Source organism: Salvelinus namaycush, chromosome 1, assembly GCF_016432855.1.
Source record: "Salvelinus namaycush isolate Seneca chromosome 1, SaNama_1.0, whole genome shotgun sequence".
NCBI classification, from domain to species: Eukaryota; Metazoa; Chordata; class Actinopteri; order Salmoniformes; family Salmonidae; genus Salvelinus; species Salvelinus namaycush.
The window spans coordinates 66,083,679-66,201,083 of record NC_052307.1 but is presented as its reverse complement, the minus strand read 5'-3'; the positions used below and the strand labels follow the sequence as shown (position 1 = coordinate 66,201,083).

Sequence of the window (117,405 nt, the reverse complement as noted above, 5' to 3'; positions counted from 1 at the left end):
CTGCTGAGCACCAGCGAGGGCCAAGGACATGACATGTCCCTGCCCAGTCTCAGTCGAAGCCGTGCCCGACAATGGTGTCGGGGCAGGAGAGGCAATATAGTCACACCCGATGGTCACAGTCACCCGATGGTCACCTGATAAAATTGCTGTACAATATGATCTTGTTGCCATCTGATGCACATTCAGATGTCATAAATCAGCACAGCAGAGCTCTCCCTGTACTATGCCGTGCCTTGATTGTATTACTGTTGATGATATCTGGAAATGTGAATGTACACCCTGGCCCATCTACAGTTGCTAGCCCCAATTCTGACTTGTGCGTTGATATCTGCTTCACTGATTTCTGCTCACGTAAAAGTCTGGGTGTTCTGCACGTTAACACTAGAAGCTTATTACCTAAAATGGATCAATTGAAGGTGTGGGTTCACAGCTCCAATCCAGATGTGTTGGTCATTACTGAGACGTGGTTAAGACAGAGTGTTTGAAAACTGACGTTAACCTTTCTGGTTATAACCTTTTTCTGCAAGACAGATCTTCCAAAGGTGGGGGAGTGGCAATCTTTACCAAGGATCACTTTCATTGCTCGGTTGTCTCCACCAAGTCTGTCCCCAAACAATTTGATTTGCTGGTTTTAAGCATTAAACTTTCAAATAGCTCTTTGTTGACTGTTGCTGGGTGCTATCGTCCTCCATCAGCACCGGCCTGTACCCTACCTGCCCTAAGCTCTCTCCTGGCCGCTTACACTAAGTGAATTTGTCCTGCTAGGTGACCTAAACTGGGACATGCTTAAACCACCTGACCAAGTCCTAAAGCAATGGGACCCCCTAAATCCTTCTCCGATTATTCCCAACCCCACAAGGTATGACTCCAAACAGCCAGAAAAGGCTACTCTCCTCAATGTTATCCTCACAAATAATCCTGATAGGTATCAGTCTGGTGTTTTCTGTAATGACCTTAGTGATCACTGTTTTACAGCCTGTGTTCGTAATGGCTTCTCAGTGAAACGACCTGTCTTGATTTGTCATAGACGCTTGCTAAAAGACTTTAATGAGCAAGCCTTCCTTCATGAACTGGCCTCTGTAAAATGGTATAGAATCAGCTTGATCCTCTCTGTTGAAGACGCTTGGACCTTCTTTTCAGTGGTATTGTTAACAATCATGCCCCAATAAAGAACATTTTAATTAAAACAGGTTCAGCCCCTGGTTCGACCGTGATCTTGCAGAGTTACTGTAATGCACTTCTATGCGTAGTGGGTGCGAAGTCAGGTGCAGGAAGCAGAGGGTAAAGGACAATGTTTTATTCCGGCGCAGGAAAATGGTCACGCCAAAACACCAGGCGCAATAACAAGACCGGCCCAAAACCAGGACCCAACCAGTCCGGAGAAAACAAAGAAAAACGCACAACCACAAACATGAACAGAGGAAAATAAGCCCGCACAAAGAGCAGGCGGGCATTACCGGCTTAAATAGCCCAACTAAAACCTAAACAAGAAACAGGTGTAACCAATAAGACAAAACCAACAGAAAAGGGAAAAGGGATCGGTGGCATCTAGTAGACCGGTGACGACGACCGCCGAGCGCCACCCGAACAGGAAGAGGAGCCACCTTCGGTGGGAGTCGTGACAGTTACTCCACCCCCCTGACGCGCGGCTCCCGCAGCACGCCGACACCGGCTTCGAGGGCGACCCGCAGGGCGATCCGGATAGAGGCGATGGAAATCCCTCAACAGTGACGGATCCAAGATGTCCCCCACCGGTACCCAGCACCTCTCCTCCGGACCGTACTCCTCCCAGTCCACGAGGTACTGCCGGCCCCTCACCCGGCGTCTAAAGTCCAGAACAGCACGTACTGTGTACGCCGGGGACCCCTCGATGTCCAGAGGGGGCGGAGGGCCCTCCGTCACCTCACCTTCCTGCAGGGGACCAGCTACCACCGGCCTGAGGAGAGACACATGAAACGAGGGGTTAATACAATAGTAAGAAGGGAGTTGTAATCTATAACACACCTCGTTTATCCGCCTCAGGACTTTAAATGGCCCCACACACTGCGGCCCCAGCTTCTGGCAGGGCAGGCGGAGGGACAGGTTTCGGGTCGAGAGCCAGACCCTGTCCCCCGGTGCGAACACGGGGGCCTCACTGCGGTGGCGGTCAGCGCTCCTCTTCTCCCGTCCACCAGCTTGCTTGAGGGATTCCTGGACGGCCCTCCAGGTCTCCCTAGAGCGCTGCACCCACTCCTCCACCGCAGGAGCCTCAGTCTGACACAGATGCCACGGTGCCAGGACCGGCTGGTAGCACAACATGCATTGAAATGGTGACGTGTTCGTGGAGGAGTGAGTTCTGAGCCACCTCCGCCCATGAGACGTACCTCGCCCATTCTCCTGGCCGGTCCTGGCAATACGACCGCAGAAACCTACCCACCTCCTGGTTCACTCTCTCCACCTGCCCATTACTCTCGGGGCGATAACCCGAGGTCAGGCTGACAGAGACCCACAGACGCTCCATAAATGCCCTCCACACTCGGGACGTGAACTGGGGACCCCGATCAGAAACGATGTCCTCAGGCACCCCGTATTGCCGGAAGACGTGGGTAAATAGGGCCTCCGCAGTCTGTAGGGCCGTAGGGAGACCGGGCAACGGGAGGAGACGGCAGGACTTAGAAAACCGATCCACAACGACCAGGATCGTGGCGTTCCCAGATCGGTAAGATCGGTAAGAAAGTCCACCGACAGATGAGAACACGGCCGTTGTGGAACGGGGAGGAGCTGTAACTTCCCTCTAGGCAGGTGCCTAGGAGCCTTACTCTGAGCGCACACCGAACAGGAAGAGACATAGAACCTCACGTCCTTAACTAAGGTGGGCCACCAGTACTTCCCCCTAAGACCCCGCACTGTCCTCGCCACACCAGGATGACCCGAAGAGGGTAGCGTGTGAGCCCACCGAATCAATTGATCACGAACACCAAGCGGCACATACTTAAGACCTGTAGGACATTGTGGAGGCGCAGGTTCCAACCGTAACGCCCGCTCAATGTCCACGTCCACCTCCCATACCACTGGTGCCACCAGCCTTGAAGCTGGAAGGATGGGAGTAGGATCGATGGGCCGATCCTCTGTGTCATAGAGACGGGACAGCGCGTCGGCCTTTGTGTTGAGGGAACCTGGTCTATACGAGATAGTAAATCTAAATCTGGTGAAAAACATGGCCCACCTTCCCTGACGAGGATTCAGTCTCCTCGCTGCCCGGATATACTCCAGATTACGATGGTCAGTCCAGATGAGGAAAGGGTGCTTGGCCCCCTCAAGCCAGTGTCTCCACACCTTCAGGGCCTTTACCACAGCTAACAACTCCCGGTCCCCCACATCATAGTTTCGCTCCGCCGGACCGAGCTTCCTCGAAAACAAAGCGCAGGGGCGGAGCTTCGGTGGCGTGCCTGAGCGCTGTGATAGCACGGCTCCAACCCCAGCCTCGGACGCGTCCACTATGAACGCCGAAGAGGGGTCCGGATGTGCCAACACGGGAGCATCACTAAACAGCGCCTTCAAACGATTGAAAGCTCTGTCCGCCTCTGCCGACCACCGTAAACGCGCCGGCCCCCCCTTCAGCAGTGAGGTAATGGAAGCCGCCACCTGGCCAAAACCCCGGATAAACCTCCGGTAGTAATTGGCAAACCCTAAAAACCACTGCACCTCCTTTACCGTGGTCGGAATCGGCCAATTACGCACAGTCTTAACGCGGTCACACTCCATCACCACCCCCGAGGTGGAAATGCGATAACCCAGGAAAGAGACGGCTCGTTTGGAGAACACACATTTCTCAGCCTTAACGTACAGGTCATGCTCCAGCTGTCGCCCAAGTACCTTGTGCACCAGAGACACATCCGCGGCGCGTGTGGCGGAATAGATCAGGATATCATCAATATACACCACCACACCCTGCCCGTGCAGGTCCCTGAGAATCTCGTCTACAAAGGATTGAAAGACGGCTGGAGCATTCTTTAACCCATACGGCATGACGAGGTACTCATAATGGCCAGATGTGGTACTAAACGCGGTTTTCCACTCGTCTCCATCCCAAATACGCACCAGATTATACGTGCTCCTGAGGTCCAGTTTCGTGAAAAAACGCGCTCTGTGAAATGATTCCACCACCGTAGCGATGAGAGGTAGCGGGTAACTAAACCCCACTGTGATGGAATTGAGACCGCGATAATCAATGCACGGACGCAGACCTCCCTCCTTTTTTTTTCACAAAAAAGAAACTCGAGGAGACGGGTGACGTGGAGGGCCGACTGTACCCCTGTCCCAGAGATTCCGTGACATATGTCTCCATAGCCAACGTCTCCTCCTGTGACAATGGGTACACGTGACTCCTGGGAAGTGCAGCATTTACCTGGAGGTTTATCGCGCAATCCCCCTGTCGATGAGGTGGTAACTTGGTCGCCCTCTTCTTACAGAAGGCGATAGCCAAATCGGCAATACTCAGAGAGGATGCGCACAGTGGAAACCTGGTCTGGACTTTCCATCAACGTAGCACTGATGGAAACTCCCATACACCTACCTGAACACTACTCTGACCACCCTGGAGAGCCCCCTGTTTCCATGAAATCCTGGGATTGTGACTGGCCAGCCAGGGAACCCCCAGCACCACTGGAAACGCAGGTGAATTGATAAGGAAGAGACTAATCCGCTCCCTATGATCCCCCTGCTTTACCATGTCCAGTGGAACCGTGGCCTCTCTGACCAGCCCTGACCCTAACAGTCGGCTATCTAAGGAGTGCACGGGGAAGGGTGGATCTATCGGCACCAGCGGAATCCCCAGCTTACGGGCGAGTCCGCGATCCATAAAGTTCCCAGCTGTGCCTGAATCGACTAGCGCCTTATGCTGGAGAAAGGGAGACAACTCAGTTTTTTATACAAACATGTGACCAACAGGGAGCTCTGGGTGAGTTTGGTGCCGACTCACCTGGGGTGACCGAGAAGTGTTCTGCCTGCCCTCTCGACTCCCAGACGGGCTCCTCCAGCACCGGTCGGAAGTGTGTCCTCTCCGACCACAGCTGGTGCAGGAGGAGCCTTCTCCTCCGGTACCCCTCGATGCAGCCCCCCCTAACTCCATAGGTATGGGAGCGGGAGGGCCAGGAGGTGGAACTGACAGGACCCTTTCTGAACGCCCGCGGGCAGCTAGCAGATTGTCCAGCCGGATCGACATGTTTATGAGTTCATGGAGGGAGAGAAGAGAGAAGTCCTGCGCGCTCCTCGTCTCCTGCCTAAGGTGGAACAGCCGTTCACCCGCCGCTCGGTCCTCTGGAGGGTGGTCGAACACGGCCCGGAACCGGCGGGTGAACTCTGGGTAGTGGTCCCTAGCAGAGTCTGGGCCATTCCAAACTGCCACTCCAGAGTTCGGCCCGTCAGGCAGGAGACGAGAACGCTCACCCTCTCTTTGCCCGAGGGAGTCGGCCTCACGGTAGCCAGGTACAGCTCGAGCTGGAGCAAAAATCCCTGGCACCCAGCCGCCGCTCCATCGTACTCCCTCGGGGGTGCAAGACGAAGTGCGCTGTAGCCGGATAACGCCGGAGGAATGGGTTGAGTCGTCGAAGGAGCTGGAGGTGAGGTGGGGAGACCACTCCTCTCCCATCGGTCTATTCTCTCCATCATTTGGTCCATCGCCGACCCAATCCGATGGAGGATGGCCGTGTGATGGAGGACGCGCTCCTCCATCGATGGAAGGGGGGTGGCCGCTGCTCCTGCTGACTCCATGAAGGTGCGGGCTTCTGTAACGCACTTCTATGCGTAGTGGGTGCGGAGTCAGGCGCAGGAAGCAGAGGGTTAAGGACAATGTTTTATTCCGGCACAGGAAAATGGTCACGCCAAAACACCAGGCGCAATAACAAGACCGGCCCAAAACCAGGACCCAACCAGTCCGGAGAAAACCAAGAAAAACGCACAACCACAAACATGAACAGAGGAAAATAAGCCTGCACAAAGAACAGGCGGGCATTACCGGCTTAAATAGCCCAACTAAAACCTAAACAAGAAACAGGTGTAACCAATAAGACAAAACCAACAGAAAAGGGAAAAGGGATCGGTGGCAGCTAGTAGACCGGTGACGACGACCGCCGAGCGCCGCCCGAACAGGAAGAGGAGCCACCTTCGGTGGGAGTCGTGACAGTTACTCCACCTCAAGAATTGCATTTGGCGAAAGGCTTGGCACACGAATACTCAGGCTGACTGGCTCTTGTTCAGGCAAATGAGAAATAAGTGTGCTCAGGCTACCCGGAAGGCCAAAGTTAGTTACTTTAAGGAGCAGTTCTCTCTCTGTGGGTTTAACCCCAAGAAGTTCTGGAAAACGATTAAAGACCTGGAGAGTAAACCCTCCTCCTCACAGCTGCCCATGTCCCTTAATGTTGATGATGTGGTTGTTACTGACAAGAAGCATATGGCTGAGCTCTTTAATCACCACTTCTTAAGTCAGGATTCCTACTTGACTCAGCCATGCCTCTTTGCCCGTCCAACATTTCCTAATCTCCCACCCCTTCTAATGCAACTATCCCCGATGCCTCTCCCTCTTTTTCCCCTGCCCTGCTACAGTTTCTCCCTGCAGGCAGTCACTGAGTCCGAGATGCTAAAGGAGCTCCTTAAACTTGGCCCGAAAGAACCATCTGGGTCAGATAGTTTAGACCCTTTCTTCTTTGAGGTTGCTGCCCCTATCATCGCCAAGCATATCTCCAACCTTTTAACCTGTCTCTCCTTTCTGGGGAGGTCCCCATTGCTTGGAAGGTAGCCACGGTTCATCCTTTATTTAAAGGGGGAGATCCTAACTGTTATAGGCCTATTTATATTTATCAAAAGTGTTGGAAAAACTTGTCAATAATCAACTGACTGGCTTTCTTGATGTCTATAGTATTCTCTATAGTAATCTGGTTTCCCCTCAGGTTATGGACGTGTCACTGCAACCTTAAAGGTCCTTAAGGACGTCACCATTGCCCTTGAATCTAAGCAATATTGTGCTGCTATTTTTGTTGACTTGGCCAAAGCTTTTGATACGGTAGATCATTCCAAACTTGTGCGCCGGCTAAGGAGTATTGGTGTCTCTGAGGGGTCTTTGGCCTGGTTTGTTAACTACCTCTCTCAAAGAGTAGGTGTATAAAGTCAGAAAATCTGCTGTCTCAGCCACTGCCTGTCACCAAGGGAGTACCCCAAGGCTCGATCCTAGGCTCACGCACTTCTCAATCTACATCAACAACATAGCTCAAGCAGTAGGAAGCTGTCTCATCCATGTGTATGCAGATGATACAGTATTAGAGTCAGCTGGCCCCTCCCCAGATGTTGTGTTAAATGCTCTACAACAAAGCTTTCTTAGTGTCCAACAAGCTTTCTCTACCCTTAACCTTGTTCTGAACACCTCCAAAACAAAGGTCATGTGGTTTGGTAAGAAGAATGCCCCTCTTCCCATAGGTGCTATTACTACATCTGAGGGTTTAGAGCTTGAGGTAGGCACCTCATACAAGTACTTTGGAGTATGGCGAGATGGTGCACTGTCCTTCTCTCAGCACATATCAAAGCCGCATGCTAAAGTTAAATCTAGACTTGGTTTCCTCTATTGTAATCGCTCCTCTTTCACCCCAGCTGCAAAACTAACCCTGATTCAGATGACCGTCCTACCCATGCTAGATTACGGAGACATAATTTATAGATCGGCAAGTAAGGGTGGTCTCGAGCGGCTAGATGTTCTTTACCATTCGGCCATCAGATTTGCCACCAATGCTCCTTATAGGACACATCACTGCACTCTATACTCCTCTGTAAACTGGTCATCTCTGTATACCCGTCGCAAGACCCACTGGTTGATGCTTAAATATAAAACCCTTTTAGGCCTCACTCCCCCCTATCTGAGATATCTACTGCAGCCCTCATTCTCCACATACAACACCCGTTCTCCCAGTCACAGTCTGTTAAAAGTCCCCAAAGCACACACATCCCTGGATCGCTCCTCTTTTCAGTTCGTTGCAGCTAACGACTGGAACGAGCTGCAACAAACACTCAAACTGAACAGTTTTATCTCAATCTCTTCATTCAAACACTTAATCATGGACACTCTTACTGAGTTGTGGCTGCTTTGTGTGATGTATTGTTGTCTCTACCTTCTTGCCCTTTGTGCTGTTGTCTGTGCCCAATAATGTTCGTACCATGTTTTCTGCTACCATGTTGTGTAGCTACCATGTTTTTGTTATGTTGTGTTGCTGCCATGCTATGTTGTCTTAGGTCTCTCTTTATGTAGTGTTGTGTTGTCTCTCGTTGTTATGTTGTGTTGTTAGCATGATGCATTGTCATGTGTGGCTGCCTTGCTATGTTGTTGTCTTAGGTCTCTCTTTATGAAGTGTTGTCTTGTCTCTTGTTGTGATGTGTGTTTTGTCCTTTATTTATATTGTATTTCTATTGTATTTTTAATGCCAGGCCCCCGTCCCACAGGAGGCCTTTTGCCTTTTGGTAGGCCGTCATTGTAAATAAGAATTTGTTCTTAACTGACTTGCCTAGTTAAATAAAGGTAAAACAATATATATATATAAATATCTGGCAACGGTGCTGGTTCCGAAGAGACAACCCCTTACATAATGCTAAGAAGACTCTGTATATTCTGTTCAACACTGGAAAAATGGGCCTCCTGCACACCATACGACATATCCAGCGATGTCGACGGTGCTGCAACCCCCGGGACTCGAAAGCAGAAGACAAATCCATGCGCTGGGTTGCCGGGGATGCGGCCCCACATGATGCTGAGTAGCATCTTACAGGTGGAGGAGAGAGGACATAGGGTCCATGTTGCACCGTCGGCAGGCGGGGGGTTTCCATAGTCTCCAGAGAAGGTATAATCCAAATGGTAGTCGTCCACTGGATAGCCCGGAACCATACTCCACTGGACTGCAGGTGGGCAGTGCGGAAAGTACCCTGTGTAGTCTCTGTGGGCTACCATATTGTAGTGTTGTCAGCAAAAGTCACAAATCCGGCGAGTCAAAGGACCATGAAAGAGAGCGACCCGGCTCTACATATTTACTGGTTTGAAACTCACTGACACCGCTCCTGGTTAGAGGGGAACAAAGCAGGAACTTTAATCACACACAATAACTTTAATCACACACAGGAGAAGATGAACATGGGTATGTACATGGGTATGGTTCTGTAAAGGTACAGAAACAGAGAGACAATGAATGTACACATGGAATGCAATGAATGGAGCAGGATGAATGTATGCATATCAAATGAGGGACGAGAGTAAATAAAAATGGAACAGAACTGCAATAGCACAAAGGGTAAGGACTTTATCTTATAACCAGGTATTATTGTTATGTTATTAATAGTACAATAATAACAACAGCAGAGTTAATATTAACATATTACCTAATACCACACAAACGGGCTATACATTCAGGTAAAACATATGGGTTAATGATTCAGCAACAGGGGGGCAGAGAGCTCCAGCAAAAATTCATCAAGCATACCAGCCCTAGTGGATTTTTTTTACATTAATCTTAAGCAAGGCATCTAGCACATCACAAATAGTAAATTGTTGAAATTAAAACAAAGATTCACTTGAAGTTGACTGGTTAACCATCGAGTCAGCTGGAGACTGGCAGAGGGAAGAGCAGTTGATTGACTGACCAGGGTCAATCACTGTTTTTCTCAAATAAAAAGCCTGCTGAGATAAAATGATTAAAGCATCACTTATCCTATTCTTCTCAGTTATGATGCCAGTGTCAGACAGAACTTGCTTAGGCAAGGAAGATGAATTTGTGCGCTTTAGTCCATTTACTGTTTTCCAAAAATGTAGAAGGATCACCAGAGTCCGAGCTTTAAAAGTAGCTTGATTTAACTTTCTTACTTGAGATAGAGTGCTTATACGTTTTGTTCTATGAGATATCAGTCAGTTAACGTGACCTTTATGAATTAAGAAGCCTTTGGGTGTTGTTTTTTAAATTTTATTACATAAATGCTTCAAAATTCACAAAAGTGATGTTAGCTGATGACGATTATCTTGTAGAACAAAATATATAAGATCTCCTAAGCCTGTGTTTACCACAGCCCTTATTTTTGGCATTCATTCAAAAACCCTGCAAAAACTCCATTCATTTTCCCATAGGCTTCGCTCAACGCACCATGCTGGAATTAGTGCCTACAAAAATACGCCATTACTATTGCTCTCTATAGCAGGCTCCTCAGAAAAATAACTTTGTTGGCAGTGAGACTCAGGAAATCCTGTTTGAGTTGGGATTTGATAGTCCTGATGATATGCTGATCTACCCTGGTGTCTATGTTATAGGTTTTTGCCTGCCCTTCAGATTTAGTGAGATGACTGAACAAACAAACATGGATCTCATCTCGGCATAAAAACATATATATTGTTGTTCCTCCACCATGTGTGAGTATATACACATACAGCAGCTGAGATACTTTTAAAAATATGTTTATTTGGAAATGTTTACAGTGTAGTGGAAAAAGACCAGTTCATCTTCGCAAACAGAGAGTTGCTGTTGATCTTCAGTAGTATTTCTATCAAACGTTACAATAAAGAGAGTGAGATAGAAAGAAGAGTCACATTAGCACTGCAGTAAGTGATAGTCTGTGTGGGTGAGGGGAGTGTTTGTGTCTCTGAGCCCAACCTGGGGGCCTCATGTGGGGGCAGACACCAGGCCTGCAGGGCCCTGGCCCAGGGAGTGTCCAGCCACACTGCTCTCCAGGGGCTTGAAGCCCAGCTCCTCCATAGGGATCCCAAAGGCCTGCAGCTTGGCCTCATAGGTTTTCAGCAGGTCATTATGGGCCTGCCCATCAGACAGAGATGTTAAAATATTTATTGAGAGTAACAGTATATTATCACTTTTGCCTATAATGATGAGAATGTATTGATTTTGGATTGGCTAGTTATTCTATTACATAGTTATAATACTGTTGTTTTCCGCTTAATGTACAAAATAAAATAGGGTTCAGACCCAAAAGGCATTGTATTCAGCCAACATTCTCACCTTACAAACCCGCGCCAACTCATACTGCAAGTCTTTGATCGCAATGTTCTTGGAGTCCAAAACTTCCTGCAAGGAAAAAACAGAGTTGTTTGGCTGCAGAATAGTCTACCGTAAGCTTCCACCAGTATAACTACGCTCACAGGCAAGGTTTGCAATTTGATGTGGTTGAAGCCATATGATAATCAGCTTCTAGGACAGTAGGGTAGAGAAACCTGATAGCAAGGACTTAGCAACAGCAAACATAGTCAAACGATGGAATGAAGATCACAGTTTTCTGTTAAGAACACTTCTCTGTTTTAATCTTGAATGACAACTTGGCTTGTATCCAGTATCCACCACAAAGCAGGTATGATGAGGTGTGGTGCTAGTTGTTTTCACAACTCTACTGTTAGCTCAACACAAGAGAGTAGGGTACTAGTGTAGCTTCTTTGGTATGATGGAGCTGTGTAGTCTTGCATAGTCAGGGTGGTTTGGGTTAAGGCTGAACCAGGATGTGGACATAAAGCTACAGTTAGGGTTGTGGTTGAGAGTTAGGGCTGAACCAGGATGTGGACATAAAGCTACAGTTAGGGTTGTGGTTGAGAGTTAGGGCTGAACCAGGATGTGGACATAAAGCTACAGTTAGGGTTGTGGTTGAGAGTTAGGGCTGAACCAGGATGTGGACATAAAGCTACAGTTAGGGTTGTGGTTGAGAGTTAGGGCTTAACCAGGATGTGGACATGAAGCTACAGTTAGGGTTGTGGTTGAGAGTTAGGGCTGAACCAGGATGTGGACATAAAGCTACAGTTAGGGTTGTGGTTGAGAGTTAGGGCTGAACCAGGATGTGGACATAAAGCTACAGTTAGGGTTGTGGTTGAGAGTTAGGGCTGAACCAGGATGTGGACATGAAGCTACAGTTAGGGTTGTGGTTGAGAGTTAGGGCTGAACCAGGATGTGGACATAAAGCTACAGTTAGGGTTGTGGTTGAGAGTTAGGGCTGAACCAGGATGTGGACATAAAGCTACAGTTAGGGTTGTGGTTGAGAGTTAGGGCTGAACCAGGATGTGGACATAAAGCTACAGTTAGGGTTGTGGTTGAGAGTTAGGGCTGAACCAGGATGTGGACATAAAGCTACAGTTAGGGTTGTGGTTGAGAGTTAGGGCTTAACCAGGATGTGGACATGAAGCTACAGTTAGGGTTGTGGTTGAGAGTTAGGGCTGAACCAGGATGTGGACATAAAGCTACAGTTAGGGTTGTGGTTGAGAGTTAGGGCTGAACCAGGATGTGGACATAAAGCTACAGTTAGGGTTGTGGTTGAGAGTTAGGGCTGAACCAGGATGTGGACATGAAGCTACAGTTAGGGTTGTGGTTGAGAGTTAGGGCTGAACCAGGATGTGGACATAAAGCTACAGTTAGGGTTGTGGTTGAGAGTTAGGGCTGAACCAGGATGTGGACATAAAGCTACAGTTAGGGTTGTGGTTGAGAGTTAGGGCTGAACCAGGATGTGGACATAAAGCTACAGTTAGGGTTGTGGTTGAGAGTTAGGGCTGAACCAGGATGTGGACATAAAGCTACAGTTAGGGTTGTGGTTGAGAGTTAGGGCTGAACCAGGATGTGGACATAAAGCTACAGTTAGGGTTGTGGTTGAGAGTTAAGGCTGAACCAGGATGTGGACATAAAGCTACAGTTAGGGTTGTGGTTGAGAGTTAGGGCTGAACCAGGATGTGGACATGAAGCTAGGGTTAGGGTTAGGTAGCACAGGGAGGGTAGCATACCTCCAGTTTGCGTGTGACCACGCCGAGGGCGGTGTGGTCCAAGTTGGAGGCAGACAGCACCTCGTTGAGCTGAGCCTCCTTCTTCTCCAGGGTGTTGGTCAGAGCCCCCAGTTTCCTCTCCAACAGGAGGTTCTTAAAGCCACTCTTCTGCTGCACCTCCTGGATGGCCTGGGTGAACTTCTTATACAGGTCATCACGCTCCACCTGGACCTGCACCACACAGACAAAAGGATTGGCTCAGCTCAGTTAGAAACACAGATCAGTTAAGCATGGATCAATTTGATAGAATTACATTTGATTCAATTCAGTTCCCTTTTTTGGGTGTGTGAGTGCATAACAGAGGCCAAGGGACTGTCCTTCAATAGTAGCCATTGTATGGGTGAAAAGTGTTCAGTTACTAGGAGGTTTTTAGTCAACCTAATAAACGGTCTGTGTAGTTAGTTTGTGCTGTGGTCTCATAAAAAGACCCATACACAGGGTAAAAGGGCAGAAGGACTCATCCTTGAACTCCTCTGTAATCACGTCAAAGGAAACAATGGTCCAAAAACTCATTTTTTTATTAGATTGGAACACAGATTTCAGTGTCAACACCTTTTCAGTTCTAACCCTTAATAATTGGCACTGTGTTCATGAGAGTTTCTCAGATTCTTCTCTGTATCAAATTTGAAAAGGCTAAACTTTCTGTTGTTTTGCATGGGTCCTCAGATCCTCAAAATGTTCTACAGCTGCACCATCGAGAGCAACCTGACTGGTTGCATCACTGCCTGGTATGGCAACTGCTCGGCCTCCGACCGCAAAGCACTACAGAGGATAGTGCGTATGGCCCAGTACATCACTGGGGCCAAGCTTCCTGCCATCCAGGACCTCTTTATCAGGCGGTGTCAGAGGAAGGCCCTAAAAATTGTCATAGACCAGCCACCTTAGTCATAGACTGTTCTCTCTGCTACCGCACGGCAAGCGGTACCGGAGCGCCAAGTTGAGGTCCAAAAGTGTTCTTAACAGCTTCTACCCCCAAGCCATAAGACTCCTGAACAGCTAATCAAAGGGCTACCCAGACCCCTCTTTTACGCTGCTGCTACTCTCTACTTATAATCTATGCATAGTCACTTTAACTCTACCTACATGTACATATTACCTCAACTAACCGGTGCCCCCACATATTGAATCTGTACCGGCAACCCCTGTATATAGCCTCACTTGTTATTTTACTGCTGCTGTTTAATTATTTGTGACTTTTATTTTCTATTTTCTACTTATCTATTTTTTTACTTAACTTCTTAAAGCATTGTTGGTTAAGGGCTTGTAAGTACGCATTTCACTGTAAGGTCTACTACACCTGTTGTATTCGGCGCTTGTGACAAATAACATTTGATTTGATTCAATCAAGTGACAACAATTTATGCAACATGTGAGGACAAAAGCCTTTGTCATAACAAACCAGAGTTTGTGTGCATGTGTGTGTGAGTGCACGCTTGGACGTGTGTGTGTGTGTGTGTGTGTGTGTGTGTGTGTGTGTGTGTGTGTGTGTGTGTGTGTGTGTGTGTGTGTGTGTGTGTGTGTGTGTGTAATTGTAGCTTCTCACCTTACTAAACCTCTGTTCCAGCACTTCGTGTTCCCACTTCAGGTCTTTCATCTCCTTGTCTGCGACCTTCAAATGTGCTTTGGCCCCCTGTCAAGAAAGGCACCATCACTCCTGTTTACTTTCACCAAGTACCCTACTACATTTCTATTCACTCTCAGATACACCCAACACAAACCATTCATTATAGAACATTTGAGAGAATTTTACTTTTCCATGTTGGTATATGAATATTTGTTATGCATATCTGTCATACTGCTACATTGTTGCTTTTTGCTATAAATCTTCTGTATAATGACCATATAACCAGATATCATGTATTCTATTCTGTGTTTGTGTGTATAACCCACCGCCAGTGAGGTCTTGTCCTTCTCGTAGTTGGCCAGTTGTTTCTGCAGCTCGGTCACCTCCTCCTTGGCCCTCTGCAGGGGCTCCGTCAGGCGCTTGTTCTGCAGCAGCACCTCTGCCATGTCCTTCTCCAGACGCTCCTCCTTCCTCTTCATCTCCTCCATTTGTTCCTGACAGACACACACAGGCCATGTAAACAACTCGTTACTAGCTTGTATTGGATTGATGTGTCAGTGTAACAGTTTGCCCTCCAGGGCTCTAAACCCTGGCCACTGTCAGTCAGGCACACCACACAGTGAACCCTTCTGCTAAAAATCAGGACCTATGAGTAATCATACACCTCTCTGTTATCGTCTTGTAATACACAAGTAAGTTGTGAGTTGATGAGGCCTAGGTTAGGTTTGATGATACTGTACGTTGAGGAATTTTTAATCCTCAGTCACTTGATTGGGCATAGGTTATTGTTATTGAGCAGAACAAATACCTTGGTCATTAGCTGATATTGTTGTGGTATTGCTAACCTTGAGTGAGTTGATGAGGGCCAGGTTGTTGAGGGTGATGTCGTTGTAGTAGTTCTTGATGTCGCTGAAAGCCTTCTCGTGGTTCTTCATCAGCGTGTTGATCTGGCTGTTCTTCCTCTCCTCGATCTCGTGGATCTCTGTCTTCCTCCTCAGGTCCTGCTCCTGACGCAGCATCTGCATCTTCTTCTCATACTTGGCCTCAATTTCTACTCAGCAGGTCAGACAAATGGCAATAGACAGAGAGAGATGGCTATGGTTCATATTTTGGGTATATGTACGCATGTGAGTACAGTTTAACGACAACACAGGCACAGCTATATTCACCTTGCACTTGTCTCTCAAAGTCATTTCTCGTTTTGGTAATTTCCTGGTCGTTTTTCTGTTGAAACAGAAATTGAAAGTATTGACAATCAATGCAATGTCACCTAGACGTGTGTGGAAAGCAAATGTGATAAAAAGGCACAACTTTGATCTGGGTGGTGAGAAGCTCATATTGACAGAGAGAGCGAGGACGCCATGCACCAGTTTGAGGCCCTTGATGAGGTTCTCGTTTGAGAGCTCCTGCTCCTTAAAGTCCACTTTGAGGGTGCGCATGCCCTTGCAGAGCTCGTTCTCCAGCTCGGCGTGCTCGTTCTGCATCAGCTTGTTAGAGACCACTCCCTCTCCCTTCAGCTCTGAGATGCTGTTCTGGTGCTCATACAGCAGATGCTTCACTTTCTGCTTGTACACCTGAGGAACAGAACAGTAACAGTAAGGACCCTGATAACTATTCTAATGTGGTTAAACACTGTTTGTGTGTCTGCTACTGTATGTGTGTGTAGATGTGTGTGTGTTATACCTTGATCTCTACTTGGTGGCGCTCCTCAGCCTCTTCCATCTCCCGGTCTCTGTTCCTCAGGTCTGCCTTCCTCTCGTCCAGGTGTCTCTTGGTGATCTCCCAGAAGGTGTGGATCTTGTCCCTCTCCAGCTGGAAGTAGTTCCTCTCCTCCCTCTCCCTGTCCAGCTCCTCCCGCAGCCGCACAATGTGCTCCTCCAGCTAACACAGAGAACATCATCATGTAGATTCAGATAAATATATGCTATGCAGCATAACCCATGGATTATCAAGCAAATGGTTTATTTGATACACTCTATCAACAGGACAGAACAGCAGCCTCTGGTAAGACACGGGGCGGGGGCCTATGCATATATGTAAACAATAGCTGGTGCACGATATCTAAGGAAGTCTCAAGGTTTTGCTCGCCTGAGGTAGAGTATCTAATGATAAGCTGTAGACCACACTATCTACCTAGAGAGTTTTCATCTGTATTTCTCGTAGCTGTCTACATACCACCACAGACCGATGCTGGCACTAAAACGGGACTCAATGAGCTGTATTCCGCCATAAGCAAACAGGAAAACGTTCATCCAGAGGCGGTGCTCCTAGTGCCCGGGGACTTTAATGCAGGGAAACTTAAATCAGTTTTACCTAATTTCTATCAGCATGTTAAATGTGCAACCAGAGGGAACAAAATTCTAGACCACCTTTACTCCACACACAGAAACGCATACAAAGCTCTCCATTACCCTCCATTTGGCAAATCTGGCTATAACTCTATCCTCCTGATTCCTGCTTACAAGCAAAAATTAAAGCAGGAAGCACCAGTGACTGTCTATAAAAAAGTGGACAGATGAAGCAGATGCTAAACTACAGGACTGTTTTGCTACCACAGACTGGAATATGTTCTGGGATTCTTCCGATGGCATTAAGGAGTACACCACATCAGTCACTGGCTTTATCAATAAGTGCATCGAGGACGTGTCCCCACAGTGACTGTACGTACATACCCCAACCAGAAGCCATGGATTACGAGCAACATTCGCACTGAGCTAAAGGGTAGAGCTGCCGCTTTCAAGGAGCGGGACTCTAACCCAGAAGCTTATAAGAAATCCCGCTATGCCCTCCGACGAACCATTAAACAGGCAAAGCATCAATATAGGACTAAGATCGAATCGTACTACACCGGCTCCGACACTCGTTGGATGTGGCAGGGCTTGCAAACTATTACAGACTACAAAGGGAAGCCGAGAACTGCCCAGTGACACAAGCCTACCAGACAAGCTAAATCACTTCTATGCTCGCTTCAAGGCAAGTAACACTGAAACATGCATGAGAGCATCAGCTGTTTCGGGTTGACTGTGTGATCACGTTCTCCGCAGCCGATGTGAGTAAGACCTTTAAACAGGTCAACATTCACAAGGCCGCAGGGCCTGACTGATTTCCAGGACGTGTACCCCGAGCATGCACTGACCAACTGGCAAGTGTCTTCACGGACATTTTCAACCTCTCCCTGTCTGACATGTTTCAAGCAGACCACCATAATCCCTGTGCCCAAGAACACTAAGGTAACCTGCCTAAATGACTACCGACCTGTAGCACTCACGTCTGTAGCCATGAAAGGCTTTGAAAGGTTGGTCATGGCTCACATCAACACCATCATCCCAGAAACCCTAGACCCACTCCAATTTGCATACCGCACCACCAGATCCACAGATGATGCAATCTCTATTGCACTCCACACTGCCCTTTCCCACCTGGACAAAAGGAACACCTATGTGAGAATGCTATTCATTGACTACAGCTCATCGTTCAACACCATAGTGCCCTCAAAGCTCATCACTAAGCTAAGGATCCTGGGACTAAACACCTCAGTCTGCAACTGGATCCTGGACTTCCTGATGGGCCGCCCCCAGGTGGTAAGGATAGGTAACAACACATCTACCACGCTGATCCTCAACCCGGGGGCCACTCAGGGGTGCGTGCTCAGTTCCCTCCTATACTTCCTGTTCACTCATGACTGCACAGTCAGGCACGGCTCCAACACCATTATTAAGTTTGCTGATGACAAGAGTGGTAGGCCTGATCACCGACAATAATGAGACAGCCTATAGGAAGGAGGTCAGAGACCTGACCGTGTGGTGCAAGGACAGCAACCTCCCCCTCAACGTGATCAAGACAAAGGAGATGATTGTGGACTACAGGAAAAGGAGGACTGAACACGCCCCCATTCTCATCGACGGGGCTGTACATCACCAACAAACTAACATGGTACAAGGGGGCACGACAAAACCTATTCCCCCTCAGGAGACTGAAAAGATTTGGCATGGGTCCTCAGAACCTCAAAACGTTTTACAGCTGCACCATCGAGAGCATCCCGACGGGTTGCATCACTGCCTGGTATGGCAACTGCTCGGCCTCCAACCACAAGGCACTACAGAGTGTAGTGCGTACAGCCCAGTACATCACCGGGGCCAAGCTTCCTGCCATCCAGGGCCTCTACACCAAGCGGTGTCAGAGGAAGGCCCTAAAAATTGTCAGACTCCAGCCACCCTAGCCATAGACTCTTCTCACTGCTACCGCACGGCAAGCTGTACTGGCGTGCCAAATCTAGGTCCAAGAGGCTTCTAAACAGCTTCTACCCCAAGCCATAAGACCCCTGAACAGCTAATCAAATGGTATTTGCATTGCCCCCCCCCCCCCCCCCCCCCCCCCCCCCCCCCCTCTATGCTGCTACTCTCTGTTATTATCTATGCATAGTCACTTAATAACTCTACCTACATGTACATATTACCTCAATTACTTCGACACCGGTGCCCCCGCACATTGACTCTGTACCGGTACCCTCTGTATATAGCTCCACTATTGTTATTTACTGCTGCTCTTTAATAATTTGTTATTCTTATCTCTTACTTTTTTTCTTCTTCTTAAACTGCATTGTTGGTTAAGGGCTTGTAAGTAAGCGTTTCACCTTAAGGTCTACACCTGTTGTATTCGGCGCATGTGACAAATAACATTTGATTTGCTATAGTTGCTCAGTAGCTAGTACAGTACTTGTTTGCACAATGTATGTTTGCACAGTTAGCTATCACTGACCTAGTAATGGAGCATCAGAGTGTAGCTAATGTGTAGAGGTGCATGAAATAACACCTACCTGCTCCTTCGACATCTCCTCCGTGGAAAGGCCATCTACTACTGTGGGTGTCTTCCCTTTGGCAGACTTGGCTGCAGCCTTCTTTTTGGGTGGCTGTAATGCAACAACATCTAAAAATGTTACTTATAACTACCGAGCTAGATAACAGGTAGCGGATTAAACTCATAGCTAGCTAACGTTACATCGATTCGCCCAAGGTCAATAACGTTAACAGTAACGTTAGCTCAAAAATTAAACGCCCACCTTTGTTTTTCCTCAGAAGTGTCGTGCCTTTGTTTGCTGAAATACATACTATAACTGTCGTTACAATAATTTTTCAATAAAACTTAATCAAATACAACCACCGACTGGTCTCGGCTCCACTCCGCGGTGAAGTTAATTCTAAACTTCCTTTACCATTGCGTGGAGTTTAGTATGTTTACGTTAGCTAGCTACAATGCAGACATTGCATGTATTCATGAAGCGAGATGAACATTACAGTACTAGTAGCTAGCTAACATAAGTTAGCTAGACGCTAACGTGGCCACACTGCAGTGAGTCTAACTGTAACGCTTTATTATATTGTTGAAAAGATAATACACGTACGTACCATTCTGAAATACTGCTACCACGCACAGATATAGCTGAAAAGGGACTATCTTTGAAAAAGTAAACAGCTAGCACGCTGCCTAGCTAAACACATTAATCTGTGATAGCTCAAACGACAACAGTGTCGTCATGGCAACGTTGATGAATATCTCGCGAGACTGCTCTGTAACTAAACTTTTCGTTTGGCCACTTTTGTAATATCTCTCAAGAGTGCACGTTCACTATGTTTTAGATGATCATTTAATGTAACCTTTGCCGAAGAAATTAAACAACTTTTGTGTACCGATATGCATTCCAACAAAATAAATGTTTCCGCCCGGTTTCGAACCGGGGACCTTTCGCGTGTGAGGCGAACGTGATAACCACTACACTACGGAAACCGATGTATTGGTGTCAGCTGAATACCCTTTCATGGTTACTCCTGTCTTCTTTTTTCATCTAATTGTTTTTGAGAAAGAGGCATGAAGAGAGGATGTGAGGAATCAAGAAAATATACTTTGAGATGCACCCATGGACTGATTGAAGTATATCAGAAATCTGTATATAATGACGACGTGCTCATGTATCCGCCCTGATAATGCGAGTCAAACCCATAGCCCATAGAAACGCATTGGGTTTATTTTGCACAGATTCTTTTGAGATAGCTAACTCTCTCGCTTCACCTCTTCTTCTCAAGCTATTCTATGGACTATAGTAAATTCAGTTTTCAATGTAAATTCTAACTAAAATAATTCTAACAGATTAGGTTTTCATTGGCATGATGATGGGAGCTAAAATATCACTTTTTTAATCAACATGACAAATGTTTGAACTTTAGCTATATCTTCAACATCGACTTCCAGGGTGGGATCGCAGCTACTTTTAGAGTTATGATCCAATTTGTAAGCAGAGAAAATGTGATGATGGATTCAAAATGATCGCCCTCTGCTGGTGGTTTGCAGGACGTGCAATGATACAAGTAAAAGGAGGGTATATTATACTGAACAAAAATATAAACGCAACAATGTCAAAGATTTTGGTGAGTTACAGTTCATATAAGGGCTCTTTCTCTTCCGGAAAATTCAGCGTGACCGACGTTTCGTGTCTGTTTAGACTTAAAAATGCGTTACGTGTCCGCTTACCTCCTGCCTGTGCTCGGTGGCAACACCAGCCCCTCCTCCAAGGATATCAAGACCATTTTGGGGAGTGTAGGAATCGAGGCCGGAGTTGAGCGCCTAGACAAGATTGTCAATGAATTTAATGGAAAAGACATCAATGAAGTCATGAACTCTGCGCTCTAAAGTGTCCTCCGTGCCAGCAGGCGGCGCTGTGGCAGCTGCTGCTGGGTCTGCTGCAGCTGGCGTTTCTCCTGCTGCTGCGGAAGAGAAAGAGGGATCTGATGATGACATTAGATTTGGACTCTTTGATTAATCTTCCTTCCGTTAGAAGTTCAAAAAACAATAATAAAATGGAAATGGTTAGAAAAATATAAGGAAATCACTCATAGGCCCACCCACTTGGCAGTCAGGCCCACCCACTGGGGAGCCAGGCCCAGTCAATCAGTTTTTCCCCACAAAAGGGCTCTATTACAGACAGACATAAATAAAATGTTATATTTTCAATATTTGTTTTTATTTGACTATATTCCTCAATTATTTTTTTATATTTTTTTATTGAAGTCAAATACTACTCATATTACAGAGCAAGCGGTAAAGCTTCATATGACTAACATTTTTGCTTTGTAGGACCTACATATGAAACGTTATGGTCTTAAAGGAGGCCTGGGTAAGGCCAAAATGACAATATGTTTTTTTTCTGTAATTGGTATTTTAACCAATCATATCAACTCTTAAAAAAATATGATGTGAAAAGATCTGATGTGATATGTCAAAAGACCTATTAGTGGAAAAAATATCAGAATTGGGCTTCCTGTGTAAATGCAGCCAATGTCACAAATGTTCCAACTTCAATCATTTATTCCTCAATTATGCTTTAAAATACAATTGTCAAATATATGTCAACAATCCTTCATCCAAAGGACCCTTCTATGGATTACATTTTGTGAAAATCCCCAAAAGTATGGTCTTTTTTTGTTCTAGTAACATTAAAAAGCAAAACTCTCTGACAATATCTTCATCTGTTATAAACATCTTCATTTGAAGCAAACGCGTTTTATTTTAATACTTCCTATAGAAGCATTAAAGCTACTCCTTGCATTTACCTACCTCACTTTCTTCTTCTTCTTTGGTATCATGGCATTCGCACATTTAGTTTATGCATGTGTTGTGTGTGGTCAATCCCATTACATTTTTTCAAAAAATAAAAAGTAAGAGGTGAAAAGGAAAAAATTGCACCACCAACTAACCCTCTACCTATATACCACTATTACATACCACCACTATTACACACTCACTGACGAATTCTCACAAGGCACCCAGACCTGCGTTAAAGAAAAAATCTTTGTCCAGTTCGAGGTGAGTAATCGCTGTTCTGATATCTAGAAGCTCTTTTCGGTCATAAGAAATGGTGGCAGAAACATTATGTACAAAATAAGTTATAAACAATGCGAAAAAACACGCAAAATAGCACAATTGGTTAGGAGCCCGTAAAAATGTCAGCAATCTCCTCTGGCACCCTTCTATTATCCCTGGCAACTTCAATCTATGTGAGAATGCTGTTCATTCCATTCAACACCATAGTGCCCTCCAAGCTCATCACTAAGCTCAGGACCCTGGGACTGAACACCCCCCTCTGCAACTGGATCCTGGACTTTCTGACGTGCGCCCCCAGGTAGTGAGGGTAGGTAACAACACATCTACCACACTGACCTTCAACATGGGGCCCTTCAGGGGTGCGTGCTTATACTCCTCCTGTACTTCCTGTTCACCCACAACTGCGTGGCCGCACACGACTCCAACACCATTATTAAGTTTGCTGATGACATGGTGGTGGTAGGCCTGATCACAGACAATGAGACTGCCTATAGGGAGGAGGTCAGTGACCTGGTGGTGTGGTGCCAGGAGAACAACCTCTCCCTCAACGTCAGCAAGACAAAGGAGCTGATTGTGGACTACAGGAAATCGACGGGGCTGTAGTGGAGCGGTTTGAGAGCTTTAAGTTCCTCGGTGTCCACATCACTAAGAAATTAACATGGTCCACACACACCAACACGGTCGTGAAGAAGGCACCCTCAAGAGGCTGAAAATATTTGGCATGGGCCCTCAGATCCTCAAAAGGTTCTACAGCTGCACAATTGAGAGCATCTTGTCTGGTTGCATCACCGCTTGGTATGGCAATTGCCTGGAATCCAACCGCAGGGCGCTACAAAGGGTAGTGCGTATAGTCCAGTACATCACTGACGCTGAACTCCCTGCCATCCAGGACCTGTATACCAGGCGGTGTCAGAGGAAGGCCCTAAAAATTGTCGAGGACCAGCCACCCAAGTCATAGACTGTTCTCTCTGCTACAGCATGGCAATCGGTACCGGTACAAAATCTGGAACCAACAGGACCCTTAAAAGCTTCTACCCCCAAACCATAAGACTCATAAATAGTTACCCAAATGGCTATCCGGACTATCTGCATTGACACCCTTTGCACTAACGGTTTTGACTCACATACTCTGGTGCTACTCCTTATTATTTATCTTGTTGCCTTGTAACTTTACCCTTACCTATATGTATATACTGTATCTACCTCAATTACCTCGTACCCCTGCACAATGGCTTGGCACTGATACGCTGTGTATATAGCCAAGATATCGTTACTCATTGTGTATTTATTCCTCGTTTTTAATCCATAATTTTTCTAGAATTGTTATATTTTTCTGTTGGGAAATAAGCATATCACTGTTAGTCTACACCTGTTTTTTACGAAGCAATTGACAAATCTGATTTGATTTGATTTGACACACACACACACACACAGACCAAACTCGTGTGTCCATCCATGTTTTGTCTCCTGCACCTACAGTACTAGTCAAAAGTTTGGACACACCTACTCATACAAGGGCTGTTCTTTATTTTTACTATTTTCTACATTGTAGAATAGTAGTGGAAATATCAAAACTATAAAATAACACATGGAATCATGCAGTAACCCAAAAAGTGTTAAATTTGAGATTTTTCAAAGTAGCCACCCTTTGCACATTCTTGGCATTCTCTCAACCAGCTTCACCTGGAATGCTTTTCCAACAGTCTTGAAGGAGTTCCCACATATACTGAGCACTTGTTGGCTGCTTTTCCTTCACTCTGCGGTCCAACTCATCCCAAACCATCTCAATTGGGTTGACGTCGGGTGATTTGTGGAGACCAGGTCATCTGATGCAGCACTCCATCACTCTCCTTCTTGGTCAAATAGCACTTACACAGCCTGGAGCTGTGTTGGGTCATTGTCCTGTTGAAAAACAAATGATAGTCCCACTAAGCACAAACCAGATGGGATGAGTAATGAGTAGATGTGTCCAAACTTTTGAAAGGTACTGTATGTTAGAGAGTGATGTACTGTTGTAGGATATTAATTTGAGCCAGTTAGCTACAGCAGGAAAATAATCCTGCAGCAAAAGGAAATGTGAATTATTATGTGGATTATAATAAATGTACCTTTTTGTAGGGGTTAATACAGTTTTCGTAAAGGAAAATCCAGTCTGAAATTTCAAAGTGGAAATTACAAACTTCAGAAGCCTTTTCAAACCTCAAATACACTAAATGTTTTATAATTCCTACATTGCAGGGAAGTTCTCCTGCAACAGGGTGATCAAATTAAGATCTTACATCTGTATCCACATTTCCAAAGGCGAATGGGTATAGTGCCATCTCTCTCTCTGCCCCGTCCCTCTACTAGAGTAAATAATTTTCAGTACTGTTGTCCTGTGCTTATCATCCTATTTTTATGCTTCTGTGGGACAAGGCTTAAAACTGGAGTGTTAAGATGTTTACCTAATAAGGTGTATGCACATTCGCATACACCAGTGGAGAACGACTGCCCCCTCTCATTGAAGCCGCGGATGTTTAAGGCCAACTGCGGTACTGCAGGCATTTGCAGAAAAATGGGAATCTTTGTGTAAATAATCATGGTATCAATAGTTGCCTTTAATACACCAGATGTACAGTATGTCCTTGAACCAATTACTTTAAAATCACACAGAGAAGAAGGTATAAGGATAATTTAGTTGCTGAGAAGAAGGTAAAAGATAATGTAATTGCTAATGGCAGCCTGCTGTACCATAGTCAGCCTTCAACTTGAGTTTCTCCTTTTTTTTTTAAATTTAACTAGGCAAGTCAGTTAGGAACAAATTCTTATTTACAATGACGGCCTACACCAGCAAAACCCAGACAACGCTGGGCCAATTGTGTGCCGCCCTATGGGACTCCCAATCACAGCCAGTTGTGATACAACCTGGATTCGAAACAGGGTGTCTTCAGTGACACCTCTAGCAGTGAGATGCAGTGCCTTAGACCGCTGCACCACTCGGGAGCCCATTTAGAGTGGACAGCACTGAGCAAGCTGGAGTAGCTCCACTTCCTGGAGTAGCTCAAACTGCGCATGTTATGTCTCCATGATATGCCATTTTAACTGACTTCATTTGGCTATTGAGTCTTCACATAGGATTGCACGGTGTCATGTGATCAGTGACTTTGTCCATTCATATATGCAGTCATTGGCACACACAGACACACACGCTCACACTCATAGTGACTGTGATACTTCACCACCCATGTGGTGTATCCAACTCTCCCCTCCTTCCCTTTATCCAAAGCCCCACCAACACCCTTCCTACAGCCCCCCCCCCCCTCTCTCTCTCTCAATCTGGGCAGTCTGCCAGTGTGCCCATCCTGCTCTCTCTCACTTTCTCACTATCCCCCCTCTTTTTCTCCCTCTCTCTCTCTAGATCTCTCTGTATTCTGCATTCGCCGAGCTCTTTCACAATGTGCTTATAGAACATTGCTGTGTTCTCTCTCTCTCTCTCTCTCTCTCTCTCTCTCTCTCTCTCTCTCTCTCTCTCTCTCTCTCTCTCTCTCTCTCTCTCTCTCTCTCTCTCTCTCTCTCTCTCTCTCTCTCTCTCTCTCTCTCTCTCTCTCTCTCTCTCTCTCTCTCTCTCTCTCTCTCTCTCTCTCTCTCTCTCTCTCTCTCTGTGTGAGGCAGGCAGGGCAGCAGAGCGGTGAACTCAGTGTGTTCTCACATCTGTATTGGGCAGGCTGGTGAGTGTGTGAGAGAGCACTGAGCAGGGATGAGCACCAGGCAGTGAGGAAGAGAACGACAGAGGAGTAAAAAAGGAGTGAAGCTGGAGTCGGATGCTGTGGTGAACGAGAGCTGACATACCTCTCTCTCTCCCTCCATCTCACTCTCTCAGTCTGTCTCCCCCACTCCCATGCTGTTGTGATAGACAGCACGGCACTCTCGGCTCGGCTGCATGGAGGCACAGGGAGGGGCAGGGAGCCCAGGTAGGTGCAGCTTTACGTTATTCACTGTTAGCATAGAATCCATCAGCCTAGACCAGACTGTTCATCACCATGTCTTTCCAGACTGACTCTATGTTATGTTATGTCTATTCATGGTAGTCTATCATACCAGCCTCTTTTACTCTATTGTAATATTTAAATTCTCTGTTAGCCCAGACTTGGTTTCTGAGAATAGGTGCTCTGTTTTACCCCAGACATATACTCTAGCAGCCTAGATGGTTATGTTAAGTCACGTACTCTGAAAGCTTTGACTGTATATTAGTGTAGTTCATTCTCTTATCAGTGGGTTCTGTTAATCTATTAGCCCACCTGCAGTGCACATCAGTGGACTGCAGATGATACTGTAGAGTAGAGGAAACCGTAGCCAACATTAAGGATGGAAATAACATAGTGGTGGATGTTTCTACAGGTCTGAATTGGAGAATATATAAAGTGTTAATGAATCCATACTATTCTTAGTATATTTAGACTAAATGCCTATGAAATATGTGTTGAATGCTTACATGTAATGACATGGTTGGGGAAGAAAGGAAGATGAACACATGTTGATGTTGCTGTTTTCAGATATGGAGGATGTTGTTGTGTGTAGAGCTATTTCAGTGACCTGTGTTGACACAATGTACTTAATAAGATGTGATAAACGAGATATGATTTGTATGGTATCAATTAGACACAATACCTTAATGACATTGATATAACGGATCATAGCAACATCCTTTCCCGTAGGATGGATTGTTATCTGTGACTAAGGAAAAATGATGGATGTTAGAAGAGAGAAATAACAGTATGGTGGGAGAAGGGTGTGGAGAGACTTACTTCCTGTTGCCATTACTGTTGAAAGAAGATTGATTTGATTTGAACCGATATGTTGAGTTTGATTAAACTATTGTGGTGAATGCAATCAGTGTGTGTGGGTGTGTGTGAGAGAGAACCTGATTCAGAGGTAGTCATGCGTGATTGCTAGGAGCAGTGTGAGCCGAAGCCTGAAAGAGTGGCCTTTCAAACAGCACACTCCAGTCCTTTCACTGTTGGCTGGTGGTGTGTTCACCATGTCCCATTAAACATACTGTGTACGGATGGTGCTCAGAGTGCTCAGTCAGTAGGCATTTACAGTAGGGCACACTGGGTCAAGAGGAGCATGAGGTAGTGTCAGCTCATTCATCACGTTGACTGACCTATTAGAATGTTATGGATTATTCTCATATCTGTTGATAGTGATTGACGCCAGACTGGAGGTACAAGGACAGAGGACACTGACTGTTATTGTATTCTGTGACACTGTGTGATCCTGTAGCAGCTGATTTTGTGACTTCCTACAATCCTCTCAGTGGGTGTTTACGGAACATTGGTGCTGTGAGATTAGAATATGTTCTCTGCTTCTGTTCTGGAGGAGTTGTATTAAACCAGATTGATTTTGATTGACGTCATCTGTGACTGCTCTTCTTTTTTATTCACCTTGAAAATCCCTACTACAATTTCATTGAATACTATGTGTGTGTGTCTATGCATGTAAAGCATGTACACGACTACACTTGGCAATTGATATGAGGCGTAAACCACAGGAGGTTGGTGGCACCTTAATTGGGGAGGATGGGCCCGTGGAAATAGCTGGAGTGGAATGGTTTCAAATACATCAAACACATGGTTTCCATGTGTTTGATGCTATTCCATTCACTACGTTCCATCCATTATTGTGAGCCATCCTCCCCTCAGCAGCCTCCACTGGCGTAAACATTAATTGTGTGACTATGAGGCAGATTGACATACAGACGGGGGTAACAGACATGGGGAATGAAGCAGCAAACGGTAAATAGTATCACCACCTCATTATAGTGAAGGGAAAGTGGAGCTGTATTCTCTCAGCTTGTTTGGACCCTTGCTGCAAAAAATAAATCGATAGCCAACAGCAAGCCTTGTATCCAGGGTGAAATGGGAATCCATCATTTTTAGTCTGTGACTTGCTTTGCCAACCCTTTGAAATGCCACACCCTTCTCTGTGTGTGACACACACACACAATCTGTGCCAAAGATGCTCTTCTCCATTCCTAAGGACGTGGATAATTCCACAGTGATTGTGCAGTCTGAGGGACAGCATGATGATGATGTCCAACAGAGGGCTTCTGGCAGCCCAGCAGGGAGTTAGGATGTTAACCTCTAGAACGCTCCTGCTGCTACTTTCTCACCTATCTCTCTCCTCTTTTCACCCACACCTTCATCCCGCTCTCCCTCTTCTTTCTCACCTATCTCCATCCCCCTCTCCTCCCTGTCTGCTGTGTTCTGCGCTAACGCTTGTTGCTGCAGAGTCAGTGAGGTGGCAATGTGCCGCATGACTCAGAGGAATCTGGAGATCAAATCAAATTGTATTTATCACATGCGCCGAATATAACAGGTGTAGACCTTACAGTGCAATGCTTACTTACAAGCCCTTAACCAACAATGCAGATTTAAGAAAAATAGTTGTTAAGTAAAAATAGATAAGTAAAAAAAACAACTACAAAAATGAATAATAGTAAATAAAGAGCAGCAGTAAATAACAATAGCGAGGCTATATACAGAGTCAATGTGGAGGCTATATGCTATATACAGAGTCAATGTGGAGGCTATATACAGAGTCAATGTGGAGACTATATACAGAGTCAATGTGGAGACTATATACAGAGTCAATGTGGAGACTATATACAGAGTCAATGTGGAGGCTATATACAGAGTCAATGTGGAGGCTATATACAGAGTCAATGTGGAGACTATATACAGAGTCAATGTGGAGACTATATACAGAGTCAGTGTGGAGACTATATACAGAGTCAATGTGGAGGCTATATACAGAGTCAATGTGGAGGCTATATACAGAGTCAATGTGGAGACTATATACAGGGGGTACCGGTACAGAGTCAATGTGGAGACTATATACAGAGTCAATGTGGAGGCTATATACAGAGTCAATGTGGAGGCTATATACAGAGTCAATGTGGAGACTATATACAGGGGGTACCGGTACAGAGTCAATGTGCAGGGGCACATGTTAATTTGAGGTAATTGAGGTAATATGTACATGTAGGTAGGGGTAAAGTGACTATGCGTAGATAATAAACAGAGAGTAGCAGCAGCGTAAAAAAGGGAGGGGTGGGACAATGCAAATAGTCTGGGTAGCCATTTGATTAGCTGTTCAGGGGTCTTATGGCTTGGGAGTAGAAGCTGTTAAGGATCCTTTTGGATGGGCTAGAGTTAGTACAGGACACCACCCTGAGACGTGTGTGTGTGGATGTGTGGGTGGGTGCGCGTGTACACTTACATGTGTGAAAATGTGTGTGTGAATGTGTGACAGTTTGATCAAGTGTGTATGGATTTCTACTAGAGTGGGGAGTGTGCTCTGTAGATGACTGTGCATATGAGTTTACCGAATGTTCAGGTGTATATAGGCATGTGTGAGAGACTAGAGGCTGTGTGTTGGTTTGTGAGTCTTCTAAGATACACCTCATGACTCAGAGCCTGGTGGAATGTAGTCTTCCTCCAAGGAATGTGTTGTCTCAGAAAATCAGATGAGACAGCCGTTTTCAATTTAAACCTAATTGAATGTCCAACTCGGCCTAGTACACAAGCACATCCACATCAGTCTCTTTCCATCACTGTCTGTACAACACTGGAGGAGATCTAAATTACCTTCACACACAACTTCATACATTCAAACACACACACACACACACACACAGAACATAGATACTGTGCATACTACATTTATTTCTAGATAAGACAGGGAGTGTATGTGTAAACCTGTCTATGGTAAAACCCACAGCATGCAGTGTTATGGAAAAGGAACACAGCTATTCAGGGGTTAATGTGGATACAGTAGGTGATGTAATAACCTGGGGATTAATGTTACTGTAGATTATCATCAGTACTCATGGTTAACCTTCTGTTCAACCCCTCCTATTACACTAAATATTACACTAGATGTGAGGGAGTTATTCAATAGAAAGTGGATCATTTAACTGTGTGAGCCTGGTAGAATTACCAGTATTATGAACTTTGATAAAAATCTCATTTTGGTGCCATTTCATCCCCTTAGCCTCTTTGAAAAGCTACACAGAATGACGGCCCTGTGGTAATTGCAGTCCAAAGGGATGAAAACCTGAACTCTGAAATGAGGGAGGAAATAAAGGGACAGAGAACCACAGTAAAAAGGTTTAGTGAAGTGGATAAAATGAGAGTTTTAACTCCTTAAATAAAACATGTGAGTGAGTATAGGGAGGCTCTGAGGCGGTGGTTCATTGAAACGGAGGTAGTGAAACTGAAACAGTAGAGCTACTGTCACTAGACAACCTTTTACATAACAACACACATTCTCTTTTCCCTGTGAGCAAAGCACAGCACAGGACAGTGAAACAGGCTCTGTAGAAAGACAGGAGCACCAAGATATCTGAAAATAGAACAAGTAAGACAAACGCTTTCTCATCTGACAATTGAAATGTTATAAAAACAGAATTTTCCACTTTGAAATGTACACTCTGGGGTTATATTGCAGAAACGTAATAATTATAGATTTTTCAACACATTTTGAAATTCTAGATTGGTGGTTATATTCTTTCTGTTGCAACCCAAATGCCAATACTGGTATTTTATGAAGTGTTTATTTACTGTGTGTGTGTGTGTGTGTGTGTGTGTGTGTGTGTGTGTGTGTGTGTGTGTGTGTGTGTGTGTGTGTGTGTGTGTGTGTGTGTGTGTGTGTGTGTGTGCGTGTGTTTATTCACGTATGTGTGCACGCATGTGTGCAAGTGTGTGTGTCTGTGTTATACAGCATTGTGCACAGCAGGGTGGGTCCATAAACAAATGTCACATAAGACATCCTCAGGAGAAGATGGATAGGCATGGTCACCCAAAATAGCCTGTTTGTCACGCACTGCTTCCTGAGGCTAGATGCACAGCGGCTAAATATGATTACCAGCACACAGCATAAATGCATCACAAAACACACATGCCAAACATGAATAAAAGGAGATCATGGATGCTGGAAGGGCTAGACTGTGACAATGAACACTCACTCTTATCTGTCTCATTTGCTCTCTCCCACTGTTTCTGTGTGCGTGTGTACTTACATGTGTGTGTGTTTGCCACCACAGAGCCCAATAAAGACATCCAGAAGTTGCTGAAGACTTCCAGCTCAGGGGACCTTTCCAAGGAGTTGTACCATCACCCAGTGGGGGAAGAGGAGGGAGGGCTTCCAGGACACACCGCTGGCCTGCTGCACGTCACCGAGAGGAGACGTGAGTACCGGGGTAAGGGGAGCGATGGAGGAGTGGTGGATTAATGGATGGAGGGAGGGTGGATTGGATGGATAGAAAAAAAGGAGTGGGGGAGGATGGAGAGGATAGTAATTAAGGGATGGCTAAAGGATGGTAGTTGGATGAAATTTTAACAATATAATATGGCTAGTAAGCCAAAATTTTAAAAACTGTACTGTTCTACAAACCTTTAGATTGAGAAAAGTTATTTATAGAACCAACCAAGGGTTGTAACCATAGCGGGACCCTTTTATTGCTATATGGAAACTTTTTTTAAAGGTTTTATAAAGAATCATGAAAAAAGATTCTATATACAGTAGCAACAGAAAAGGACCTTTCTCAATCTCAAAGGTTCTTTGTAGAACCGTAGCGTGGTTTTTATTCTGGTTTACTAGCCATATTATATTGTTAAAATTCCATTGCAGTTATTATTGTGTTTTATTAACAAGTTAAATCAGGTGTGTCAGCTCTGGAATGGCTGTGTGTCCCTGAGGAGATTATTGATCACTACTGACTTAGTCAATCATTCTGAATTGACACAAGGCCATATGTGAATCTTTCACAAGACAACATCACTGGCCTTAGTCATATATAATATTTAATAGCGTAACACAACAGATTAGAACAACTGGAATTACACTCTCACTCACGGTTGCAAAAAAAGAGCTGTGAATAAACCACTCCCCAAAATATTCGAATGAGCCGCCGCACCTACATTTTAATTATCACTAAAATAAAATAAAATTGAGCTGCAAAAAACCATTGAAGGGCTCAACGGGTTCTTTGGGTTCTCAAAGAACCCTTGAGAAACCTTCATTTTTCTTGTGTGTAAGAGGTGGGTCATTTTTTTTGTTTGGCGTTGGGGCACAGGTACACACTGTGGTCAGTTCGTCACTTCCTCTGGGGTTAAATTGGAATATATTGCACCCATCTTCCCAGTTCCCCTGACCCGACTTCCACCCTGTCCTGTACCCATCCCCACATCCAATCCCCGCGCTATAAGGCATCATTGTGTGTCTGTCCCCCCACAGAGGGAACCATGTGTCACTGTGCCTATCTGCACCAGGCCCAGGGGCTGAGCCAGAGGCAGACAGACACAGAGACAGACACAAGCCTCACAAGGAGGTCTTTATCTAGACAACGACTAAACACCCATTCAGGGAGATGGCCACTACAGCCCAGTATTTGTGTCCTTCTGCCTTAATGAGACACCTGGGGCAAAGTTACCCTACAGACAGAGAGGGAGGGAGGGGGAAATGTGGTACTCTGTCAAATCCCATGTGTGGTCCTTTACAAAACCCCTTTAGTTACATCATAAAACTAGTACATTTCTTTTCTACAACAGTTTATGAATTGTGGTGAGCGAATAGGATAAAGTTGTTAATAGTCCTCTTGCTGAGTTTGGCTGGACCCAATGACTTTGTTACCTCTAGATAAGGCCAAGTCCAGTTTACTGGCTCTGAGCCAAGCATCACACTGTGCACTATAACCAATCCTACTGAGACACAGTGGAAGCCCCTGTTAAAGCCTGAGTGTATGAGAGTGTTTGGGAATCATTATAGCCTCATTACAGGCTGTTGTTAAGACTGACTGTTCTATAATGTGCTCATCGTTTTGCTAAAGGGGGAGACCCTTACAACCATCTCTCTAGCTTACCCCGTCTCCCCCCCTCGATCCTCATTATAGGCTGCTCTGGCTAGGCTAATGATCAGTGCGCCATGGGGAGGCTGGGGGGCCTTAGGGGGGGGGGGGGTCAGATACAGAGGCATTCTACTTTTTGATGGAGCCCCCAGTCTCTCCACTGCTCCGCTCAGCCAGACTACTGCTATTGACAGCCCAGCCTACCAGGCAATTATCTCAGTCTTCACTAAGGCAGATTACCCCTCTTCTCCCTCATCTTTCTCTCCCCAGATTTGTTTTCCCAAACTTTCTTATCTCTCACTCTCTCTCAATTTGTCTTTCCAATTGAGTTTGTCCGTTCCTATTTTCCATTACATGTATACTCTTCCCTCTCCCCTTATCTTACATTTTATTACATTTTCAATATAGAGTACATCCTGGCAGAGAGGAGAGACAGAGAGATCCCTGAGTACAACCACAGAGAGTGGAGGGGAGTGAGAGAAGGCAGAGCGAAGAGAAGAAGGGAGAAGAACAATAAAAAGGAAATACCTGAGGCTGCATTTAAGTAGGGGCCAAAAGCCAAAGAAACAGCAAAAGTCATTTCTAAGTCCTCTTTATTTTTTTCTCATTTTCAATTTGTAACCGTCAGCCAAAAATAGCAGGACAAGAAGGACAAGTGGTTGGTTTGGGTGTGTGTGTGCGCTTCACAAGTGGGCTACCGCATAGCATCCTTTAAACAGCTGCCATACTAGTCTACTGTATAACTGACACCTTTCCTTCTCAATGTGATGTGAATGTATTATGGGTCTAGTCCCGCCAATGGGCTCCCAGACAGACACTTAATGAGTTGAGAGAGAGCAGCAACCGTTTCTCTCCATCTCTCTCACCAACCTTGCTGGGAGGGAAAATGTGTTACTGATCAATTATTCAAGGAGAAATGGGGGTGGGAGAAGACAGGAAAGAAGAGAGGAGGGGTAGAGGAGGGGTTAGAGGAGAGTAGAGGAGGGGTAGAGGAAAGAAATTAACAAAGGGGACTGGGATGACTAACTAGTTTAGAGAGAGACAGAAAAAGAGAGAGAAAGCGGAGGTGGCATTTCTTTATAACCCCCTTCTGTCTTCATCTCCCCTCCATCCCTCTCTCTCCTAACTAATTTTAACTACTTCTCTTCCCTCCCTCCCAACTCTCTTTCTCTCCCTTCCTCTCTCCTGCTCTTGTTGGGAGATTCAAAGAGACAGACAGCCATGGACAAGCCTATTTCGGGCCTCTGGGGAGAACTCATCCAGTAGAAGCTATTCTCAAAGTCTGATCTTAGGCCTGCCCTCCCTCCCTTCATCCCTCCCTCCCTTCCACACACACACACATAAACATTGTACGCTACATCCCTCTCCCATATTCACACTTCCCCTCCATCCCTCAATACATTCTTAAACCCAAATAATTTTGTCAGGGAGGGGTTGCACCTGACGCATGCCCTGAGGGTGTGTCGGCTTAGAGGACTGATGAAGTAGAATATAGTATGGGGGTATTAGAATAGGACAGCACCCTCCATATAATAGATTTTGTAGATGTATTAAAATATGCATGGGCACATTTCATTATCCAGCTTGCTCAGAATCTAGTCTAATGGCTAGAATATAGCCAAAACCATGCCACATACCAGGTCTTCATTCAGAATCAGAGCTGCTCTGCTGCTGTGTGAGACCGCTGACAGCTGTGGACGAAGGCTCTTTCATTCCCCCATCTAAACCAATATGGGGCAGGTATTGCTTCTTTCAGGTCCGTTACTATGGCTATCATGACCTTTTTAGCCTTGTGTTATCTCAGCCTCAGAGTCTGAGCGAGGCTAATGTCATGCTGTTACGCCTGACAGGCTTCGGTAATGCATTTTATTAAAGTCGTAACGTGGGTGACCGGACCAGCTTTATATCTGGTCAGGTAGTTAAAGAGTTAAAGAGCCTGGCCTGCACAGATCTAATGGCTCTGCTTAATACAGTCGTGTCCAATTCAATTCCCTGTGTACCGTGTTTGTGCTCGGCTACTCAAACCATTTCACACCATTATATCTAATTGACCTTATAAGCCCATGTCATCCACGCTGGTAAATATTGCTACGTTATTGCATGTCACAACCAGCTAAATACTAAAGATTGTTTACAGAGATGGGCTTTTTTTGATGCAGTGCATCTGAAGCATGGTAAATGGATTCCGTTGATTAATAACATAATCATATATTTTATATAGCGCTTTTCATACAGAATCTCGCTTAAAAAAACATAAAAAAAGAATTCAGGGAGCTGGCAGTTCATGAGAGATGGTCTTCCACAGCTGGATGATGATACAGTAAGTACAGGAGTAGCTTGAGTGGATGGTCCAGCGGGGAGGGAGAAACATTGGTCAGACAGGCAGGTCCGGAGCGCTTCATCAGGCAGCATCTGTCTCTGAAGTTCACAGCTACTCCTCCTCTGTAGGTAGGCTGAAACAGATCCACCGCCGAAAAGTGTAGCACTCACCTGGGTGTAAGCACCTGAGTAACCACCACACCTCAGCAGTAATCAGCAACAGCCTCCTACGAGGCGAGCCTCTATCATCCCCTCACACCACAGTCTACATCCTTCCAGAAACCGGGGCAGGTGGAACAAACAGTCAGTGAATCGTTCAAATGTAGATTAGCCAAGTGAACCAAGCAGGCCTGTAGAGATTTACTCTGAGGAAACAGTTAGCACACCATGGAGACAGAGCTCTTGACATCCCATAATGCTAATCAGGCCTTTATCACTGCATATGGTTCAGCTGATGCTGTGGAGTTCAGTTAACCCCTCAGACACACACTGACTGACCCGTAGTCTCCCCATCTATACGGATCTAAGGTCAGTTGTGTGCTTTTCCATGTAAGATGATCCTAGATATGTACAGCAGGCTAGCCCAAAGCCCTAGGGAGGTAGAAGTTGCCCTTAACCAATTATCGAGGATCAGCTTAACCTCCCCAAATCCTAGCCTTCACCATTATGGTTGGATAATGTAGAACTAACCTTTGATCAGTGTCTAGTGGCAACTTCCTCCCATTCAGTGAGGGAGGAGTAGTGCAAAGGGGCAGCCTGAGCCTCCTACGTGGTTAAATGAATGGTTCATTAAGCGAAGGTGAGACAGGAGTGTCTGCTTCTCTGTCTCTGATCCTCTACGGCTGCAGTTGTCTCATTAGAAGACTTCAAACCACAGCGGAATGTCAACCCACAATATCTTTACCTTCCTCTCCTCTCAACTCTCTCCTCACTGGCGTTCCTCTCATCTTTACTGTCTCCCACTCCTTCTCCTCTCTCGTTCCACTTGTCCCCTCACATCTCCTCTCATGGGAGCTAGTGTCTGGAACACACAGGCAGATGTAATCAGTATTTATACTGTCTGTGGACAGGTCTGGTACAGAGGAACAAGACAATAGAGATTGTTGGAGGATTTTATTTTGTACTTTTCAGCAAGTACTGTACAAAATGTCTCTTGTTGTAGACGTGTGTTGTTGTGAGTAGCAGGGTATCCCAGGCAATGCAAGGCCACCACTCACTGTAAGAGCCAAAGGTATACAGAGTTTGGCAAACCATCATCCATGTTGGCACCAAGCATTCAGTGACAATAATACTGTAATCCACAGAAGGGCTTACCAGGAAGAACTTCCAAATTCAAGGCGGAAAGGAGTTGGAGCAGAGATTGATTTATTTGAGCTCACTTTAATCCATTGTTCAGGACAATTTATATTGTAGAATTCAATTGTCTGGGAACTTCTGGCACCCAATGAAATTCTCCATCTCAAATCGTCAGTGTAACTCTGCCCATGTCTCCTCACAATGTGTGAAATACAGCAGAGCCACCAACAGGATTATGATTTAGCATGATTATCAACTCTCTCTGACTTATAATAATATGGTTAAAGGTTTTTATCTTCTTAAATCAATATCTGCGCTATATTTATCAGGAGAGTGAGAGAACAGTGAGAGAATGGAGCTGTGCAGCAGCGGAACAAAGGAGTGTTGAGGAGAGGGCTGTGATCCACCCTGTGGCAGTATACTGCCTGGCTGGTAGAGAGAAATTAGCTGGGAAACGGTATCCTTAAAAACCATCCACCCCGCTCTCTCTCTACACTCAGACACACAGCTATATATACCCACTCACAAGCCCAAAATACTAGAAGTGTTCACAGAGATATGCCTCCACAGCACATACATAAACACACACACATACATGAAGTACATACCGTCCCTTACTATTAACACCACATAGATCACACGGTCAGCTGTTATGCCTCACCCATGATCACTAAAGAGTGCCAGCTCCACCCAGCCCAAAGCATTGTGTCAGACAAGCATGGGGCTGTAACACTTCATAGATGCTTAGCAAAGCATGTGTAACTAAAATATACATTTAACTGCCATACTGCATGAATGCTGCCAGTGTGGAATGTTGGGACTGTCATGCTCTTTTTTTAACGTGAATAAAAACAGTACATGTTAACGGCACAGTCGTGCTGCTCTGGTGTGTCAATAGACATTGGAGTAGGGTCTGGGGTATCGGTGACTTTTGGAATCAAGAACAGGTGCCATACACTCAGGACAGAGGGTGAGGAGAAGGAACAGTCTAACCATGTTGTTTTAATACCCTCTATTTCTGGCTTCTCTGGCCCTAGTCGTGATGCTCCAGTCAAACATTGGCATCATTCTGACACAGAGACCCATATCTCTTCCACAGGACAGCTCAGCACACAAAGCCAAGCTGTCTCTCTGTGAAACAGATTAAAGAGAGGCCTTCTTTTTATCTTTCTATTACAGTATGGCACAGAGCATCAAAACAACACAAGAGATAAGTTCCACACCACGGGGCACTGAGAATGTGAGGGAGGGTCAGGAGGGGGTTGTGTATGTGTGTGTGGCGGAGGGGGTGTTCTGGGTGAGTTGTGTAGACAGCATTGAGTTGTAGTGAGATATTACACATCTACTGGGTTATTATTGAGTTTATCATAAAACCCACCAGCTACTCCATAACAGTCCATAACTATGACCTTACTAATTTCCTCTCTCTCTGACCCTGCAGAGCCTCTGAGCAGCGTGTCCTCCCTGGAGGTGCACTTTGACCTCCTGGACCTGACAGAGCTAACCGACATGTCTGACCAGGAGCTGGCTGAGGTGTTCGCTGACTCTGATGAGGAGAACCACAACGAGTCCCCAGCAGGTTAGACCATTTTCAGATACTCAATTAATCAACCAATTAACCAATCAATCTACTCAATTCATTAACCATTGAATGGTGGATTTGACAACCCCCATGTTCTCTTACCAAGACAACCCTAGTGTGATGGACTGGCTAAAACATTGTCTTTGTTTGCCTTGAGAGAATCATTACCCAAATTGAATTTCCTCCTACTTTGGTTGAACACAGTTGGATGTTAGAGTGAATGTTTTTCTCTCTGCAGGAGACAAAACAGAAACACTATCTCTGTTTACTCTGTTCTCCCTCTAAAAACTCTGTCCACTAGACAGACTCATTTACATATCACCCCATTCTGTAGCATACGACCCCATTACATCAAAATCTAAAAGGTTTAGCTGATCGCAAATGTGTGTGTGTGTGTGTGTGTGTGTGTGTGTAGAGCAATGAGCACTCTAATAAAAAGCTTACAATTGTGTTCTCTTTGGCTGCAGGGAAAGGGACACATGGGAGAACCCAATAAAACTTCAGCAGCACATTGGATTGAACCTTCCTCTGAATTCTTACTGCAATTCAAGCAGTTCTCTATATTTTGTGATATTGACCAAGATACGGTATTTTCCTGTTATGCGTCTCTGGGAGATTCTCATTTTAGTTTGTGCCCATGTCAATGTTGATAGTTATTGGCACCAGATCCCAGGCTGGGCACAATAGACTACTGTAGCATAGCGCTAATTAGCATTAGTTAGAGGGAAGTCTGAATAACCTGTGATCAGGGTCCGGGCCCAGCAAACCCCCCTCTTCACAACCAGAGGAAGCAGGAAATCCATCCAATGTATTACTTATGATCCATAGCCCCATGTTTCCTGCTGAGAGGGAGAACGATCCTCATAGAGCTCCACATCATCACTCCATTCAAATGCTTTACGCTCACACTCTCAACTCATCTCTCTTAAGAAGAGATATGTGTGCACTCTCAGGAGCTGACTTGAGAACAGTACTAAGATGTTCACTATACAATACACCTGTTCTAAACTCATGTATGTTCTCGGCATGGGGAACCACAGAGAGCTATGTTCAGCTCTATGTGCGGGATATTAAAATGACCTCACAAAGGTGCACTTTAAGAAATACAGCAATCTTGCTTAGATATCACCCACGCTCCTTCTCCTTACCCCCAGGATTGACCCATGCCAATTTATTCCATTACTCCCCATAAAAAGGTATTGTGTTGCTCCCTTGTCTGACCTTAGCCCGTAAGTCAGGGGTTCCAAAACTTTTTTGGCCCACGACCACATTTTGATACTGGAAAATTCTCACGACCCCAACCATGGGGGGAAAAAATGATGTAATTAACAGCCAATGTCAGCCCCAAATAAAAAAGTTATGGCAGTCAATTGAAAAACATTCTAACAGTATTTTTGATTGTCTTCTCAACTCACCATCACATACTTTTCATGTGGGGCTATGACAGTCATCTGCAAATTAGTCTGACATAATGTATCTTTTCTCACCACCACTAATGAGATGGTTGTACTTGATGCATGTGGCGTCGGAGCTTCTCAAAGTCCGGGGACACGCTCGACAGTGCTCACCTCATATCTGCTGTCACATCCAACCTGGACTGATATTTGGTTTTAATGCAGACGTGAGCACAGAATCCAGCTTCATAAATATATAAGTTGGCAAAGGGTACCATGAGTTTAATGGTGCTTTTAAGACAACTGGGAACTCAGAAAAAAACAAGGTCAAATAATGATGTCAGTGATCTTCAGGTCGGAAAGTCAGAGCTCTAAGAGGCCAGAATTCCAGAGTTGGAATTCCGAGTTGGATGACCATTCAAAAAAAAAAGTTCCCAGTTGTTTTGAACGCGGCATTAATGTCAGAGGGAAATGGCGGGGTATTCCCTTTGAGTCAGGAACCAAAACTCCTCTGTAGTGATCTGTGAATGACAGCTTAATCAGCTATTCAATTTCCCTTACCAGCATGTCAATTGAGCCAGGATCACAGTCAAATGGATTGAGAAGTAGGTGCCAAAGTGCTCTTCCAAGCGTTGGAGGTGAGCAGTCATCACTTGTGTGGGACACTTACTGATGCTGTTTTCTGTTAGAAACATGCACAGCCGAGGGAAGGAGGCATGGTTCACTTTTGAATGACTCTCTCCAATAAGAATCCTTTCCTCTGAATCCACTGATTCGTTCACTCATCTGTAGAAGGTTTTTGTATTTCCCCTGCATGCTTGCGTTCAGTTCGTTCAGTTTCCCAAATACGTCTGTCACAGGCAAGGAGACACATTTTCTTTTCATTACACAGGAAGTCAACCAAGTCTGTTTTTATTTTTTTACATCCATTGTGAATGACAACAGTTCTCTCAATGCACAAAATCTTTCCAACACTCTCCCTTGATAACCACCACGCCTCGGTGTGAAATAGAACATTGTCATGCTCTGATCCCATATCTCCACATAGTTTTGTGAACAGGCGTGAGCACAGTGGATGTTATTTTATGTAGTTTACAATCAAAGTTACCTGCTGCAGTATATCTCTGAGTTCTGTAATCATCTTTTTCCCCCCAATTGCTCTCGGTGTATCATACAATGCGTCCATATGGCAGAGGGAGACATTCTTAACTAGAGTGTGTGGGCCTGCCTGCCGTCCTGCCATAGATGGAGCCCCATCTGTACAAAAGCCCACCATTTGATACCATGGAATCTGTTTTTCGTCAATATAGCCACACAGCACACTGAACATCCCCTGTGCTGTTTCATGCTCGGGAATCGTGAGGCAGAACAATATGTCCTTGTGAATAGCATCCCCTGACATGTATAGCGAACAGAAGTCAATGCATAGGCATCTCGGCCCTCACAGCTAACGTCCATTTGGAGAGCATAAACTGGTGAGTTTTTGAGTCGTTCAGTCAGAGTTTCCTCTTGATTGCTAGCGATAGCATAAACTCTTTGTTTATCAGTGTTATCTGACAAAGGTATTGATGTGAATTTCTGTGCCTCTGCCTCCCCACATATTGTTTTCACCATATCAATAGCGGCCGGTAAAATCAACGTCTCTGCAATAGTGTGTGGTTTCATAGCATAGCGGACCTAGCCATTCACCGTGGGAATGATTCAAGTGCAATGGTCAAGTGTAGCCTTTTTGCATGATCTATATTTTTAAGGTTAACCACATTACAATGATTTTGAGACACAAAGACGATGTTATAAAAGATAAATATTTATATTTGGCGGGGATTTTGGAAATTTTCCCGTGACCCCATTTTCATATCAGGCGACCGACCCCATACCGCTACCGTAAGTGCATGCATGTATCTGCACAGCCTTAATCCCCCAGTGACCCCACCCACCCTCTCTCTATCTCTGTTTCTCTGTCACACACACACACACACACACACACACACACACACACACACACACACACACACACACACACACACACACACACACACACACACACACACACACACACACACACACACACACACACACACACCTCTCAGGCTGCTTTAATCACTGCATTGTGCTGTACCCCAAAACCTCCTCCTAGAATAATCCCACTGAGGGTAGATCAGTGTGCTAGGTAGATCAGTGTGCCGGGGACCCCTAGTGACAGAGAGAGGCGGGAGGCAGAGAGGGGAGAGGGACAGGGAGCATTAAAAAAGGGGAGAGGGATGGAGAAAGGGAGAAACATGAAAGAGAAATACATGAGAGGTGGTGATTCCCTCTCCACCCCAGCAAGGTTTCCCATTTCTCCACAAGAGACTGATGGCTCCCTGAGCTCCAGTGAATATGCCAGATATCCTGACCACAGGGCTCGTATAAACCCACCACAGGGCTCGTGCGGTGAGCACCACAGGGCTCGTGCGGTGAGCACCACAGCCATAAAACTCACAGGAAGAACAACAGTATATCCCCAGCCATCCAGCTATAGCCTCTGATTTAGTGCAGCAGGTTTACTGACGAATCGGACAATAAAAAGCCCAGCAGGAGGAATAAGCAGCGTCGTGTGATGGCCATAATCTCACTCAGTGGGGTGATACTGTCGAGGAGGTCAGGGACCGTGCGGAGATTTTAGGTGGTGTATTAAGACCTATGGCTGGTGAATGGGAGTCAGGACTAGGATACTAAGATAGCAGAGTGGTGGTAAATGTGATCAAAACACCAATAATATTGTCTCACTGTATAATACAGACCCTGATAAAAGTGTTTATTTTCACATCTACACAGTGCATTCAGAAAGTATTCAGAACCCTTGACTTTTTCCATATTTGTTTACGTTACAGCCTTACTCTAAAATGGATTAAACCATTTTTTCCACTCATCAATCTACACACAATATTCCATAATGAAAAAGTGAAAAGAAAATGTTTTTTGCAAAAGTATAAAAAATAAAAAACAGATACCTTATTTACATAAGTATTCAGACGCTTTGCTATGAGATTCCGAAACTGAGCTCAGGTGCATCCTGATTCCATTGATCATTCTTGAGATGTTTCTACAACTTGATTGGAGTCCACTTGTAGTAAATTAATTTGATTGGACATGATTTGGAAAGGCACACACCTGTCTATATAAGGTCCCACAGTTGGCAGTGCATGTCAGAGCAAAAACCAAGCCATGAGGTCGAAGGAATTGTCCATAGAGCTCCGAGACAGGATTGTGTCGAGGCACATATCTGGGGAAGGGTAGCCAAAAATTATGCAGAATTGAAAGTCCCCAAGAACACAGTGGCCTCCATCATTCTTAAATGGAAGAAGTTTGGAACCACCGAGACTCTTCCTAGAGCTGGCCGCCCGGCCAAACTGAGCAATCTGCGGAGAAGGGGCTTGGTCAGGGAGGTGACCAAGAACCTGATGGTCACTCTGACAGAACCCCAGAGTTCCTCTGTGGAGACAGAATAACCTTCCAGAAGGACAACCATCTCTGCAGCACTCCACCAATCAGGCTTTTATGGTAGAGTAGCCAGACGGAAACCACTCCTCAGTAAAAGGCACATGACAGCCCACTTGTAGTTTGCCAAAAGACACCTAAAGGACTCTCAGACGATGAGAAACAAGATTCTTTGGTCTGATGTAACCAAGATTGAACTCTTTGGTCTGAATGCCAAGCGTTAAGTCTGGAGGAAACCTGGCACCATCCCTACGATGAAGCATGGTGGTGGCAGCATCATGCTGTGGGGATGTTTTTCAACGGCAGGGACTGGGAGACTAGTCAGGAATGAGGGAAGGATGAACGGAGACAAGTACAGAGAGATCCTTGATGAAAACCGGCTACATAGCGCTCAGGATCTCAGACTGGGCCGAAGGTTCACCTTCCAGCAGGACAACGACCCTAAGCACACAGTCAAGACAACGGAGAAGTCGCTTCGGGACAAGTCTCTGAATATCCATGAGTGGCCCAGCCAGAGCACGGACTTGAACCCGATCGAACATCTCTGGAGAGACCTGAAAATAGCTGTACAGCAACACTCCCCATCCAACCTGACAGAGCTTGATATGATCTGCAGAGAAGAATGGTAAAAACTCCCCAAATACAGGTGTGCCAAGCTTGTAGCGTCATACTCAAGAAGACTCGAGGCTGTAATCGCTGCCAAAGGTGCTTCAAAAAAGTACTGAGTAAAGGGTCTGTATACTTATGTAAATGTGATATTTCAGTTTTTTATATTTAATACATTTACAAAGATGTCTAAAATCTGTTTTTGCTTTGTCGTTATGGGTTATTGTGTGTAGATTGACAAAGCAAAAAAACTATTTAATCAATTTTAGAATAAGGCTGTAACGTAACAAAATGTGTAAAAAGTCAAGGGGTCTGAATACTTTCCGAATGCACTGTATGTAACCGAAAGTATGCCCCATTACATTATGTTGAATTGGATAAAGTTGGTCTTCCTCCACTGTGATCTATCTGAATTCAGTAGATGTATGCTGGTTTGCATCCTATCTTCATTGCCAAGTAGCTCAAAGTGCTTTGTCATTGGCTGGTGTTTTCTCTATTTCCCACTCATAGATCAGATAGTGACACTCTGACTCACTCCAGCAGTGGCACAATGTGCTCAGATATGAGTGTGTTTTGCTTTCGGAATCAAGAAGGGATACAGAGATACACATACCCATGCAAACACACACACACTCATACACACATGCATGACTTACCACTACAGCTGCTCCCCAGTGTCCAGGCCAGACTATCCAGACTGTACAGCTGCTCCCCAGTGTCCAGGCCAGACTATCCAGACTGTACAGCTGCTCCCCAGTGTCCAGGCCAGACTATCCAGACTGTACAGCTGCTCCCCAGTGTCCAGGCCAGACTATCCAGACTGTACAGCTGCTCCCCAGTGTCCAGGCCAGACAATCCAGACTGTACAGCTGCTCCCCAGTGTCCAGGCCAGACTATCCAGATTGTACAGCTGCTCCCCAGTGTCCAGGCCAGACTATCCAGACTGTACAGCTGCTCTCCAGTGTCCAGGCCAGACTATCCAGACTGTACAGCTGCTCCCCAGTGTCCAGGCCAGACAATCCAGACTGTACAGCTGCTCCCCAGTGTCCAGGCCAGACTATCCAGACTGTACAGCTGCTGCCCAGTGTCCAGGCCAGACAATCCAGACTGTACAGCTGCTCCAGTGTCCAGGCCAGACAATCCAGACTGTACAGCTGCTCCCCAGTGTCCAGGCCAGACAATCCAGACTGTACAGCTGCTCCCCAGTGTCCAGGCCAGACTATCCAGACTGTACAGCTGCTGCCCAGTGTCCAGGCCAGACTATCCAGACTGTACAGCTGCTGCCCAGTGTCCAGGCCAGACAATCCAGACTGTACAGCTGCTCCAGTGTCCAGGCCAGACAATCCAGACTGTACAGCTGCTCCAGTGTCCAGGCCAGACAATCCAGACTGTACAGCTGCTCCCCAGTGTCCAGGCCAGACAATCCAGACTGTACAGCTGCTCCCCAGTGTCCAGGCCAGACTATCCAGACTGTACAGCTGCTCCCCAGTGTCCAGGCCAGACTATCCAGACTGTACAGCTGCTGCCCAGTGTCCAGGCCAGACAATCCAGACTGTACAGCTGCTCCAGTGTCCAGGCCAGACAATCCAGACTGTACAGCTGCTCCCCAGTGTCCAGGCCAGACAATCCAGACTGTACAGCTGCTCCCCAGTGTCCAGGCCAGACTATCCAGACTGTACAGCTGCTCCCCAGTGTCCAGGCCAGACTATCCAGACTGTACAGCTGCTGCCCAGTGTCCAGGCCAGACAATCCAGACTGTACAGCTGCTCCAGTGTCCAGGCCAGACAATCCAGACTGTACAGCTGCTCCCCAGTGTCCAGGCCAGACAATCCAGACTGTACAGCTGCTCCCCAGTGTCCAGGCCAGACAATCCAGACTGTACAGCTGCTCCCCAGTGTCCAGGCCAGACTATCCAGACTGTACAGCTGCTGCCCAGTGTCCAGGCCAGACAATCCAGACTGTACAGCTGCTCCCCAGTGTCCAGGCCAGACTCTGTGTGTGTGTGTGTGTGTGTGTGTGTGTGTGTGTGTGTGTGTGTGTGTGTGTGTGTGTGTGTGTGTGTGTGTGTGTGAGAGAGAGAGTATGAGAGAGTATGAGAGAGTATGAGAGAGTATGAGAAAGAGGGAGTTGTTTATCAGGGGTTAGTGTTACCTTACCCAGGGAGGACAGGACACATCTCAGCTGTGAGATCCAGCTGTTCTGTTACTTCCTTGTTATATCTGTGTTCCCTTAAAGCTCCTTCAGTATCACCACCTGCTCTAATGGGAAAGAACAAGCTCTGTAGCCAGAGGTAAAGAGTGTATTACAGTGAAGGAAGAAGGTGGCTTGCTTGTACAGTAAATGTATTGTCTAACTGCTTATCAAGGTGAAAGGATCTCAAGACCTTGACATGGCTACATGAAGGGAATGTATGGGTGGGTAATGTGCATAATATGTATGTAGACTGTAGTCTGTAAAGGTCAGAGTGGCTGGGTATTCCATAGGAGTGTGTTGTCAACCTAGGTCAGTAGGGAGTCATTTCAGTCAGTGTAAAGCCGTGGGAAAGGAGAGGGTGAGTTGGGGGGGTAAGAGTAGATTGGCTGGGGAAAAGCGTGTGGAGGAGAAGGTGAGAGAGGGTGTTGGGGAAGAGGGTGAATGGAGGGTTAGTCAAAGGTAAAATGAGAGAGGGGAGGAAGAGGAGGGGAAGGCCAAGGGGAGAGTGGGATAGTGAGATTGGTTTGTGTGGGAAATGGAAGGGGAGGAGGAAAGGAAGATAGGGGAGGCTGAGGGAGTTCACTCTGAATGGAGTCCTGAATTATTTACTGTTCTCAGCTGGATACAAGGCCAGGACTCTCCTGAGCTGTAGATACTGTTATCATCATCATTATCATAACAATCATCAAACAAACTGACTACACACTTACACATTATTTATGTATCCCTCTTATTTTCTTCTGTTTTTCCTGTTTTCCATCCCTTTCCTTTATTTTCTTTTCATTTCATTTCATTTCATTTCATTTCATTTCATTTCATTTCTCCTCTCCTCTCCTCTCCTCTCCTCTCCTCTCCTCTCCTCTCCTCTCCTCTCCTCTCCTCTCCTCTCCTCTCCTCTCCTCTCCTCTCCTCTCCTCTCCTCTCCTCTCCTCTCCTCTCCTCTCTCCTCTCCTCTCCTCTCCTCTCCTCTCCTCTCCTCTCCTCTCCTCTCCTCTCCTCTCCTCTCTAACTGTATACTGGACAGACAGGGGTAATGGAAGCTGTGTGGGCACTTATGTTTCGGACACCTGCCAGTCAGGACAGCCCAGGGATCAGAGTTGGTAGATGAGATGGTCAGGAGAAATGGAGGGGATGGGGGGATGAGGAGGGGATGGCGGGATGAAGGCCAGAGAGGGTTAGAGAAGTGAGGGAGGACCAGAGGAGAAAGGGAGGAAAATAAATGAGATAAGCTAAATGTGTACAGCTGCATTGGTAGGCCCCCACCCCTCTGTACAGTCAGTATCTGCATCTGCTCTGTGTATGTGAAATAGATATATAACAAGAGGTGACATACCAGATCTATACAGAGACTACAACGCCCATTATGACCATTATCACCTCAAAGGTCCTTTTTAAACTACAAACCCCAGGATCACTTTGACCACCTTTAAACCCATCTGAGGAGGAGTGAGGCAGTAGAATGGAGTTGCCCCTAGACACTGATCTATGGTCAATTTTGTGTCCCCCCCCCCCCCCCCCCCCAATGGTTAAGGTTAGTATAGGGGGAGGGAAAGCTGATCCCAGATCTGTGTGGGAGTGAGTCATCTCCTCTGCAGTGTTCTCCGGGAGAGCCCAGGCTCTGACAGTCACACCCTGTGATGACACAGGAGGACAGAGGGAGGACACTGCAGCTCTTACACTGAGGTTACCACTTTACCAGAGACAGTCACTGGCTAGGTGGTCTCATTACCATATACAGTAGCATATACCCTTTTGCTGCTTTCAAATCTGCTACCATCGAAGGAGGATGGGCAACGCATGGAGAAGGTGCTTGGTGATGTTTCCAGATCGATCCAATATGTGTGTTTTGATGCTGTGGTTCCTCAGTGTTAACAAGGCAGGTTGAAGCTTTCCAAGCAGACAAAAATAACACAACCACCCACTATACTGTAGCAGCAGCTGTGGGCAAGACTGGGGGAAAACATTTCCATTCAGGGTAACTGTAGTAGTCTTGCTCATAAATCTTTAGGAGTCCACTGGGGCCTCTGAAAGGACTGTACAAAGAAGGGCACCATAACTGACGTCCCAGTCCCAACATGAAACACACATACACATTCGCACGCACGCATGCACGCACGCACCCACACACAGTAACCAGGTGTAACATACACAGTACACACAGCGTGTTGGCACCATACTAGCATTGTGCTTCCGTGGTTTAAGAGCCTTTGTAAAGCACAGGCTGGTGTTTTCTGTGGACTTTGTTCTCACAGCAACACACTTGTTGTGGAATCTGATGGAGCCAACAGCACAGAAGGGCTTCTTAGACAGAGGGGTTTAGCACAGCGAGACACTGCAGACATGGTGGCTGGGAGGCAGGGAGGGAGGGAGGCAGAGAGGCAGAGAGGGAGAGAGACACTACAAGGATGAGATAGAAGGGGGAGGGGGTGCCTTTGTGCTGATGGGGGATTGAGTTAAGAAAATTGGATTTGGATTGTGCAAACATAACTGAGTGAAGCTGCATGAACTAAATTCTATTCTGAACTAAATGGGAGGACTCTCAAGGGAGTTGGTTATGAGTAGGCCCTGAGCAATAGGGAAAGGGGTGGTCGGTGGTCCTGACATGAAGGTCTGAGGGTACAGGATGTTCAATGAGAGATAGATAGAGGTGTGTGTTTGTGTGGTGAGAGTCTCATTCTCTGATCTGTCTCTGTCAACACCCTGCAGGGAGAAGAGGAGGCTTCTCCCGCATCCATATTCATAGAGCTGTCAATCACAAAACCCTGACCAGGGATGGGCTGACTCATACAGCGACTATAGCATTCTAGTCACACACAGACATAGACAAGGACACAGATAGAGACATACTGGTAGAGATGCAGAGACACATCATGAAAGTAGGGACACACACACACAAGGACCAGCGGTGGCAGATACAAAGTTGAATTAACAAGCACTCATGCAAACAGAGCCTTTCAGGATGCTGAGGAGGCTCTTGTCCCTCCCATTAAAATCCAATGGAGACACCATCAATCTTCAGGGATCAATACCGTGTGTGTGTGTGTGTGTGTGTGTGTGCACGCACGCGTTTTCATGTGTACGCTTGTGTGATCATACATCACTGCTGGTTTATCTATAGTTACAGCATTTAACTTATAGAGAGTGAGAGCTGGGACGTGCCTTATTATTAGACAGTAATTGCATTGATGTGTGTGCAGTTTAAGGAGGGTTAAAAAGCTACACCTATTAATCCTGTGATCTCTGTAACAGTGAACAGCACCACCAAGTGGTGTAAAGAGGCAGTGCTTTATTTCATATGCCCCTCCATATGACCAATATTCGTGTGAACCTGCTTGACACTGGTCCCTTCTGTGCACTCAAGGACATGCAGATTAACACATATGATGGGAGGGGTTGATTCAAGATTAAAGAGAGCGGGGAGATGGACACAAAGAAAGAGAGGCACCGTAGGAGAGAGACAGAGAAAGAAAAGGTGTAGTAGGGGAAAGAGAGGGAGGGGGGGTACAGGGGGAGAGAGAAAGATAGGGTGTAGGGGAAAGAGAAGGGGGGGGGGGAGAGAGGTACAAGGGGAGAGAGACAGAGAAAGAAAGGGTGTAGGAGGGGGGTAGAGAAAGAGGAGAGGGAGATGTCGAGGGAGATGAAGTGCAGCAGATCAAGTGCAGCATCCTATTTGCCAAAACATTTCACAAACACATTCCTCTGATGTCATCACCTCATCACCTAAACACCAATCAGCTTCTCATTTCTACTCCCCCTAGTAGTTAGTGAACCAATCATATTCTCTATCCATGATATCACCACTCTACAAAACTGAAGTAGTAGAATCTCTATCTAGCATGCTGATGGCTATAGACCAAAGAGACACCGGAGAGCTGTGTAGTGGTTCTGTGTAGTGGTTCTATGGGGGAGTTCTGTTGCCTCGAGACACTGAAAAATAAGTGTGAGACAAATGTCTGTGACAGCTAAAACAAGCAGCCATTGTGAGCATAATGAACTGGAATAAACAGCCAGCAGGCTAAATGGAGCTGATGATTGGAGGAGAGGTGACCATGTGACTGTTTTAGAGCAATAACAATGACCGGAGAGGAGAAGCAGAGAGAGATCAAACTAAAATGATCTATCATCTACTACACATGTAGTCACATGCACGCACTTACACATGCACACACACACGCACGCACACAGCGCTCCTACTTTTCTAAACTCCTCCATTTCTCTTGGGATTCGGTGTCTTTGAGACACATACATGTATAGGATACACATTAACATACACTAACACATACTCATCTCACTGCACACTGCCTCTCTGACAGAGTACTTCATAGTTTCATCTGCCTCAATATTCAGAGTAATGATATCATGCTGTAAGGACCTGCAGAATCCCAGAGGAATAGGTCATGTGGAGCTGCATGAACTAAATTATATTCTGTTCTTTACTGTGTTTGCGATCGGGATGCCTTTCAACCATAGCATATTGATCTATTCTACAGTAGGGAAACAAACTGCACTCACCACTGCGTGCTGTTCTAAACTATTTTTGGAGAACCTTGGGCAAACATAATTGAGTGAAGTGGCATAGAGAAAGGAAGCTTTTAGAGGCATTAGGTGACTTCAGGGAGTTGACAGCCCCTACTGACTTGATTTACTTTGTTAAATGAGTTACAGTATGGTGACCATTGGGGGAGATAGCAGGTAGACTCGCGGTTAAGAGCGTTCCACAGGGATGCTGGCCCATGTTGATTCCAATGCTTCCCCCAGTTGGGTCTAGTTGGCTGGATGTCCTTTGGTGGTGGACTATTCTTGATACACATGGGAAACTGTTGAGCGTGAAATACCCAGCAGCGTTGCAGTTCTTGGCACAGTCAAACCAGTGCGCCTGGCACCTACTACCATATCCTGTTCAAAGGCACTTTCAAATTGTGTCTTTCCCATTCACCCTCTAAATGGCACACACACACAATCCATGTCTCAAGGCTTAAAAATATGTAATATTTCTTTAACCTGTCTCCTCCCCTTCACCTACACAGATTGAAGTGGATTTAACAAGGGATAACAATAAGGGATCATAGATTTCACCTGGTCAGTCTATGTCATGGAAATGTTCCTAATGGTTTGTCCACTCAGTGTATATGCTATACGTGACAGACAGGAAGGTGCGGAAACTTAATCCAGGGCCTCTGGGTTACGTGGTCAGCATGTTTGAGCTGTATAGAGCAGTTCACAACATACATGTCCCCTAGGCTGTTTTTTTTCCATAAAAATATCAGGATACGTGAGAGGCGTGCACTTTGACCTCACCTTGTGTGTACATGAGTTTTATGTTTGTGGTTAAGAGACGTGCATGTCTGTATGTGTGTGATCCATAACTTACCCACCCTCTCATCACATATATGTCATGTGCATAGCTTGACCCTTCTCCTCATTATCATCCCCAGGCCACCACCAGCCACCCCTGCCCAGAGGAGGTTACATGCGCTCCCCCTCGTGGACCCGTTGCAGCAAGGCTGAGCCCCGCAGGGAGAGGAAGCACCACAGCGACTCCGACACCACCGCAGAGCCCTTAATGAAGCTGGAGAGGCCTAAGCAGCCCTGAGAGCCTGTAGGTCTGGAGGAGAGGCCCAGAGCGGAAACACGAGAGCGGACACAGAGACCACACCAACTGACCCAACCCCTGCGCCGGGCACTGAGGCAACCATGGTGCTAAAGACACTATAGACAGACTGAGCTCTCGACGCTGTGCACTGTATTATAAACTTAACATGAAACGATGTCTGTGAGTGAAATACACACAAAATCACACACACGTACACACATACTATTATTGTGTTTTCCATGCAAGGGGTTCCACTGGCACAAAACACTGGAGGGCCAGTGTGCTTTTTGAGGCTTTGTTTGGGGTGAACAACAGGGTATAAGGCTGTCCCAGTGTGGGGAGAATGCTTGGTCAAAAGCCTCCCCATCCCTGCAGCATCTTAGGGGTGGAAGAGTAGGTTTGGAGGGGTGGGACGGACCATGAAATCTGTGACAACCTCGGCTACAAAATATCATGTGGCAAAGTTAACGAGAATACCCACTCCAGTCAAATAAATTACTGGAATATGGATGTCATTATGCGATAGTACAGCAGGCAATCTGGAAGTCTTCTTTGTAATTAGAATAAGAGTCCAACCTGAATCTATTGCACAATGTTCTTCCTTAAAGTGCCAGGGCCATCTGCTCTCTCTGAATTACTTTCTGCAGGCTTTCTGTAGGTTGTAACTAACAGGAGGCAATGGGTAGCGTTTCAGTGGGGCCACTCTCCATCGCTCTCTTTTCATTCCATCCTCTCTCTCGCTCTTCTTCTACCTCTCTCTACCTGAGAGGAAACCGGTGTGGCCACAGTAAACTAAATGTATTTGCAGATATGATATGAGATACGACAGCAGCCCTTCTCACCAACATTACATTCAACACTGTGGATCTTGTCCTTTGCCAAACCAAGAGATGTGGGGATGGGTGGTGAAAAAAATAAAGAATTTCATGCAAACAAAGTGAATTTTCTCTGTGGGGAATTTTTGCGTTAGAGCACTAACCAAACATTGTGCAGCTGTAGGTTGTCTGATAGGGTATTACGAACAGCAGTCTGAACTTTCCATTATTTATGCTCAACAGACCAAACAAACAAACTCTCTCGGATTCCTGCCAGGAACACTGGGGAAGAAAAGCAGCATCAGCAACATGAAAACAGTTCAATTGAAACCACATTGAAATACTTCAGAGTACACACTTAATCACACAGTGGACAGAGAAGTATTGAATAGCAATAATGTTTAAATGTTCAAAGGAATAACTTTAATTTACTCTTGTCAGCTTCGCCAAAATCAATGGGCTCTGGCAGCTCTGTAGAGGTTTAAAATGTCTGCTTTTTAAATCATGACTGCAGGTTCCTAACTGAGCAGATAGAGGGCAGAACAGAATAAAGTGGGGAATGCAGATAGACTTACAGTATACAGTCATACACATATCCATAAACAGCTTTATACCATGGCGTTTTTTAATACTTGTTTCTGATTGGCTTGAAGTACATTCTAGAGCGTGCATTATTTAAGTGATAATGTCCAAGAAGCTGGTGTTTGGAGGATATATTGGTACAGGTGTTAGGCCCGAGACGAAGTGGAGGGCTGGCAACCCGTGCCAAAATATCCTCCAAACACCGGCTTCGAGGGCTTTATCACTTGTATAAAACGGGTTACCAACATATTATGGGCTCTCCAGAGGGTGGTACGGTCTGCACAACGCATCACCAGGGGCAAACTACCTGCCCTCCAGGACACCTACAGCACCCGACGTCACAGGAAGGCCAAAAAGATCATTAAGGACAACAACCACCCGAGCCACTCTGTTCACCCCACTACCATCCAGAAGGCGAGGTCAGTACAGGTGCATCAAAGCTGGGACCGAGAGACTGAAAAAAAGCTTCTATCTCAAGGCCATCAGACTGTTAAACAGCCACCACTAACACAGACAGGCGGCTGCCCACATACACACTTAAAATCATTGGCCACTCTAACAAATGGATCACTAGTCACTTTATTAATGCCACTTTAATAATGATGTTTACATATCTTGTATATACTGTATTTTACACCATCTATTGCATCTTGCCTATGCCACTCGGTCATTGCTCATCCATATATTTACATGTACATATTCTTATTCCATCCCTTTACTTAGATTTGTGTGTATTAGGTAGTTGTTGTGGAATTGTTAGATATTACTTGTTAGATATTGTTGCATTGTCGGAACTAGAAGCACAAGCATTTAGCTACACTCGGAATAACATCTGCTAACCATGTGTATGTGACCAATAAAATTAGATTTGATATTCAAATAATGATTGACAATTTCATTAAAAACCTTATTTCGATGAATTTATTCATACTATTTCATCCTTCGACAAGATACAGATATTCATCCTTCCCGACACAAATCTAGGGTTGCTACCCAAGCCGGCTGGTCGTTCGTTCTATCGGTTCTGTTGACAGAGAAGCAACCCAGTCGTTCAGCCTTTTTGTTCTGTATCTATGACAGAGAAGCAACCCAGTCGTTCTAAATGTTCCATTGCCATACTGGCTGGCAACGTCTTATCCCTTGCTTGCTAGCTAGCCAACTACGGCTAATTTACAGTCACATCAAAAAGTGCAGCCAGAATAACAGCAAAGTAGCCACATTTATATGAACCATATATATAGGAGCCACAGGAGGCTGCTGAGGGGAGGACAGCTCATAATAATGGCTGAAATGGAGTGAATGGAATGGTATCCTTGGCAGCAGATAATGGGGATCCATAAGAAATACAAATACCATTTCATTTATTCAGTTGCAGCCATTACTATGAGCCCATCCTCCCCAATTAAGGTGCCACCAGCCACCAACACACAGAGGCATGGAGTGTACATGTAACTGCCAAAATAAAGGAAACACGAGGAATGAGTAAATGAGTAATACAAAGTATATAGAAAGCAGATGCTTCCACACAGGTGTCCTTCGTGAGTTCATTAAGCAATTAAAATCCCATCATGCTGAGGCTCATGCATAATATTGCTGGGAAAGCCATTCTTTTTGGCTACCATCCACAGGGCAGGAGTGCTCACTGAATGGTTTGATGAGCATTAAAACGATGTAAACCATATGCCATGGCCATCTCAGTAACCAGATCTCAACCTAACTGAACACTTATGGGAGATTCTGAAGCAGCACCTGAGACAGCATTTTCCACCACCATCAACAAAACAATTCCAAATGATGGAATTTCTCGTGGAAGAATGGTGTCACATCCCTCCAGTAGAGTTTCAGACACTTGTAGAATCTGTGCCAAGGTGCACTGAAGCTGTTCTGGCTCGTGGTGACCAAGCACTCTACTAAGTCACTATGTTGGTGTTTCCTTCATTTTGGCAGTTACCTGTACACTACTGTATATAAATCAAATCAAAATGTGCCCCCTGTTCCTATGGAATGGGATTTCACATCCAGTATAACCAGTGGCACAAATACTCCTGATTTAAGTCATCCTTACAGCACTGTGAGGTCAGATAACTAATAATAACAACTCATAGATATGCATTCACACTGGGACATAAATTCTTGATTTTATTGGTGAATGTCAGATGTTGATAATATATCACATAGCAAAATAAACATTTCTGGATGTATTTTAGTGTTGACTTTTTTGTTGTTGCATTGAAACAGTCATATACACATTCCTTATAGTACTTTAAGCAAGATCACTAGATAAACTGAGCCACAAGAACCAGTAGTCAGTCAGGCAGAAAAGCAGGATTGGAATTTAAACACAGTTTAGGCTACACCAAGACATCTGGAATATACTCTAAATACATCATATTTTTTGTTTACGGTAACCCACACAACTAGGCATAGAAGTAGAAATATATTTTTTCATACATATGGTCCGGAGTGTAACAATGCTAATTCTCTGTATAAATCCATGAATCAACGTAGGCAATTGCGGAGTTCCAAAACTGGTCAGAAATACTGAGATTGAGTGAAGTAGTGACAGCTTTATTTTCAGCAGTAAAAGGTTAAAAAACAACCTTCAGAAAGTACAATGCAGATCGGTACGACATCATCTCATTACTTCTCCCAAAACCCAAATACCCTCTATTCTGAGAAGTGGAAACCAAAACCCCTCTACAGGGTTTCTACAGGGGTGTGGAAGTAAGCATGGCTCGGCTGGCGTTGCTATGGAGATATATAGTACCAGACAAAAGTTCATACATACCTACTCATTGAAGAGTTTTTTTTATTTTTATTTTTTATTTTTTTTACTATTTTCTACATTGTAGAAAAATAGTGAATATATCAAAACTATGAAATAACACATATGGAATCATGTAGTAACCAAAACAAAGTGTTAAATAAATCAAAATACATTTTGTTTTGGTTACTACATGATTCCATAGTTTTGAAACTGAGGACTTTTTCTGTCTGTAATAAATCCCTTTTGTGGGGAAAAACTCATTCTGTTGTTCTGATCAGAAAACCGTTGTTCTGATTAAAGAAGCAATAAAACTGGCCTTCTTTAGACTAGTTGAGCATCTGGAGCATCAGCATTTGTGTGTTTGATTACAGGTTCAAAATGGCCAAAAACAAAGGACTTTCTTCTGAAACTCGTCAGTCTATTATTGTTCTGAGAAATAGAGGCTATTCCATGCAAGAAATTGCCAAGAAACTGAAGATCTTGTACTACGCCCTTCACAGAACAGTGCAAACTGGCTCTAACCAGAATAGAAAGAGGAGTGGGAGGCCCCGGTGCACAACTGAGCAAGAGGACAAGTACATTAGTGTCTAGTTTGAGAAACCGATGCCTCAAGTCCTCAACTGGCAGCTTCATTACATAGTACCCGCAAAACACCAGTCTCAACAACAGTGAAGAGGCGACTCCGGGATGCGGGACCCCTCTTAGGGTTAAGAGATTTGGACCACCTCTCTCTAGCCCTCTCCATATGTCCCTCCTCTGTCACTATCTCTCTCCTACATACCCCTCTCTATCCCCCTCACCTTCTCTACCACGTCTCTCTTCTCAGTGATGAGCCGCTGTGTGCGTTGGAAGGCAGCGTCGATGAGTGAGCGGACCTCCTGGTCTATGAGCTGGGCTGTGGGCTCGCTGTAAGGCTTCTCCATCACCATCTCTCCCTGCCTGGGGAGCTCAAAAGACACCTGGCCCACCACCTCACTCATCCCAAACTGAACCACCTGAGGGATCGAGGGGGAGAGAGAGAGGTTAATTAGAGTGGGTGTGTGTGTGTGTGTGTGTGTGTGCGCGCGCGCACATGCGTTTACCTGTGCGTAGGCAGACTGCGTGACCTTCCGGAGGTCATCCTGTGCCCCTGTGGTGATCTTCCCAAAAAATACCTGCTCTGCCACACGTCCCCCCAGCATCATACACATCCTGTCAAACAGCTGCTCCCGAGTGAACAGGTACTGCTCCTTAGGGAGGTACTGAGCATACCCCAAACCCTTCCCCCGGGGGATGATTGACACCTGGGACAGGAGAGGAAACAAACAGGTAAGATCCTACATTCTGCTCAGGGTGAAATTGAGGGATAGGTAGGGTAGGTAGGATAGGTAGAACAGGGACAGTAAGGACAGAGAAGAGACAGTGGGTGGGGATAAAAGGTAATAGAAGAGAGGGTAGAAGAGAATGTTATTGAGGAGGGAAGAGGGGAGGAGATGGCCGCACACCTTGAGCAGAGGGTCAGCGTGTTCCAGGTACCAGCCCACCACAGCATGGCCAGCCTCGTGGTATGCTACAGTGGTCTTCTCTAATGGCTGTAGTACCTGGGTCTTCTTCTCCAGGCCTGGGGGGAAAGGAGGGCATGTTTACAACCACAAAGTGTGTGTGAATTTCATGTCTCAAGGCTGCACAGGTGTGTGTTAGGGGAGGGGGCTTGGTCACTTGTTCAGGAGTAAAAGAGTGGCCTCACTGGCCCCGACAGACAGGGCAGGAAGGTCATGTCAACACCAGTCAGTCTGACAGTTACATTCCAAAGATTAACTCCCTGTTGGAGCCCTGACCCCTGACATCCACTCCCCCCACCATCCCCCAGTCAGTGACAGTAGCTTACCTCTGATGACCCTCTCGATGGCCTGCTCAAAGTGATTGACGTTGATAGACTCGTTAAGGTAGCGTGCTGCTATCAGGGCCGCCTCATTACACACGTTGGCAATATCAGCTCCTGTATGTTGACAGAACCATGTACTGTGTTAATGTCATCATTACTTTTAAAAGGATAGTTCGGGATTTTGGAAATTAATCCCTTTATCTACTTCCCTCACGAGCAAATTCTAACTAGATTATCACAAAGACTGGAAGTATTTGGGTAAAGCTAGTGCAAAGTCAAAGTCTCGCTAATGCTAGTTAGCATTGGCCTGCAAAGCCACCTCTAACTTCCTTCCTACTGGACACGGAGACATAAGAATGGTATCCATGAGTTCATCTGACTCTATGGAAGTAGATAAAGGGCTTCATTTCCAAAATCTGAACCATCCCTTACACAGCTAGCTGTCAAAATGCACACAGACAAACACACCTGGCCCTGCACTCACCAGTGAAGCCAGGTGTGAGGGGAGCTAGTTTCCTGGCCAAAGCTTCAGAGTCTATACTGGAGTCCAGCTTCAGAGGCCTCAGATGGACCACTAAAGATGGACGCTCTGCCCTTTATGTCTGGTGGACCTGAGAGGAGAAGAAGAGAGAGAAACAGAATTTGAATTAGAGTAGGGATAGAAAGGGAAAGAGATGGGGATCAGGTTTGACAGGGAGGAAGTGTAACATATTTATGGGGACGGATCACTGGCTCAGGCTGGAGAGGAAGAGGGAAAATATTGACACCCTAGTCAGAGAGCCCAGGGGAGCAGCTTGCCTCCTATCCCTAATGGTTACTGTCCCCGGTTACATAACCCTTCGGTTTATAGAAGCTCTCGCTCAGGCTGCAGTTAGTTTCCATGACAGACAGAAGAATGCAGGCCAGTGAGGCCAGGTCAGAGCTGCCTACCATTGTACAGCTGGACTGGACTTGGGGGGAAACTGGATCCCAGCCGTAAGAAATAACCTAGATCAGCCATCTCACCTCACTCACAAAGGGTACAACCACATCCACACAGCTGACATAACATGTTACTGCAATGTTGGGCACAGCTCAAATCAGACCGCTATCGACACATAACGCAATTAGGCAAGTTATGATAGTACTGATGGCAAAAACATTTTGCACAGTCAGTGCTTCTGCACCTGTACTTTTGCCAAGAATGTGACCAAAAATATGTTGTTGTTTTTTTTATTATGTCTGTGCACTTCAAGTTTCCACTTCTAAAATGGCTTGATAACAAGGACTAATTGCGAGGACAAACACCAGGCAAGCTTTTACTGCATTGCTGAAATGGGGTCATGTCAAATTCTAATCATGACGGCAAGGGCTGTAGGAAGTGGTTTCACTACCCAAGGAAAGGTGACAAAAAAAAGCCTCTGTATATTAACCACATTAATTTCAGCCAGGGCTGTCTGGGACTAGAATATGGACCAGGAGTTCTCAATGACCACAGGACCCAACAGCGAAAAACTCTGGGCTCTAGTTAGAATTTATAGCACTGAGTTTTTCCTGTTCAGGTCAAACTCCTTTCCCCAAACTCACAGGGCCAGGTTAGCTCGTTACTATGGCAATGGGGGTCAGGTCAGGAGAGGCGGAACTTGACAGACATGGCGTGCTAATGTCATGAGCTATACCGGCCGGCTCAGGCTGGGTAATCCCTCAATAGACTGCGCTGAAGATGCTAATCCAACGACAGGGCAGAAAACACATTCTGTTTGTGGGCTGTTGACCAGAGAGGAAGAGTTGTCAGAGAGCAGAGCCAGAACACCAGAGCAAAGAAAGCAACGCTAATGCCACGTTAATCCTGGGGACTCTAATCCAGGTAACCATGTTCAATCCAGGTAAACTATGTTTAATCCAAGTAAACTACGCTCTTTGAATCACAGTACTGAACACACTGATAAAGCACTGTTAAAGTACCTTTTACTGTAGAAATAGACAGCATTGTGTATACCGTACAGCGGCTAGGTAGCAGCATCCACATACTGTGGCTTATATCTAGAATATATATATTTTTTTACCTTTATTTAACTAGGCAAGTCAGTTAAGAACAAATTCTTATTTTCAATGACGGCCTAGGAACAGTGGGTTAATTGCCTTGTTCAGGGGCAGAACAACAGATTTGTACCTTGTCAGCTCGGGATTCAATCTTGCAACCTTTCAGTCCAACGCTCTAACCACTAGGCTACCTGCAGCCCTGTATATGTGAGGTACTGATAGAGCTGGACTCTGAAAGAGGGGCCAATGAATTGTCTGATAGTCTGTAACAATGGCTGTGTTGATTTTTGGCGACAGGTAGAGACATTGTCATTGTCAGATTATGTCCTGCAAAAGTTAGACTATCTGTACCTACTACAGTATTTAGATCCTTGACAGAACAGAGAGCTATGACAGAACAGAGAGCTATGACAGAACAGAGAGCTATGACAGAACAGAGAGCTATGACAGAACAGAGAGCTATGACAGAACAGAGAGCTATGACAGAACAGAGAGCTATGACAGAACAAAGAGCTATGACAGAAATAAACAGTTCCAGGCCACACAGACTTTATTTATGGAGTGGACTGACTGTACCTATGTAAATCTGTCTGTCGAAGCGCCCAGGTCTCATCAGTGCTGGGTCCAGGATGTCTGGTCGGTTGGTCCCAGCCAAGACGACCACGTTAGTGCTGGTGTTGAACCCTACAGAACCAACAGAGAAGTGATGAAAAAAACAGTTAAGATTGTATAGAAGGGTCACATAATAAACAGGACACCGATAACTATGGTTAATTAAACATGGCACATTCATTGCGTGTCTTTGGGAATCATTTCCCTTTTTTTGCTTAATTTAAACTTCATTTAACCAGTGTAAGACCACCAAACCAGACCTACCATCCATCTCCACTAGCAGCTGGTTGAGTATGTTCTCCTGCTCACTCTGTCCCCCAAAGTTCCCTCTGCCTCTCTTCCTGCCCACAGCATCTATCTCATCGATGAACAGGATGCAGGGAGCGTTCTTACGGGCCATGGCAAACATATCCCTCACCTGGAAAAAGGAAAGGCATGGGTTACATTACTGGGTAGGTCCACAGCACAACAAATCAACACTTTAGCAAAGTTTATCATGCTTATTGTATAAAACTCATGTCAATACAATGATTCAGAGAGTCATGTATTTATTCCCATAGAGGAGTGAAACAAGTGCGTGACCTCAAAGCAAATATTTAGACAAAGAGGAAAAGCTAACAGAAATCCACCCTGTAATCCAACTGTCCGTCTTCCTCCCCTCTCCCCTGGGGTAGTACTCACCCTGGCTGGGCCCACGCCAACAAACATCTCCTGGAACTCAGATCCGTTGACGGTGATGAAGGGGACATTGGTCTCTCCAGCTGTGGCCTTGGCTAGCAGGGTCTTCCCTGTGCCGGGGGGACCCGACAACACTGCACCCTGGGAAGCACATGGTCATAGCTGGTATAAGTGGACACTCTTGTGAGTACTTGGAGGTTAGAGTGCAGTGGTAACTGAGATGCAAAGGAAATATCTATGCAAACAAACAGCCAATTAACTATAATCTCAGCTCGTCATTCTGCATAGACAAATTCAACTACACAGTGTTTTCCTGACATGGCCATGAAATCCAACACACTGCTATTTTTTCTCTTGGTGGGCATCATCCTGTACAACAGGGTAATCTGAGTAGTGTTTCAGATGCTGGTATGGTATCTAAGGAAAGAGTTACCTTGGGGATCTTGGCCCCCAGGTCCTGGTACTGCCGGGGGTTCTTCAGGAAGTTGATAAACTCTAGGATCTCCAGCTTGGCTGAAGGGGTTGCCCCGCCCTCCGCCACGGCCTCCTGCCATTGGTCCCTGGCGCATGGTGAAGAGCAGGAAGCCAACCAGCAACAGGGTTGGAAGAATGCTCATCAGGAAAGTACTATATATAAATAAAAGAGAGGAGAGATTAGCATTAAGGGGCCAATCAATCTATCAACATATCCAGGGTCAGTGAGCGCATGATAGAGAGGACCTTCAAATGAGCTCCAACCCCACAGCTCCTAATCTGAACAACATTCAAATAAAGTCTTCCTGTTCCCACAGCTCTCCATCCATCCCATGTCCTAGACCTCATGATGTCTCACCCATCCCATGTCCTAGACCTCATGATGTCTCACCCATCCCATGTCCTAGACCTCATGATGTCTCACCCATCCCATGTCCTAGACCTCATGATGTCTCACCCATCCCATGTCCTAGACCTCATGATGTCTCACCCATCCCATGTCCTAGACCTCATGATGTCTCACCCATCCCATGTCCTAGACCTCATGGTGTCTCACCCATCCCATGTCCTAGACCTCATGATGTCTCACCCATCCCATGTCCTAGACCTCATGATGTCTCACCCATCCCATGTCCTAGACCTCATGATGTCTCACCCATCCCATGTCCTAGACCTCATGATGTCTCACCCATCCCATGTCCTAGACCTCATGATGTCTCACCCATCCCATGTCCTAGACCTCATGATGTCTCACCCATCCCATGTCCTAGACCTCATGATGTCTCACCCATCCCATGGCCTAGACCTCATGATGTCTCACCCATCCCATGGCCTAGACCTCATGATGTCTCACCCGTCGCTCTCGCTTCCATAGATCACAGGTACTCTGTGTGTAGATTCCAGGCCCATCTCCTGCTGGGCCAGCACTAGATTGCTTTCAAACGTCTCCACGCTGCCGATGTTGAACCACAGGTAGCTCTGTGACACACAGAGAGACAAGGGGATGTGAACACACTTACAACTGTTGGCATTCCTCATTGGTTAAATTCCAAGCAAAACATTATGGAACATAAGCACATAAGACATCTAAATCCAAATGCATATCTTACTAACTTGTAAACTCTGTACATGTCTTGAAGTCCAAAGAAAGGGGACCTATGGATAGTGTAAAAAAAACAAGGCTCCCAAATGTCTCCCCTGTGATTATTTGGTACATACCACCTCTGACGTATTGACTCCATGCACTGGGATGACTGTGACATACTGTTTGTTGACTACCTCCAGACGGTCCACCTGTCACCAGACACATCAAAGAATGAAGACCTCAGACTCACTGTTCCACACACAAACAATGACATAACAGCTCCAGGCATGAAAACACATGCAATAATACTTTACTTATGGGTATTATAAAATGTTATTACATAGTAACTAGTGAAGAAAAGTAACCATATCCCCTGTCTCTCACCAGTCCTCTAGCCAGGTAGCTATTTACAAAGTCCTTCCAGGAGACTTCCTTCCCAGTCTCTCGGAAGTAGAAATACAGGAACGCAGAGGCCATGCCGGCGAATCCGATCGCGACATTGCGCATGGTCTTCTCATCCCAGGGGAAATCATTCTGTCAGATTCAGAGAAAACAATGAGAGGGGAAACAGGGTGGAAATGATGTATACAGAAGTCTCATCAATACACACACAAGCGAACACACACAGACACAGTGTCTGAGTGGAAGCAAGCAGAGTGGTGCTCTGGCCAGCGTCTGCCTCCCTCTCATGCAAACTGTCAACCCCCCCATTAGCAGTATGATAAAAGGTGACCCTTTATCCTCTTACACAGCAGCCCTTTAGAAATAGAAACACAACTTTTTTTTTTAAACTTTCTTCTCTCATAAATTACCTAACACGGCTGCCAAACAAGGCATTATTGACTGACGTGTTTATGCAGTGTCTCTGGTTCAGATCAGGTAGATTAAGGGGTGGAAAATCAAACATGAGTGATGACAGAGTGCTGTTGCTGTGGAGAAAACAGGCACACCTTGTTTGTTTACATGTCTGATCTGTAGAAAGCGGAGGCTTTGAAACAGACCTGGAAGTGTGTCCACCAGTCTGATTCATCCTTCCTTCCGCCTCTCTTCCTCTCTCTCTCGCCACTTTCATTTGGTCCCTCTTCTCCTCCGCCCTGAGATTCTGTCTCTTTGTTCTTCTCATCTAAACAAGCAAAATGACAAAATAAATTAAATCACAGACAACTGGCTGTCCATCATTGACATCCCAGTGTTTGAACAGTGTGCCAGTAGAGAGACAGGATATAGGCCATTAGTCATACCTCCGGTCTCTTCAGATGATTTGTTCACTCCAGGAGTGTCCTCACTCTTTGGGAAGAACTTCTCAAATCCTGAAGCAATCAAAACATCTAATTAGCATAGGGATTGAAGATGTAGGACACAATCAAACAACAAAAATGAATTGCACAGTCATCTGTAATTGCCATGGTCATTACATGCATAGATGATAACATCAACATATTCCTGGTTTTAGAGTGATTTACCTCGTGGGGGTTTGGAACTGAGCAATCGAGCCAATGTGAAAGTGCATTGATTTAATCCCATGGGATTGATTCGTTTTAATGCAGAACACTGAGGAGAGAGCAGGATTGGATTAACACAGCCTACCTTGAATCTCATATTCGAAAGGGTTAAAATATCTGCATTAGGCTACTGATATTCAACAATACACAGTTGAAGACTATTCAGATGTTATTCACTGAATATTCTAATTATGATCCCAAACATTTAAATGGGTATAGCAGCCTACTTTCTTTTTATAGTTTACTCTCCGTTAGTCAGCCCCTCTACAAAACATTTAAATGGTTATAGCAGCCGACTTTCTTTTTATAGTTTACTCTCCGTTAGTCAGCCCCTCTACAAAACATTTAAATGGTTATAGCAGCCGACTTTCTTTTTATAGTTTACTCTCCGTTAGTCAGCCCCTCTACAAAACATTTAAATGGTTATAGCAGCCGACTTTCTTTTTATAGTTTACTCTCCGTTAGTCAGCCCCTCTACAAAACATGTAAATGGTTATATCAGCCGACTTTCTTTTTATAGTTTACTCTCCGTTAGTCAGCCCCTCTACAAAACATTTTTGGGTGTGCATCATTTTTACCCCTTTTACTATTCATTGAATATACAACACATCCACACATAATAACTGAAGCAGGCAAACTGATTATTATTACAGTAAATAATATTAAAGTCCTTAATAAACAGATTAACTCATTGAATTTATGTTAGGCATCGATTTGGCAAAAGGCCTTTGAATGTTTCACACAATTTGGGTCAAGGCTAGAATAATACGAAAAGCTCCGAGACCGTTGCGACAGGATCCAGTTGGCCAAATTTACGTCAAAAGTAAATTTGCAAAAGTTTTTTGCATTTGATCTAACACTAACAAATTGTCCTAACCTTAACCCAATTATCCTAAAATGATAGGTTAATTCTCCCAACCTGCTGAATAAATTATCCTAACCTGCTACGAAAAATCAAATCTGACGTTAATTTGATCAAAACTGAAGTGATCGCTTCTAGCCACTCACAATGTGCTGCAGCTGAGACGCCCCCTTCCCCACAGAACGCAGCAACTCGCTATGTTATGAAATGAATGAGGGGGAAAATGTTTCATAAGCAAGGAAGGGATCTTTATGTAAGAAACTCTTTATAACAAAGTTCATCAAGTAAAGGCAAACAAGGCTTAATCATGCATTTTTAAATATATTGTAAATCTGTCATCAATGTTGTGTGATAGCATGACATGGTTCTTTTGCAAGTTGACGGCGGACGGCATTATTTAAATAAATGACACCCTACCTTCGATAATGAGCTAAAGTTACTATAGCGAAAAGCTGCATGGATGGTTGCGCAGCCTCTGCCCCAAGCCTGCACCCCGTTCCGCAGGGGCACAACACTCACTGAAAGCAGCCCCATCATGTGAACCATACTTCGGCTGGAGCAGGCAGAGTATCCCCGCTATTGCGGTGGATCAACTCCCGAGACTCAACAGTTTAAAACTAGCTACGATTACGCCGAGTGAGATAAACCAAGTCAACAACCGTATATAATGCCTGACGTAAAATAATTTAAACAAAAAATAACATTCACAAATATGTATCTATGCATGTATCACTGCTGTCAATCATTATTTTTGTGAATTGTACAATAAGGACATTCAATTAATTCGAGTTAAAAGTATTCACATTTTATTGTATTTATGTTCGTGCATACCCACGACCTCATCGGGTCCTTCGAAGGAACTGACTGCTGCTTTGCGGAACTGACTGCTGGAACTGACTGCTGCTGCTTTGGTCAATATGCGTGGAATGATAACAAGTGACGTTAATGAAAATGAGGGAGTTCTATTAACCTGAGCCGCGGTGCACCTGTCAATGGCCCGTGACGTGCAAAAGCGGTGAAGGAGCGCCCTTCTCAAAACCTTACAGTAATCTGTAAGGTTGCCAACAAGGCAGCAAGGTCTATACATTTACATATCCTGTCCATAAGATATATGTTCGAATTTTCTAACTAGTTTTCATTGGGATGGGATGGCAGATAAAGCGTTTTTAGACAAATAAATCACTTCTGCATGTGAAAATACCAAATCCTACTCTTTACTCCACGTGTTTGATCTAGCGTAGGCTATGTCACTTTTCTTTGGAGCCGTGGGCTTTGAACCACTGAGGTTGGGGACGGGGGCGAGCCCGGGAGTCAGCCCGGGAGTCAGCCCGGGTCCAAAACGAACGCACACCTAAACAAACTCCTCCCACCGGGCCAGATAATTGAATCCCCTCATTCACTGGTCACATTTTCCACGATGATCAGATAGAAATAATCCCTCTCAATTCTTTTTAAATACAGTTTGTTGGTTCCTTTTTAAATACAGTTTGTTGGTACACTGTTCAAAACAGCATTCAGTATGGCCAAGGTACACAGTAACATTTGCATTAGCCTCTGCCACAGGCCGGGAGCCGAGGGCTAAATTGGCAAAGGCTGCCACAGTGTCAGCTAAAACACTCCTCACAACATAGAATTTATTAATACATTATTCATGCTTAACTTCACATGATCTTACAATTCATGTTTATATCTGGATTTTCACTAACACATGGAACATTACACTTGCATGTTATGAAGATCATTATGTAGAGAAAAACTTAACAGCCAAATACTCATTATTTTAAAACAAATAATTTGTCAACATCAACATGCTCATGTGTCCAGAAGTATCATTTGTCAGCTTTCTCATCTCTGAAAATAATGTGCCATACCTTGAGGCAGGCTGCAAAACCCCCCACAAAAATACTGTAAATAGATCACATGATCAATGGGTAAATGCAGTGTTCAATTAGAATTCCAAATATGTCAGCACACAGTGTGTCAACTTAAGATATAGTTAATCAGCACATCATAATGAGCTCTCCTTCACTTTACCCTCTTGACATTGTTTACATGGCTGCCCAATAATTCTACTGTAAAAAAAGGTACTACATTAAAGTTCCCTAAGACATAACATACAAACCACATGTTCTCTTAAGTGTTTCAGGCAGATAATTCTGTGGTGTTTAAACAAATAAACAATAAAAAACTATTTTAGTGTCATTGTCCATCACGTGACGCATTGTTTAACAACAGGGGGGTGAAATACCTCATGCCCTCAGGGAGGAAGTCTTGAAGAGCTACGACCTAACCTCACTAGAAATACCTGGCTCTTGTTATCGATGTCAGTTAAGGCCTGGAGGTGAATGGTAGTTTTGTTAAATGGATTTGTTTAGATTAATTTGGAATTTAACACCTACTTCAAGGTAGTTAAAGATATTTGATTGTTAAGAAGTAAAGACAGTTATGTGACCCACATTGCAATTCATGCCTGCAACATGATGCCCATATAGTACTCTCACACAGTAACACACATACTGTACAACATTGGTTTAGTGCTCAGGGTGCGTTTCTGTGGGCTATACAATGCAGCCAGTCTCAGAGTATAACACTTCATTACCGGATCATATAAAACTCTGGTATCCTGCTATCTGTAGTCCACTGAACTGGAACAAAGTAACTTAACAACATCCCCACAAAACAACAGAGAGAGAGAGCAAGAGGGAAAGCTAGTCATGTTTGTGTCATAAAAATGTCTTGATGGTCCTCAACATAAGAAAGTGCCATGGCCACTCCCACAGGTTGTCAGTCAGAGTGACATGGTTAGATCAACAGGGCTACTTGTCTTTCAGATACGGCGGATCGTCGTGCTTGCGTTCGGTCATCCGGGCACATTTCGGGCAAGTTGTGGAATTGTCATAGAAACAGTCCCTAAAGAGAAACAGCACACAGGAAAAAAGGCAAGTGTCAACCAATCACTGATAATATACATGAACACTGATAAACGTGTCTGCCAGTGGAAGCTGGTGGAAGGAGCTATAGGAGGACTGGCTCAATGTAATGGCTGGAATGGAATAAATGCAACAGAGTCAAACATATGGTTACCATATGCATGATGTGTTTGTAATGGAACGGTATCAATGAGCTCATCTTCCTATAGCTCCTCCCATCAGCCTCATCTGGTGTCTACAGATAGGGGACTGACCTGTGGAAGACAGCAGAGCAGTCGTGGCACACTGAGGTGTGGCTGTCAAACGGGAACAGGATGTCTCCCTCCTTACACAGCTCACAAACAAAGCCTTTGGCTTGGCACCGCTGGAGAGGTCAAAAGACAGGGTACAGGTCAGTATCACAGGTCTCTACAGCTCAGTAAAACATCTGCAGGCTCAATTGGTTTTCTCCCCAGAATGATGCCTGTTCTTCCTCACCTTTGTGATAGACAAGTACAGTATAAAACTCACGTCACAGTCCAGTTTGATGTGCTTGGCAAAGGTAGTGTGGATCTCTGTGAGAGAGCAGCTGAGTCTGCCACTGGAGATGTCAATCAAATCCTGCAGCGAGTACATGTCATTGTTCTCCACAAAGTGCTGGCGATCATGGAGCTAAGAGAGGACGGGAGATTCAAATATATATAGAGAGAGAGGGAACTGACACATTTCCATTAAATTAGGTTAACTGACTTTAAACCAACTGAATGTTAATTCACATAATGAAATACCTAAAAGCATTGCCTGAAATTTGAGCACCTTTCCCTGTAAAAACAAACCCTTACTTGGGACAATATTTTCATATGCATATGAATATTTAATTTGCATATGAACTAGAATAATCCCCTCTTGCTGTATGTATCATATACCATAACTGCTGACAACTAAGCAGACATACATACATACACACACACACACACGGAAGTTTACATACACTTAGGTTGGAGTCATTAAAACTAATTTTTCAACCACTCCACAAATTTCTTGGTAGCAAACTATACTTTTGGCAAGTCGGTCCGGACATCTACTTTGTGCATGACACAAGTAATTCTTCCAACAATTGTTTACAGACAGATTATTTCACTGTATCACAATTCCAGTGGGCCAGAAGTTTAAAAACACTAAGTTGACTGTGCCTTTAAACAGCTTGGAAAATTCCAGAAAATGATGTCGTGGCTTTAGAAGCTTCTGATAGGCTAATTGACATCATTTGAGTCAATTGGAGGTGTACCTGTGGATGTATTTCAAGGCCTACCTTCAAACTCAGTGCCTCTTTGCTTGACATCATTGGAAAATCAAAAGAAAATCAGCCAAAACCTCAGAAAAAAAATTGTAGACCTCCACAAGTCTGGTTCATCCTTGGGAGTAATTTCCAAACGCCTGAAGGTACCACGTTCATCTGTACAAACAATAGTACGCAAGTATAAACACCATGGGACCACGCAGCCGTCATACCGTTCAGGAAGGAGACGCGTTCTGTCTGCTAGAGATGAACGTACTTTGGTGCGAAAAGTGCAAATCAATCCCAGAACAACAGCAAAGGACCTTGTGAAGATGCTGGAGGAAACAGTTACAAAAGTATCTATATCCACAGTAAAACAAGTCCCATATCGACATAACCTGAAAGGCCGCTCAGCAAGGAAGAAGCCAAAACCGCCATAAAAAAGCCAGACTACGGTTTGCAACTGCACATGGGGACAAAGATGGTACTTTTTGGAGAAATGTCCTCTGGTCTGATGAAACAAAAATGGAACTGTTTGGCCATAATGACCATTGTTATGTTTGGAGGAAAAAGGGGGATGCTTGCAAGCAGAAGAACACCATCCCAACCGTGAAGCACAGGGGTGGCAGCATCATGTTGTGGGGGTGCTTTACTGCAGGAGGGACTGGTGCACTTCACAAAATAGATGGCATCATGAGGTAGGAAAATGATGTGGATATATTGAAGCAACATCTCAAGACATCAGTCAGGAAGTTAAAGCTTGGTCGCAAATGGGTCTTCCAAATGGACAATGACCCCAAGCATACTTCCAAAGTTGTGGCAAAGTGGCTTAAGGACAACAAAGTCAAGGTATTGGAGTGGCCATCACAAAGCCCTGACCTCAATCCTATAGAAAATTTGTGGGCAGAACTGAAAAAGCATGTGCGAGCAAGGAGGCCTACAAACCTGACTCAGTTACACCAGCTCGTTCAGGAGGAATGTACCAAAATTCACCCAACTTATTGTGGGAAGCTTGTGGAAGGCTACCTGAAACGTTTGACCCAAGTTAAACAATTTTAAGGCAATGCTGCCAAATACTAATTGAGTGTATGTAAACTTCTGACCCACTGGGAATGTGATGAAATAAATAAAAGCTGAAATAAATAATTCTCTCTACTATTATCCTGACATTTCACGTTCTTAAAATAAAGTGGTGATCCTAACTGACCTAAGACAGGGAATTTTTACTAGGACTAAATGTCAGGCATTGTGAAAAAACTGAGTTTAAATGCATTTGGTTAATGTGTATGTAAACTTCCGACTTCAACTGTACATATCTACTTCCATTTCCCCGTACCCTTGAACATCGACTCAGTACTGTGCATTCATGTACACTGAACAAAAATAAAACGCAAAATGCAACAATTTCAAATGTTTTCCTGAGTTACAGTTCAAAGGAAATCAGTCAATGGCTATGCGAAAAACGCTGGATATTGGCGGGAACTGGAAAATGCTGTTGTACACAACAGTTGTCGATCCAGAGTATCCCAAACTTGCTCAACTGGTGACATGTCTGGTGAGTATGCAGGCCATAGACTGGAACATTTTCAGCCTCCAAGAATTGTGTACAGATCCCTGCAACATGGGGCTGTGCATTATGCTGAACCATGAGGTGATGGCAGTAGATTAATGGCACGACAATGGGCCTCAGGCTCTCGTCATGGTACCTCTGTGCATTCAAACTGCCATAGATAAAATGCAATTGTGCTCATTGTCTGTAGTTTATGCCTTTCCATACCATAACCCCACCGCCACCAGCAAACCACTCACTCAATCGACACCATACACACTACACTGTCTGCCATCTGCCCGGTATAGTTGAAACCGGGATTCATCTGTGAAGAGCACACTTCTCCAGCGTGCCACCAACTGCAATCAGATCAAGACCCTGGTGAGGATGTTGAGCATGCAGATGAGCTTCCCTGAGATGGTTTGAGAGTTTGTGCAGAAATTCTTCTGTTGTGCAAACCCACAGTTTCATTAGTTGTCCGGGTGGCTGGTCTCAGATGAACGTGTAGGTCCTGGGCTGGCGTAGTTACATGTGGTCTGCAGTTGTGAGGCCAGTTGGACATACTGTCAAATTCTCTAAAACAACAACTTATGGTAGAGAAATTAACATTAAATTCTCTGGCAACAGCTCTGGGGTGACATTCCTGCTGTCAGCATGCCAATTGCACACTCCCTCAACTTGAGACATCTCTGGCATTTTGTTGTGTAACAAAACTGCACATTTTCGAGTGGCCTTTTATTATCCCCAGCACAAGGTGCACCTGTGTAATATTCATGTTGTTTAATCAGCTTCTTGATATGCCACACTGGTCAGGTGGATGGTTTAACATGGCAAAAGATAAATACTTACTAACACTTCCGCATTCAACAACCCGGTCGCATTCCGCTTCGCTCCACAGGTAGTATCACATTTCATTTCATTTCATTACAGTACAACGGTTTGATTTGTTTGATCTTAGCTAGCTACATAGCCGTCTTTGTATCAAAGATAATTGTGTAGTTTAGAGCGATTTTCTAGGTTAGCTAGCCAGCTATTTTCGTCCTTTTAACGTAACGTAACGTAATCAACACTGCTAGCTAGCCAGCTAGCCACCGAATAGCAGCACTGTAGAAACTATTACATTCAACGGAACTACGGAACGACTTGATTAGTGTAGTGTTAGCTAGCTACATAGCTGTCTTTGCTGTCCTTGTATCTAAGACATTTGTGTAGTTTAGACTAATTATCTGGCCAGTTACCGAGGTTACCTAGCCAGCTATCGAGGTTACCTAGCCAGCTACACTTTCAAACAAAGTCAACAACGCAGCCACTGCTAGCCAGCCTACTTCAGCAGTACTGTATCATTTTAATCATTTTAGTCAATAAGATTTTTGCAACGTAAGCTTAACTTTCTGAACATTCGAGACGTGTAGTCCACTTGTCATTCCAATCTTCTTTGCATTAGCGTAGCCTCTTCTGTAGCCTGTCAACTATGTGTCTGTCTATCCCTGTTCTCTCCTCTCTGCACAGACCATACAAACGCTTCACACCGCGTGGCCGCGGCCACCCTAACCTGGTGGTCCCAGCGCGCACGACCCACGTGGAGTTCCAGGTCTCCGGTAGCCTCTGGAACTGCCGATCTGCGGCCAACAAGGCAGAGTTCATCTCAGCCTATGCTTCCCTCCAGTCCCTCGACTTCTTGGCACTGACGGAAACATGGATCACCACAGATAACACTGCTACTCCTACTGCTCTCTCTTCGTCTGCCCACGTGTTCTCGCACACCCCGAGAGCTTCTGGTCAGCGGGGTGGTGGCACCGGGATCCTCATCTCTCCCAAGTGGTCATTCTCTCTTTCTCCCCTTACCCATCTGTCTATCGCCTCCTTTGAATTCCATGCTGTCACAGTTACCAGCCCTTTCAAGCTTAACATCCTTATCATTTATCGCCCTCCAGGTTCCCTCGGAGAGTTCATCAATGAGCTTGATGCCTTGATAAGCTCCTTTCCTGAGGACGGCTCACCTCTCACAGTTCTGGGTGACTTTAACCTCCCCACGTCTACCTTTGACTCATTCCTCTCTGCCTCCTTCTTTCCACTCCTCTCCTCTTTTGACCTCACCCTCTCACCTTCCCCCCCTACTCACAAGGCAGGCAATACGCTTGACCTCATCTTTACTAGATGCTGTTCTTCCACTAACCTCATTGCAACTCCCCTCCAAGTCTCCGACCACTACCTTGTATCCTTTTCCCTCTCGCTCTCATCCAACACTTCCCACACTGCCCCTACTCGGATGGTATCGCGCCGTCCCAACCTCCGCTCTCTCTCCCCCGCTACTCTCTCCTCTTCCATCCTATCATCTCTTCCCTCTGCTCAAACCTTCTCCAACCTATCTCCTGATTCTGCCTCCTCAACCCTCCTCTCCTCCCTTTCTGCATCCTTTGACTCTCTATGTCCCCTATCCTCCAGGCCGGCTCGGTCCACCCCTCCCGCTCCGTGGCTCGACGACTCATTGCGAGCTCACGGAACAGGGCTCCGGGCAGCCGAGCGGAAATGGAGGAAAACTCGCCTCCCTGCGGACCTGGCATCCTTTCACTCCCTCCTCTCTACATTTTCCTCTTCTGTCTCTGCTGCTAAAGCCACTTTCTACCACTCTAAATTCCAAGCATCTGCCTCTAACCCTAGGAAGCTCTTTGCCACCTTCTCCTCCCTCCTGAATCCTCCTCCCCCTCCCCCCCCCTCCTCCCTCTCTGCAGATGACTTCGTCAACCATTTTGAAAAGAAGGTCGACGACATCCGATCCTCGTTTGCTAAGTCAAATGACACCGCTGGTTCTGCTCACACTGCCCTACCCTGTGCTCTGACCTCTTTCTCCCCTCTCTCTCCAGATGAAATCTCGCGTCTTGTGACGGCCGGCCGCCCAACAACCTGCCCGCTTGACCCTATCCCCTCCTCTCTTCTCCAGACCATTTCCGGAGACCTTCTCCCTTACCTCACCTCGCTCATCAACTCATCCTTGACCGCTGGCTACGTCCCTTCCGTCTTCAAGAGAGCGAGAGTTGCACCCCTTCTGAAAAAACCTACACTCGATCCCTCCGATGTCAACAACTACAGACCAGTATCCCTTCTTTCTTTTCTCTCCAAAACTCTTGAACGTGCCGTCCTTGGCCAGCTCTCCTGCTATCTCTCTCAGAATGACCTTCTTGATCCAAATCAGTCAGGTTTCAAGACTAGTCATTCAACTGAGACTGCTCTTCTCTGTATCACGGAGGCGCTCCGCACTGCTAAAGCTAACTCTCTCTCCTCTGCTCTCATCCTTCTAGACCTATCGGCTGACTTCGATACTGTGAACCATCAGATCCTCCTCTCCACCCTCTCCGAGTTGGGCATCTCCGGCGCGGCCCACGCTTGGATTGCGTCCTACCTGACAGGTCGCTCCTACCAGGTGGCGTGGCGAGAATCTGTCTCCTCACCACGTGCTCTCACCACTGGTGTCCCCCAGGGCTCTGTTCTAGGCCCTCTCCTATTCTCGCTATACACCAAGTCACTTGGCTCTGTCATAACCTCACATGGTCTCTCCTATCATTGCTATGCAGACGACACACAATTAATCTTCTCCTTTCCCCCTTCTGATGACCAGGTGGCGAATCGCATCTCTGCATGTCTGGCAGACATATCAGTGTGGATGACGGATCACCACCTCAAGCTGAACCTCGGCAAGACGGAGCTGCTCTTCCTCCCGGGGAAGGACTGCCCGTTCCATGATCTCGCCATCACGGTTGACAACTCCATTGTGTCCTCCTCCCAGAGCGCTAAGAACCTTGGCGTGATCCTGGACAACACCCTGTCGTTCTCAACTAACATCAAGGCGGTGGCCCGTTCCTGTAGGTTCATGCTCTACAACATCCGCAGAGTACGACCCTGCCTCACACAGGAAGCGGCGCAGGTCCTAATCCAGGCACTTGTCATCTCCCGTCTGGATTACTGCAACTCGCTGTTGGCTGGGCTCCCTGCCTGTGCCATTAAACCCCTACAACTCATCCAGAACGCCGCAGCCCGTCTGGTGTTCAACCTTCCCAAGTTCTCTCACGTCACCCCGCTCCTCCGCTCTCTCCACTGGCTTCCAGTTGAAGCTCGCATCCGCTACAAGACCATGGTGCTTGCCTACGGAGCTGTGAGGGGAACGGCACCTCAGTACCTTCAGGCTCTGATCAGGCCCTACACCCAAACAAGGGCACTGCGTTCATCCACCTCTGGCCTGCTCGCCTCCCTACCACTGAGGAAGTACAGTTCCCGCTCAGCCCAGTCAAAACTGTTCGCTGCTCTGGCACCCCAATGGTGGAACAAACTCCCTCACAACGCCAGGACAGCGGAGTCAATCACCACCTTCCGGAGACACCTGAAACCCCACCTCTTTAAGGAATACCTAGGATAGGATAAAGCAATCCTTCTGACCCCCCCCCCCCCCCCCCCCTTAAAAGATTTAGATGCACTATTGTAAAGTGGCTGTTCCACTGGATGTCATAAGGTGAATGCACCAATTTGTAAGTCGCTCTGGATAAGAGCGTCTGCTAAATGACTTAAATGTAATGTAAATGTAAACACATTCATGCACAGCATTTGAGAGAAATATGCTTTCTGTGCATATGGACAATTTCTGAGATCTTTTATTTCAGCTCATGAAACATGGGACCAACACTTTACATGTTGCGTTTATGTTTTTGTTCAGTATTTACAGCCAAGCTATCATTGCTCATTGTGTATTTATTCCTTGTGTTAGTTTTTTCTATTATTAAGCATACAGTACCAGTCAAAAGTTTGGACAATTACTTATTCAAGGGTTTTTATTTGTACTATTTTCTACATTGTAGAATAATACTGAACATATAAAAACAATGAAATAACACATATGGAATCATGTAGAAACCAAAAAAAAGTGCTAAACAAATCAAAATATATTTGAGATTCTTCAAATAGCCACCCTTTGCCGTGACGGTTTTGCACACTTGGCATTCTCTCAACCAGCTTCATGAGGTAGTCACCTGGAATGCATTTCAATTAACAGGTGTGCCTTGTTAAAAGTTAATTTATGGAATTTCTTTCCTTCTTAATGCGTTTGAGCCAATCAGTTGTGTTGTGCAAAGGTAGGGGGTATTGTTAGGGTTCGTTCCTTACGTCCTTCTTTGTCAATCATTGGTTCATTGGTGAAAATAGCATTATGACAATATCTTTAATTAAATCATTCAAAAACCTTTATTAATGCAATTGCAGACAGAAGTTGACAAACAGGAACATAGCACGCATGTTTCTGAGTAAGTTCTGCCCCCACCAAAAGGTCTCCAGTGGTTTTATTAAACCCTAAGTCGCGACCTGGTGACGTCACTACCTATATCATCATCCTCTACTCCTAGGACCAAAACCATGCCTACAAAGCTGTATAAACAGGGCCCTTATTGTTAGCTAAACACTTAGCAGTAAATGTCCCCTTCCCCCAAAGTTGACCTATTGTGAAATGTTTACCTAGTCTTATCTCCTTCACTCCCCTGCAGAGTTCTGTCTAAGGGCCTCTTTATAATGAGAAGGGCCCTCCCCTTCTATTAATATAACATAAGCATAATCAATTATTCTAATACACCAAACATTTGTACAGCCCCAATCATGACCCCTAGGTAAATCCTAACAGTATACAGAAGATAGCCCTATTTGGTAAAAAACCAAGTCCATATTATGGCAAGAACAGCTCAAATAAGCTGTCCATGACAGTCCATCATTACTTTAAGACATGAAGGTCAGTCAATACGGAACATTTCAAGAACTTTGAAAGTTTCTTCAAGTGCAGTCGCAAAAACCATCAAGCGCTATGATGAAACTGGCTCTCATGAGGACCCCACAGGAATGGAAGACCCAGAGTTACCTCTGCTGCAGAGGATAAGTTCATTGTAGTTATCAGCCTCAGGAATTGCAGTCCAAAAAAATGCTTCAGAGTTCAAGTAACAGACACATTTCAACATCAACTGTTCAGAGGAGACTGTGTGAATCAGGCCTTCATGGTCAAATTGCTACAATGAAACCACTACTAAAGGACACCAATAAGAAGAGACTTGCTTGGGGCCTGGAGTCCAAATTTGAGATTTTTGGTCCCAACCGGGTGTGGGTGAACTGATGATCTCTGCATGTGTATTTCCCACCATAAAGCATGGAGGAGGTGCCTTTCTGGTGACACGGTCTGTGATTTATTTAGAATTCAAGGCACATTTAACCAGCATGGCTACCACAGCATCCTGCAGCGAAACGCCATCCCATCTGGTTTGGGCTTAGTGGGACTATCATTTGTTTTTCAACCGGACATTGACCGAACACACCTCAGGCTGTGTAAGGGCTATTTTACCAATAATTAGAGTGATGGAGTGCTGCATCAGATGACCTGGCCTCCACAATCACCCAACATCAACCCAATTGAGCTGGTTTGGGACGAGTTGGACCGCAGAGTGAAGGAAAAGCAACCAAAAAGTGCTCAACATATGTGGAACTCCTTCAAGACTGTTGGAAAAGCATTCCAGGTGAAGCTGGTTGAGAGAATGCCAAGAGTGTGCAACGCTGTCATCAAGGCAAAGGGTGGCTATTTGAAGAATCTCAAATATATTTTGATTTGTATAACACTTTTTTGATTACTACATGATTCCATGTGTTATTTCATAGTTTTGATGTCTTCACTATTATTCTACAATGTAGAAAATTGTAAAAATAAAGAAAAACCCTTGAATGAGTAGGTGTTCTAAAACTTTTGAACGGTAGTGTATATATATTTTCTTTATTGTATTCTGCATTGTTGGGAAGTAAGTAAACATTTTACTTGGTCTACATCTGTTGTTTACAAAGCATGTCACAATTTAAACTTGATATGATTCTTATATCAGTATGTTATTAATAAAAGGCCAGAGAGTGGCGCTGTTGCAGCACATACTCAGCCATGACATCAGCAAAAATTGGTTCCTCTGGGTTGTTTAACAATACTGCTGCAAGACCCTTATGCAAGGCACTGGATGCAAATGCAATGTTCTTTATACAGAGATTGGAATGTGAAATTTATGTGATGCTATGGCTGTGGTGAAGATGTCGTAGGGGTGTTGGGATGATGTTGTGTTGATATTGCAGGGATGTTGCTGACCTGCAGTAGGAGCCGTGCCTCCATGGCCTCCTTACAGGTGATGAAGTAGGGCTTCATCAGTAGGATGTCCTGACGGAGCTTCTGCAGGGAGGAACACATTCACACACTAGCCATTAGTCACACCCTGATTCCATGGGCCAATGTCAGACACAACATGTTCTATGGGAAATCGCTTTTGAATGTGCCCCCCACTCCATATTTCTAATTTCACGGAACTATCTGATGAAGCTAGTTCTTTTATATACCATAAACAAGTGTCTTTCTTCTCTGGCCTGACAATCTCCCCAATGACAGAAACAGCTGTCTATCTGCCTCAGTATTCTAATCCCTCACCACAAAACACACTGGCACAAATAGAACTGCTGACTGGTGAGAATCTCCTGAAAACAAAAGCCTGGTTTACTGTGTGATAGTACAGACAAGGAAGAGCTCCCAAAACAAGTTCTACAGCAAACCCAGACTTCATCCCAGTTTATGGAGTGCAAGATAAAACCAAAAACTGTACAAAAAGACAAAACCACATTTTAATGAATTTATGTCACAAACATTCAGTACACACTATTCATGCAGAGTCCCTGTTGCTGATATGTCACCTACCCTGATCTCCACTAGTTCCTCCACAAAGTTGAAGAGCAGTGGGTTGACCTCCCTCAGTTTCAGTACAGGCCGGGGTATCATCAGGGCCAGGTAACGCATGGAGGAACGACATACCTGACCAGAGAGCAGGGGACACACTGTTAGAGATAGAACTACACAGAATGCAAATAGTCAAACACAGAAGCTAAGAAAACACAATAGTGTTTTAATGTGTTCTGTCTCCATGTGATACACTGTGATAGGGTTCTATGCTCTCAACATCATAGGATCATTATTATTCCTGGCTTCAGGCCTGGTTCTCCAGTGATTTTTATCCATTACACGGTCACCAAAGGAAACAGCGGTGCATTCTCTTACCAGCTGCTCATCATGTAATATAAGGTAGAGTTTGTTGAAGTTCCTGGTTGTGTAAACATCATGTAATATAAGGTAGAGTTTGTTGAAGCTCCTGGTTGTGTAAACATCATGTAATATAAGGTAGAGTTTGTTGAAGCTCCTGGTTGTGTAAACATCATGTAATATAATGTAGAGTTTGTTGAAGTTCCTGGTTGTGTAAACATCATGTAATATAAGGTAGAGTTTGTTGAAGTTCCTGGTTGTGTAAACATCATGTAATATAAGGTAGAGTTTGTTGAAGTTCCTGGTTGTGTAAACATCATGTAATATAATGTAGAGTTTGTTGAAGTTCCTGGTTGTGTAAACATCATGTAATATAAGGTAGAGTTTGTTGAAGTTCCTGGTTGTGTAAACATCATGTAATATAAGGTAGAGTTTGTTGAAGCTCCTGGTTGTGTAAACATCATGTAATATAAGGTAGAGTTTGTTGAAGTTCCTGGTTGTGTAAACATCATGTAATATAAGGTAGAGTTTGTTGAAGTTCCTGGTTGTGTAAACATCATGTAATATAATGTAGAGTTTGTTGAAGTTCCTGGTTGTGTAAACATCATGTAATATAAGGTAGAGTTTGTTGAAGCTCCTGGTTGTGTAAACATCATGTAATATAAGGTAGAGTTTGTTGAAGTTCCTGGTTGTGTAAACATCATGTAATATAAGGTAGAGTTTGTTGAAGTTCCTGGTTGTGTAAACATCATGTAATATAAGGTAGAGTTTGTTGAAGTTCCTGGTTGTGTAAACATCATGTAATATAAGGTAGAGTTTGTTGAAGTTCCTGGTTGTGTAAACATCATGTAATATAAGGTACAGTTTGTTGAAGTTCCTGGTTGTGTAAACATCATGTAATATAAGGTAGAGTTTGTTGAAGCTCCTGGTTGTGTAAACATCATGTAATATAAGGTACAGTTTGTTGAAGTTCCTGGTTGTGTAAACATCATGTAATATAAGGTACAGTTTGTTGAAGTTCCTGGTTGTGTAAACATCATGTAATATAAGGTAGAGTTTGTTGAAGTTCCTGGTTGTGTAAACATCATGTAATATAAGGTAGAGTTTGTTGAAGTTCCTGGTTGTGTAAACATCATGTAATATAAGGTAGAGTTTGTTGAAGTTCCTGGTTGTGTAAACATCATGTAATATAAGGTAGAGTTTGTTGAAGTTCCTGGTTGTGTAAACATCATGTAATATAAGGTAGAGTTTGTTGAAGCTCCTGGTTGTGTAAACATCATGTAATATAATGTAGAGTTTGTTGAAGTTCCTGGTTGTGTAAACATCATGTAATATAAGGTAGAGTTTGTTGAAGTTCCTGGTTGTGTAAACATCATGTAATATAAGGTACAGTTTGTTGAAGTTCCTGGTTGTGTAAACATCATGTAATATAATGTAGAGTTTGTTGAAGTTCCTGGTTGTGTAAACATCATGTAATATAAGGTAGAGTTTGTTGAAGCTCCTGGTTGTGTAAACATCATGTAATATAAGGTAGAGTTTGTTGAAGCTCCTGGTTGTGTAAACATCATGTAATATAATGTAGAGTTTGTTGAAGTTCCTGGTTGTGTAAACATCATGTAATATAAGGTAGAGTTTGTTGAAGTTCCTGGTTGTGTAAAAAATCTATATTGATAAAGGAAAAACAGTGTGCTATTAGCATCTCTCTCTTTGGTACCTTGCGTGGCTCAAACTCCCAGTTGTGGATGACGCGTGCAGGGATGACAGCGGTGTCATTCCAGTGGCAGGTGCTGCAGTAGTACTGGCCCGTGTAGTCACACTGCCTGGCCTCGCTGGGCATTCCCCCTACAGGACAACACAACACAGTGCAGTGCAGCATGGGGCTCCGTGAGGGATTACGACACCATGCCACACAACTCTCACTGACATAACTGTCTCAGAGACAACTCACTGATCATGCAACTAACACTGTCACACAACACTCACTGACACATTACGGAACATATATTTTCCTAACCACAACATAATTAAACTCTTAATGAGATACTACAATTCAGCATAGCTTTTGATTTACATTCAACATCTCCCAGGGAGGAGAATCCTGGCAAGTAACTATTGCTGTAACTTTTAATGATCACATTACACTATCAAAGCTGATTTAACTCTCCAAGCTCGATGTGAGTGCATTAGATTAGCAGGCTGAGTTAAGCACCATCTGTTATATTAGCATAGAGAGTGGATGAGAATGACTAAGTGCTCTAGCTAAATCTCTTTAGATCCACACAGAGGAACACTAATACTTATTGGGCTCCAGGTTTACCTTGTACAGTACAGTAGGTTTAGTCACATTAGTCTGTGAGAGGAGAAGAATGTCCACACAGCCCATTGACCCAGAGGTTAGGCATTGCTTTTATAACTGTGATTGTGTTAATACAACAAGGGTCCATAGACATCATGCCCATATATTTCAATTTGTGCTGACTGCTAATTGGCTATCAAGTCGGTCTCATAAAGGCTGAACACTCACTTAGTGACACAGGCATGCGGCACTCGGCACAGCGGTAGTCCTGCCGGTCCAGCCCGATCTCTGGGCAGATGCTTAGCTCGTACTCTGACTGGTGGCTGACCTTTGACCTCACGCAGGGCTTGTTGATGAGGTTCAAGCACTTGCTATGGCAACGGTAGTAACAACCTGCGAGAGGGGCAGGGGGACAGAGATATTAGTCAACAGCAAATTACCGTTTTAAAATTCAATATGTGACTTAAGATTCTGGAGAAAAAGTTGGCCATACGGTACACCAATTCAATTTCTCTCTCCAACTCAATTAATTCACCAGGGCCAACGTCGACCAGAGGAGAACAGAAGGTCTCAGGAGGGCAGTGTTGCCTAGCAACTGAACGCTATTCAGTTTTGGTTCTTTAGCAATGCTCTCTTTCATATGTTTACCCAAGTTCAGCCATACAGCTGTAACCGTTCAGTGTCCATGAGGTTTTACCACCGAGAACATTTTGGCTTAGTTTTAATGCACTCCCACCTGTGCAGGTGTACCAGGTCTGGATGAGGCCCCAGATGATAGTGCTGCACTTGTCACACGTCTGTTTCACACTCTTGCTCTTCTCCTTGGAGAAACGATGCTCCAATAGCACCCTCAGGTTTGGCTCATCCTCTTCAGGGTCCTGTTGAGTGACAAGGAGCAGAGTCAATCAAAACGCAGCACAAGAGCACAGCATTGTGTCAGAGACCTACACTACAGTCTGTTATTAATCAACTGGACGAGTTCACTGCAGCACTTTCAACACACTCATTCTCACAGTGTGTGAATGACAACAACCCATATTTAAAACAATTCAGGAAATCCCAGCAGAATCCAGACACTGCATGAGCTATAAGGGGTGGTTTCACATGTTTTTTTAAAGTTAAAATGTGACAACCACAGAGAGAGACTGACATAAAATGAGGAGACATGGACACGAAGACCAAAACAAGACGTACATTGCCTTCAGAAAGTATTCATACCCCTTGACTTATTCCACATTGTGGTTACAGCCTGAATTAAAAATGGATTAAATGGATTTCTTTTCCTCTCACCCATCTAAAGACAATACCCCATAATGACAAAGTGAAAACATGTTTTTAGAAGGTTTTGCAAATGTATTGAAAATGAAATACAGAATTCTCTCATTTACATAAGTATTCAGACCCCTGAGTCAATACATGTTAGAATCACCTTTTGCAGCGATTACAGCTGTGAGTCTTTCTGGGTAAGTCTAAGCGCTTTGCACACTTGGATTGTACAATCTTCTAAAAATTCTTCAAGCTCAATAAAGTTGGTTGTTGATCATCGCTAGACAGTCATTTTCAAGTTGCCATAGCTTTTCAAGCTGATTTAAGTCAAACTAACTTGGCCACTCTGGAATATTCAATGTCGTCTTGGTAAGCAACTCCAATGTATATTTGGCCTTGTGTGTTAGGTTATTGTCCTGCTGAAAGGTGAATTTGTCTCCCAGTGTCTGTTAGAAAACAGACTTTTTTTTAATAATCACTAGTCCTTGCCGATGACAAGCATACCCATAACATGATGCAGCCACCACCATGATTGAAAATATATAGAGTGGTATTCAGTGATATGTTTGGGGCAAACAGAACACAACACTTTGTATTCAGTGCATGAAGTTAATTTCTTAGCCACATTTTTTGCAGTTTTACTTTAGTGCCTTATTGCAAACAGGATGCATGTTTTGGAATATTATTTTTCCTTACAGGCGTCCCTTCTTTTCACTCTGTCATTTAGGTTAGTATTGTAGAGTAGCAACAATGTTGTTGTTCCATCTTCAGTTTTCTCCTATCACAGCCTTTAAACTCTAACTGTTTTAAAGTCACCATTGGCCTCATGGTGAAATCCCTGAGCGGTTTCCTTCCTCTCCGGCAACAGAGTTAAGAAGGACACCTGTATCATTGTAGTGACTGAGTTTATTGATACAACATTCAAAGTGTAATTAATAAGTTTACCATGCTCAAAGAGATATTTTAATGTCAGATTTTTTTTCTTACTCAACTACCAATAGGTGCTCTTTGCGAGGCATTGGAAAACCTTGCTGGTCTTTGTGGTTGAATCTGTGTTTGAAATTCATTGCTCGACTGAGGGACCTTACAGTTAATTGTCAGTGTGTGATACAGAGATGAGGTAGTCATTCAAAAATAATGTTAAACACTATTATTGCAGACTATTATTCAGTCCATGCAACTTATGTGACTTGTTAAGCAAAGGTGTACTCCTGAACTTATTTAGGCTTGCCATAACAAAGGGGTTGAATACTTATTGACTCAAGACATTTCAGCTTTTCATTTTTATTTAATTTGTAAACATTTCTAAAAACATAATTCCACTTTGACATTATGGGTTATTGTGTGTAGGCCAGTGACACAAAATCTCAATTTAATACATTTAAAATTTAGGCTGTAAAACAACAAAATGTGGAAAAAGTCAAGGGGTGACTACTTTCTGAAGGCACTGTATGTTACACACTAATATTGTATTGACATTTACAGAGGTAGTGAATGATTTGTGAATGGCTTTCATGCATACACAGTTCATGTTCACAAGTAAGTGCTCTGAATTTTTTTTTTTTTAGTTGGTCGACTCTTCTACGTAGATATGACTACTGCCATCTACCTCCCATGACTAATTCCTTTCCCCCTTAACTCATGGCCTCTGGGTAGTTCAATACTTCCCTCCAGCCTCCCCTCTCCCCTGGTCTTACCTTGAGCTCCTGTAGTTTGAGGCGTAGGTGGATGAGTTTGACCACAGTGTCCTTCTGTCTCTCTGAATGCTCAGGCAGCTCCAGGATTAATCTCTTACACTCCTCTATGGCCATCTTCAGCTGCTCAATGTCCGACGCTACAAACGAGCCCTGCACGGGGACATACAGTAAAAACACGCAAACACACATAAGTCCATGCATGGGCAGACACGGGCACCAAATCTCACATTAACACATACTGATTGCCATTTAAACTGCACATAGACAGACAAATGTATCCATCACAGTCGTGTTTTCACTAAGAATTACTTTTCATGCAACCACACCGACTGGTCAGTGGTTCACCAACATCCAAAATGGCCGTATAAGGATTGTTCTTACGACAGGTCGAGAAAAGTGGTCCTCTGCCAGTCCCAGGTCCATGGCTCGGTCCAAACTCTGGTTTCTGCTCTTAGAGGAGAAGAGCTCAGGTCTCAGCTCTGAGGAAAGACAGACAAGAAGTACTGTAAGCGTTGTTCTCTCACACACACACACACACACACACACTCAGTAAAGCTCACGCACGCCCACTTAAACCTCACACACAACCTTTTACAGAACACACATTTGTCTAAAAGGAATTTCACCCTCTGAGTGGGTAAAGCAGTCACAAGATACTGTTTTTATACAAATACATGCTCTGTTTAAAACCAGAGAGAAACAGCGAAAGACTACTGCCTTTGAAGTGCTAAAGGTTGCTAGGTAACAGACTTAAGCCTATACAGCCTCAAGATTAACAGGCAGATATGATTAATCTAACAGTCCCACTGTACGGATGTGGGTATGGATGTGGGCCAGACATCAGCTTACGCTCCAATTTACACCTCACCTATTGGATTTAACAAAGGCTATCTTCCTTATTTGCAATAATCTTATTCTTCTTCGTAAAATTATTTGGGACAAGTTTATGCTACTTCATTGAAGTACAAAGAACTTAGAATTATAGTACAAAGGCAAGTCATGGCAGATAGAAGCTTTATTCTCTGACACCAACTCAAATGTGGGTTTCTGTATTATCAGACTAATCACACAGATCAAAGCAATCTGACAATCTGATAAAGAAATTCTCCTTGGTTTAGCTCGGCTCCCAACTTCAGCACCAGAGCATACACAGTTAAGCTCTTCAGTCTTTAAATCAACGGGAGTGCTGGTAGGCCTGGGGGCATGTAAACTGATCAAATATTTAAAGCCTTAGAGGAACCAGAGAGAGGCTTTAAGCCATTTCGTGTGGTTTTGTGCCAGGGTACCAGATATTGGCTGAGGGCTAGCCTCTTTGAAACTCTAAGCTTCTACATCTCCAAAGAACACTTCCTGATAAAAAGCTGCTTCCCAAAGCTTTTACTTTTGGCTGTAACAGACGCCTCAACACAGTAAGAAACGGATCAATTAGGCCTAAAGATCCCGAGGGACAAGATTCCCCTCCTATCATCATAAAAAAATATATATATTATGAAAATACAGAGATGCTACATGTCATGTGCTATTAAATCAGCAGTTAGCCTGGACCACAAACAGATGTCTACCCCCGGCAATAAGCATTTTGGATGTCTAACAACTGACTAGTTCATCAGATAGACCTAAAGCCAGAACATATCATTACAAACAAACAACATTCAGCAGGTAGGAGTCTCAAGGTAGCCTGTATCAAGTAAACCCATAGCTAATCTCACTATCTAGGCCTGCATATTGTTTGTACCTGCATACACCTCAGATGACATCATGGTAGCGAGAGACAAGATATCCTGAGTCGCTGGCTGCCAGAGAGTGCTGGAGAGGCAGACAGATGCAGCTGAAGCCTAGACAGTGTTCTAGTGAACTGAGCTAAGTGTAGGCATATGATTACAGGAATCGTTCTGAACCACAGTCCCACCTAATGCTCCTGTCTCAGTTCCTCTCATTACTTTTGGCCCACAGCTACAGATCCAGGGTCAGTTGATGTTGTTGATGAGCTCATAATGGTTAGGGCGCTGTTGCAAGAGTGGTACTAAATCAGATATTAAGCAACTGAGATATGGAAAAGACAGCAGCCTTCCTCTTTCAGTCTATGCTGTTGTTTAGCTGTACAGTCAGTCACATCATTTCAAAATGTATAGATTGTTCCATCTCTTGCAGACTATAGTTCTGCAGACAAAGCTTGCTCTGGTACAGGTTGCAGCTCTAAACTTTCAGATGCAGACTGGCTGCATAGACAACATGAACTGACTTCCCACCAGGCTACTGCACTACTCCATCTTCAATAAGAGACTGCTGCAATGTCATCAGGTTGTCGGCTCATCCATTCTCCAGGCCTTTGCTGAGATGAGTAAAACACACAGAATCTGCCTCTGCATTCTCTTTTCATCACATGGCAATCACATTCAGCACTGGTGTTAATTCATTTCACATGTATAGTGGGACCCATCAATGAACTAGGCTACTATTCAACCCGCCAGTCAAACTCACCATCTCGAGAGGGGGTTTTACCCCCTGGGGGGCCGCCCTCCTCCTCACCCCGATCAAAGGGGTTGAGGCGGGCTTGGCGAAAAGAAGCAGGTCTCTCATGATATTCCATCTCACCGGCTACATCTGAAGACACACAACACATGGGCAAACAGTCATGAACCAGAAGGACAAGAGACACATGGACTTGGCTACGTCGTCCCACCAAGCCAAGCCTCAAGAGAAAGGGGGTGGGGGGGTCAAACTCGCTCTAACTTGACACTCCCTCAAGGACAGAGTGGTTATTTTCTATCCAGTCAATATGGCTGTACTGACATTTATTGCTTTGGAATTTGATCTTCCCTGTTTTATAGATGAAGGTGAGCTACCATAAGCATGAGGATATGGGTACAGAGAATTGGTACACAGGCATGGTTGATATGCCATGTTATGATGTCTTGTAGGGATCAGATATTGACACATCTAATATGCATTATCTTAGACACATAACCTTAGCACAGTCATCAGAGCTGCAGGATCAGCTCAGATGAGCGACTGCACTGTCTGAAAACAAGCAAGACTCCCATTAAAAGTAATAGTTTAGAGGGTTGTCACTGTTTTTGCTTTGACTTATAGCCTAAACATGTCCTCAAACACTGACGTAAACTCACCCCATTCCGTACAAATGTGCGCAACCGCAACATTCAAACAAGGCTACAAAGAAAACTAATGGGACTGTAGCGACTGTGTTGACTTCAAAATCGGGGGTGTGAACTAGGATTCTATTCAAGCGTTGATCAACATGGTAATGGCTCTATAGTATTGGAGAAAAGTTGAAAAAAACGGACCCTCCGTTACATTGTGACGTGTCATGTCGTAACGTACAGCACTCATAAAGCAAATATTTCTGTCTTACAATCTCTCTCCACCAGGTGTAGCACTTCTCTCATTGTTTAAAAACAAGTAATGGACAGTGACAGGTGTAAGGGGGGATACCTAGGCATTTTTTGCGTCATCATTGCATGCCATCATCATTCTCAAAGCCGCTGTTTACTTCTAAGATCATTTTAGCGCCGCCCTAAAAACCCGATTCAAATTCGACACAAACCTTCAAATAGGTATGTAATGACACATTATATAAACTCTTTATAGTGTTTAATTTACATTTTAGAGGCGATAAGACAGATAGAGTGAAAAAAAGCAATTTTCCCACACAACATCTCTCCTTCTCACTATCACGCATTAGTTTCGCTTCCCCACACGCCATTTTTAAAAAGACCCGACGGGGCTCATTGCCTGCTTGAATTATGTAGAAACGGGCAGCGTTTAGGTCATGTAATTGATTCTGTTGGAAAGGGGAGAAATTGTGCTTTACAATGGTATTGACATTACAGTTGATCTGGAAGTATTACGTTTTTTGGGCGTTAAAATAAGGGCAATTGTACGGACCAAGGCGATGTACGAGTTTACGTGAGTTTAAGTTATGTTTTATTATTTAACATGCATTTTAGACGCTATTTTATCAGAGGTGGACCAAGTCACTATTATTTGAGTCACAAGCAAGTGTCAAGTCACAAGATGAGCCTCGAGTTGAGTCCCAAGTAGAACGGTTCAAGACTCGAGTCAAGTCCAAGTCATGCATTCTACGAGCAAGTCAAGTCCAGTCACAAGTTTAAGTCAAGTCTCAAGTAAAAAAATAACTATACATGCAAACGACTTGTCCAACTACAAGTCTTTGTCTATCTATTGAGGCTACCAGACAGCCCTTTCCATTATTTTGTCTAGAACACATTTTGACTAGCCTATGGAATAGTAAAATAGGGACCTTGTAGCAGTCATAAGGGCATGACATCAGCAGAAGACACATCAACGTGCTCAGAGTGTAGACTTATTTACACGTCTTGGTGATCCAATGGTGAAAGCCATATCATACAAAATATACGAGTAGATTTACCAAATATACACAGGCAATAGCCCAAAAGAAATAGCCTCTGTATCAGGCTTAACCTGTCCTATCTGAACGGACACAGGTCGAGGGCAAGACTGTACACCCTCCCCCTGAGAAACCAAATCTAACAGGAGCTCAAACAGGTAGGCCTACATAATATAAGCGCTTGGCCTACATAATATAAGCGCTTGGCCTACATAATATAAGCGCTTGGCCTACATTATATAAGCGCTTGGCCTACATAATATAAGCGCTTGGCCCCCATAATATAAGCGCTTGGCCCCCAAGACCATACAATTACCCAATTACAACCAATAAACTGGTTCTACAATGTAAAAGGCAATTTCCACATCCATTGGTACATTCGTCTTAATCAGACTTAATGATTATTCATGATATTTCAACCCCATGCAAACATGAAACAATAATTTGTTCACACACAACAAACATGACAGAGTCATAGGACACAGACACACAGAACTCCGGCATAACCCAGGGAATATGAACAAAGGAAACCATACATTGAATTAAATAAACAGAACTTCTACTTCATGAGTCTTACGAACGTTAATGTGCACTATACACATCGCGCCAACTCAGAGTAAGAAATGGTTGGCTAAATGAAATGGTATCAATCGTATGTTAATCAAACCAGAAACCTAAAATGTCTACGTGTTGCAATAAACGGTATGGGGATAGAATGATGAAACTTGAGCAATTATTGTAGTATTTGATGGAATATAGATTTACCTCATAGGGCCTATGCATTTAAACGTGTGAAAGCAACAGCAAACATTTTAACAACAGGAAAAAAGCGCTCTTCACTGGCAGGCAAGTGAAGAGCCGCGCAGGAGGCTATGGTGCGTCTTCGCCACAGTAATAATTCATTTGAACAACAAATTCCAAATGCCAGCTTCATAAGTAAATTACCAATTTCAAGCAATTGTTACATACCAAAACACCAGTAGGACTATGATAATAAGTGTTGCCCCATTGCTGGTAAGTTTACAAAGTAAACCGTTAATATTCTTGATCACCACATTGTTTTGGAGCTGCATATTTATCGTCTCTTTTGCGCTGCACTCGATCGTATAGTGAGTGGTACAGCAAATCATCAATCGCTTCGCTAGCTCACCCGACCTGTGTTGATTGACAGTTTGCTGGTCCAATCAGAGTGCCGAGTGTGCGTTTCACTAGCCAAACTGTTGCAGTTTTTTGCAAGGGCGATGCTGCGGCTACTGTCTCTGGCTACGTGTAGAAGTCAATCCACAGTATAATCTGTGCCACAAAATATTACAAACCTGGCCAGATAATTTTAATTCATAAATCTCAGGTCAAAGTCGAGTGCTGATGCTCCAAGTCAAGTCATTTTTCTTTTCTATCAAGTCATCAAATTTGTGACTTGAGTCAGACTCGAGTCCAAGTCATGTGACTGGAGTCCACAACTCTGCTTTTTACAGAAAATTGGTATACAACCCGTATAATTCCATTACAATATTTTAGGTCGACAATAACTATATTAAACAATTTGACATCACATGCTGCACATTGCTGCATAACTAAAATCCGGAGTATGTTTCTACTGCCATGTATTCAATTTAGACTGTTTTGGATATCTCCCTGACCAATATGGCTGCCATATCACTCCATACTGGAACTTCAAGGGTTTCTGACATTAGCCCTCTATCTAGTAATTTAATAGTATCTCAACTAGCTAGTTAGCTAACGTTACCTACAAAACGAAAAGGTAGCACGTAAGAAGGTTCCGAGTTTTAAAACATTGGAAGACTTGCATGAGCCAGGTAGCCAGTAACTATAAACGGCAATGTTATCAACAGTGTTAGCTATGAAAACTAAAATCACTGTAAATATTAATCGCCAGCTTGCTAGTAAAACAGTCGTTAGCTTAGCTAGCTAGCCTACTTGCTAGCTAACATTCCCTAGACAGTTTACTTACCCCATTGTCGACCTTCAAACAACACGATTTCATCCGTATATGATTGATGTTGGACACTTTGAACGTTGTGCATTCAGTTTTCTTCGCAAATATATCCTGTATCCTTGGGTTCTCTGTCATCACCAGCACACAGAATGATTCCAATGTTTTTCTCTGTGTCAGCGCAGGAATACTTATTTGCAGCGATACCTCGCGGGAAATTTATGTAACAACAACCATGACTGGTGTTTTGCAGGCAATATTGGTATGCACTTGATGCATGCGTACATGATACAACATTCATAAATCAACCTGGATAACGTGGCATTTTGTTTCTTGAATCACTAGCTCTGTCTCAACGCCTCAAAAAAAAGAGCTACACAAAATCTGAGTAGCATTTGGTGAAGATTGCTTAGGGACAGTGTTTTTTTGTTCACTGTCTGCTTGTTTAAAACCAACAGGGTCATCGCCAGCTCATGAATGCCAGAGCAAGAAAGGAAAAGATTAATCTTGCTTTTGTGTTGGGGTCATTATAGAGCCACCTCTCAAGTAGCTCTTCTTCTCATCTGTCCTCTATAATGTGTTAACAGAACTAGATATGGCCTTTACTTTGCTAGCAGTGTCAAATACTTTTCCTCTACCATTTTTGGCAGTGTTGTCTGGGTATCGCTTCCTTACTGTGCCCCTCTATTATCATCCTTCCTCCTTGTTTCCTTTGGCAGGAGAGAACAAATAGATAAATCTTCCTCAATGGTACTATCTAATCTAATTATTGCAACTGTTGCACTGAAGTCTCCCAATTGTTGCAGGATCTTGCTGGATTATCTAAAGCAGGAAGCACCAGTGACTCGTTCAATAAAGAAGTGGTCAGATGACGCAGATGCTAAGCTACAGAACTGTTTTGCTAGCACAGACTGGAATATGTTCCGGGATTCCTCCGATGGCATTGAGGAGTACACCACCTCAGTCACTGGCTTCATCAATAAGTGCATCGACAACGTCGTCCCCACAGTGACAGTACGTACATACCCCAACCAGAAGCCATGGATTACAGGCAAAATCCGCACTGAGCTAAAGGGTGGACTGCCTTCAAGGAGTGGGACTCTAACCCGGAGACTTATAAGAAATCCCACTACGCCCTCAGACGAACCATCAAACAGGCAAAGCGCCAACACAGGACTAAGATTGAATCGTACTACACCGGCTCCAACGCTCGTCAGATGTGGCAGGGCATGCAAATTATTACAGACTACAAAGGGAAGCACAGCCGCGAGCTGCCCAGTGACACGAGCCTACCAGACGAGCTAAATCACTTCTATGCTCGCTTCGAGGCAAGCAACACTGAGGCATGCATGAGCGCATCAGCTGTTCTGGACGACTGTGTAATCACACTCTCCATAGCCAACATGAGTAAGACCTTTAAACAGGTCAACATTCACAAGGCCGCTGGGCCAGACGGATTACCAGGACGGGTGCTCCGGGCATGTGCTGACCAACTGGTAGGTGTCTTCACTGACATTTTCAACATGTCCCTGATTGAGTCTGTAATACCAACATGTTTCAAGCAGACCACCATAGTCCCTGTGCCCAAGAACACTAAGGTAACCTGCCTAAATGACTACAGACCCGTAGCACTCACGTCCATAGCCATGAAATGCTTTGAAAGGCTGGTCATGGCTCACATTAACACCATTATCCCAGAAACCCTAGACCCACTCCAATTTGCATACCGCTCAAACAGATCCACAGATGTTGCAATCTCTATTGCACTCCACACTGCCCTTTCCCACCTGGACAAAAGGAACACCAACGTGAGAATGCTATTCATTGACTACAGCTCAGCGTTCAACACCATAGTGCCCTCAAAGCTCATCACTAAACTAAGGATCCTGGGACTAAACACCTCCCTCTGTAACTGGATCCTGGACTTCCTGACGGGCCGCCCCCGGGTGGTAAGGGTAGGTAACAACACATCTGCTACGCTGATCCTCAACACTGGAGCCCCTCAGGGGTGCGTGCTCAGTCCCCTCCTGTACTCCCTGTTCACCCATGACTGCATGGCCAGGCATGACCCCAACACCATCATTAAGTTTTCAGACGACACAACAGTGGTAGGCCTGATCACTGACAACGACGAGACATCCGATAGGGAGGAGGTCAGAGACCTGGCCGGGTGGTGCCAGAATAACAACCTATCCCTCAACGTAATCAAGACAAAGGAGATGATTGCGGACTACAGGAAAAAGAGGACCAAGCACACCCCCATTCTCATCGACGGGGCTGTAGTGGAGCAGGTTGAGAGCATCAAGTTCCTTGGTGTCCACATCACCAACAAACTATTATGGTCCAAACACACCAAGACAGTCGTGGACAGGGCACGACAAAGCCTATTCCCCCTCAGGAAATGAAAAAGATTTGGCAATGGTCCTCAAAAGGTTCTACAGCTGCAACATCGAGAGCATCTTGACTGGTTGCATCATTGCCTGGTACGGCAACTGCTCAGCCTCCGACCGCAAGGCACTACAGAGGGTAGTGTGTACGGCCCAGTACACTGGGACTAAGCTGCCTGCCATCCAGGACCTCTATACCAGGCGGTGTTAGAGGAAGGCCCTAAAAATTGTCGAAGACTCCAGCCAACCCAGTCATAGACTGTTCTCTCTGCTACTGCATGGCAAGCGGTACCGGAGCGCCAGGTCTTGGACCAAAAGGCTTCTCAACAGCTTTTACCCCCAAGCCATAAGACTGAACAGCTAATCAAATGGCTACCTAGACTATGCATTGTGCCCCACCAACCCCTCTCTGTTTATCATCTATTCAAAGTCACTTTAACTAATCCTACATGAACATATTACCTCTAGACCGACTAACTGGTGCACCCGCACACTGACTCCCGGTACAGTTGAAGTCCGAAGTTTAAATACACCATAGCCAAATACATTTAAACTCAGTTTTTCACAATTCCTGACATTTAATCCTAGTAAAAATTCCCTGTCTTAGGTCAGTTAGGATCACCACTTTATTTTAAGAATGTGAAATGTCAGACTAATAGTAGAGATAATTATTTATTTCAGCTTTTATTTTTTTCATCACATTCCCAGTTGGTCAGAAGTTTATATACACTCAATTAGTATTTGGTAGCATTGCCTTTAAATTGTTTAACTTGGGTCAAGTGTTTTGTGTAGCCTTCCACAAGCTTCCCACAATAAGTTAGGTGAATTTTGGCCCATTCCTCCTGACAGAGCTGGTATAACTGAGTTAGGTTTGTAGGCCTCCTTGCTCGCACACGCTTTTTCAGTTCTGCCCACATTTTTTATAGGATTGAGGTCAGGGCTTTGTGATGGCCACTCCAATACCTTGACTTTGTTGTCCTTAAGCCATTTTGTCACAACTTTGGAAGTATGCCTGGGGTCATTGTCCATTTGGAAGACATATTGGCGACCAAGCTTTAACTTCCTGACTGATGTCTTGAGATGTTGCTTCAATATATCCACATAATTTTCCTACCTCATGATGCCATCTATTTTGTGAAGTGCACCAGTCCCTCCTGCAGTAAAGCACCCCCAAAACATGATGCTGCCACCCCCGTGCTTCACGGTTGGGATGGTGTTCTTCTGCTTGTAAGCCTCCCCCTTTTTCCTCCAAACATAACGATGGTCATTATGGACAAACTGTTCTATTTTTTGTTTCATCAGACCAGAGGACATTTCTCCAATAAGTACGATCTTTGTACCCATGTGCAGTTGCAAACCGTAGTCTGGCTTTTTTATGGCGGTTTTGGAGCAGTGGCTTCTTCTTTGCTGAGCGGCCTTTCAGGTTATGTCGATATAGGACTTGTTTTACTGTGGATATAGATACTTTTGTATCTGTTTCCTCTAGCATCTTCACACGGTCCTTTGCTGTTGTTCTGGGATTGTTTTGCACTTTTCGCACCAAAGTACGTTCATCTCTAGGAGACAGAACGCGTCTCCTTCCTGAGCGCTATGACGGCTGTGTGGTCCCATGGTGTTTATACTTGGGTACTATTGTTTGTACAGATGAACGTGGTACCTTCAGGCGTTTGGAAATTTCTCCCAAGGATGAACCTTGGGTCTTGGCTGATTTCTTTTGATTTTCCCATGATGTCAAGCAAAGAGGCACTGAGTTTGAAGGTAGGCCTCGAAATACATCCACAGGTACATTGACTCAAATTATGTCAATTAGCCTATCAGAAGCTTCTGAAGCCATGACATTATTTTCTGGAATTTTCCAAGCTGTTTAAAGGCAGTCAACTTAGTATATGTAAACTTCTGACCCACTGGAATTGTGATACAGTGAATTATAATTGAAATAATCTGTAAACAATTGTTGGAAAATGACTTGTGTCATGCACAACGTAGATGTCCTAACCGACTTGCCAAAACTATAGTTTGATAACAAGAAACTTCCAACCTAAGTGTATGTAAACTTCCGACTTCAACTGTATATAGTCTCGCTACTGTTATTTTTTACAGTTATTTTTTATTTATCTATTGTTTACCTAATACCTATTTTTACTTAACTGCACTGCTGTTTAAGGGCTTGTAAGTAAGCATTTCACTGTAAGGTCTAAACCTGTTCTATTCGGCGCACGTGACAAATAAACTTTGATTTGATTGGCCCTTCCGTACATTCTGTGTGTCGTGATCCAGTGCATCAGCCTAGCTGGTCTGCTGTGAGCTGTATATGTCTCTTTCCTCTACAGCTTGGCTGCAAGTGAGACACTGACTCACTAGGCCTCTCCCTACAGTCCACAGGCCTTCCTCATCTCTATGCTTCCCACATGAGAAAATACTACAGTTTACTATAGAATACTACATAGAATTCTATAGTAAACTGTATAATAATATACTACACCCGTGTCCCTTGATCATGTGTAGTACTTACTATAGAATGTTGTAGTATACTGTAGAATACTATAGTAAATACTACAGTATTATCAGAAAAAAACCTGTAGTAAATACTACAGTAATGTCCACAAAAACACTACCATTTTTCACTACAGTAAATACTACAGTATTTAATTTGCATACACCCTGCTCATTCCTCTCCTCCATATCGCAATTTGTGCCAGCCATAAGTGAGAAACCTACATGCCAAGTATAAACCATATATTGTTTCCCTACAGGTTATAGAAGAGAGCAGAAGCTCTGAGCTGTCCATTCAGACTCCCAATCCTATTTACAGGTTATGGAAAATGTGCTATATTAGTATTTCTCCAAAAGGTTTCCTTAAGGAGAAAGCCTCCACTTCTATGCCAATTATAAAACAAATACACTATAGTAAATACTACAATATAATACAGTCTGCAAAAACACTACAGTAAATACTAAAGTATACTACAATATGCAAAAACACTACATCAATTACTAAGGTATATACTACAGTTTCTTTTACCAGTATTTATACTGTGTGTTCTGTGATACTGTATAAAGAGCTGCTCTGCTCAGGGCCCCTTGCCACAGGCTCTAAGTGCTGAGGCATCGCCAGCATGTGATCCACCCAGCCGACTGGCCACATACATTGTAGAAGAGAGAGCACAAACAGCCTCCATCTCTCTAACCAGAGAGATAGTCACTTCTCCTGTTTCTTCAAGAAATGCAGGTGTTTTCTTGGGATTGTTGATTTGTTTTTGAACGTGTCATATTCGTGGCACTCTCCACATTTTACCTGTTCCTCCTTGTCCTTCAAATCAATTGGCTCTAACCATATGCACTAGAATTCCTGCCTCCTTTTATTCCTGCCTCCTTTTGTTCCAACAAGGCACCACACCTGACCATCTAAACTAATTGATCAGTTCAGTGATTGCCTCAACTCAACACACCTGGTCTTCCAGGTCGGTTAAATCCAAAACATGAAGTGATGTGACCCTCCAGGACCAGGATTACCTACATGTTTTAGACCATGCAGATAAGTATGTAATTGGAAGGCCTTCAGGCTATCTTGTAGATCAGCAGTGTCAAACTCATTCCATGGAGGGCCTAGCCCTAGTGTCTGCTGTTTTTTCCTTTCAATTAAGACCTAGACAACCAGATGAGGGGAGTTCCTTACTAGTCAGTGACCTTAAGTCCAAGGGAGGAGCAACCCCTCTGTAGAATCAGTTTGACACTTGTTGTAGATCATCCACCATCTTAGCTCCTCACAGCCTGTTCTATCCAGACTCCACCCATGCTGCCCAAGGTGTGCCTCAACCTCCAGGGGACTGAGATCCAGTATTTTTATCCAGCATCTAGGTCACCTCCACATGGGACAGTCATGCAGCGGAGTCCAAGTTCAACAAGGCTCTGCTTTATCCTATTTTTCTAGAAGAAAGACCCCTAGTCATTGTACTGCAATACACTGTCCCCGTTTCCACTAAAAAAAACTTCAGAAACCCTGAACACAGTGTAGCAAAACAAGATGGTGTATAATATTATTCATGTTTAATATCCCCAACAAGTCAGAAAAAGCTAATTACAAAGTAGGCCTGAAGATGTTTATTATAAGAAATTAAGGGCTATTCGTCATCAGTTTATGAGACACTTTATTTCACCCATTCAACTTAGTGGTCTGTCTGGGAGGTTTTTATCAACAGGATAAATCAACAGGAGACCATGAGTTGGTCAGAGGACTAAGGGAAGTGGGGCTAACAGTTAGCAAAGACAGTGAGAGCAGGGGGGGGGGGGGGGGGGGGGGGGTATAGGGAGGGAGGGTTATACAGTACAGTGTACATGAGGCAGATAATAACCCTGCTACACATAGACAAAGCTCTGTCGGCTGGGTTTACACAAGCTTGGTTCTTCTTCCAAGGTGTTCACCGGGCCTGGCTCTCTGACTCTTCCTCATCGTCTTCATACATCTCTCCCTCCTCCTCGGTGGTGGCGTCCTGGTACTGCTGGTACTCTGACACCAGGTCGTTCATGTTGCTCTCTGCCTCGGTGAACTCCATCTCGTCCATGCCCTCTCCGGTGTACCAGTGCAGGAAAGCCTTGCGGCGAAACATGGCAGTGAACTGCTCGGAGATGCGCTTGAACAGCTCCTGGATGGCTGTGTTGTTCCCGATGAAGGTGGCGGACATCTTGAGACCGCGGGGCGGGATGTTACAGACGGCCACTTTGACGTTGTTGGGGATCCATTCGACAAAGTAGCTGCTGTTCTTACTCTGGATGGCCAACATCTGTTCGTCCACCTCCTTCATGGACATCTGACCACGGAACACCATGGCCACGGTCAGGTAGCGTCCGTGACGCGGGTCGCAAGCGGCCATCATGTTCTTGGCGTCAAACAACTGCTGGGTGAGCTCAGGCACAGACAGTGCATTGTAGCACGCGCTGCCACGCGCCGTGAGGGGGGCGAAGCCAGGCATGAAGAAGTGCAGACGGGGGAAGGGCACCATATTGACAGCCAGTTTGCGGAGGTCAGCATTGAGCTGGCCGGGGAAGCGGAAGGAGGTAGTAACACCGCTCATGGTGGCCGACACCAGGTGGTTGAGGTCTCCGTAGGTGGGCGTGGGGAGCTTGAGCGTGCGGAAGCAGATGTCGTAAAGCGCCTCGTTGTCAATGCAGTAGGTTTCGTCTGTGTTCTCCAGCAGCTGATGGATGGACAGGGTGGCATTGTAGGGCTCCACCACTGTGTCTGATACTTTAGGGGAGGGCACCACGCTGAAGGTGTTCATGATGCGGTCAGGGTACTCTTCCCGGATCTTGCTGATGAGCAGGGTCCCCATGCCAGAGCCTGTGCCCCCTCCCAGAGAGTGGGTGAGCTGGAAGCCCTGGAGACAGTCACAGTTCTCACATTCCTTCCTGACTACGTCCAGGACTGAGTCCACCAGCTCTGCCCCCTCTGTGTAGTGACCCTTAGCCCAGTTGTTACCAGCTCCACTCTGACCTATAGGGCAACAACACACTTCAAGATAGAGCTTCAGCAGTTATCAACGCTGCATTTGTACAGGAGCTACACATTTCCATCGTTTTAATGACATTTGGGAGCATTTACTGTAAGTAAATAAAAGCAAATGTCTTTAATGGAAATATTACATCAAACTATTTATGTTGTTAGTGATTATTACAGAAGAGACTGTAAATGGCAGATTGTGGTTAGGCAGTAACAGCCACTCTTCTAATGCTATCATTGAGCACTGTGGCCATATTTAACCCACATTGGATAGAGAGATACTGACCGAAGATGAAGTTGTCTGGTCTGAAGAGTTGTCCGTAGGTCCCAGAGCGAACACTGTCCATAGTTCCTGGCTCCAGGTCTACTAGGATGGCCCTGGGGACGTACTTAGAGGCTGGGGAGAGACAGCAGATGTTGTTACCTGCAACGCCCTAATAAATACTACTGTATATCACAGTCAAGTTTAGTACAATAGGATTAAAGTGGATATTCTCAAGTCTAGATAAACCCCAAAGAGTGAGAGAGTGTTCAACTGAAACAGGTCATTACAAGTATTGAGCAACAGGGCTTTTAGTGTTGTGTTGTTTTTGGGCTTGTGTAGATGTGTATTTAGTTCCACTATCAGACTCACATGAGGCCTCATTGTAGTAGACACTGATCCTCTCCAGCTGCAGTGGGGAGTCGCCCTCATAGTTCCCTGTAGGGCTGATGCCATGTTCATCACTGATCACCTCCCAGAACTGCACAACACAAAGACACAAACATTACCAGTAACACATAGTTCTATACAAGCAAAGTAGATGTAAACTTCTCAGCAGACTTATAGTTGGGACCATATTGAACTATCAATGGGGTACTTGGAGGTGAAATTAGTGGGGGGCTCTAGTAAAAACTGTGGGCCAATGTAAGTTGGGATAGTGGGCATCTAGGCTTTGTCTGCCATCCGTCCTGGGTTCTGCTCCATGACCCCATTTAAGCCAACAGTTAGTCCAGCTGTCTCCACAGTTCCCCAGGGCCTTGGGCTGCAAGACTCATACTGAGGTAGAGGCCCTCTCAGAGGGGACAGACTCCATCTGGAGAGGCTCTCTCTGCTTCAACACTCACACATACATACATATATATGCCTGCACACACATACAGAAAGTGTGTTGCTAGGTAAAAAGACAAAAGAGGACACTGCCTAATGTAGTTAAAATACGTATACTGTTACTGAGTATATAGCCCAGTGTGTGTGTATCAGACAGAGAGACAGACAGAGGGACACAGACAGAGACCTATGAAAGTCTAAAATAGAACACAGACAGACCCCCGCAGGCCCACACAGTCATCACTATCAAGGGCAAACACAGGACACGTACTTGGAAGGAGGATGCCAAATGGCCATACCAAATCATAGATTAGATATTGTCCGTTTTACTGTGCTAATCTCAGTTTCTCATTACTATGCAATAGAAGGTCCTTATCGGCAAAGTGCTGTTCTCCTTTAAGCAAAAAACACCATCTGGGCATTCACTAAAAGCAGACAAACACCAAAAAGATACTGTGCAGAATAACAATGGTCACTCAAAAGACCCATTTCAATCCCATTTTGGTATCAGTGTGTTAATCCCATATCTGTGTCACTCAACAGCCAGCCAGATGGAGTGACATTAATCCCATATGGTGTCAGTGTGTTGACAAAAATGACCTTTCCTCTATCCGGCTGTCTAGACTGCTGTGACCAAGGGCACCACACCCAGTATGAAGACTATTTTAGGTCTGAGTTCCGACAATGGTGTCCCTCTTCCTCTCCCCAGGTGAAGTACTCCCTCCCTCTCCTCCGCAGAAGATACTCCTTAGTTCTCTAATTATCTATCCTGTCCCAAACAGATGTCCCCTGCCATCTAAATCAGTAATTAAGAGTTCCTCTTGTTCCTTAATTATGGCTCTGTAACTTAAATCTGGCAATATCTCTTCTAGGGGACAAACAAAGAAACAGAAAATAAATAAGAAAAGGAGAGACAGAGAGATTAAAGGGAACCCACTACACAGCGATAGAGAAATAGAGAGTTAGATGACTAAATAGTCTGTAGGGAATTTTTGCGTTCTCATTCTCAGTTACTATCGCTACACTGGCAAAAGTGTAGATTCTTCCGTTGTTATCTGACTTCATCATGTACTGCATTAGCAATGGCAGATGTGTGGTGCTAGTAGACAGACTGCCATATCATAGTTGAGCATCAGAATGAGGTCACCATTGCAGTATATCAGATGACAAAAGGTCCCACTCCCAACACATTCTCTCCCCCTCCCCATCTCTCTGGGTTTCTCTTTGTTGGGAGTAACCTGAGCATTATGAACAAGTCATTTTCCCAACAACTGCCCCATTAGAGAAACGGTGGTCAGAATCAGCAAAAGAGCTGAGTCACTAGTGAAATACTCCAGAGGGGAGTGAAGGAAAGTGGACACGTGACACGCTCACTTGTTCAGCTGTGGTCAAACAAGTATGTTTCAGCTGATACTGTAGTTGTAGATTTGGTTCTGGGTAATGATGATTATGGTGATGAGGCTGATTATGATGAGGAGGTTACGTAGCTGTCCAAAATCACTACGGAGGCACCTGAGGCTCAGGAAAGGCTGCCTTAAATGTTATGAATAATAAATGAGACAGTATCATTAGCCCCCCTATGTCTTTCACTCTGAAATGATTGCCATTTATGATCCACCATGTTGAACAAATCCATGATAAATCGTCTCCAGCAGAGACTCAGATCATAGTGAACTAATGTAGGCTATCTCCAGATGGTCAAAACACAACAAAAGAGGGGAAGAACTGTAAACCGGTTTAGTTTTAGATGGTCACATACAACATCACCTGATTGGCTGGCTGCAAGTGCAGGTGATGTCATGCAAAACAGAGCAACAACAAAATAAGAAGCTGTCAACTGTAGGCTAAAAAACTGCCTCACAGTCACGGACCATAAAAAATGGATTACAGCTTAAGACAGAAAAGCTTTCAGCATTTAGGCAATACCCTTCCTGAAGACTCACTGTCTAATAGACCATCAAACCTGACAGCAACCCAAACCACTAGTCAGTGCGATTGTAGGCTATCTGCAGTGGTAATTTAGGACCAGTTATCATAATTTGATCCTCCGTTAACAAAACTTTGATTAACTGATCCATTCAGTTTGCTGCGAAGTCAAACATAGCCTATATAGATAGACGTATATGACATCAACTACCACATCTACTGGAGGCTGGCATGCTGCTTAGAGAAAGAGAGCTATACTTGTCATTGTTACAGCGGCCTGTAAACTGTGCTCGGGCCCTCAGTGGAGTGTTTGCGCAGCGGGACCAGCCCCAACAGTCCGAGCCTTTGTCTGGCCCCCCTGCAGTCTACCCGAGGGCGTGGTGGTTTTCAACAGTGTCTCACCACGCCTTTCTGTGCGTCAACACTCGCGGTTTACAAAAGATGGTGGATCTCTGTCCGTTAACCATTAAAACAAATGGTCACAGTTCCGGTCTGGTTAAGGTGTGGACTCTCCCATAGGCACCAATGCGACAGCATCTGGGTCAGGTCTGTTTACTCTATTGACTGTGTATGAATCAGAAAAAAGGAGCGAGTGAAATGGCCTCACTTCCTTTCCCGTCTCTGAGTTTAGTTCCATCTACCCGAACTACGCATCTCTCACAATCTGCGACACAGGCGGGGATCCCAAACTATTCAACTAACCTAACGTTACTGAGTAAACCCGCTGCCCCACAACTTCGGTCTAACTAAATATATACGAATGCATTACATGAAAAAAAAGATTATATCACAATGCTTTAAAACGACACTTGCGTAAAAATATTATAACGGTTAAACTAGTCAGCTGTTGGGAAGATTTTTTTGTTTATACCTTGGCTCCGATCTGGTTGCCACACTGGCCGGCTTGAAGATGAACTATTTCCCTCATCCTGTCCTCTGTGTGTTATGTTTTTCTTCTTGTGGATGTGGGCGAGTCGGAGAGGGCGCTGGTCCCAGTTGCACACGGAAGCAAAGGGATTGGTATGTGCTGAGTGGAGGTTTTATCTTGCGCAGGTCTGCTGAGTGGCGAAACGGGTAGTATGTTCCACCAATTGCTGACGTCATCTATGTCCTGGAGAGAGACGGTCGCTGACCAATGGCAGACACTTGCGGCAGAGCATCCCAGTGTGTGAGTCAGGGAAAAACTAACGGGACGCGGCTGACTTGCAGACTTGCAAACCGATATTTCATTTTCGAATTGGTAAGGGTCAGTGATAGATTTTGGCTAGTCGTGGCTGTCAAAGGGATGCTGGTCAGAAACACACACATACACACACACACACACACACACACACACACACACACACACACACACACACACACACACACACACACACACACACACACACACACACACACACACACACACACACACACACACCCACCACCACCACTACGAACACGCCCACCAACATTTGAAAAATCCCAGAGTCATGGTGGAAGCAACAACACAGTTTAGTTAGATGTCAGGGAGATGAGAGAGGAGAGAAAATGATCTTCAACACTGAACAGTGTGACTGATTCTTTCTCTGTGTGCACATAGTCTTGTGGCATGGTGCATTGTTTCTATAGACTAGGAGATCACTCACACCTACATATCCTTAATGACAGATGAACAATTTCTTACAGCAAAATATATTTTTCCCAAAGTCAGTCCCATAACTGTAATGTCAGAAACATTAAGATTCAGTATCGGCAGATTCAGGGAGGAAGAAGAGTGGAGCACAGTGAACACTGATGACCACAACCTTGCTGTGGCCCTTATTAACATGAACACTGATGACCACAACCTTGCTGTGGCCCTTATTAACATGAACACTGCAATCATTATACAGTGAATAGTCTGGTCCAAGGATGTTTATCTATGCCTCAACTCTCTGCAGTCTCTGCCCGCTGAGATATGTATTGATTGCTGAGTCAGGTAGCAGTTGTGGTTAAGTGCTCTGAGGAAGACTCCAGTGGCGCTCCTCATGGACAGATGGCCTGCCTATGAAGCAGGTCCTGTTTGTGTGCGTGTGTGTGCACGTGTGTGCACGTGTGTGTATGAGACATCTACAGTACATGCATACAGTACATCTCACACTGTAAGTTGCCTCTGTTCCAGTAGCCGTGTATTCTGATTTCCAGAAACACGATTGTGATGAGCTATTAGTCTCTTTGGACATCTGGGCCTGCTTTGTCTTCACACAGAGCCTGTGGAGAGGATGAGAAGCCAACACCCGTGAAACCAACAGCTGCGGAAACTCTGCTCAGAGCACAGAGACCAGAGTGAGGCAGCCACCACAGCCCCCGCCCCTCTTCCCTGCCCCCTCAGTGTCTGCCATCCACTGCTGCTTAGCAACTAGATCCACACAATGTGAGCGAGCCTCTGTCGCTAATCAGCCACATAGTGTGGGATAGCTGTTGATTTCCTGTTCGTCTGCTAATACAGCTGAGCTAACTGCTTTAGCAGAGGGGCGTTCACCTGTTAGAACATCAATAAACCATAGTGTCCCTCTAAAGATGACACTAACACCAATGATTACATTACTGACCACACTGCCATAGACAAGGGAGTGGAAAGCTAGATCAGAGGGATTATGTATGGAATCCGACTGGGTTTGAGAGCTGAGAGTTGAATCATGGACTATGTCACTGTTCTTTAATCCCAAAAGTATCCACATCCTGTGGGTCTCCAAGACCATGTCTGCAGAACACTGGCCCATGCACTGCCAATTCTGGGGGTAGTGAGAAAAACTGAGGCTAAATGCTTTGCTTTGCACTGGTCAAGAGTTGCTTGTCTGCCCCTCCCACGTCTCAAAGCCAATATGGCCATCTAGTGGTCAGAAATTGCCAGAGCCTCTCTAACATGTTTGATATAAAGGGCCCCAATAGTGGCACGGGGGCACAGAGCGTGGTGAAGCTGATCAAATTGATGTTACTGTCATATAACACTTCTGTCAAAATGATTAAATCATGCATCTCATAACTTATCTATCCTTCTCTGACTCTGCATTATGCCAGTAACGTTAGTGAGGAGGATTGCCATGATGAGTCACACAGCACCAGTTGACTTGATGACAGGGTTATCTGGTCAACAGTTGTAAAATGGCAGTTCACATTATGAAGCACTGTTGATGAGACAGTATCCATATTTGAAAGGTTTTAAGTGAGTTTACGACTCACTTCATTTTTGGTCGATTCTGAGGACCTCTTATTCATGACAAAACCACTGTTGAGATGTATTTTGAATTTCTTGTGGGAAATAAATTGTAAACCAATACGTCTGAAATAACCTCTGTATAACCTCTCATCTCAGAAAGGGACTGAATGTGGAGTTTTCAAAACCCCACAAACACAATTAAACTGGGCACTTGGTATGACCCCATACCTAACGTTTTGTCTCCCTAAGAGTTTCAAACTGTCCTTTATCTAACCTCTCTTTAATAATGAGCATACCAGCTAATTTCAGCATTTCCCAGTAATGTCTCACTTTCCAATGAACATATTGCTGAAGAGAATACTGTAGTTAGATTTCATGGAAGCTTCCATGCACAGACCTCAAACAAATACTTGTGCTATTTTTTTTGATTGGGGTCGTATCATACAGTTTACAGTTTCATACTTACGTTCAGTTGACTGTATAGACCATTGTTGAAAATATAACCTATACAGGGTTAGGCAGAAGGCATCAACAGGCAAGTAAGAATGTTGGTTACCTAATTTGATTCTAGTGTGACTAGGAGACATTGGGCTCAGACCAGACTTTCTTGGGGAAAACACGTACAGTATGGAGCCGTACAATGGAGCCTGTACAATCAGGTCAGGATTTCAAGCTCTCATTTGGATGCCAGCCACTAAATGATTACTGCACCCATCTCATCCCAATCTCAGTCATCCATCCATAACCCCTACATGCCTAATTGCCTCTATCGATGTTCTCTGATTGGATGTGGTGACCTCAGAGGCAGACACGCGTACATAAGGGGTGTGTTCCAGATACACATTTTCTGAGCAGTTTTCTACGTAGACCCTTACATAATTTTTACATGGTTCCTGAGATTTTGCACTTCTACTGTCATTGTACTGATTTATCTGCACAGACCTGCATAGAATCCCTGTACTTGGAGCGCACCCAAGGTCAAAAGGGGCATGACTGAGGTTACACTATGTCCACATTGACTTCATCATGTACTACACTAAAACCGAAACTATTATATAGCACTATGATGAATTTGAGTTTGTAGATGAAATATTCTTCATTTATAGGACTCATTTGTCAGGAAGGGGTTTAAGCTTCCTCCTTGGGTTGCAACAATGAGGGCAAGCATGTTGATTCTTCAAGCCAAAGCAGTGGAAGATGTGAACAGAGCAGCTTTGTGTAGCAGAGCTAATGGAGAAGACACCAGTTGAGCGTCAGCCCCCTCCCCCCCTATTGCTTCAGTGAAGTGACAAGAATTCCTATTTGATGCCTAATAAAGGGCCCCCCCAAAATATTTGTTGATATGAAAGCCCTCTGTTATTACAGTGCATTCCAGGCGCTCGGTCCTCCCAAAATACACAGCCTACCCCAGGGCCCACAACGACCGGCTACCACGTGGAGAGGGTCCATCAAGTTCCAAAGGTTACTGTATCATCACCACACTCTCAATCTCAGATGCTGCTCAACCACTTTTCTGTTTATTCGATAGAAGGCTCCTGTCACATCTTTGCATACAGCATATGGCTTTGGTTGATTTGGTTGCCAATTGAAGTCATTCAACAAACAATAGTGCAAAGGAAATCTAGAAAGCTCACAGACAAACACGCTTTTCATTTCACCCTGAAGGAAAGGAACTAGGTGATTTGTGAAGGTTATGGTTCAAAGGCTTTGATTTTAAAACGGGGATCAGAAAATTATCCAACTTAATTAAGACACCCTTAAGCAGCTTTTAATTTCCCCCATCAGTTTAAAAATGTCCCCTTCCATTGAAAAGCACCCCGGGGTCAGCTAGTTGAATGGACCTTGTGTCTCAGTGGGCAGCTTAACTAAAAATAAATACCTCTCCATATTTAAAATCCCTTGAAAAAATGATTTGTCAATCCCATGATAGCAAGTATACAGCTGTATAGCCTGGCTCAAAACAAACTGTCCTCCTCTCTTCCTGGTCTTGTATCAGCCAGGCTAATACAGCTGTATATAATTGTATTCTTATATTAAAAATAGTGTCTCCAAATATATTGATAACTGAAATAGAAAAAGGAAGTAATTATTATATTTCAAAATGATTTAATAATATATTAAAAGTGATTGAAGCTTTCTTTGGAGGACTTAAAAGAGCAGTGGACTGTAGGCCTAGATAGAGACCTCTCCTCTTGTCTGAGAGAGGAGGCAGTTAGACAGACGGTCAGCCCAGGTTACACTGAGGACAGAGAGCTTGTGGGCCTTTATATGGACAAGAGAGACAGATACAGTATTTCAGAGGGAACTAAATTAATTCTCACATAACCACTTGTGGCTTGAGAAAGGTTGAAATTACACTTCTGGACCAAAATAGTTTTTTATGAAAATGTTTTTTTATCCACAGGATCACATGCTGACTAAAAGAAATGAGGATTGACATCAAGAAACATTACATGATTAAGAAATGTATGACATGCAATATGTACACTGTACATACAATAACAAGAGCAATACATATTTTTTTATTAATTATGTTATTATTAGTATTGCAATAATAATAGTAATTATTAATGATCAATATTACAACAATATTATAGCAACAAATGATATGATGACAACAATAATGTTATAATTATATTGTTATCATGCGTACTATCACTGTCCTCATTACTGATGCTGTTATTAAATAATACACCATCATGAGCTGAAATAAAAAATCCCAGAAATGTTCCATACACACAAATAGCTTATTTCTCTCAAATGTTGTGCACAAATTTGTTTACATCCCTGTAAGTGAGCATTTCTCCTTTGCCAATATAATCTATCCACCTGACAGGTGTGGCATATCAAGAAGCTGATTAAACAGCAGGATCATTACACAGGTGCACCTTGTGCTGGGGACAATAAAAGACCACTTTAAAATGTGCAGTTTTGTCACACAACACAATGCCACAGATGTCTCAAGTTTTGAGGGAGCATGCAATTGGCTAACGTTGCTTTAGAGAATTTGGCAGTATGTCCAACCGGCCTCACAACTGCAGACCCCGTGTAAACACGCCAGCCCCTCCACATCTGGCCTGGGTGGTGGGTGGGCCTGGTTGACAAGTGGTTGGGCCTATGCTCTCCAAGGCTCAACTATGGCTGCACCCCTGATTGGCTGGGCCTGGCTCCCCAGTGGGTGGGCCTGGCTGGTAAGTGGGTGGGCCTATGCTCTCCAAAGCCCACCTATGGCTGCACCCCTGCCAAGTCATGTGAAATTCATAGATTAGGGCCTAATGAATTTACTTCAAATTACTGATTTCCTTATATAAACTGTAACTCAGTAAAATCTTAGAAATTGTTGCATGTTGTGTTTATGTTTTTGTTCAGTACATATAAGTACAATTTGACCATAGCAAGACCATATGTTGAAATACAGTAAAAAGTAATCAAATGTACACATTTACAACGAGATAAGTTTGAGCCTTGGTTTTGACACACAGCCATAAAATAGCATGGATTGTTTAAAGAGATGAATATTGATACCCTCGAGGCTTTTGAAAATGTTATAAATATGTTGAAACATTCAAAGTATTCAGTACATCCATAACACAATTAAAAAACATGCCTAGCCTACATTACATGGGCTACTTGTGAAATACATATTGAAATAAACATTTTGTTTCTGTCTATGCATACATTATTATTTGCATTAAAATGGTGAGGATAATCTGAAATTGTCTGATCTGTTTTAAGATTGCAATAAAACTTTTTACATGAAATCCCAAAGTTTTATTTAAATTTATAGGCCATTTTCGTCAAAGGCCTAAGTGGGCTAAGTTAGGCCTAAATCATACCGTGAAACTTCTTTGTACATACTTGGAAATTGGATGTAAACAAATAATGAGTGAATAAATAAAAATGCAACTCGCTATATAGACCAATTAGGCTATTATTGGACTTCACAATGCACTCATTTTATTTAATCAAAACGTGACAGAATGGTTTTCTTGTACAAAACAACTTCATGACTCATATTTGTGCATCTTTATTTGACTCCATACAAAGCATCAGGGCTAGTGTATATCAGTAGGTCCATGGAATTTTCTTCAACAATAGCCTCTTTCAAACAACATCCTCTTCCCAACAACATTCCGGGAAATTCTTTCCTATTTTAAATAGAACACTTGCTATATCTTATTTAAAGTATATTTCCAGTGTTGGCTATATGATTAAAGCACAAATTACTATTTGTCCTACATAGTACACTGTAAAATAATCATGTGGTTTTTATGTTAACTTACTGGTAGCCAGTTACCTCTAAATTACTTTAACAAAATGTACAGTATGTTACCGTAAATTCCAAAGCAACTTTGGTTTAACAGTACATTACTGTAAGGTTTACAGTAATGTACTGTTAAACCAAAGTTTCTTGGTGCCTGAGAAAACTGGACCCGCAGCTTTTACAGACATTGGCATCTTTGAAAAAGTTCTGTCAGTTGCTGTTGTATGGAGATGATAACTGCACAGCAAATTTGAGGGTGTTAAAATCTCAGTGTTGAGGTAAAAAGTGTTGTGAGTGTTATATCTGAGTGTTGATTCTGGTGGGGATAACACCAGTGGGATTGAAATTAAAAAACACCTGCCGTGAATAAATGAAGTTACTTGAATCACAGTGGAATCAACACTGTGTGGTGTTGTTGTTACTCGGCTGTGTTGAGTTAATTTCCGTTAACTCTCTCAGATTGAAGACATGGGAGGGGCCTCATTATTATATTTCCCAGCATGCTTTGTTGCCGGTTGCTTTTTAGAATAGTTTGTTTTAATATCTAGGCCTATGTTTCTGCATGCACCTTGGTTGATTCATTGATCTTATACTAAACAAAGATAAATAAATAAAAAATCTAAACTAATCCAATCTGTAAGTAGTTGGCCTTATTTCACCCGCTATTGAGATGGTTGTTCCATCTCAAGATGGTTAAGGAAGTCTCATTTATCAATCTTCCCTACCTTGGCAGTCATTCTAACTGCAGTTGTGGGTGTTGGATATCCAAACTGACTAGATTCCAATAGGAATTATACAACACTTTGAAAAACAGCATAATGTGACTTGCTAATGTGCCCTGTACTGGGCACAAACTTCAAATCAATGTTTACTCCATGTTGGTTCAACATAATTTAAAAAAAAGTAATGTATATGTATTAACATAAATAATAAAAATTTTATGATCAAATATTCACTTAGTCACTCACTTGGTGAAGGCTAGAAAACTAAAAGCCATCGAATGCAACAATCATGTCTTTGTCATTAACAAATACACAGAAAAATAGTAACACTGGGAAATAAATGTGCAGTCTTTACACCCTAAAGTGTTAAAATAACACTCCAAAATGAGTTACTGTAACACCAGAGGTGTTAATTCGTTAACACTGAGAAAGTGTAACAGCATCAGCCCGTATAAAGTGTTAATTTAAGTCGGAATTTGCTAGGGACCAAACACTTTCGGGGTGTTGATTTATCAACACATTTAAAAGTGTTAGTTTAACACTAGGCTATTTGAAATGGTTACATATGATTTCTAAGAAAGTGATACATTTAACACTGTGGGTGTTACAATTCTGATCACACATTTGCTGTGTATAATTAGATATAAATGCTTCAGATTATGACTCAAGTATTTATTCGACACGCAAGTATGGCATATATGTATGGCTTGGCCTGCAACATGGAAGAGGCCAGGGGTTGGTAAAAGGTCCCAAGCGTGGCTGTGCCGTTGTGTGCAATCCAACCTGAAGTCTCATAGTTTATTAACTATGTATTTCAGTTAATTCAACAGCAACGGCAGGCATTCGCTTAATAGTGCCGCAAATATCAAATAATCTTTTATTCCTGAACAAATCCTGCAGTCACGTGAACTTCCATGGAAATAGACACTCAAGTATGGAATCGCATCGAAAGGTGAGGCAGGAGCAGAAGAGCAGCTCCTTGAGTGTCTTGCGCAGCTCCTGGCTCCTATAGGCGTAGATGAGCGGGTCGATGAGCGAGTTACAGATGATGAGGATGAGGAAGAGGTTGAAGTAGCTGAAGAAGCAGGTGCAGAAGGGGGTCGTGGGGCAGGTGAGGATGAGAATAAGGTGTAGGAAGAAGGGTCCCCAGCAGAGGATGAAAACCCCTAGCAGGATAGTGAGCGTGATGGCGCCCTTCATGCTCGTGCCCTGGCGGCGAGACTTGTAGATGGCCATGATGCGCCGCGAGTGCACGTGCGCCAGGATGAACATGTGCATGTAGAGCACAGCGGTGAAGACAAGAGTGATGCAGAAGAAGGTGACGAGGCATACAATGACGGCGGTGTGCGAGTGGTAGACGATGAAAAGTATGCTGGCGGTGATGCTGGTCAGCCACACCATCGCGATGATGGTCACGGCGCGCTGCGTGGTCATGATGCTGTGGTAACGCAGCGCGTAAAAGATGGTGATATATCGATCCGCGGCGATGGTGCACAGGAAGGACAGCGACGACACCACCGAGCTGCAGTTCATGATGTCGATGACGTTGTCCAGGTGCCGCAGCATTTCAGGTGTGACAACTAGCAGCCCGTGTTCGGTGAGCAACATGACTATGGTCTCCACCACGTTGGCGACGCTGACCAGCATGTCGGAGACGGCCAGGCAGCATATGAAGTAGTACATGGGCGAGTGCAGATTGCGGTTCTTGATGATGGCCAGCACCACTAAAATGTTCTCCACCAGACTAATGAGGCCCAGCGTCAGGAACAGCTCCTGTGGAATGCGGAGCGAGCAGGTCGTAGAGTTCTGCTCCCTGGCGCTGGTGTTGTTGGTGGTGCTGTTCTCGCTGTACATGGTGAGGGTGCTCAGCTCCATGTGGTGGTGCATGATGAAGTTATGTTGAGACGTGTTGTCCATCATGTCTGCTGCTCTCTGCTGTAGTAGGCTATTGGATGAGGTGGAAAGAAAAAGCCTTAAAATATTTTCTTTGTGGTCTCTATAGTGTAACAGAATTAACAAGTTATTCTATAGACATCATATCCTATTCAACTGGGCTGTGACCGCAGGAAAAAAAAGAGCACAGAATGTGTGAGGTGAAAGTAGTTTAGCTCACGTTTACGTCGCAACCCTGAAATTGGAGTGATATTTTCCCACAAGCGGAGGTCTCCAGAACGAACTTTAACACAGAGCGAAGAGCCCAGATGCTCACAGTGGAGAATCATCCATGTGAAATCGTCTCTTTCCCAAGTAACTGTTTAGATTCAAAGGTTTATCCAACTGTATTTTGCACATAGCCCATATATGGTACTTCCAAGTGATGAGAATCCTAGTCTGAATACAGCTCCTTGGTGCTGGATCGCATGCGAGAAAATCCTGTACCATTTGGACGTCCAAATAGGCTCCAAGCAATACAAATGTGTGAACTGAGGCCTATCCAACTGAGCTCTCAGGCACACAAAGTGACAGTGTGTTCTTAAAAGGGTCCACCGCCTCTCTAACTCCTCCTTTCTCATAGCGAAAGCCAACCGCATGATTCTCAGACTGACACAAACTCTAATGAACGCGTGATCCGCATGGAAATATTTAACAAGATTAGGGAGTAAAATGGATGGAGAGTGTGTAGTATGGATGTATTTACTAATCTCCTGAGCATAATTAAGTAATTCAAAGATGTAGTTGAGAAAATGTTCCCCAGCACTAAAATATAATTTACCGCGCACTGTGCACAACTGATGTGGATGTGGCCTATTGATTTAGTCAAAGCATACTTCACATGCATCAAATACACGGTGTAAAAAACATTAGGAACACCCATGGGATACTCCAGACACTATGGAAGGGCTATTACTACACATTCATCTGCCTCGGCCCTGTGTCTTAGGCCTTTAGCCTTTATCTTATGTGGTAGTCATGGTATACACTGCGTGTACAAAACATTAGGTTAAAGAAGGATTTTAAAGCATTGAGACAATAGAGACATGGATTGTCTATGTGTGCCATTCAGAGGGTGAATGGGCAAGATAAAAGATTTAAGTGCCTTTGAGCGGGTATGGCGGTAGGTGCCAGGCGCACCGGGTTGAGTGTCTAGAACTGCAACGCTGCTGGGTTTTTCACGCTCAACAGTTTCCCGTGTGTATCAAGAATGGTCCACCACCCAAAGGACATCCAGCTAACTTGACACAACTGTGGGAATAAGCATTGAAGTCAACATGGGCCAGTATCCCTGTGGAACGCTTTCGAGACCTTGAAAAGGCCATGCCCCTATGAATTGAGGCTGTTCTGATGGCAAAATGGGGTGCAACTCAATATTAGGAAAGGGATTCTTAATGGCAACCGACAACAATAATCAGTTACATTTTAAAAATGACACGCTGCGCTCATTCCCCTTGCCTTTATCTGTATTTGGATGGGAACTTTATACACAGTGCGCAATTGCAAATGCATTCATGATTATGTCTCAAACTGTTGCAGTCTTTTTCTTATTTGATATAATTGCGAAATACATTTGTAATTACAATAAAGTTTTAAGAATAAATGTTGTAAAGGCTCGCAAACAAGATGTTTGTTCTCTGCCAGATCAACGGTAACGCGCGCTATTACCCAAAACAAATGGGAGGGGATTTGGATAGTCAAACCCGATTGAATGGGTTGGTTCATTACGCATGAGGGTTTTTGTAGTGACCTAGTTGCAGCAGAGCCACTAGGCATTTTGACAGGTTTTGTGTGTGTATGTGTGTGGGAGACTACCTGTCCTGTGTACGGAGCCGATTATGACAGAAGGGCGGGCTCTTTTCTCCGCTGCATTGAATCGGAAGTTTTTTCTTCTTCATTACAATCACTATTTGAGTAAATGTTTTTATACCGTGTTGTAGAGCAACCAAGAAAGCTTTTTCCAACTTCAGAAACCCTTTGCCACACTACAAGCGGATCCTCAGGTTAATGATGACGCAAGACGCTGCCCTTCAGGGAACACGTAGGCTACAGTAGCCTGCCTACACATGGACAAATTGAGTTCGTGTGTTGAACCTCATCCCAGCCACCCAATAACAACACACAGTGATCCATTCAGGACAGTTCTGTCTCATGAAGCAACATTACTTTAAACCAAACCTAAACCATAACATGAAATATATCATTTAGTTGACAATGTTCATTAAATATGTCCAAAACAAGATATATTCGTTAAAACTTGTGACAGCTGAGAAGTGAATACTCACTGCTGGAGGAAACCACATAAAGAGTTGTGAACAAAGTGCCAAGTGTTATGGCTCCAGCCTTTGAAACAATCCTTCTCAGTGCTTGCATAACCAGCCTCTTCCTCTAGCGATTTCATGGGAGATATAACACACACAAACTGCAGTTTGTGCAAAAGGCAGCATTCTCTCACCTGTGGAGAGCAGCAGTGTCAACTGTAAACAGCCAGACTGTCCATAGTTAGAGTGTGATAGTGGGAGATAAGGAGAATCCTCCATTCACTCAGGGCCAGACACAGATCTGTATCAGCCTCTTGCTGAGGAGCACCACTCCTACCTGGGACTACAACTTCCGACCTGACCAGACTGACTCAACATCTGGGCCTATCACACACACTCTGCAAAAGGGGTATCCAACTCCCATATGTGTCTGGACTGTCACTCTGTCTGTCAAAGAGAGAGACAAGAGGGGTTGGATGGGGTAGGGGGGACCCAATAGGACAGATGATAAGTGATGTGGCAGAGCCCCACCTGCTTTTAGCCCCACATGTTTTGAATGTTATTTTGGCATTAATACGATGTAACAATGAAAACAAAAGAATAATTGACTTAACAAAGCCACATTCAAACATCTCTTGTTTGCTTTCTTGAGGAAGGCAGCTCCAAAATGCAGCTCAATGCTTTCTGTGGTGGTGGGGCAGCCAGCGGAAAATACGGAGCGTAGGGGTTGGTAATGTTCTCTAGTTGCGCTGTGATTGGCTCACTGTTCTGTCACTCATGGGGACACTTGAAAATTCAAGCCCCAAGAAAGCTCAAGGTCATTAGCCACAGATAAAACGATGTCAAATCACATTATATGTACAGTAGCTTTGATTGGACTGAGCATGTCAACATCATACTTTCAAAATATTAGCTAGCAAGATAGCCGTCATCATCATGAATCAAGTCGACAATCTGGCAAATCCTTTTCAATCCTTGTCGTAGGAAGAGAAATAATGAAGATAATTTTTTTTGTGGTTAACTGCAAGCACTGCAAAGCAATCACTAGCCTGCTATTCAGTGGAGTGGGTGTGTTGTCCAAGTCTGCATTCAAGGGTCTCTTTTCCAAGCTTAAAAGGATAAACATTCAACATTGGCCATGCTGTCTATCCAAAATGACTTCAGCCGCGCTCAAAACTGGAAACTTGGAAGTGGAAAATCTCAGACTTCAGTGAGTTCAAGACAACTGTGAACTCTGAAGAAAATGAGCTCCGACTGGGAAAATACGCTTTAAACGAGTTCCCAACGAGTCGGGAACTCGGGCTCCTTTCTCGAGCTCCGACCTGAAGATCACGGACGTCATCATGATTCAACCTTTTCCCCCCCAAGTTCCCAGTTGTATTGAAAGCACCAATATTCCAGAGAATGCCAGACTTTGATGACAAAGTTTGATGACAAAATTTGCCCACGAAGGACAGCCGTGCCACCTTTCTGTTCAAGTGAGCACAGCACAGAGAGAATGCCAAGCGTGTGCAAAGCTGTCATCAAGGCAAAGGGTGGCTATTTGAGGAAAATAGTAAAAATAAAGAAAAACCCTTGAATGAGTAGGTGTTCTAAAACTTTTGACCGGTAGTGTACGTTAACCCCAGTTCAACCTCAGTACACCGTTAAAGGTCTATTACAAGTGCTGATCAATGCTCCTGCTGTTTCGCAGGGTGGTTCTTAGAACAACGTCTCATAACCAAATATAGTTATTTTACAGTGGCCTTGAACTAACCATGTAATAGTACATCCCAGCAGGCAAAACTACCAGCTTTAACTTTATAATTATAAACACTTACAATCAGGGGTGGATGGAAGAAGTCTGGGAACTCACCATTGTAAAATCTTCTACGTACCCCCCCCCCCCCCCCCCCCACACACAGTTTTACATGACAAAATGATTTCACTTTGGAAACTTTCTAGAGCATTCCCCACAATTCCACCCATGCTTATAATAAACCATTAGTAAAACATACTAATTATCACCGGTCTATATAATTGTAGGTGAAATGGAAAATATGTATAAATCATTTAAACTTTTCTACCCACAGTTGATAGAAGAAAGCAATATGGAGAATGTTACAAGGAGAAACTGAATAGATCAAGATTTACTGAATTTATCGATTTCCCTGGATTTAGTTATTTACAGTTCTGAATGTTCAGTAGTTTCTCTAATCCAATAGAGAAAGATTTACCCACGTTATAGATTTCTCTAGATTTATCGATGTACTGTGATGTAGGCCTTCAGTTAATTCTGAATGTTAGGAACCTTTGTCTTGCCCCAGAGGGAGATTTATTTGACAAATTATAGATATGTCTCTAATAGTCCCATCCTCCTCTGACCCCGAGGCTCACATAGAGCTGGGAATGTACTTCATATCACAGTGAACACTACCGACCATTTGCTCGTGGGGACATGTCATAGCAGGGAAGAGGGTAGACCTCACATGAACACCCCTCGTGACCCAGGCACTGCAGTAGCTTCAGGTAAACTCTGGAACAAGGCCCTTGTTTGAACAGCAGTCTACCAACTGCACCCACAGCATTACACCATGTGGTTCTATGCAAAAACAGTACATAGTGGATGTATGTGTGTTGTTGATGTGGGTGTCTTTTAAGCGAGTATGGTTTTTGAGTGTGTGTGTGAGCGGCGGTGTACCCTTTGACTCTGCTTTCATTTATACATCCTCTGATAGAAAACAGCATATTTCTGGACTATTTCAAGGGACTGAAAACTAGGCAATTATGCAAATGAGTATCATGGGATGGTCTCTTCCTTTTGCCAGATGGTCTTTCAAGAACAATAACTTAGACTCTTTTAAACCCCCGGGAAACATCTCACTTATCAAATTACTTGGAAGAATCAGTGACACACAACCAAAAGACGAGGAAATAAAACATCAGAAGTAATATGATACAGTGGTGGACAAAGTACTCAGTTGTCATACTTCAGGAAAAGTAAAGATACCCTAATAGAAAATGACTCAAGTAAAAGTGAAAGTCAACCAGTAAAATCCTACTTTAGTAAAAGTCAATAGTATTTGGTTTTAAATATACTTAAGTATCAAAAGTAAAAGTATAAATCATTTCACATTGCTTATATTAAGCAAACCAGACGGCACGATTACATTTTATTTTATTATTTACATTTACAAACAAAGCATGTGTTTAGTGAGTAAGCCAGATCAGAGGCAGTAGGGATGACCAGGGATGTTGTCTTGATAAGTGTGTGAATTAGATCATTTTCCTGTCCTGCTAAGCATTCAAAATGTAAGGAATACTTTTGGGTGTAAAAAGTACGTAAGTAAAAAATACTTAAGTACTACTTAAGTCGTTTTTTGGGGTATCGGTACTTTACTATTTATATTTTTTACAACTTTTAAAGTACAGATACCCCCAAAAATTACTTAAGTAGTACTTTAAAGTATTTTTACTTAAGTATTTTACACCATTGCGATGGAGAAGACTGATTCTTCCAAGTAATTTGATAAGTGAGATGTTGCCCGGGGGTTTAAAAGAGTCCAAGTTATTGTCCTTGAAAGACTATCTGGCAAAAGTAAGAGACCATCCCACTTTTACTTTACTACATTCCTAAAGAAAATAATGTACTTTTTACTCCATACATTTTCCCTGACACCCAAAAGTACTCGTTACATTTTGACAGGAAAATGGTCCAATTCACACACTTATCAAGAGAACATCCCTACTGCCTGACTTGGCGGACTCAAACACAAATGCTTTGTTTGTAAATTATGTCAGTGTGCCCCTGGCTGTCCGGCAATAAAACATTTTTTTTTTGCCAATTGTGCCATCTGGTTTGCTTAATATAAGGATCTTGAATTGATTTATA

General features: G+C 44.3%; 5 protein-coding genes, 1 non-coding gene and 2 pseudogenes across 8 annotated transcripts; 2 read left to right on the top strand and 6 right to left on the bottom strand.

Annotated features, from left to right (window-relative positions):
* Positions 1 to 10,437: 10,437 nt before the first annotated feature.
* Positions 10,438 to 19,894, bottom strand: gas8 (growth arrest-specific 8). The gene is made up of 11 exons (XM_039004561.1): positions 19,772 to 19,894; positions 19,183 to 19,275; positions 16,050 to 16,247; positions 15,734 to 15,940; positions 15,536 to 15,590; positions 15,212 to 15,417; positions 14,693 to 14,860; positions 14,346 to 14,432; positions 12,764 to 12,973; positions 11,010 to 11,075; positions 10,438 to 10,808 (listed from the first exon to the last, which is right to left on the bottom strand). Exons 1-11 carry the CDS (start codon positions 19,772 to 19,774, stop codon positions 10,659 to 10,661), a joined length of 1,443 nt encoding a protein of 480 aa, XP_038860489.1. The 5' UTR covers positions 19,775 to 19,894; the 3' UTR covers positions 10,438 to 10,658.
* A 183-nt stretch (positions 19,895 to 20,077) lies between these two features.
* On the bottom strand, positions 20,078 to 20,150 carry trnav-cac. Its single transcript has one exon. It is a non-coding gene; the product is annotated as a tRNA-Val (tRNA).
* A 681-nt stretch (positions 20,151 to 20,831) lies between these two features.
* LOC120056370 lies at positions 20,832 to 21,180 on the top strand (annotated as a pseudogene).
* A 4,671-nt stretch (positions 21,181 to 25,851) lies between these two features.
* LOC120056344 (dysbindin domain-containing protein 1-like) lies at positions 25,852 to 52,529 on the top strand. Of its 2 annotated transcripts, none has more exons than XM_039004558.1 (4): positions 25,852 to 26,191; positions 31,327 to 31,482; positions 38,186 to 38,323; positions 51,435 to 52,529. In XM_039004558.1, the coding sequence occupies exons 1-4, from the start codon at positions 26,161 to 26,163 to the stop codon at positions 51,590 to 51,592; spliced, it is 483 nt and encodes a 160-aa protein (XP_038860486.1). In that variant the 5' UTR covers positions 25,852 to 26,160; the 3' UTR covers positions 51,593 to 52,529. The 2 variants fall into 2 exon arrangements, with proteins under 2 accessions (XP_038860486.1, XP_038860488.1); XM_039004560.1 differs by having other exon boundaries at positions 25,853 to 26,191; positions 31,327 to 31,470.
* Positions 52,530 to 56,352: 3,823 nt separating this feature from the next.
* On the bottom strand, positions 56,353 to 65,458 carry LOC120047718 (annotated as a pseudogene).
* Positions 65,459 to 66,473: 1,015 nt separating this feature from the next.
* On the bottom strand, positions 66,474 to 90,450 carry LOC120047702 (differentially expressed in FDCP 8 homolog). 2 transcript variants are annotated; one of them, XM_038993259.1, is made up of 12 exons: positions 90,293 to 90,450; positions 86,412 to 86,534; positions 84,312 to 84,409; positions 83,931 to 84,080; positions 81,704 to 81,845; positions 81,196 to 81,360; positions 80,386 to 80,513; positions 78,333 to 78,446; positions 77,736 to 77,816; positions 68,295 to 68,435; positions 68,039 to 68,148; positions 66,474 to 67,764 (listed from the first exon to the last, which is right to left on the bottom strand). In XM_038993259.1, exons 1-12 carry the CDS (start codon positions 90,363 to 90,365, stop codon positions 67,671 to 67,673), a joined length of 1,419 nt encoding a protein of 472 aa, XP_038849187.1. In that variant the 5' UTR covers positions 90,366 to 90,450; the 3' UTR covers positions 66,474 to 67,670. The 2 variants fall into 2 exon arrangements, with proteins under 2 accessions (XP_038849187.1, XP_038849194.1); XM_038993266.1 differs by lacking the exon at positions 86,412 to 86,534.
* A 6,247-nt stretch (positions 90,451 to 96,697) lies between these two features.
* Positions 96,698 to 102,236, bottom strand: LOC120047693 (tubulin beta-3 chain). The gene is made up of 4 exons (XM_038993248.1): positions 102,046 to 102,236; positions 98,793 to 98,901; positions 98,445 to 98,555; positions 96,698 to 98,152 (listed from the first exon to the last, which is right to left on the bottom strand). Exons 1-4 carry the CDS (start codon positions 102,100 to 102,102, stop codon positions 97,080 to 97,082), a joined length of 1,350 nt encoding a protein of 449 aa, XP_038849176.1. The 5' UTR covers positions 102,103 to 102,236; the 3' UTR covers positions 96,698 to 97,079.
* A 5,466-nt stretch (positions 102,237 to 107,702) lies between these two features.
* LOC120047684 (melanocyte-stimulating hormone receptor-like) lies at positions 107,703 to 111,616 on the bottom strand. The gene has a single exon (XM_038993237.1). The coding sequence runs from the start codon at positions 111,259 to 111,261 to the stop codon at positions 110,242 to 110,244; it is 1,020 nt and encodes a 339-aa protein (XP_038849165.1). The 5' UTR covers positions 111,262 to 111,616; the 3' UTR covers positions 107,703 to 110,241.
* Positions 111,617 to 117,405: the final 5,789 nt, after the last annotated feature.

Bases quoted from the DNA above. Each gene is read 5' to 3' on its own strand.
- gas8 (XM_039004561.1), bottom strand. The intron at 15,941-16,049 runs GTATAACACACA...TCTGTTCCTCAG, and splicing joins GCCACCAAGTAGAGATCAAG to GTGTACAAGCAGAAAGTGAA. The intron at 14,861-15,211 runs GTTAGCAATACC...TGTGTCTGTCAG, and splicing joins CCCTCATCAACTCACTCAAG to GAACAAATGGAGGAGATGAA.
- LOC120056344 (XM_039004558.1), top strand. From the start codon at position 26,161: ATGGAGGCACAGGGAGGGGCAGGGAGCCCAG. The intron at 31,483-38,185 runs GTAAGGGGAGCG...CTGACCCTGCAG, and splicing joins GAGGAGACGTGAGTACCGGG to AGCCTCTGAGCAGCGTGTCC. The intron at 38,324-51,434 runs GTTAGACCATTT...TATCATCCCCAG, and splicing joins CCACAACGAGTCCCCAGCAG to GCCACCACCAGCCACCCCTG.
- LOC120047702 (XM_038993259.1), bottom strand. From the start codon at position 90,365: ATGCACAACGTTCAAAGTGTCCAACATCAATCATATACGGATGAAATC. The intron at 77,817-78,332 runs GTAGGTGACATA...TCCTCCCTGCAG, and splicing joins AGGAACTAGTGGAGATCAGG to AAGCTCCGTCAGGACATCCT. The intron at 68,436-77,735 runs GTCAGCAACATC...GTCCTCTCTTAG, and splicing joins AGGCACGGCTCCTACTGCAG to CTCCATGATCGCCAGCACTT.
- LOC120047693 (XM_038993248.1), bottom strand. From the start codon at position 102,102: ATGAGGGAAATAGTTCATCTTCAAGCCGGCCAGTGTGGCAACCAGATC. The intron at 98,902-102,045 runs GTATAAACAAAA...TGTGTTGTGCAG, and splicing joins GCAACCAGATCGGAGCCAAG to TTCTGGGAGGTGATCAGTGA. The intron at 98,556-98,792 runs GTGAGTCTGATA...GTCTCTCCCCAG, and splicing joins CTACTACAATGAGGCCTCAT to CCTCTAAGTACGTCCCCAGG.
- LOC120047684 (XM_038993237.1), bottom strand. From the start codon at position 111,261: ATGATGGACAACACGTCTCAACATAACTTCATCATGCACCACCACATG.